Below are 136,441 nucleotides of genomic sequence, written 5' to 3' on the forward strand. Positions count from 1 at the left end.
AGATTGTAATTTACTCACAGTCAAACAAGAGCTTGTATGTTTTGGTGCCTTCTGTTGCATCTGCCTAGCAATATATTTTAGTATTATTTAATAATCAGTGTACTGTGTTCTTCATGTGTCTTTATTTTAAAATCCCTCATTTTTTTCCTTTATGAAGTTACACTTTGCTAAGATGATGGGTAAAAAAAGAATAATTATTACTTGTTTCCAGCATAAGCAAAGCAATTTAGAACACTGCTAATATCATTGTCAAGCAAACAGTTCCTTTTCTCCACAACAAGCATTTGATGCAGTCAGAAAATTACATAGATTACAGTTCATTTATATTATTAGAAAGCATGAAGAAAACTCTGTCAAAAGCTTCTTTAATGATTGTTCTCTTCTCTTCCCCTTCCCACCATCTCTACCAAATAATATAGTCCAGTTGCTTTAACATCTGTCAATGTGGTTCTGTATTCAATGCCCAAGAGAAAACAGAATACACATTGAATAAAGACAACTCTGTTAACCATAACCTACCTTTCATTACAGCTCTTCCACACTTGTTTGAGAGCATCTGTTGATTTCTTTAAGTAACAAATAGCAAGTCTTCGATATTTTTGCAGGGAAATATAACCAGTTATTGAAAATGTACTCAGGAATTCATAATACCTTTTTTCTTGTCTACTTGGATCTCAACAAAGAGACATATCGATATAAAAATATAGAGGTAGAGTGTTCTGGCTAAGCCACAGGAGGGAGTTGGTGAGTAGGCTGACCAAAAAAAAAACCCAACAGGTCCTTTTCACTGCTTTTGCAAGGCTGTGCTGCTTGCACCCCCACAAAAAAATCAGCCTTCTTTTCCGGGAAATTGCCTAGAATTCCATGGAAATTTGAAGAGCAATGACTGCCTACCTGCTCACAACCTCCACTTACTCTAAGCACATGGGTCATGCCCTCTGAGCACACCTTCAGGATCACTCTCTCTGAACAGAGCTTCAGGGAAAAATGTAGTTTAAGGAAGCATAGGATAACTTGCACTTACTTGGAAAATCAGCAGCTTGGACCGAACCTGATGTTTTCTCACTGTGTGGAGCGATGTAGGAAGGAAAACCTGGATGAGACAAACAGCATCATTTTTTCTTAATTGCTGTGTTTTCTTAATTGCTGTGCTGTGTATTTCTACAAAGAGATCTATTTCTGAAATCTGGCAATATTCTCATACATGGAAAATACAGATATATATTTCTTATGGATGGTATATAGAAGATTGTGCAATGAGCACAATTGAAATATATACAGATTACAGATACAGTAATGACTTCGCAGTTAATGTCAGCCTGATTGCCAAGGTCCTGTAAGAAGGTTGACAGTTCATGTATCTGACAGCAGTAGCATGACTGACTCATTAGTCACAACAGTATTCCCTCTCATTCGTCATCCTCTTCCAAGCCTGGAGCACGTACAGAGGATACCAGGTCTTCTACCAAAATCAGATGCCATTTTCAAGTACTTTCTAACTGAACCCACAGATAATTCACAATCAGATTCCCTCTCTTTCCAAAACAACGTAGATCAAAAATGAATAAAAAGAGGCAAGAAAGCATCATTCTGTGAAAATGAACTCTTACATAATTCAGTTTCTCTGTAAGGTTCCTACCTTGCCAAATGCAAGCTGCCCAATACCACCTTAGATAAATTTAGACATGGTTTTTAATACTGAGGAACAGCAGAGATCCTTTTTGAGTCTCTCTGAATAAAGAATTTTACACTACAGGCACTGAAGGCTTTCTAGGCTTTCGAAACATAAATCTCTCAATCAGGCACATAAAGAGCTCAAAGTAATAGTAACAGTAGAGCACAATCCAGCTTGCTGAAGTCAGAGACTTCAAAGGGTCCATGGCAAAACTAAGAGTAGGACTGCCTTGTCTCAAAGACATTCAGAAGAAAATATCTCTTTCTTACTTTTTTTAAAGTAGAATGCCTCTGCAATTATTTCTTAGAACAGCATTAGTTGCTTAGAACAGCATTGTGATTGCTTGTGTAAGCTCTGTTGCAATGCAGTGAGGTGAAACAAGTGCTTGACGGTACAAGGACGCTTTCACTGAGCACGAAGAGAGAGACAGACAAATCCACCACGCTTAGCCTGCAGATCCAAGTGCACAAAGCAAAGCGTGCTGACAACCTACCACACATGTAAATAAAAGAAACCAATGAAAGCACAATGGATATGCATGGTGGGATAAAATAGGGAAAGTACAGCATTAAAGATCATTCTTACTGCTCTCAGGAAGGAGTCAAGACACAATGATCAGACTAGCATTTTCAAAGTAAGAAGTGATGTGGAGCATCCAGTTGGAGATATTGAAGCCTAGGTTTCAAAGTGGTGAAGATGAGCAAGTCAAAGGCAGGCATACCATGACAAAAAATGAGCCAATCTATCCACTGCTGAGAACACAAAACCTAAGCAATTTTGACCTATTTCCAGTTGAGTCCCTGTTTTCCAACTACTTAAAATTCCGAGGAACTGAATTTCTAGAGTCCACTCAGCAATAAAGAACCTATTAAATGATATGGAGTAACAGAGGCAATCAGAAGCAGTCACCTTATTTTAACATGACAGCTCCTAAGAAAAATGATAATACAAATCCTATTCTTGGATAAAAGCATTGGAATTATTTTACTAGTTATTATTATGATTATGTATATTACATTACAATTTCAGCAAAATAAATAATACAAACAAAGCAATGCTAAATAAGTAATAAATTAATTAGCACAGGAAAAACAACTAAGAGCGTTTCTTGTTGTTATTGTAGTCTTTTGTTGTGCAGGCTTAAATTCAAACTATAAAAAAACCCCATTGGGCCTAATATACGTACATAGACATTTCTCTAGTACGATTCCAGTAATCCCACTGACCACAACGAGATTAGTTCTGTGATAAAAGGGGAAATCAGATGAATAGGATTTGTCCCTAAGCACACACAAATAATATCTAAGAAAATAAACCAGAACAAAATAAAATAGAACAAAATAGATATTAATATATATTAATATACATCTTGTAACAATAAATTATAACAGTGTCAAGTAATTTATTTTATTAAATGTGCATATATTCAGTGAGTCTGTCCTCTCACCAAGAAAGGAAGAAGTAATACCAGTCTGCCTGCAGTGAGGGAAAATATTTTTCTGTCTTCTAATCTTCTTTAAGCTTTGTATTTCTTTAGTTTTCTGTTCCTCAGCAAATTCCCTATCAGCTTTTACTGCCACCTCGTTAGGGACCACATGGATTTGCTGCAGCCTAATAGGTGCATGAAAGGGGCAAATGTAAAAAAGGCACTGAGATCTTGACATACGCAATGGTAGGAGGCCAGCTGAACCAACAGACTAGAGAAACAGAAGGGCTGCCAACTTACAGGCACCATACTGATAGCTGTACACGGCCACAACTCTGAAATTGACTTGTCAGTCTGCAGCAGACCTGCAAAACTCATAAAACATTTACTGATAAGGTAGTATGCAGGCAGCCCAGCTAAGGACTTTTCATAATGCCAGCACTATTGCTATTACCCAGAAGGCATCTTCAAACAAAAATTTTGTATTTAATTACACACAACAGCTTCACAAGGAAAATAGTGACCCTGGCATATTTTTAGATTTCAAATTTGCTACACTGGGCCATCCAAAGCATTTCCTCATTGCAATAGCAGAAAATATTAAACTTCAAAGAAGGGAAAAGTCATGCTTTACATGTAAATGCCACGCCATTTGTCAAGGCCTTTTTATATGTAAGTGATGACCTGGCAAAGTTGGAAGAAGGCTGTGGTTTTTCTAATTAGTTTATTAGGAGAAATTCTTCAGGGTTATAATGAGCGAGTCTAGAAAAGATCTCTTCACAACAATTCTTCTAGCACTGTTAAGTCTATGCCATGATGATTCCCCTCGTGATCCACGTGTGATTTCCCCAAGAAAATTAGGACCATGTATTCCAAATTGACTTGTAATATCATCCCTAGATTATCTTCCCTATTTACAGCTATAAGTTATGGCAAGCATTTGTAGGAACTTGCAATTTTCCTCTGCCTCCAGACAGAGTTTATCACGTCCCACCAGAGAAGATCCTATTGCCTATCTTTCTTTGTTGACTTACTCCCACCCAAAATTATTATCTCACTTTCTACATGTATTGAAGGAATAACATAGTCTGTCTTGTAGCAGAGATGGGGGGAAAAAAGGGTTCAATATAATCAACCAAGCTGCCATGGACAAATCTTCCCGTGTCTTGGATGATACATGCAGACTGGGCACTCCCAAGTCCAGGCTGCCCCTATGGTTGTTTGATTCACAGGAATGTATTGGTTTGCCTCAACTCCCTCTGTTTTATGTTCAGGCCCTTGTCTCCCAGAATTCATAAAAACTGCAATAACAAACTTCCAGCATCACACTCACAGCTGAAGTGACATATAATAGTAACTGGAAAAACACTTTAAACAATTAATTCCAAACCTCCTTGCCAAAAAATGGCCTTTACTAGATATTTAATGTTTTATTTTTCAAACTGAGAAAAGCCAAGGCAACCAAAAGAAAAAGAAAATTATGACTGTTTACTCCATTCAGTAGAAGTTTCATTAAGAGAAGGGTTCTAGCAAATTGGCCAGTTAGGATATTTCACTAGTAATATTGGCATACGGATCTTCAGAACTTAACTGATGCTTTTATACCAGCGTATTCAATTTTTCTCTCAGCACATGCACTCAGAAATCCCATGTTCTGAGATTTTCTGCCTTGTTCTGTCCAGTTTGAATTCTTTCCTGTTTCTTGCAACTTGTGATCACTTGTAGTGCCACTGGATCTGAAAACTAAGTGACCAACCCACCACTGAAAGTAATTTTACTGAACAAACATCTCCCCATATGTATCAGAATTTCCTCCTTACCTTCCTGTCAAGGTGACATAACAAGCCAGTAGAAAGGATTATCAGCCCCAAATTATCCACATATTCATTTACCACAAAGTAAGAAATTGTTAGATGGCTATTTTCAACATGCAGCCTCTTCCAAACAAATTTATACACATGATTCATTGGCTTGTCCTTGGGATGGTGTCACAGTAGAGCTGGTAATAAGCTCTATTTCAAGATCCTACTGTTGACCTTCACATTCACAAAATTTGAGACTAGGCAATTCAGTGCTACAACAGGCTCTATCCCTGACATTAAATTTTCATTTGTAATGCAGAATGTACTTTTATTTTCAAGAAAACAGGTGGTCTCAATCTGAAAATAACAGCATTTAAGGTTAATCAGGATTTCTTTAGACTGATGCAACTGGAATACCCCGCAGACACATTAGATGAAAAGGAATTCCCCAATATCTGCTGACCTTGTGAGGACTATACAACATGATTCCTGTGATGTGACTCCTGCTTTGACAAAGAACATGTTTTACTCCTTCCCACAGGTTGATTCCATGAGAATATGAGAGACTACTGCCGTGGTCCTATCTTCATGAAGTCACCAGATCCAGAGAACCTGGAGAGCTGGAGACACCTCTGTGAAAATTCTGAAGCAAACCTACAATTGAATCTATTAGCTTGAAAGATAATATTCTGCTACACACTTGGTCCCAGGTCCTCCTCTGTTCTTTAGCAGGTGAAAAGAGGACAAAAGTAGGAGGATATGCTAACACAGAGGTCTCCTCACAAATTGGGCCAGAGCAGGAAGAGGGGGGCAGAGTTCAATGTTCACTGCAGCATACACACACACATATATATATGAGTTTATATACACATAAAGCAAAATCTGCAAAGAGCTTCTTGAATACTTTCTGCTGCTGCCATGGGAAGGGGCTGCCTTCTGCATGCTTCTGAACTAGCCACGCTGACACTGAGCATCAGTGTGGGGTCACTTTCATGCAGTCCTTTTGCTAGCACAGGACAAAATAAGCTGCTCACTTGTTAAAACACTTTTGTATTTCAGTCAGTTGAAAACCTTACCATGCAAATTTGCTGTACTGTGGTTAAGTCCTGATGCATGGAGGGACTTTATGTCCTCTTGGATGACAAAGACTTTCCACTGCTACTTCTCAGAAGTGTTTTGCCTCTCTAAAGGCTATTTTCAGAAAGATTTGCTCTCACAGGACATTCCTGTCAGAACTATGAAAATACGCTTAACCTGCCATGGATGAACTTAATTATAAAGCTTGCTAAAAGCACAGGTTGAAGTCCTACCTGCTGCTGGTGACCACAAGTTTCTGTCTGGCTGGAAAAGTCAGCTGCTCCAAGCTCAGCAGCATTACCATGACAACATGGTGTTAAAATACTCATATTTTAACACTTAAAAAAATAAAAAGGTAATTTCTTATGTTTTTCTATTTCCTAATTTGTAGTTTACTGTTCTCTAGCTAAAGGATTTCTTAGAAGCTAATTATCAGGTAGATTAAAGCCCTAAGGCAAAGCCTCAAGATTTCTCCTTTGGCTACTGTAACTAATAAACTAGAAATCCTTACCTCCTGTACAGCACTGTTCCCTTACCAGTGTTAGATGGACCTCTGGTGAGAAGCAAGCATCATCATGCTCATTTCACAGGCCTAAGAACTGAAGCACTAGAAGGCATAAACAGGACTGAAATAGTGACAAGGCAGAAAAGAAGACACTAAGAATGACAGTAAGTCTCGTGTCCTGTGAACTCCTACCAACAATATCCCTCACATGATATACTGAAACAATGACCATACCACTGTACAATCTACTTGCATAATTTGCACTAAAATATAGTCTCTTCTATGCTAACAGCTGTGTATAAGATTTACTTACCACACTGACTGAGCATTCACCTGGCTCCTCTGCACTGCACTGCATTCATTTCTCCTCCTTGTTCCTAGCAAGCTTTTTCTGCAGCTAATGCACTGAGACAGGTGCTTGGCCTCTTAGGGCTTTCCCACAACCATGAAAATTTGGCCTATGACTTGCCGTGTGGCTGAACCAAAGCCCAATGGCTAAACTTCAAGTCTCAAAATAATATTGCCTCCAAACCATGGGAAATTTTCAAATATCAGCTATTTCATTACAGCTACAGCTGCTGGTGTTCATTTCATTGCAGTTCACGGAGGGCTCTAATTTGTCAGCCATCCCTTCATCTAAGTTTGTGGAGACATGCTAACACATGGTAATCACCCTGTTCCTCCTGGGGTGATACATCCTTTGCTGGCTTTCGTCCCCCAGCTCTTGCACAAATTCTTTCTCAGAAGTTTCAAAGCATGGAGAAAGGATAGACAGAAAGAAAGCTGCAAGGGTCAGGTTTATCTTCCATCACCAATCCTTCATAGTTATGGAAGGGTGGATGGAAAGGACACCTCTTATGTTTCAGAAGTCTTTAGAGGAGGACAGAGGTCTTTTCTTAAGACAGAAAAGCTGACCTGCTGCTGCTTCTTGTCCACCTCCTTTCTGCCAGGTATGGTTCCCCGCCACTTCCAGAGTCACAGTCATACCCTGGAGCCCCATGGTATGGAGTGAAAGTGTAATACTTGTGAATATCAGTCATCAGATAACATAGGGTCACAAAAATATTTTAATAAGGAAATGTCAAAGGAAAAACCTGCTTCAGATCCTCCCTGTATTTTTCTCCAGTAACAAAAGAAAAGAAAAGCAGCCTCTTTGTTTTCCACTCACATAGCCCTATTAGACAGGGAGGCTGTTTTTAATTCCTGTGTGACCCGAACTGTCAGGTAACACTTTAAACTTTTGCACTGTTTTACTAATCTTTCTAGACATACTTTGTTTCCCAGTCTTTCCGAAAAATGTAAACATGTATGACTCAATGGCATAGTTCCAGTGCAACATCTTATACTCCACCTGTGCTTATTCTCAATTTCGAAAATCCATAGTAAACCCAACATCAAGCATAGTACTGAGTATGCTGCAGAAGTTAATTGTCAGAACCTAATTACACAATTTTTCCCAAATCTCCTAATTTTCTGTCAGTTGCAATTGTGCTGTTACAGGTATATATTCTCCCAGATGACAAAAGTAAATATGTGCATTGAATTGTTACATGATTTTGCTAGTACAAGCTAGAAACCTGGTACTCGTGGATGAATTCAGCATCATTTTTCTTCTGCTGCTCTCCATGTTTTTCTCCAAATCCACCTTCATGTTCTGATTTCCCGACCTCTGCCATTAGTCAGTACTTGTCTATCACAACAGTAATACAAGTTGCATGTTTTCCTCCGTACTGCAGCCCAAACTGCCTGCCAGAAAATAATGTTATCATCCCTTTCAAAGACAAATAATATCTGCAAAATCATTTCAGGAATTAGGGTTTCCTATCCTCCCCTCCAATTTCTTATGCTGATAATACTGAATAGGTAAGGTATTTGGGGCATAGAGGACACTGCAAATGGCCTTCCCCTGATTATTATTTACAGATTGGTATTATTATTATTATTATATAGGTTCTATATAATAGAGTGCACCAAGACCCAGTTGTGGCGCAGGACTCTTATTAGAAAAAGCAATACTTAAAAACAGACTGAAATGATGTCCCTATCACAAAGACTTTACAGTCTACAAAATAAAACTGTCAAGAATAACTACAATTCCCCAGATGTGTACAGAACAGGACTGCCAACCAAAAGTGTTAAAAAATCATGAGTCATTCCCTAGAAAACAGTGAGGCTGGCTTAAACATCATGAGATTTTAAAAAATTATAAAAGAAGAGTTCTGCTTGCCTTCAGAGTGTTTACAATGCATTACCATTATATTTTTCAACTTTTTCTTGATACTCTTTTGGGCTAGAATCTTAGTTTATAACTGGATGTTAATATCTTAATGTGTTCAGGCACCTAAAAAAGCTGAGGCTTAGACACAGCCCGCTAATACTCCAACTCTTGTGATAAACCTCCAGGTGACAAACTGGCAATGGAATGATTGTTTAGGTCTGGCTAGAAAGGATGTCAAGGGCACCGAGCATTTTCAAGTTCTTGAAATAAGCCAAAAGGTCAGATCATGTGCCTGTAACTAATTTTTGAGAGCTGCATAGCCAGTAATTCTGAATGCCTTTCTCCACTCACCCTCCAGATCTTTGGGTATGTAAGTTAACCTATTTCCTCAAACTTGCTCAATGTTCTCCAAATTAGTGTTCACCCACTCATCCATTTCAATGTGTTACCAAGAGACGAGAGCTTTAAAATAATTTTGTCATTTGCTATCATTATCTTCTATCAAGAAAGTGTTCTGCTTCATTATGTCTTCATTAAAATAAGTCTCCAAATGGCGTGTGGGTGAACAGAGCCCTCCAATTCCATTTATGCCATTTGTGAAGGGTGGTAAAGAGCAATTGTCTGCAAGAATCAATAATTTTATAATTACATATGTATTAGAGTAGCTACATGTATGATATATCACATAATGAGTCATTCTGCAGAACTGCTGGAGCAGCAGTAGAATACTATCCTACACTTTACCCTTTGTTTACTGTCCCCATAGATCAATGAATATGCACTTTGCACACTATGGAGATAAAACAATGTTACTCCAACATGGCAAGGCAATATCATAATCTTCATTTGGGGAACAACTTATTATTCTACTAATAAAACGGTATTTGTTTAACATACTTTTAACCTCTCTGTTTTTCAAGATGATAAGAGCTGATTGCCAGTACAGTGAGTATCCAGCCTTCTCACATGGTCCTGGAGGTCAGATGTCAGTGCTACTGTGAAGTAATTCTTGCTCTGAGGTGGATGTGCCTTGTAGGTATCGGTGTGACAAAGAGCAATATTAAATACATTTTTGCTTTTGCAAAAGCCAATAGCGAGTCACATCTGCAAACAATAATGCCTGATCCATGGCCCAAAAATCTTGGAAACATGTATCAGGTCGAGTTCAAATTCCTGTTAGCCATTTGCCTTAAGCAGCGTACATTTCTGAGTCAGCATGTGGCAAGATACTGCAGAAATCAAAAGGTCAGCCTTCAGTCCAGACTGCAGATGTCTTTATCTCCTCTATCTGATCCTATCTTGCTCACATCTGGACCTATCCATCAGTTGAGGACAGCACCTTTATGAATTTCTATGAACATTTAAAAATTGGTTACTGAATACAAGTTTGCCCATGAAGAGATCATCCTTCCACTCAAACCTCATCCCTGCTTTGCTGACATTATCTGCCAGGCATTTTTAAATTATTTGCAGAAACTCAGAAATTTTTAATCATCATGCAAAATGAATTCATTTATTATTACTACCAGAACTCCTTCTTACACAAGGCTAAAGAAGGGTGCTGTGAGAAATACGTGTTGTTCATACTCATCCTTGACCTTTTGTGTAAATGGGAAGGAAAACTGTTTGCAATCATGTTGCTCGAGCTCTTTTCATGGACACCTAATTGGCTGAATAATTAAGAAAAAGGAAGAAGCATTTTTAAAACCATTACCACAACATGCATCTGGATTTACACAGCTGCTGGCTCATGATCGCTTCAGAGCTATGTCATCATACTTTCTAGGCAAAAGAGAACTGCTGGACTTTGTAAAACATATCTGCCCTTGATGACTTGCCGAGCATGACTTTCCTTCAACCCTCTGTAAATAGTACATAGGTACCACTTAAATCTCGATTTGTGAAACACATTTTTGTGCACCTTCCCACGCTGCTTGCCTACCTTCTTACAACAGAAAAGGTCTGCAGCCAGGGAAACGTCCAAGCATTGTATGAAATGTTTACACTACTTAAAACAAGAAAGAAAAAATTCAAAGCATTTCTCACTGATAGGACTTCCTTTAATTATGACATGAGTGTGGTCTCTTCCAGCTTTCATCAAAATCTGTGACAATATTCACAGTATTCTTAGTGGGAACAGGAACACAACTTAGAAAAAAATTGAAGTGATCTAGAAAATAGTGTTCCAGATCCAAGGTTTTAAAAGTATAACAGGTGCACCATTATCAAGGAATTCTGATATGTTTTCATCATTACTCTTTTATGTTAGTTGGACATAGGTGAGTTCTTCTGATCTCACAGTGAAAAATGGCTGAGAAAACACTAGTGTTTAGTTGAGATAGAACAAAACTGGGTTTTGGTAGAAAAAAAGATATTCAGCATTAGAGGGCTATAAACTAGCAAATAAAAATCCCATCTTCAGCTGTCATCTTCCTCCCAGCTGTGATCTCATTGGCTCCAAGAAAATTAAAAAATCCCATTGATCTGGCACAGGATTTAGTTTAATTTAAAAAAAAAAAAAGATAGAAAAAAGAAAACCCTCCTCTCCGTGTTGATTTTAGGCCAAATCCAGACCATTTTACCTACAAGGAATGCATTTTGACCAGTAACTCAACAATTCTGAAAAAAACTCAGTTGAGGAAAATACAGAAAAAATGACTAATTTGATAAGGTTTAGAGTGTCTTTGGTAAAACAGCAGAAGAACCTATGCAAACAGAAGATAAAGCAGCTACTGGCAATCTTACTGGAAGTTATAAGTAGATAACAAGGATCCCTCAGTGTATTCAGAACCAGCTGCTGGAATAGAAATAGATATGCCTCTCAAATTAAAAGAGTGGGTTGGATTAGTTAAATACACCAATATGGGATCTGGTAGCTTAAATCTACCTAACCTACATTGGATTAAACAGGATCTCCATGTGAAAAGACATTACTGCCATGAAACCAGTATGCCCCCTGAAAATAAAAATCAGCACCCCATCAGCTCCACCCCTGGGGACATTCAGAGCATCTGTCAAAGAGGTCTTGTTTGTTTATTTTACAGGTCGGCTTAGCACCAGAATATTTTTTTTTTTGCTTATCCAGCTATATTACATAGGGTATATGGCAGTTAAACTTTGAGGTCAGATGTCAGGAGGCAGAGGTTCCAGGCTATAAGGAAAAATCCTGCAATTTTGGGTGCTTAGTTACAGTAAAGTATTCTTACACACGTAAGACACAGCTTCGTGCATTTCCTTGAGCCTCATTTGGCTCTTCACTGAACTGCATCCAGAATCACACTTTTCATTTCTGTCTCAAATTTCAGCCTTCATATTTGGCCAGAAAGCTGAAGAGTGGAACCAAAGCAAGGCGACTTTGCTAATAGCCTAATTCTAGAATTCAGAGATACAAGCATTGTGCTTGATGGCTCATGCTTAGTTAACTCCATAAAGATTTTACTCTTCAACTTACTGTATTCCAAAGACAAAAGAATTTCAGTTACTTTAATGATAAAAGAAGCCAGTGCAGCAACACGGCCCAGTGCCAAAGGATGACAACTGGAAACATTCACAGTACTTAGAAATACTACCATTTTATTGGATTATTTTCTCATTAAGATGAGACATATTAGACAGGAATTGATTACTTTGTGTTTTGAAATTTTGTATGTGCTCCCTGGCTTTATGGTATTAAAAAACAGTTGAAAACTTCCCATCTAGTGGACTGGCTTCGAATAAAAAAAGCAAACTCAATTATTCTACCTGCATTCTAGGTAGATTATTAGCATCTGTTTTTTGAAATATTTTTTAAATACTGTTGTTTTATCAAAGCATTTTAAAAAGTGCAATACCCACAATTTCAGCATTTCCCTGTGATGCGATTTCTTATCTACGGTCACCATAAACTATGAGGAAAAGGCACTTCATTAGTTTTCTATGGATCAAATCAACTGTCAACAAAACTTATACAAATGATAATAATAGGCTGACCTAAGTAGAAAAAGTTGAAGGACTAAATAAGTAAAACTCAATTACTTTTTCCTCTCTTAACTACAATCTCTGAAGATATTTTTTAAGGAATATGAAGAGGCAAGCTTCCACTTGCTACACTGTGCACTACACTGTGCTGTATATGTTCCCGTAGGACCTCTCTGCCTCTCCCAGCACTGAAACACTCAAATGCCTCAAAAAGTTGAAAATATTCCTAGCCTGTGAAATTACTTGCTATGTTCCAAGTAATTCACTTAAAATGTTGTTAAGACAGTTCTACAGGTTGGAAATGAATGTTGAGACACAGGGCTACATATATATCAGGTCAATATGTGGTGATAACTTGTCAATATAATAGTTAGTTATGTATTTCTGTATGATCCTAGGTCTACAACAAAGTAACCTGGATTAGCTTAGCCTTCAAGAAAAAAATCATGCATGTAAATGCATGTCACTTTTTCCCAGGCAAATGTTCAGATTTTCAAGACTGATTCCTCTGTATGTTTCATTAACATAAAAAAAAAATTGAAACACAAAAAAACCCCCATATTGGCACGCATACAATCTTACCCATGATCTACTCTGAGAACTTTGTAACAGTGAGCAATATAGCTAAAGAATGTATTCCTATCATCTGTACACAGGAAGTGTATTGACTTTTTTTCACACAGGCATCCTATTCATTTCATAGTTATTCCAGGATGTCTCAAAATCACACAAGGCTAAAAATGGTTTAAATAGAATTTAGATTTCTGTTTGCTCAGCAGCTGTGCCTGGTAGCTGTACCCAAAGCATTAGTTCTTTTGGTCTTTTTCCATAGCTGAGTTCATTTTTAAAATAACTTCAACATTTCAGGAATGATCTATGGGCTTGGGCTACCTTTAATTCTTTTCCATTTTATTGGGACAGTTGTATTACAGTTTTTTCTTTTATAGCTCCCCATACAGAAACTGCCAGCTTGACTCCACATCCAGGATCAAAGCCAATGTCTGTCATTCTATAATAGGAAGATCAAATTAAAACCAGCTTGCTCATCAGGATGTTTAAAACATCTCTATTTCACCTGCCTAAGTCTTTTTTAAAATGCTTCTTTAAGTTTCTATGGATTACATAAGTTATCAACTTATTTGTTTCAAGGTCATGTCCATGGAATTACATTTGATGAAGTGAAAAATAGGCAAATTATTAAGAAAAAAGCCTCGAACTTTGGCACGCTTTCTTTCTTAAATATTTTTAGGGACAAAACACTAGAATAAAAGAACAGAAATGTACTTTGACAGGAAACAAAAAGTATGTAGAGGTCTTCAATACAATTCAATATATATTGTTTACTGTTGCAGAACATGGTAATAAGATATGTCTCTAGCCTTCACAAGTTATGTAGCATAATTGTATTAAGTTTTTTCTAAGGTTGCACAACTCCTCTAAGATATTGCAAGCTCCAGGAAGGCATATATCAGCTGCGATCACATTGCTTTATACCAGTAGGAGGGCATTTTTTTTTGCTAAGAGTCCTGCAGACAATTCTAGCTCTTCCAAAAACATACTATGAAATCCTTAATGTGAAAAAAGGATACTTAAAGCATTAAGAGAAACACACAAGCCATGGAAACTCCATGGAGGAAGAAGTAAACTCTAACTTAATTTTAGCTAGTTTTCAGGAACCTTTGTATTGCAGTTATTTCCTCTAGCTCACCAAAACAGCTCAGAAGAAAAGCAGAGTAAGTTCTAAGAAGGGATCCATGAGAAAGTGAATAGAGAGAAAATTAAAGGAAGGCCTAAACTCTGAAGTTGTCTTGCAACTGATTGTGTTGCTACTGTCCAGAGGGGCACCACCTGTCTGCCTCCTGGGATAAATCAGACCTTTTACTTACTGAAAGCAACATCTGAGATTCCCACTATACGCGGGAGAAAATAAAAAATTATACTGTGTGGCAGTGAGAGCCAAGGCCAGAGCTCTTCTGCACAGGGTAAGCCTGATCCTGCCCACCCTGAAACCTCATGTGCCTTTTTCTTCCTATACCTCTTCAACGCCATTCATACTTTGCCACATTTCTGTACCAAAGTCTGGACATAGTCATGACTATGTCCACATTTCTGTACCAAAGTCTGGACATAGTCATGGTATTTCTTACTGTTTCTTTGCATTAGTTATTTTTGTTTTGCTTTTTCTGTGACTTTGTAACATGGTAGTATGACAGCTTTCCTTTTAAGTAGTCTAGAACCTTTTATGATTTAATTAAACTAATATGATACTTATTCATCTGCTTCCTTTCTACCACTAGGCTTCCTTTTATTTTTTTAATTAAATTTTCCTGGTGGTGGCAGATGGAGACAAATTACTGCAGTTGCTCAACACATTTGAAAAATACGTCCACTTTTTTGGGAGTCTCTGTATAAATTATGCAGCTGGCTCCAGGTTTTAACACTTGGGACAGATGATGGCTCTTGCTTCTCATCCAGGTGTATTTCAGTGCTCTTCCCTGTCTCAGCAAGGTACATATGTGTCTCTTTCCCCAAGCTGTCACCCAGAACAGCCAGATCCATGTGAAGAGGAAATGTGGCAAGGTTTCAATTGCAGTTTTGCTGATCCACACCAGGCCATAGTTACTTGGTCATCACAGACAGAAATCATGCAAACTTCACTAGCGTATGTTTTGGAATGGATGGTGTCAAGTATAATTAAATAAGATCAACTTTCATTCTGCGCTCTCCTTCATGTCATTCAGCAAGACAACAGCAGTCTTTTCTTTTTTATGGCTTACATTTACCAATCGATCTCCAAGTCTGAAAATCATAATCAACAAGTTTATAAACAGATATTGAAAACCCTACCAAAATCCCACAGGGAACTGGGTCCCAATATTATATACACCTTAATCATGCCTATGTGTGGCAAGGGGGAAGGAGACCCTGGTTGGCAAGGAGTTGCATGGAGCTGCATGGAGAAATAAATGCTTCTTCACAATTTCAGTATTTAAACACGAGGATAAAACCCCAGTGGGAAATCCTACAAGCCATTTCTGTACTCCCTACTCCAATTTTCCCCCCAGGAGTACAGGGCAGAATATTTCCCCTTCGTATTTAACCAGAGACAATCCCCAGCGCAACCACCGGTGGCTTTCCAGCAGCCACCAACACCCAGGACCAGCTCTTCTGCCTGGAGGCGTGGGCCTCGTACACGGCCTTGCAGAGCACGGAGGTTGCCTGGCAGGCGGTGTGGCGACGCAGGCCTTGCCATGGGACAACCGCCCCTCTGGCATGGGGGTCGGGGGGCTGGCTCGCGTGTCTCTGGCACAAAACCCAGTGGCCTGGCCCGGCCCGGGGCATAAAGGGCACAGGAGCAGGGAAGCAAGCTGGGGCAGCGGGGTTTGGATGTGGCACCCCACCAGCCACGGCCACAGGTCGTCAGCCTTTGGCAGGGCCCACCAGCCACCTTTGCTCCTTCCTCCCCTTGCCCGGCCCTGCGGCCCGGGGCTGGTGGGGTCAGAGAGGTGAAGCGCTCCGGACAGCGGCCCCGCGGGGAAGGCGGGGGCCCCGGCCCTCTCCCCTCTCCCTTCTCCCCTCCCCCTCTCCCCTCTCCCCTCTCCCTTCTCCCCTCTCCTCTCCCTGGCCCGCGCCCCAGGAGGACGCTGTGCCCCATGCACAGCCCCAGCGGGCATGCCGGAAAGGCTAGCAGGGAGAGGCGACCGGCACCCCGCGGGCCGGCTGGGCAGGCACGGAGGCAGCGGGGCTGGCGGGGCAGGGAGGCGGAGGGCGTGCAGCGCTGTGGGCAAGGAGGGAGGCCGGCGGGCGGGCCGGCGGGCGTGCGGAGGGGCGGGCGGAGGGCCGGGCTCTGCCGTTGCCAGGTGAGGTGCAACGTCCCCGCCTCCCCTCTGTCAGCGCGCAGCAGCGCGGGGCGCAGGCAGGCAGGCGGTGCGGCTGGGCTCGGCACGGCTGGGCTGGGCTCGGCTCGGCTCTGCACGGCGTGGGGCGCCCCAGGCCCGTCGTCCCCCCTGCCGCCGCCGCCGCCCCCCGCTATGGCGAAGGCGGGCAAGAAGGGATGCAGCTGCCCGGGCTTCCTGAGGAAGAACTGGCTCCTGCTCAGCACGGTGGCCGCCGTGCTGATGGGTGAGTGAGCGGGCGAAGGCGGGCGGCAGGGGGGGAGTGCGGCGCCGCCGCCCCCCGCCCGGCCTTGCCCGGCACGTTACGGCCCTGCCCGTCGCAAGGCCGGCGCGGCGCCAGGCCAGGGCCCGCGGCGGAGCGCCGGGCAACGCCAGCGAGGGGCGCTTCCCGGCCGCGGGACCGGGCCGGGCGGTGCGGTGAGACCCGCGTCCCTCCCCGCCCCGATCCCGCCCGTGCCGGGGAAGGCTAACGGTTCTAACGGCGGGCGACGGGGCCCTGCTGCCCTCCCCCGGCGGCGCGCAGGCCGGCTGAGGGGCTCCGAGGCCGGGGCGACGCGCAGCCGTGGCCGCGGGGAACAGCTCCGCAGTGGCACGGTGCCGTGGCGGCCGCTCTAAAAGGGGGTTTCGCGTGGGTAAACGCGGCGCCCCCCGCGCCCGAGCGGTCAGGTGGGCAGCGGGGTGCCCAGACGCGGGGTGCCCGAGGCCCTCTGGGCCGGGCCTCCCTCCGCGTGCGTCCCTCCAGCCTGTGTGACAAAGGTCTGGTAATTAGTAGGGTGAAACTGTGTTGTGAAAAACGTGCAAGTGCACCGGGTGACTGTGAGCCCTTCGTGCGTGGATGCTGCAGGGCCCCCCGGCCGACCTATGGCAGGCTGTGCCCCGGGCCCCGTTCGCACACCTTGGGGGGACCGCAGCATGCTCGGTCCGGACTGACCTCGGGGGAACGAGCCGGACGGATGGCGCTTTCGGTTCGACTGCAGGTTGGAGCCCCGCTGAGATGGAGGCTGCTGGGCAGGAGAGCGTTGGTAGTGGCTTTGGGGTGCTTCTGATGGCCTAAGCAAGCAATGCAACTGGAAAAGTTTGGCAATACCGCCCTGCTTTCAGTGGGCTTTTCAGGGGTGCCATTGTAAAGATAGGAGGATTTCTCCTCTTGCCGACGAGTTTCTGAAGGAGAAATGAGTTGAACGCCATCTTAAGAATAGGTGGGCGAAAGGGTCAAGAGAAGCTGTCAAATGAGCTGGCCGAAGAGGCTTTTCCATAGGACGTAGTTTTGGTCCTAGTCACACACCCTTTTCATTTTCTCCTGGTGATGATTATGATGTTAAGCAAGCAGAGCTTCCTTTGCATTATTGCCTCTGTAGAGAAGTGCTGCTTTAAGTACTTCATTAACAACACTTGCTGTTTGATGGGTCTCATTCAGATCACTTTTCTGCTGATTTGAATTGTGGCTGGAACATACCTATTTCTGTGTGTGTTTGTTCAGGAGACAATTATTCTTTTGGAATTCCACCCAGCTATTTATAAGCTGTGATCAGAGGTGTACTTGTGTATACATGTGTGTTTTCCTCCATGCATTCAGTATTTGAAAGATCTCAGTTCTTTTCTACCTCTTTAGTAAGTGGAAAGATTTTTGTGAGTTCTGTGTACCAAGTGCTAAGGGCTTGCTTTGAAAATCTGGCTGTAGCAACTGGAGGAGTGTGTGTATGTGTTTGTGTGTGTACAATTGCTTTGTCATGTACTACTGTCAGGTACACTTCTATGAGTTGACATACTTACTTCCCAATTACGGAAGTGGTTAAGAAATATTCCCCTCTTATTATCTTTGGCGAATGTAGGTAGAACTGAAGTGTGTGATATGATCCTACAAGCTGATCGCTCTGACATGAGATTTCCCTGGAAGCCACAGAGCCTGGCAGTGTGGGAACTGTGGGGACAATTTGACCCTAATCCCCCTAATACCCAATGGGAACTCACAGTGAGAGAGTGACAGGCACCCAAATACCTGCTGTGTCTTTGGACTTCTCTACCTGCTACACTGTAATTAGCAGTCCAGAACTCGGGAGCTTTATAATGTGGCAAAGAGAGTCTTCATAAAAATTCCTTGAGCTTTGGACCAAATTACATTTTGCAAGTAGCTATGTATCTGCTGCATTTTCAGTATTTCTTGGAGGTGAAATAAGTTACACGAGGAGAACACTGAAACTCTTGTAAGGATGGCTTAGTTGAATTGTATGTTATCTTTTTATTACAGCTTGAGGAATGTTTGTAATATACCTGGAGTCCACAAATGCTTCATAGTTAAATTTACATATTTATTCTTTTTTTAATATACTCTGAGAAATTGCTCTGAGGTTTATTAATCTACTTAGTTTGGAGATACAGTTTAGCATTCATGAACAGAAGAGTACTACTTCTCATTTTGAAAGCAGAAAGTATGTTTAGACTTTTCAGAAAAGTATGCATGAGTGAGGAGTCGAAATATCGAATGCAGCAAGCTGTGGAATTGTAGTGTGAAAGCTGTCCAGCTGTGCTGGAAAGTGCCTGATATTCCAGCACTTTCATATGGAATCATGACATTTGCTCATCATTATCAGAGCTGTGTTCAGCATCCTAGTGAGATATGCTTATCTTTCCTAGTACCCTTGCTAAGCTGAAAAGTCTTCCTGATAACTTTTTGTGCCCGTTTCTGACAAGAGAAACAGACAGGAAACCCTCAGAATTCCAAACACTTCTTCCTTCAAGAGTAATTATTTTGTGTGTTATATTTGAAGCATTCAATCATTTGCCTGTTGTTTACATTTTCAAAAACATTGGAATTGCTTTTATAGCAGTTGGGGGGGGGACTTATTTAAAATCTGTACACAAAATATCTTAAGAATGTCACATCTTTTTGGTGAAAACTCCTGTATGTATTATTCAAATAAAAGAAAACTCGAGACTCAAGAGGTTATTTTTCTTACCTTAGTAGAGATTCTGTTTCAGTCCACCAAACTGATGTGGGGAGATCTGTGAACTCAGATTTGGAGTCTGAAATTGACTGAATTTCAGATTGAAGGCTAATACTGAGGCTTGCAGTTTGTATAACTTCAGTGATAATTTGCCTGAATACTGGGCCTCAGAGGCGAGTTCATTGTTCATTAGTTCTTAGTGCATACCTAGGGCATGCAGTGGGTCACCTGTGCTGACCAGAGACTGAGGTTTGGGCTCCTCTGCACCTCCCCTCCCTCACTGCCCTTCTCTAGGAGGCAGAGGGGCAGGAAAGTAGCAGCCTCACGTAGGTAACTGCAAAAGGAGGGATGTCTTGCATCTTTTTGCTCTGCTGGCCTTACTGAGCCCAAAGCAGCTGAACTAACAAAAGCAGTTTAAAAGTCAACTTACTTCAAGCACTTCTTCAGCCTTTAATAAAGAAAGTTATATTGCTTCCAGTTTGTACAATCAAGTCAAAATGAACCAGAAATATCCCTGAAATTTACTTGCCCTGAAACAGGTTTCCAAAGGACAACTGCAAAGGGAGAGTTTAAGTCACGCTTCATAGGATTTTCATGGAGCATCTATTTTTTATCATGACTTTGTCTCCAAGAGGTCACTGCTGCAACACAACCAAACCAGTCATGAAGTTAAAAGGCTGATGATGTGTAAATACTTATTCATTAGTCTGCGGGTCGTAGCCTAATAGCTTGTAGTCCTGGGCAATTCTTCAGCAGAACAGCTTTTTTCTTACAGTGGAAATAAAGGTGTAAGTGATTTGAGTACATATGGTCCCAGGCATTGAGTTGCCATAGCACTCTATACTACAGCAGAGATATTTTTACATGCTCAGAGAGTATAGGCAAATAGGTTGCAGGGGTTTTTTTAATACCTGTATTTTTCAAATCTCTTAGACCAATATCTTTTTGTAATAGTTCTTTGCTTGGGGAACATGATTCTGAGGGAATGAGTTTGCATAAATCTGCATGTTACAGGTACTTTTATTTGTCGCTTAATGGGATGTCTGTCTGTCACTTCCTGAGCAAATTCAGAACTTGAGATACCTGTGAGCCTGCCTGTGACTCTGAAGCTTTTTTTTCAACAACACGTGTGTGGGACACTGAAATTGTTCAGATATTCATGAGGCAGAGATGAGAAATGCAATACTGAGATTGATACGGCTGCCAATTGCAAGGGACAGCCCATGGCAGGTATCCCTTCATCAGCCAGCCATAGGTCACGTTTACCAAAGGTGTGTCAGTGCCGTTTCTGTGTGAGGCAGCGGTGATCGTTGCTGTACTCTGCCCTGAACTTCCTCCGCCATCCTCCTCCTCACGTATGTACGTGGCTCTCGGCGCCCATACTGTGCACCTCACGCCTTGAGAGAACCGGGGCCGCCGTGTCGTCGCCGCGCGGCGGCGCGGGGCGGGGCGGGGCGGGGCGGGGTCGGCGGGAGCTGTCCGAGGTGGCCGCGGGAGAGCCCGGGGCAGGGCGGCCGGGAACCGGCGGACTGCGGAGCTGCGGGAGTCGGGAGCCGGGGAGCGGTGGTGGGAGGCAGCGGTGAAGTGGCTGAGAGAGGGAGCGGGACGGTGAACATCGCCAGCATGCCCGAATACCCGAGTTCTGCACCTCTGAAGGGGAGGGGAGTTTATTCCGTCTCTGCAGGATCGGACACCTTGCTTGTGCAGTTCCCTGGTTGGAAGATTGAGGCTAGCATCAGACCTCCTTTTCGCCCGGCGTTTGAGAAGGAGGTTAAAATATACATAGTTCCTGTCTGTAACACCAGCACTGCAGAAACTTTGAGTGGTGCAGCTAATAGCTATTAGCAAGGATTTGATGAGTGCAGCAGCCACCGGAGCTTCTGTTTTGTGCTTTGTGATATCACCCCAGCAGTCCATTCTCTTTTATTTTAATGAAAACAAGTATTTTATATTATGGTATTATACTATATATAGTATTATACTATATATACTACTTATATAGCGTTAAGTAGTAACAGCTCCCTGAAAGAATGTTTTTTCATCACAGGTCTGCATTTAAAAAAAAAATTGTCAGGTCCATTCACACCTGCTAACTGTAGCTAGAAAGACTGGGCTCCCTCTGTAGTCAGATAGGAGGGGATTTAACAGCTGCTTTTAAAAGCACTGGTTCCTTTAAAATTCATCCATGTCAGAGCAGTGTCAGTACGTGCTAGCATTACTGGAAGCCCACCAGTGCATTCTTACAAGAATGAGTGTCTCACAGGGCAAAGACAACGACAGAACAATTAGTAACACGTCACTCTGTTGACAGCCTCTCACCACACAGAAGGCCACCCTGAATCCAGGGAGCTCACCATACTCCTGAGGGTGGGAAGTTTCTTTTGCAACTGTAGCCTGCAGCCTCTCAACCCCGTAAACCTATGAAGTCTTTCAGTTTCTCCCAGTAAATTGTTTCTGTCTTCAAGAAGTGTAATTTAAAAATAAAATGCCCATTCTGGATATGGAGTAAGGCTTCACTGTTTTTCATTTCCACCTCCTCGTACCTTTACCAAAAAGTGGCCTATTAACTTAGTTTAGGCTGCCTGCTGTACCATTTCTCTTTGCTTGCACAGTACAGTGTGAAGGTTACAAACAATGAAGCAGATTAATTGCCTCTTGAAATACACTAGCAAAAACAGAGCTCTTTTCTTCACAGCAGGAAAAAATTAAAGGGAATATACTAAAGCAAAGGAATTATTACTGTGTCAGTTTCTGACAAGTATAGCTGTAAAGCAAACATCTGATTATTTTCTTGAATTCTGAAGCATAATATTTTATTAATTTGGAATTTATAACAAGTGAAGACGAGACATCCTGAATCAACTGTGGTAGCATGGAAAGTTAACAGAAGACTCTGGTTTCTTCCTGGTGTGATTTAGAGCAGCATAGATGATACTTGTGAGTTTTTATGCCTCTTTAGACAGTTGTGATGCTTATCTGTGTGTTCTTCTCTGTCACACTGCATACAACTTGATACAAAATGGGATCTGTTCAGAAGTGTGTGAAACCAAGTAATTCTGAAAGAGTGTCTGAATTTAATTTTAAAGACAGAAAGTAAAATGCAGAATGGCCAACAGTTTCATCTGAGAGTTTCACATACTACTGAGGATCAAAAATGCTCTGAGACGGAAACTCAGCCAACAAAAGAAACCAAAGATAACTGAAGTTAAGCATGGTACCTCTTTTGCTCTTGAGCTGTTTGGAAGCAAAGAAAACCTAACTTTTATTTGTTCTTCTGGCATGTAAAGTGTTTTCCTATTGCCCATGTATTTTGTGTATTGTTTTAACATAAAGCATGGGTTTCACTTTATGTGAATGAAGTGAAACTATCACTAGAGCCGAACTTTTAAATAAAGGGAGCTTTGGAAGGAGTGAGCCTAAGGTCACTTTACACTCTACAAAGCCCCAGAGTGACCAAAGTCAATTAAATATTTCTTTCCATTTGAAACAATAACACCAATGCTAATACCAGCAAATTATTTACTGTTTCCAATTTCCCAGTATTATTTAAGGGAAAATACTACAATGTAATTACAAAAATATTTTTTGTTTTCTGTTTACGTCTTAACAAAACATAAAGACACTTTCTTCTTATTACCCCAGCAAATCGATAACGTTCAGGTTGAGACTACTCACAAACAATACTTGCACTGTTTGCAAATCTACCTTTTTATTTTTTACAAAAGCCTCATAGGATTTGTGGAAGACATTCTTACTTATGGCCTCACAACAGTATCTCATCGTGTGAGATCATGTCTGTATCATATATTATGCTGAAGATCAGGGCTATATTGGGCTTAGTGTTCCAGATCTATTTTTCTGTCTATAATTGTTCCATGTATTGCACAGTCCATGAGAATCCAATAGCATGCCAGAATATTAGATGTGACATGATAATGATGTCTATGGATTATATATAACTAAGTATTTTCACAATTGTCCTGGTTTCAGCTGAGATAGCATTAATTTTCTTTATAGTGGCTGGTATGGGGCTATGTTTTGGATTTGTGCTGAAAACAGTGTTGATAATACAGAGATATTTTAGGTGTTGCTGCACTAGTCAAGGACTTTTCAGATTCCCATGCTCTGCCAGGTGCAGGAGAAGCTGGGAGGGGACACAGCCAGGAGAGTTGATCCAAACTGACCAAAGGGCTATTCCATACCACATGACGTCATGCTCAGTATATAAAGCTGGGGAAGAATAAGGAAGGGGGGGACGTTCTGAGTGATGGTGTTTGTCTTCCCAAGTAACCACTACGCGTGATGGAGCCCTGCTTTCCTGGGGATGGCTGAACACCTGCCTGCCCATGGGAAGGAGTGAATGAATTCCTTGCTTTGCTTTGCTTTGCTTGTGTGCGCGGCTTTTGCTTTCCCTATTAAACTGTCTTTATCTCAACCCTCGAGTTTTCTTACTTTTGCTCTTCCAATTCTCTCCCCCATCCCACCAGGGGGGAGTGAGCGAGCAGCTGTGTGGTGCTTAGTTGCTGGCTGGGGCTAAACCACGACAACAATATATTGCAAACCAGCCATTTCTTGGTCCTTTCGTGCTTTTGGAACCACAAACAACCTGGCCTTGCTTAATCTGAACTGATTTTCTAGGTCATGTCTCTGATTTCTCAATGCTTTGATGTCTTCATTAGTTTCAGAATAATGATGTTTCTGCATGTCACTATCTGTTTCTCTTTAGTTTACACTAAATTGCCTTTCCAGCTGCTTATCTCAATTTATTACAGTCAAAATCACTCCACTGCCCTTCCAGCAAGGGGATAGCTAGAACAGTATGTCCTGTTTATTGTCTTTTCTTCTCATCACAGTTTAAAACAGAACTTGCAACAAGGGTAAGAATCTGGCAGATACTCCCAATTACTAGCCTTTCACCTTTCTTGTACCATTGCCAACCATTTAGTTTCCTATGTGTTTCAGGGGTCTTAAATGAAGATGTATTTTTCCTGATGTGCTCCATTGAGCTAATATCTCTTGGGCTATACAGGATGTACAAAGGTGCTCATACAGCTTTGGGATGGCAAGCAAACATTGTGGAAAGAGAACAGAAGATCAGTGGGCTTTTACAAGAAAGGATTAGAAGCTCTAATTTTTTGGGTAGCATTGGAATGGTGCCGTTGGTGTCGTAATATGTTAGGCCACGTAAGCACAATGTTAGACACTAGGAACACCAGAACTGGGGACATGACAGTATCTGAAATGAGTGACAAAAGGGGTCCAAACAAAAGCACTATTTTATAAGATTGAATGGATTTGGAGACATGGAGGAAGCAACAAGACCTGTACATGTCTGGATGACTGCAGAGGAGAGAGGTCATTGTTAAAGAAGGTATCCAAATTACAGATGGGTGGGGTGAAGAAGAATGGTAGTGGTTTTAGAAGCGACAGCTGAAAAGGGTCATGGGGAAGGTCTGCAAAAGAAGAAGGGCTAGTTACTGTTGTCACATTACATCTCAATTTTACTGTAAAACACAGGAATATGAGGTAGATAGATAGATAGATACCTCCTGGGTTATCACATCTAGTCTACTGCTGCTTCAGGTTACACCATTTTTTATGAACTTCTGTAACATATCATGCTCCACCTTGAAGCTGGATAGGCTTCTTGGTGCTGCATGTCCTCCTAGGAAGCGACATTGATCTGTCTGATTGTGAAAGCCTCACAATTTCCAGTCTAAATGTATTCAGGTTCAATATGCATCCATTTGTTAAAACATTACTCTTTCTCTGCTATTCAACCATTTTCTGTGTTTCTAGCTCACTCATCCCTGTTGGACAAACTAAGCTCTTTAATCTCCTTTCAGAAGGTAGGCTACTCATTCTTTTCATCATTCTACAGTCCTTCTTTGCATGTGTTCCAGTTTGACTTCACTTTTCCTGAAGCTTTGATGAGTTGCACACTGTGTTCCCCAACAGAATGGGTGCTTTTACCAGGACACATCCAAATGCATGTGGAAATGTAGGTTGTATAGCTACTGGGAAAGAACTGTTGTTTTCCGCAAATTACTTAATTTATGACATAATCTTTACAATACGGTGTTTATTATGTTAAGGTTGTATGTACTGTAGTTAACGTCACAAATCTAATGAGTCACCGAGTTTGTTGAAAAGCTGTGAAAGAGGCAAATTGTATCTCTCATACAACTTAATTTATATTAACAGAGTTAAGGACTAACCAAGGAATGAATTCTTCACCACAACTCTCTGTATTTTTTCTGTATGTTAATGGACTGTTCCTATAGGTAGGTTCTGTACGGCAGTTCTTGTTAGTGTGCTGAGGTACATATACACATGAAGCACGGTTGTAAAGTTTTCTTCTTTCCCTCAACTGTATTCTTTTATCTTGGCCTTCTCAGATAGAAGTTACATTTGCATACTGAAAATATTTGGAAGACATGTACACATGAAATTCATTTACAGCATATTTAGATAAATGAGAGGAAACTAAGAGTCCAATAGGAGACACTGTTAAATTATCAAACTGCTTAGCCATCTGCACGTTGCTGTTCTGGGGCAACACTGGTTAAGTATTCAGCAGAACTGTGGTCACTCATAGTCACAGGAGAATGGTCGTTATTTCCCTTTTCCACCCTTGGTTTGACTAAGGGTGGGGTGGCACTAAGTGTGTGCAGGGCTGCATTGCAGAGAGGCCGCTCTGTGTTATCAGTGACTGCTACAGGCTGCTCTGTGTTATCAGCCCTGCTACAGGCTGCCGCAGCACAGAAAGTAGCAGGAGTTACGTGGCTTTGCCAGTTGCAGCAGCCTTCACACCTGCTGTGAGTAAGGGGAGTACCCCACACTGGAGAAGCTGGATTTTCGCCCTCTGGCCAGTGCTCCACCTTGCCTTCATTCCTGAAGGTCCATCACAGGGAGTCACTGTCCATGCAAACTTTCCTCACACTGCAGTCAGATGACAGTGTGTCATTTGTGTGAAGGAATTTACAACTGCTACACCCTCAACAGTTTAATCGGAGAGAGAACACAGGGGGTCTCACCACGACAGAGGAATTAGCATACCTTTCTCCAATACATTCCTGCTAAATATTTTTCAGTAGACCAAGATCTGACTTGGGAACTTTCTTCTTCTGGAAGATTTCTGAGAGGATTTTTCTTCACATATCTTTGTAAGCAAGCTGGTAGTCAGGGCAACACCAGCATCCAGAGACTTAAGATCAGTTGCCATGCAATTATACCCCAGAGACTCTAAATCCTACCTCAGTAGTTGCCTGCAGTTTTCTAAGAATCTTGTTTTTTTCATTCAGCATCAATGTGTTTGTTAGAAGGAATATTAATTGTCAAGCAGAATGTAAAACAGTAAAATGCATAACATCAGAAAATATTAAAACTAATCCAGAGAGAGCTGAATTAACAAGCTGAAATAATAAATTTATAAGTATTATTATAAGTAAGAATTTATTCTACACCCTCTATTTTAGTGTTCCATAGTTGGCACTGTGTATTTCTTTGTAGTTAAGAGACAGCCAGTGATATTACAGAAGCTCAAGAGAGAGCAAAAAACAAATGGATTTCATAAAATATTACAAAAGGACTCAGACTGTACCACAGACTGCAAAAATCTTGCCTGTCCATGCTGCAATTTGACATATTTATATTTAATATTTTGTATTGTGTTTCAAATCAAGTCAGTGAGCTTTGTTTACCAGCCTTTTTGGTCCCCATACATCATCTGCTGTAAAGATAATCCAATTAAGACCCACCAATATGATAGACGTAATTGTATTTTAGTCTGTCACATGAACAGCATATCATGTGATATTATGAAGAGCTTAATCACTTTGTTAATAGCACAATCCATGTTGCTGCAGTACAGTTAAGTAATATCAGGTTTGAACCATGAGACGTGCCCATGATTTTTCTTCTTTCAATGCCATATCAAAGCAAAATTCTTATAATTCCCCCAGTGTCTATCAGTATCAGCCAGAATCGCTAACTCTGCTCCAGTGAAAGGGAGATTCTACATGCTGGAACTGCATGAACACAGGAAAAATAAATACCACAACTTTTTTCAGAGAGGGACATGGTGTAATTCAGAACAGATCATTTTACAAAACATTATTTGTTCTCTGGAAATACAGGCTGGATTTCTTTTCTCATTGCCTTTATGGTTCATTCCTAAGGTTCATTCCCATAATAAAGTCAGTGGGAGTTGAAGGTTGATGTGCTGTTTCTGCGGTGTCATGCACACTGGTGGAGTGAGAACTCCCTGCCGATTAACACCGTGCATCCCATATCAGTGTTGTCATCCATGAGTGCAAATAACATGTTAGGGAGTCCTACCTGTTAGATACCAATTTTATCTGGTTTATATTCTCTTTCAGAAATAGGACTAGGCATGTCTATGTGTGGACTTCAGTTATTTGTTTCTAAGTCATGAGTTGTTTTACCTGTGAGTGAAGGTAAAGAAAGTAAAGGTGCATAGCATCATGCTGTCTTGTTATCAAAGATGTAATCGGGTTCTGAAGAGCATCTAACCCACAAAGGTAATGCAATAAAGCAAGTAACTACAGTCACTTCATACTGCATGTCCTGAACAGATTCAGCTATTCAGGGGTTCCAAGTTTTCAAATTCAAGATCTGAATGGTGTTGACCCCACATAATTATACAAAAAAAGTCTTCAGGATTTAACCATCACTCCCTGACAAATTGTAAATAGTCTCCACATTTGTTTGCTCAGGTGGCTGCTGAGAGGACAGCACATCTTTATAAGTTTACAATAGCTGTAGGACAATCTGTGACACTCTCCATGTGTGCTAGTATAGATGAGTCCAGAGATTGTGAATTTGTTTGAACAGCGTGTGTGTTTCTGTTCTTACTCGTTTCCAAATCTGTGTCATGAACTGCAGCGCAGTACATGACAAAATATGTAGTAGTCCTATAGTTGTTCCCATGCAGATAATTTGCATTTTTTGTTAGACAACATTTCAGAAACAACAGCAATATACAAAAATACATCCTCTAGATGTAGGGCAGATTGTGATAAATGAGTGTTCACCAGATACCCAAATGTCACTGAGTTAGCTTTGCAGATACACAGAACCTAAAACACAATGGTCTCTCAAGACACATTTTAGCTACTTTCTGTGTTTCACTCACTGCACACATGTACACAGGCCAGACTGGTTCTGCCACCTTATTATACACAGCCATCATCTCCTAGGCCCTGGAAGGCCTCAGGCTTGGCAGATGTGATGGATCAAGTGCTACATGCAGTGCAGCCAGTTGCAGGTGCTATACCCTTGCAGTACTTCCTGCTCCCTTTTCCCTGGGTAACACAACAAAAAATGGGTCATCCTACACAAAGGAAGCACGTATTCCCTCTAGCTCTTTATGCTCGGCCTCCTGGGACTACCTGAAAAATGGGTGCCAACAGATTTCTCTTGGTATGTTCATTTTCAGGGATTTTTTTCCGCTCTGTTTTTCTTCTCTTGTTCTTCTCACCCTCACCCCTCACTTCTCTTAGTCTGCATTTATGGCCTTTCTTTGAAGGATTTTCTGTCTGTTACCAGGCTTGTAAAAAGACTATGTGCTGCCTGGGAAAGTAGTACCAAGGAGTCAAGGCACGTGTTGTTTCTTATGGGTTCAGACAAGAGAAGTGTCCTGTGGCCTCTTCATGCATTGCAATCTCAGGGACCCAAACTGCACCTTTCACTTTCTCTGTCAGTGGCTGCTGGGAGAGAAAATGTAGACACCGTGCAAGTGCTGTAGTGTGCACAGTTGCAAGGAGAGATTTGCCTTAGAAAATTAAAGACATGGGATTGTACCGTTTTTTCCACCTTCATTCTTCCCTTCTGCCCAGTATTGCAGAAATGTGGACCTTGAGTGGTGCATGCCATTGAGGTGTAAATAGAGGATTGCTCTTGTGGTAAAAATCATAACCTAACTTAGCCATGTGGGCAAGAAGGAAAAGCAAGGAGAGAGGATAGAAAGGAAAGAAAAACAATTTAGCATGGACAAGAAGAAAGGTGGAGTGGTTGAAACTGAGGAAAGAGGAAAAGTGATGTTTTGCTCTTTAAAAAAAGCAGAAATAAATTATTCCATAAATGAAAAAGAGAGAAATGAAAAGAAAGGAAAATTCCTAATATATAGTAGAGGCTTTGCCTCCTATAGGGTGTTGTGGTTGTCAGAAGTAATTGCACATGTAAGAATTAGTTTCAGAAGTGGTGGAATATCAGTAGCATTCATGTAGAGAAATTAACATTTTATAACACTTTTGTCTATAGTTGCTTAGGGCTGCTGTAGTCAACATGATGTTAAAAGCACTGGTGACCACGTGAAATAGGTTTATGCTCAGCCACACTTCTTTCTCTGCGTTATAATTCCCAGGAAGAAAATTCCAGTTGAACTTGGTTATTGAGACGAGGATCAAAAAGTTCTACATACATCCATTTCCAGTACCTAAGCAAATTTATTTTGCTAACTTTCTAACCTTCTCTTGTTACTGTTACAAAATAAAATTTATTCCTATATTCCCATGCTAAATTCAAGCAGCATAAACTAGATTAAAAGGTAGCTGTGTTTTACTGTCTTTTGGCATGCTGCATAAGTTAATATGGATATAAGTGCTCTGTCTGGTAAAGGAATAGCATGAACAAGGAAGTGAGAGCAATAATGTAATTTCAAGAGATTGTTGGAATGAGGAAGTCTATTCTCAGTTACTGCCACTAGATAAATAATATCCTCACAAAAAAAATTTAAACCAATATAAATATGTACGTGAAAAATCTTAAGGAAACCCTGCTAAAATTTTGGCAGTGCGTGGGAAGTTTTTGTAGGGAAACCCAAAGAAGTGGAAAAGAGAACTCTGAAGAATGAAGATGAGGGTGAATCTTTCTACCTGCTAGTAATCCTGCTAAATGTACAATGATCAAACTTCCCAGATGGTCAAACACGACAGTCACCACCTGGAATGAAAGGCACATGGTTAGGACATGTCCTAGTCACACCTGCTCAAAGTAAAGTGGCATTACACAACTTTTGATAAACATACAGTCTTGTCTTGCTGCAATTTAAGCATATGCCTACCCTAAGTCATGTGAATAGTCTGAAGACACGGAGATTACCTGTATGCTTTGATTCAGCTATTTACACTGGTGTTTTCAGGATCAAAGCCTTAGCAATTTACTTCAATACATATAACCATTTTGCAAACAGAGTTTTATCTCGCTTGGGCTTATCTTAAAGTGCAGACTAATTATTTTCAACACGTTTAGTTCAGTCACTAGATTAGAAATAGAAATCATTGCCTCTTATCATTCACTGATCAAGGGCATTTACGTGATATTGCAAGTATCTTCAAGGCTATTAAGATTCAAGATTGATGCAAGGAATTTAAACTGTCCGTGTTCACTGGCACAGATGACACCTAAATCAGAAATCTTAATAGTTGCTTAGAGCAGCCTGTTTGCCTGAGAGGTTAACTTGTTCATTTTCCATCTCTTTATTAACAGGAAAGGCTTGTAGGAGTTTATAATCTGCCTCTATTTTCTTTCAGCTTGTTTTTGCAGCTGCAGGTAGAGCACAGAAAAGATGGTTCATTGTCTTTTTGTGCTCTCAGAGGCAAATTCTGTGAAGATAACTAGCTGTTACATTTCTGCATCAACTAACATACAGATAGTGTGTGAACTGGCACAAACCACAGCCTGGTGAATCTTTAGGGCGGATTTTTGCAAAAATCCGTACTTTCTAGAAGAGAATGTTAGTGAGTTTCTTCTTTAGTAGAGAATTGGATATGGGATCCCTGTCTATTCTTTCAGTATCAACAGTACGTGGACCAGTTGGACCAGTTGTCTGTGGATTTGCCTAAATGTGATTTTGAAGCTGCTGGTGTTGTCTGCCTCCACAACTTCAATCACTTAAAATAAGGAACATATCCTATAAGTCATTTTAGTCAAACTTTACACCAGCTTCTTGAGCAACATCTAACTTAAATGCCATGTGTACCATCAAAAATAAAACCGGGAGAAGAGGTGCATTTGGCTTAGGCACTAGCAACTTTCCTGGGACGCTGTGAGTTTACATGAGCCACTGAGGCTGGTAAAGGTCGACTGATAGCACCTTCTTGTGCTGTTGTAACAATTCTGGTGCAAAATACACACCACTGTTGTCACTAAAATACCAACGGGTGTAAAGAATTCTATTAACTTTCGTGAGGCTATTCATATGAATAAGACCTTTCAGCACTCAGTGGGTAATGAAGGGTTCTGAGTTGCCATGTCTCTCACTGAATCCAGTTAGAAATTGGATCTCTTGATACTCAGTTTAGCCAGGACTGAAGCATTACAAACTTCGTATGTGAAACAGTAGTCATGCTTTTTAAACACTGATGAACACATTTCCTATACCAGTGATTTTCATTTGAAAATCGTGTTGAAATGGAAAATAAAGGTATTGCCTGTCAAACTGAAGAAATTTGTCTTTTGGCCTGTGATTTATTTTCTTTTGGTAGAACTCTTATCTGTGGTTGGCCTCAGAAGCTAGAACTATCTGATAATTCATTTAATCCAAAGATAAGAGGAAGTACGAAGGTCCTGTGGCTCAATCACTGATTATACTTATAGTCTGGTATTTTGTAGATCAGTCATGTAGTGGAATGAGTGTGAAATATGCTAAGTGTATCTTTGTTGATCAATATCCTGGAAATTATTAGATTAATTTAGTGATTGTAGTCACACTCTTTTCTAATTATGTAGAGCAGCAATTACTGAAAGTATTGTTTCTGGGTAGACATATTTTCACCAATACAAATTATCTAAAATATTTATATTGTATCACTTCCTTTCTTTAATGTTTGGTAGTGTTTATATATTATATCGATTTTTTTAATGCCAGTTATGGGTCTTCTAGAGCTAGTGAAAGCAGGTAAAAAGTCACTGCTGGACTGGACTGATAAGCAGAGGGCATAATAAAGATTTTTCCAAAGACATACCTAAAGACATCCTCCAAGTTCAGAATTATGTGTTGTTACTGTGCCTATCATCAATATATAACAGAAAAGGAAACACCTCTAATTTGCTTTAGAAGTTCCACCATGGCTGTAAAAATGTGTCTATTGCTTGCTCTTTTTGTTTTACTGGTCTTCTCCTATTTTTCTTCTCCTAACATAAATTACTGCTAATTTGTGTCACATATTTAATGTGCCTTTTAGGTATTGAAGTCAACTGCTTATTTGTGTCACTTTTTTAATGTGCCTTTTAGGTATTGGAGTCGGCATGCTGGTACGGGAATATGGCAAACTGTCTAACCTGGATAAATTCTACTTTTCCTTTCCTGGGGAAGTGCTGATGAGAATGCTCAAACTCATCATTCTGCCATTAATCATATCAAGTATGATCACAGGTATGACTGGAAATGTACTGTTAGCTGATGAGATTATCATTGTGGTTTAGCTTTCTTTCTAAAAGAAATAACCTTTAAAAACAATTTGATGGAATTCTGTAGTGAAAAGTATAGATTGCATACATTTAGATTAAGCTTTTCTATATATAATGAGAAAGGATTTGGAAAGATTAGCACCATTATCTGGTAATTAAGTTCTAAAGAGCTGTGAGATAAAAACTTACATGTTTATAGATTCTTTTATCTCTTTCTCCCTGTTTTCAGGATTGGGTTAAACAGTTGCAAATTGCAAGCCCAAAGCTGCAACTGCATATTCTCAGGTACAGAGTTAACTATTGTAAGTAGTCTCATGCTGCCATTTCACAAGAAAGGGAGAGCTGATCTCATAGCTTACTGCCATAAAAGAGGAGATTCCTCACCTACACTTGCCTGGTCTCAACAAACTTCTGTGAGGTACCTTGCATGAGCTCTGGAGTTTGCTGAATCCTTTTGTGAGTCCATTCAAGTCACTGACCTGACAGAAAACTATAAATGAGGAGGGGAAAAAAAAATCTATTGGTATGCTTGGTTCAAAGGAGTTTTGGGGAAGTGCAAGACAGTGGGGAGGGAGTCTGTGTGGCCAGGAAGGGGTTATGGAAACAAGAGCAAAGCCTTCCTCTTTTGGAAGAAGCAAGCAAGCTGTTGGCTGGAACCCTGCCATGGCATGCTAGAATTTGCCAGAAAGGGCCCAAAGGAAAGAGACAGAACTGGATGTCAAATAGCCTTTCTGGGGGGGGGGGAAAAGGTAAAGACAGCCAAACAAACTTGTCTTTATTCTTTAAGCCTTTACTGAGGGAACAAGGGTTGTGATTATTTTCTTTTAGCTTCCTACAGTGAATCAGGACATATTTGTCACTATACTATCCCCTCTCATCTCTGCAAAGCCTCTATTTTGGGAATGTATTCATGTCCAGGTGTTGGTTGGATGGTCATGGAAATACATCAGACATTTGAAAAGGAAAGCATGTTGTGATCAGAAAATGAAAGGGGAATTTTGATCATGCTATGAAAGTGCTTTCAAGAGTGGGATATTGAATACAAACTCCCGAGCTCCTCAAAGTTCATGGCCAAAAATATCACTAATTTCAGCAGCGCACCCCAAAGTGGGCCTATGACAGGAAGAGCCTAAGGGAAGTTGCCAAGGCCTTTGGGGCATATCTGTAATGCAGGGTGACAGGAACCCAGTGTTAGAATTAAAATGGAGAATGTCAAGAGCTGCAAGATGGAGACATCCAGAAAGGAAAGCTGCAAGAGGCAGAGTGAGAAATGGCAGCAGAAAATAGTCAAGGGCTGTGTTCAAAGGAATGAAGGGAGATGAAACACTTGTTAGTATGTAAAGGAGAGAAGAACAGAAAGAGGAATAAAAAGGGCTTTGTGTTTTAATAGACAGGACAGCAGCATTTTTATATAGAAGAGAAAATGAGACAGAAAGCAAAGGAAAACTGAACTCTACTTTTATCATACTGAACTTGAGTCTGTTACAGGAGGTCCAAGAAAAGCTGCCAAGATAAGACTAATATATTTCTTTTTTTGAACAAGCTTTTATTTGTGAGTGAAGTTGGGCCTGTGTCTTCAGAAATAAATGATATAATCAGGATAACCATTAAATGAATTATTTATTAAATGTATCCCTGTCCAGCACTTGTGACGGGAAACAAGAATCATGCTGTTAAAAATATTCTGCTGCTATTTAGTGTTTAACATTCCAGTATGAGTAAACTGCATTTGTAACTACTAACACGAGCTTGGGTTTTAAAGATTGCAGATTGCAGGAGGTACATTCATACACAGAGATGAGAACGAGATGCTCTGATTCTGACCTTGGCATATCCAATTTGCATAGAAAGAAAGGCTTATTTTTTCTACACTTCTGTGTTAGGTTTTTAGGCAAGAAAAAGGAAACAAGATTGATAAGGAACAGAAGCTACTTCAACAGAATATGTAGAGCTTTGCTGCTCTTGAAGACAAAAGCACTAGTTGCCTGTTGCCTGTGTGCAAGTAATGCTGAAATGTGTGACAAGCAAATGGACCAGGCATGTCTGTGCATGATGGTTTTCACTGTTCACCTGCATCCTTCTTCAGGATGTTGATGTAAAATAAATATGGTAACCTGTAAAATAAATATGGTAACCTTCCAAGTGTCAGAAATGCACATTTGAATTTAATAAGTAGGCCTGTGTATAATCATAAAGCACACTAGTCATTTTTCCTCTTTCACACAGAGTCATACAGAATGGTTGAGATGGAAGGGACCTCTTGAGACCATCTAGTCCAACCCCTGCTGCTCAAGCAGGGTCAGCTAGAGCAGGTTGCCCTGAACCGTATCCAGTCAGGTTTTTAATATCTTCAAGCACGGAGACTCCATAACCTCTCAGGGCAACATGTTTGACCAGCCTCACAGTAAAACAGTGTTTTCTTAGTCAGATGAAATTCCATGTTTTTTAATTTTTGCCTGTTGTCTCTTGTCTTATGTCTGGACACCACTGAGAAGAGCCTGGCTCTGTCTTCTTCATTCCCACTCATCAGGTATTTATACATAGGAATAAGATCCCCCTGAGCCTTCTCTTCTCCAGGCTGAACAGTCCCAGCTCTCTCAGCCTCTCATGTGAGAGGTGCTCCAATCCCTTCATCATCTTTGTGTCCCTTCGCTGGACTCACTCCCGTAAGGCCATCTCTTTCTTGTACTGGGCAACCCAGAACTGGACACAGTACTCCAGGTGTGGCCTCAGTGGTGTTGTGTTTAGGGGAAAGATCACCTCTCTCCATACGCTGGCAGTGCTCTTCATAATGCTGCCCAGGTGGCTGTTGGCCGCCTTTGCTATGAGATGTTGCTGTCTTATGGTCAGCTTGTTGTCCACCAGGACCCTCAAGTCCTTCTCTGCAGAGTTGTTCTCTAGCCAGTCAGCCTCCAGCATGTACTGGTGCCTTGCATTATTCCTCCCCCAATGTAGAGCTTTGCATTTATTCTTGTTGATCTTAATGAGATTTCTCTCGGATGAATTCTCCAGCCCATCCAAGCACCTCTGAATAGCAGTATAACCATCTCATGTGTCAGCCACTCCTCCCAGTTTTGTATCATCTGTGAACTTGCTGAGGGAGCACTCTGCCCCACTATCTGTTTAATGAAGATGCTAAACAGTATTCGCCCCAATATTGACCTCTGGGGTACACCAGTAGTGACTTGCCTCCAACTGGACTTGTGCTGGTGATGGCAACCTTCTTGGCCTGGCCATTCAGCCAGTTTTCAGTTCACCGCACAGTGCAATTATCTAAACTGTGCTTTGTCAGTTTTTCTGTGGGGATGTTATGGAAGAAAGTGTCAAAAGCCTCACTAAAGTCAAGGTAGACAACATGCCCTCTTTGCAATTCTGAATTTTAGCGCCAAAGCAAAATTCACACTTTCAAAAAATACTCTAAAGAATAGAACAAGGAGGGGAATGAAAAAATTAAGGAGGACCCAGGATGTGTCTTCAGCTATGTCTGTAAACAGGACAGGCTCCTCACTGTTAGTGGCAAGGGCACATCTCTCTGCATTTGGCTGTGAACCTTCCCTGGAATGAAACACAGAAGTATTTTCCTCAAAAGTAACCTCATCATTATTGACTAAATGCAGGACATACATACAAGGATAGCACCACAACCTGCGTGCTGGCTGTCCTTGGTGGGACCAGATGTGTTCTGGGTTTGCTCCCCTCCTCAGGATTTGCATATTATGCAGCCCCCTATAGGGCTTCTATCCCATGATCACAGCTGTCAGACCTGTGTACATGTTCACATGCTCAGTGACAGACATTTAGGGCCCCAATACATATTAAGTTACTGCAGTAAAACGTGTGACAACACATCAGCTGGGCCTGAATGACTGTCTTTTTAGTTCATAAGCTAAGGGGATGCTACTTAGCTCACTATGAGAGAAATTTAAACATTAAGTAAATTATGTTATTGTGCCGCTGCTGGTGCTAAGAGTGTGAGCAGAGACAATTATAATGGCTCATTTGGTGCATAACTGTAACCAGACCATGGTGCTGGGTCCAAAGGCATCTAGGAAGTTTTGATGCCTACAGGAAGCTATTTTGTGAATGTATGTCATGTCAGCATACTGGGTTTTGGTGACTAGTAACATTTTTGCACAAGAATCACCAAGATGTTATTGAAGATACGATCTGTAGTTTTCTTTTTTAGGATTAGAATGTCTTAAAAAGTAATGTCACATCCTGAAAAACATCAAGTTATACATATGCTTTTGAGACAGCAAGCTATGTACAAATGCATGTCCCATGACCAGATCCCTGTCCGTTTGGACATAATGATGTAAATCACGCCCACAGCGAAGACAGTGATGGTAGGAATCACTCTTTGAGATTCCAAGAGTTTCTGCAAAATTTAAACTATTAGTAATTTTAACTTCTTGGGGGAAATCCTGTCTTAGTGGAAAAACTCTCACTGACTTCTTCCGTTAGAGCAGGAACACACTTAGTCTATTTTCTAATTGGAAAGGCGAAATTCTCTGTTCTTGGTTAAATGGAGGGCTTTGTAGAATGTGGTTTTCCTTCACAAGCCCAGTTCCTCAGAGTGTAAAAGAGGGAAAGCATTGTTTACATACATATTTTACATAGCGTACAAGTTGCAATTTGTGGAATTTTTCCGCTGACCTGCCTGGAGGCTGAACTGTAACCTAGTAAAAAAACTAGCATAAGCACTAACTATTTATTTGTTTGGAAAAAATTGAAAAAGATGGTTAATAGGTCATTTCTTTGGGGACAGACGCATCTGAGTAGTGCCATGCTCTTTTAAATTATTTTTAGTCTACCTCAGAGCTGAATTTTAATTGTTCTCTTCTTCTCGTAATTATTTTAATGGATGGCAGATGTAAGTTTAATTTACTCTGACCCATAAGCCCACCACTGATAATTCAGTTCAAAATACCCAGCTCTTTTGGATCTCCATGAGATTTCTATCCTTCAAATTAGCTAATAGTGCACTAATGCATTGTTTATGTGAAGGAATTATTTGTATTTCCTGTTTTCTGGTGTAGTGGCATGGGAAATTTGAAAATTAAAATAAAAAACCTAGAGTGTTATTCAAGACAATTGCTATGACATCCAGAACTTCACCTGTACTGAGTGTAATACTCCCCACCCCAAATCCACTTCTTTGAAGTAGTGCTCTAAAAGAAGAAATGATTAGGCAAATACCAAAAATATATTATTTTTAGGTGCCCTGTAGGGAGAAGGAACTGAGAGGAATCTCTTGTGTGCTTCCTGGGAGTTTTGAGGCTTAAATCTAATCATTCTGGGAGTACTTAAAAGCCTATAAAATGTCTTTGAAAGTCTTGGAAATTCACAACTCTAATTTCATTCAGAGAATGAAAATTCTCTAGAATTGTGCAGTATATTTCATCACATGTCTGCATACCGAGTCCCCTTTAATCACTTTTAGCCTTCTTTTTCATGGACTGAGATTCCCAGGGTATGTAATGGCAGTAAATTTTTGCAAATCTGTTTTCTGTCTGGATCACAACAGGGCTTAGGCTGGAGACAGACGTCCAGTTTCCTGGACAGTTGTTCCCATGTACTTGGGTACAAGCTGGGGAAACTTACATGCCCAGCCTGGAGCTAAATCATCAACACAACGTGTCTGGCCTTCTTTCCTGCATCTAAGTCCTGTGCTAGTGTCAGGAGATCTGGATCTTACCCAACACCCCCAGCCCTCTAGATACTACCGAGGTGCCATGGCTCTGCTTCCTGTCTCTCTTCAGTCAGTCCTTCTAAGCTGGGGTTATTTCAGACTGCATGTCTCATTGATTTTCAAACTACAAGCCATGGACCGTGATATGGATGTCTTTCTTTAGGGATAGAATGTTTTTCTGTCAAAAACTTCCCCTAAAAGCTGGTGTCACATGTCTGATAAATGACCTTTCTTTGATGATGTTTCCAGGGTTACCCATAAATGCCAGAAATCTTAGCTGTGTAGTGGTCATGTCTGTTCTGTTTTCTGCATCATGCTTTGGGTTAAAAGATGTGACACATAACACAGCAGGTTCATGTCTCAGATCTCAATATTGATGACATGATTTTACTAGCTATTCAACATCTGTTTTAAGTTCTACAATAACCTCTCCCTCATTTGGTATCTTTTCTCCCTGACAAAATGTGAATAAAGCTTTTCCTTATGTTTCTGACCTTCTCTGCACTTCTAGTCTTCACAGGCAGCTCCAAAGAGGCTAGAACAGATGCATAGGAGTTTCCTTGGCTCATGAATTTGTGCAGGGTCAGCTATGGGGAACACCAAAATTCCTTAAAGCAATTGATGAGGTATTTGTAGGTTACACACAGCATACCTCAGAAACAGTGAAAAAAAGACAGTATCAGTTGCCTTTCTGAGGGCAGCTGTATGTGAGCTATAAATACAATAACTGCCTTGCTGTGTATCTGATGATGCTCCAGCCGCTAGGTTTCCATGACTGTAGAAATAAACTCTTCCTTTTCTCCAGGGGCTGCTTTGATTACTGCTGCAGTAGTGTTTGAAGCATCCTGCCAGTTCCACCTTTCCCAGTACCAACTGCACAGTCTTTTATTTGCATTTCTTGCTCGTAGTAGAAAGATAATGATTCCACAACAAATCTGGCTTGTTCTAGCTGACAATGACCTATTACGACTGTGTGAGAGAGAAAAATGTCCCAGTGAAGTACCTGGGCTATGTGATTTTTCCCATCTGCAGAGACCATTGCTTTCCCTGTGGAACAAGGATGTTGAATCGTGGCTGATGGATGGGTATCTTGCATAGGTTATTTGTTCTTTTCCATTTTTCAGAATTATAAAGTGTCAGTTTCCTACCTTGGATCTATGTTTGGGAAGTTACTAGTTTGCTTTATCACAATGCCACTGAGTTTGGTGAATGGAGACAAAATGTACAAAATGGGAGACAAAAGAGCTGGAATGCAATGAGAAAAAAATCAGAGTATTGATCAGCTTGTCTTTATTTCTCATGTTTATCTTTGAAAGTCAGAACAGTTCAGACTTAAACAACCTTTTTTTTGTCCACTATATTAGCAATTGAAGTTAAAACACACTGAGGCGGTGCCTATGGTCAGGAATAGACCTGCCAGTTCCATTAGATATAAAATGTCCACAGATTTAAAGTACTGTAAAGGAGCACAGGCAGGGAAATAGTGGGAGAACAAATCTGTTTTGTGTTCTATAATGCAGGGCTTCCAAATCTATTTTTCTTTGCTATCACCATTCCTGGGATGGCAAGTGCCGCAGCAGTTTCCATTTCTGCAAGTCTAAGAAGCGCAGCTACTGAGAGATGCTCTGTGACTGAGGCATCCTTAACAGGCTCTGTGCATCACCAGCAGGCACACTAGTTTCCACTCCTTGGGCAATCCCTGATCTAGGTTAACATACTTAGAGACTGTCTCTTGAGATATCTGCATGTTCTTCGCTTGCTGTTCTATGTTTCTGAAGCCAAAAGAACCTCCGAGAAAGCAGGTCCATTGTATATTATTAGTAAACTAGTTATCTGGGCTCAGGCAGGAAACTCACCTTGTCCCTTTCTATCATGTACATTGTGCAAAGGATGGAAAATGTTACACTACTGTTAATGAGTTTTGCCTTCAGTTGTACTGAGGAATGCTGGAGGTCCTGTCCCCACTGTCCATGTGCAGTCATTGAGGCAAGGAGGACTGCAGAGTCATGGGCTATTAATGGACAAGGCTTTGTGCCCATCCTCTTCAGATTACTTCTATCACAGTCCTGTACTCCTTTCCCATCAATATCAGTTGACCTTATGCAACTGAGACAGCCCCTACATTATTTAAGGTTTTAAATTATAGTAATAAAACTTTGAAGTGCAATTCTGGTTCATGGAGCATGAGCCACCAGCTCTCAAGGGCAAAGAGCCCCAACACAACAGCCATTCTGCGGCATCGGCAATCAGTGCCTGCAGTCCCAGCCTTATTACCAAGGGGCTGCTGGTGGCACCACTGTGGATGGGTCTGAAGTGAGTTAGTGTCTTCTGCTCTTCTGTTCTGGAGCTCAGGACGTAAACAGCAATTCCACTATATAAAACAGATTGCATTCACTTTTTTACTCCATTTCCGTGTGTGTGGACATAATGATCAATTAAAAAATGTAGTGTCATGTTAAAGTTTTCTTTTTAAGAGTCTGGAAGCTAAAAGTTGTCCACCTGTATGTTTTACCACCAGTAATTCTGAGGTAATTCAACTACTTTCAGTACTCCAGGTTTTCTGTATTAACTCGATACATATTTCACCTGCAACAGGGCAGAGGCTATATTTCTGCTACATCCATGAACTGAATCTGATTTCTCTTATGAATCTTGCTAGCCTGCCCATCTTGGCAGATTGATGTGTCATCTTCCCTCCTTATAAGCTCTTATTATATTCCACCCAAGGAACATCATATCTCCTGAAAAGGCATTAACTTGAGATTACATAACCTGTAAGAGCTTTCTAGAGGAAAATTAAAATTTTTCTCCAAGTGATACTGTTTGGAAATAAGAGGAATGGAAGGCAGTACTAATACCGCCTTTCTGTGCATGTAGTCCAATTAACTCTCTAGGGAAAGATCATAATACAATGCCGATTGTGCCAACTGCCTACACGGCAGCACAACAGTCCCTAGAAAATTGATACCCAGGGTCAGAAATTTTTCTTTACATCTTACCTGAACTTCCTTCCATTTTATAATGATTTTGTCCCTTTCATTGCCGTAAACTATTCATTTCCCATTTATTCCTCCCTTTCTATCCGGTATTTAGAAAGGTTCATAACAACTTCTTTTTCAACCCCATCCTAAGTCATCCAGGACATCCCCTTTCAGTATTTTGAATATTCTTTATAACTATTATTGCATTCCATGCTTTAGTCTGTTTCTTAAAAAAAATAATCTATTTTCAATGCCTGTTCAAAGTTAGAAGACAAATATTTTTCATACTAATCCAGTGGTAGTCTCACTAGATCATGTAAGTAGGAATTGAGAATTTTCTGATTTAAATTTTTTTGTGGTATTTAAATAACACTAACAGATGCTTATTTATTACCTGCATGTATCTCTCTTTCTCTCTCCCCCCCCCCCATGATTTGCTAGGTTTTTCAGTTCATTTGTAAGACATTCTTATTTTGCATTTACACAACAGTACTAGTGGAATAACAATCAATTGCTCCAAAGAAGAGAGATTAATTACATTTCTATCAAGTCTATTGAAAATGTAATTGCTACAAGCTGCATAGAAATCCTTTTCCTTTACAGTAAGTAACAATGAAATTTGAATAGAGAGTATAACTGCTCTTATAGAGGGACTGACAGAATAGGAATGGAAGACTTCTAGTAAAAAACTCTAAAGACAGAAGTGGTGGGTCATAAAAAATCTCATTTGAGAGACTGCATATCACAGTGTCTTTGGGGCTTCCATTTGCCATAACTTCTTCCTTACCTGATCTTCTCAGCCGTCATCTGAGTCAGGGCGTTAGTCAAATGATAATGATACTCCTAATGATAATTAGCTATATATGCCATTCAGTTATCTAGTGGAAGACTAGATACAAAAGATAATTCAGAGCGCCATGACACAGTAAACAGGAGGAAAAAAAAAATTATGAGATGCATATCAAGTGAAAGATGGTTGAGAATCATCTACAGGTATGTAACAGCAGCATCTGAGTCCTGTGTCTCAGCTGAATGGTGAAGTCATGCATAGAACTGTGCTGTCTGAAGTCCTGAATGTGGGCGGTATTTCAGTAGGCAACTGTGAATTACTTGTTTGGTCCTGACAGTCTTGTTCATATGCAAGGGATGCGGTATTGCATTTCCTAGAGAATTCCGTTGAGCAAAGGGAAAAAGAGCAAAAGATTCACCATTCAGCCCTTGGCAGGAAACAACAGTAATTCCTGTTGAACCTAATTTGTAAACTTAGATTTCAGGGAGAATATGAAGAAAGTGAGCTTTCAGGAGATTAATGTCAGTCAGGGTAAACTCATACTACAAGATCATTCCAACTAAAAGGGCAGAATGAGAGAGAAAAGGCTCAGAGTCTCGAATGGGAAGAGGGAAAAATTGCAGATGAGTCAAAGACGGCTTCAATAGAGTGTAGGCTCTGAATTCACCAGTGTTACGGTGATTCCCCCTGCAGCTGTTATTATCTGAAGTGTATACAGCACAGTTTTCCCTTCAAAAGGTGAGCATAGGCCTTATGAGCAAATGAGGAAGGAAATAGGAAAAGGAAAATACTGGGCCAAGGACAAAAGGACAGAGGACAGCTGGCTTTGCTACTCTTCCTTGTTTTTCAGAAGGCCTGAGAGAAGCATTCTTTGCACAGGAAATGAAGAGGTAGTGGTAGGATTGCCTTGCAAAAGCAGACATCCACAGTGGATATAGCCACATCACCAAGAGACTGGATGGGTTAAAAAAGTTCAGATTAGTTGGCGAATTTAATATTTAGTCTATTCATCCCCTTTCTGAGTCTCAGGGAGTGTGACTCCAACATGTGTCCTTGTTTAGGAAGAATCGCTGTGGACTAATGAGTCACAAGGGAGATTGCATAGGTGGTGCCAGGCACTTTGAGCCCAAAGATGTCTCCAAACCTGACTTCATATTTATGAACTGTCCCAAATTCATAGAACAGCAGAGAAGACCTTTTCCTGCTGTGAAAAGAAAACTTTCCCACTTGTATCCATCACCCAACTATCAAAAAATGACAAAATTTACATGGAAATAGGATGAAATCTAATCTTATATGTGTGAGATTCCTTTCCTGGCAGTAGCTGATTAGAGCTGGCAGTAGCCAATTAGTGCTGGCAGTAGCCTGTGGAACAAGAATGCAAATTTGGAGTCTCTTAGACACATAGAGGAATAAGAAAATAAGCAATAAGCTTGCTACACAAGTCAACACTGGAGCTAGAATTTGGTGTTCAGTTCCTCAAGCAAAAATCATGTGTCACTTCTGAAGATATAGGCCAAATACTGTTTAGTATTAGCAGTGTTTCCCATTACAAGTAGAAGCAAAAAGTATGGCAACTAATTCAAAATGGTCACTTGCCTCTAAGAAAGATTGCTGTTATGACTTGACCGCCAGTTCTGTGATGATCAGAGGATTAAATGAGAATGGTCAGCACGAGGTAAATGACATTCCAAAAAACAAATTAGAATGGAGAGGTCATACTGCAGTCAGGTGCAGTTGAAATTTTGATACTGCTCATGTCTTAAATTAGAAACACTCCCAGCTCCATCTTTTAAAGCCAAGTAACTTCATGCATTTCAGACAGCTATCTGTTTATCAAGGGCACTGTGTCTGCACTGCTTCATTCTTTTTTTTTTCCCCTAGTATTTTTTGAAGAGTAAATCTTATATTTTTGCAACACATAACATAGTGCATCCCTGGCAATAAAACAGCACTGCTATTTTTATATAAAACATTGTGGTCCCCTTAGAAGGATTGCTTACTGAAATTCTCTATATGCATTTTAAGATTCTACTGTGTTTTCCTAACTTCATGTGTCTGTTGCTACATTCTGTAAAAAAATTTTAAATGGACCTGACTATATTGGATGACCATCGTATCACTTCTGCAGCCTAGTTACTGCACATTGCAGCCAGAAGAGCCAAGAGGGAAGGAAAGGTTTAAAACATGTATGCTTGGGGGAAGTTGAGAATTCTTTAGTGATTCCTCTAGCATCTGCAGAAATTCGTCAGTTAAAGCAATAAGACTGATGGCAGTTTGGAGCAGTTTTAGAACTGCATTTTGTCCTTGAATCAACATCTTAGTCATAGATGAGAAGGTGTAAAAGCCATAGCATTCTACCTTTCAGGAACTTTTGTTGCTATATTTTTGTTACAATAGTGAATTAGGTATCAGAATGCTGAGGGAATTGTGTACAGTTGATATGCACCAATACTTCAGTTATTTCTCCTCAGAAATGTGATCAGCTCCTAAAACTAATTGAGAAAGCTATGATGTGGGTGGCAGTTGTGTGGACATGGAAGGCCCTTGAGCCAGGCTCTTCCCTCTGGCACTGAGTCACTCTTAATGAGAAGAATTCCTTCCGCCAGTGCTAGGAGCTGGCTAAGTGTCATCGATCTTTGTACGGAGAAAACTTGCGTCTTGGTCATCAAGTGTAGCAGCATTGGCAAAAGGAGGTAAACAGCCCAGCCTTTTGCTGATTGTACTTAATGATCAATTTGTCGTGCAGATGAAGTGAAATGGTGGAAGAAACAGATCCTGTCAGCTTCCACTGATCTTCAGAAGCTTTGAGAACAGCTAAGAATTACTGCAGGAGATGAATTTGATGATGACACTGAAATTTGTAGAGCAGCAAAAAAAAAAAGCCAAGGTGTCTAAGTATGATTGTTGCTGCTGAACAGAGTCAATCACAGCACCAAATGGTAGATGTAGTCTCTTATAATGTGTTGAAAAAGGACACTTGGAAGTATAAATTGTTGTGCTGAGTTGGGACACCCCTATAGACAGGTATTACAAACTCTAAGGATGTAGGTGTTACCACCTAGGGAACCAGTAAGATGATAATCACTAGAAGTCAGAAGAGCCCTGTGTTTGTTTCCGGTCCCTAATGCAACTCTTTTCATTCCCAGATCTCACAGGACCACAGGATTAATGAAGCACAGTGAACAACTCTAGAATTACAGTGTTTTACCTTGTACCAAAGCTGTTTGGACATGTGTGCATTTGTACAGGCCTCCAACATGAACACTGATACAAACCACACAACAACACAGTGCAATATCATCTTGTACAGAGAGCATTTTGTTTACTTGACTTTTAATCATGCTGGGCACTGATTTGCTTGTTTCAGTTTAAAATATTTATCCCAACTGTACACATCTCAGAGGAAAAAAAAATCTATAATTCATGGATCACACAGTTTCTGGTTTTGACCAGGGTTAGTACCTATAGTACAGAGCAAGTGTTCTACCCTGGACAGTAGAATCATAGAATGCTTTGGATTGGAAGGGACCTTTAAAGGTCATCTAGTCCATCCCCCCCTGCAAGAGCAGGGACATCTTTAACTACATCAGGTTGCTCAGAGCCCCATCCAACCTGAACTTGAATGTTTCCAGGGATGGGGCCTCCACTACCTCTCAGGGCAACCTGTTCCAGTGCCTTACCACCCTCATTGTAAAAAATTTCTTTCTTAAATCCAGTCTAAATCTGCCGTCCCTTAGTTTAAAACCATTGCTCCTTGTCCTGTCACAACAGGCCTTGCTAAAAAGTCTGTCCCCATCGTTCTTATAAGCCCCCTTTAAGTACTGGAAGGCTGCTATAAGGTCTCCCTGGAGCCTTCTCTTCTCCAGGCTAAACAACCCCAACTCTCTCAGCCTGTCCTCACAGGAGAGGTGCTCCAGCCCTCTGATCATTTTTGTGGCCCTCCTCTGAACCCACTCCAACAGCTCCATGTCTTTCCTGTGCTGAGGACCCCAGATCTGGATGCATTACTCCAGGTGGGGTCTCACCAGAGCAGAGTAGAGGGGCAGAATCACCTCCCTCGACCTGCTGGCCACGCTTCTTTTGATGCAGCCCAGGATACGGTGGTCCTTCTGAGCTGCGAGCGCACATTGTTGTCTCATGTGCAGCTTTTCATCCATCAGTATCCCCAAGTCCTTTTCTGCAGGGCTTCTCTCAATCCCTTCGTCCCCCAGCCTGTATTGAAACCGAGGATTGCCCCAACCCAGGTGCAGGACCCTGCACTTGGCCTTGTTGAACCTCATGAGGTTCACACAGGCCCACTTCTCCAGCTTGTCCAGGTCCCTCTGAATGACATCCCATCCTTCTGGTGTGTCAACCGCACCACTCAGGTTGATGTCATCTGCAAACTTGCTGAGGGTGCACTCAATCCCACTGTCTCTGTCATTGATGAAAATATTGAACAGCACTGGTCCCAGTACGGACCCCTGAGGGACACCTCTTGTCACTGATCTCCATCTGGACATTGAGCCATTGACCGCTACCCTCTGGATGCGACCATCCAACCAATTCCTCATCCACTGAACAGTCCACCTGTCAAATCCATATCTCTCCAATTTAGAGAGAAGGATGTTGTGGGGGACCGTGTCAAAGACTTTACAGAAGTCCAGATAGATGACCTCCATTGCTTCTCCCTTGTCCACTGATGTGGTAACTCCATCGTAGAAAGCCACGAGGTTGGTCAGGCAGGACTTGCCCTTGGTAAAACCAAGCTGGCTGTCTCGAATCACCTCCCTGTCCTCCATGTACCTTAGCATAGCTTCTAGGAGGATCTGTTCCATGATCTTCCTAGGCACAGAGGTGAGGCTGACAGGTCAGTGGTTCTCAGGGTCCTCCTTTGTACCCTTTTTTAAAATGGGCACAATGTTTCCCTTCTTCCAGTCACCGGGGTCTTAACCTGACTGCCAGGACTTTTCAAATATCATGGAGAGTGGCTTGGCAACTACATCAGCCAATTCCCTCAGGACTCTGGGATGCATCTCATCAGGTCCTATAGCCTTATATATGTTCAGGTTCCTCAGGTGGTCATGAACCTGATCTTCTCTTGCAGTGGGAGGGGCTTTACCCCCCTGGTCCCCAACATGTTGTCCGTTGGCTCGGGAGGGGTGAGGAGAGCGGTTGCCAGAGAAGACTGAAGCAAAAAAGTTGTTGAGTACCTCAGCCTTCTCCTCGTCTGTTGATACTAGGTCACCATTCTTGTTCATCAGTGGAGGTACGCTTTCTTTAACCTTCATTTTCTGGCTGACATACCTATAGAAGCCCTTCTTGTTATTCTTTGCATCCCTTGCCAAGTTCAGCTCCAGGGGTGCCTTGCCCTTCCTGACCCCATCCCTACACAACCAGGCAGCATCCCTGTACTCTTCCCAGGATACCTGTCCCTGCTTCCACTGCCTGTGCAGTTCCTTCTTGCCCTTTAGTTTGACCAGCAGGTCTTGACTCAGACATGCCAGGCTCTTGCCTTCCTTGCCTGATTTCCTACACCTGGGGACTGAGAGCTCTTGCCCTTTATGGAAAGCATCCTTAAAGATCTGCCAGTAGATCTCACAAGTTTTGGTAATTTTTCTGTGACAATAGCAACTGCAGTCACTCACTTGGCTATCCACTCCATGCTGTATAAAAATGTAGTTCTATAATGGATTTTATTATGAGGTTCCCAAATGTTGATACCAGCATAAAATTTCTATTTTATGTGGGAAGCATAGGTCATTCCAACAGGCAGGAACAAAATAGAAGGAGGAGCTAATGGGGTGGTAACCTTTCAACATCTTTGAAGGTTTTATTAATGCACTGTAAGTGGTTCCCTGTCCTGCACTCCATTAAATAAAATGAAAAGATTAATATTAATGAATACTTGATTTTTTTACCTGACTTTATAGGTTTCTCCTTAGGAACTGCCATCAGCTCTTAAGTCTGTGTTAATGGCCAGCTTCAGAGAAAGATAAAAAAGCTTTATAATATCCAGATACAGAATAATTTCACAGCACAGAAGTTTCAGTCTAATCTAGTAGCTTGATATTGCTATAAACTGAAACAACTGGTTTCTTTGTCTTTCATGTTATATTAACTGCTGTGATTCTGGGGACTTCTACAACCTCTGTGCAGGTTCAATACCTCTGTCTCCTACTTGGCTTTTGGCCTCAGCAACACTGAAAGGCAACACAGTCTGCAGTCTAGTTACACAGGTGATGAAAGATATTTCCTTACAGCTAGTTTGAAATTGCTAAATTGCAATGTCGCTAGTTGGTGGCAGTTTCCACTGCTCCTGTGTCAGGAGAGGAAGAGAGTAGGAATTCCCTATTTTCTGAATAAATGCCTCAGGCATGGTGAATGTGAAGCATGTTGCTCTTGGATTTGTTACAAAGTCTACAGTACTTTACTGGATGCAGACATCTATAATTACACTGCTCCACAGCAGTTTCACTGGCACACTAGTGCAGGGTTTGAAAGACCTCAGCTGGATTTTTATTCATCAAAAACCTGTGGGTATTTCAAATTTCAGGGGCCATTTGGGAGTGGCGGGCAGGTGTGGTTTGGGACTATGAATTTCTCTGAATGGTTTATCTGACTGCAATACCTGCAGAGTTTTTTTGATTAGCTACTTGGTTTCTTTTACCTGAAACATTATGCATTATTTGTATTCCCACAGATCTAAGTAACTGTTTTTGAAAACTAAAAGAGAAGTACAGAAATCATGGAGAATCTTATTACATTTACTAGGAAACTGTAACAAATCTGTAGACCAACCTGTAAGCAGTGAAAAAAGGTTGACTCTGTTGGCAATTGAGCAAAGACACTCCTGTATTTAATGGGAGTGGAGTTGTCATTAGTGGCAGAAGAGAGGACAAAGAAAGAAAACCTGAGGACCAGTTTGTGTTCAGAATATTCCAAAACAACCTTTCTAAGCTAAGCAGCAAGGCAAAGAAAGATAAGTGTTTCTCAGAAAAAGTTTAGAAAATCAATTTCCTGGATTTGCATGAAGATTCAACAGCATGAGGAAATTGAAACATGTATTTCAATGATTTTCAAGACTTCATTATAACTTTTCCAGCACTTTCAAAATTATAGCTTTGTTTAGGAACATTCTCTGTTCCCCTGTGACACCAAAATGGAAAAAAAATCACTCTTGTCAGAGAGAAAATAGACAAGTAAATATTGGTCTTTCATGATATTGCAACCTTGTGTTATACTAAAGTGTCATTTTTTTAAGTCTGTGATAAACTGAAAGAATGATTCATGCTTCCATCAGTGGCTACTGGTAAAAATTTCTGGAACACCATGTTTCATATTTAGGCTCAGTTTTGATTAAATCAGACTATTCCCTTAGGTAAAGTAGCTTTATACAGTAACATTTCAGCAAAGCAGCTCTAAATATGTACAACAAAACAAGATTATGAGAGAAATTTCAGAGGGACTTCAAAAGTTGCAGATGACTGATGGTGCTATCATCCAGTCTTAACAGGACTCTTGGTTTGATGCACTTAACCAGGTAGACACAGGTTCTAAAGTCAGAGTCAGAGAAGCTATTTGTCTTTCTCTAACTTTGTCAACACAACGTATTCCACATGCAAAAATCAGTAGTTGAACACAACACAGGATTAAACTGGTCAGTTGTAATAATTCCATTTTTCTACTTCTGATGTTTTGCAAGTTTGACAATATTGTCCTCCTTTCTGGTTATTTTTTAAAGAGGAAAGTCCTGTGAATCCTCTAGTAATAGAGAAAAAATAACAGCTATAAAAATAAAAGAAAATTAAATTGGTAGGCTTCCTGGCAATACCAACCAAAAGATTCAAGTAAAAAAAGACCATATACAGAATTTTTAAAAAGTTGTTGCAATGTGAGGAACAGCTGGATTAGTTTTCCTTTTTTCCCCAGCATTTAAAATGGGATGTCTGTGTATCTTACCCAAAAGTATGTGCCTCTTCTGTTCTCTTGAGGGTCCTGTACCATCCTCATCCCCGTTGTGCTTTGATGCCTTCTAATATTTTGTCAAACAAAATTATTAACATCAGTCTTATTATTTATCCTCCCATCCTTTCCTCAAAAAAAAGAAGGTGCATATACAGTACAGCATTTCGTTTTGGTAGGGTTTTGAGGTCCTGGGACAAGAAAGAGAAGATGTGAGAGGTTTGATTTCACCGACCGTCTCCTTTTTATTCTTTTACAAGTGTATGTGTTGCAAATTAGAGAAAATTGAGCAAAAAGAGAAAAACAGTACAAAGAGCTTCAAGCTGGAGACTGTAACATAGAAAACATGAAAGCTGAATTGCAGACTAGGCAATTGATTCCCAAATTTGGCTTCACATATTAAAACCTTAACTCTGTTCTGCTAAAATAATATGGGCAGAGAGGTAGGTAGATTAACAGATTTTAACACCAGTTGGTGTCTTTTGTGATCACCTCCCTTAAGTCTTGTGTATTACAGCCACAGAATTGCATTTCATGCTTCAGTGGCTGTAGCTGAATTAGAACATCTCTTGTAGGGAAATTTAAGGAACTAATCTGCAATACTGCAGTTTTGAAATGCCCAGGGATGGAGGAGAATCCATCATGCCTGTTTAAATTCTGTACAGTAGACTACATTTACAGTTTATCTGCTCAGACCTGTTTAAACAATTTGAAATTTGGGGATAGGCTGAGAGAGGGCAAATAAAATAGCTATAAAAGTTTAGTGATAATCCACAGTAGATACCCAAGTTTAATTACACTGGTTTTGTAATCTTGTCTTTATTTACAACACTGCAGGCTTTCCATTTTGAGTAGCATGTGTGCCATCTTAGTTTGAGAAATAAGTTTTCTTATGAACTGAAATCAGTGTTAGTTGTATGCTTTGTTTAATACATCTTCCATTAACTCTTTCAGTTATGTCCAAAGAAATTGTAACGCCATGATGTTATTTAAAAGGAAATTTAATTTTCAGTTGGCTTGAGAAGGTGGCCAGTAGCTATCAATTATAATATATTATCAATTGCTTACTAATGACAGTAGGATATATCTAGAGGGAAATCTATTTGTATATATTGTGTTTTCCTATGTGTAACAAGCTAACATGAAAAAAGCAGCTTAGCAGCATAAAGCACCCAGTGCAAACCTGTGTCTGTGGCACTTGTAGTGAATGCTACTTCATTCTCTAAATGGAAGCATAATCCCTGAATGCAGTTTTGTTTCAGAGTACAGCAGTTTAAAAAAAAAAAAAACAAAACCCCACACCTGTCATCCTCAGCGCATACTCATACTTATTCAGTCATGTCTGCCTGACTGATTTGCATGTTTTTATAGCTACTAGCAAAGCAGCACCGACATGACAGTGGACACACAAGCTGGATTCTAGCACGGCTCATGCGCTAACAGAGTCATTATCCAGTCTAAAAATGCAGGGGCAAAGTTTGCCCTTAATTATACCCCTGTAACTCCAGTATGCATAACAGTTTGCATTTGGAGCCAGCAGAATGGCTGTCCCAGGAACTTTGTGTCATACTAACTGTAGAATCTTTATAACTGAGTACTCCAGGGAAATAACCTTGCATGATTATTAGGCTCTTGGCTGAGTCAGCAAGACTGTCAAGCAAAAAAATCTTAAGGCAAGCTTTGTGAAGACTCCATCCCATGAAAAAATTATTACCTTAACTGCACTGTCTGTCTAACTGCTATTGACAGTCGATACAACAAGTTTTAGAATAAAATTCCATTATTTCTAATTTTTATGAACTTTTCATTAAAAGTTACAGAACTTTGGCAATAGCAGTTTGCTCTCTTTTAAAAATATGATGTAAAGTCATCTAAGTTGATATATGAGGTGCAAAAGTTTCAACATTGACAGCCTTTGAAACCAGCTTTTCTATTGTCCACAGAACCCATTATTTATTACTATCCATTCTCAAAAGTTCGTACTGCCGTAATTTCCACAGCTGAGCCACAGCAATGCAAAAGTCCTCCTTTCTACCTGGTTTTTCCCAGTTCCCAAGCTGAGAAATAAAAATTATGGCCAAGATTCTGTGGCCATTCTGTTGTTTGTGCCTCAAACAATATCCTTAGTGCTGACAGCCTCCTGTAATAGCTGTGGCATTGCTTTCTTCTCTGCACTGGTCTGTATTCCCTTGCCATATGAATAGTTCTTTTATTATTGTCCTTATTTGCTGTATAAGTGAGATAGTCTTTACAGGATGATTTCTGCAGGTATATGTAGTTCTTCTGTAGTCAGTCTGATTATATGCTATCCCATGGAAGACCCCAAAATAATCAAACAGATGATGAAGTAAAATAACCTTCATTCTCTCCTCCCAGTACTGTTTGCATTTTGAATAACAATTAACAGAACAAGTAAGGCATTATTTGAGTGCTCTAGGCACAAGTTGTTACTGCTGTTAATATACCTTCTGAAAGAGACATCAACACATAGTTAAAGTATGCTTGCTAAGTTCCCTTTTGAGCTCAAAGATCAATAAGTTACATTTGTGTCCCAAAGATCTTTTGATTTTTCTTCCTTAGTTTTTGAAACTTTTTTTTTTCCTACAAAATCATGTTTCTCTGAGGTTAAATATCTTCATAGTATTTTTGCTTTCCTGTACAAGGGAATCTGGCCAGTCTTTGATAATGTGACTCAATAAACATAAAAATATAAATGGATGGCAAAAGTATAGCAATGAGATAGCAGTGAATTATTAACTAGTGTGGTTATGGACAGTCAAGTTTTACAGTTGCAATGCTCATTTTACCCTGGTTACTGAATTGTATGAGTACAGATATAACTGTAAATCTTTTAAACAATTAAAAAATACTCATGAGCAGTTTGATATAATATTGTTGCCACAAGTTAAGTTGACCTGAGTATAACACCTGCCTTAGCACTTTCCCCACCTCCATTAACAAAAATTGCCCTCAATTTCTGGCAATGACAGATACAGGCAGAGGACTGGGAACAGCCTAGAATTCAGGAAAGCTTTAGTCAAAAAAAAGAAGTAAATCTGTTAATAATGGCGAGCCCGCCAGGAATGAGCCTTACTTGTCTGTATGTGCCTTTGAGCAACCTGGGGTAACAACCCTGAGCAGCTCCCTTCCCATGGCTTTTAGTTTTAAAGCCAAAATGTTACAGATCTGAAGAAAGTGAAGCTACTATTTAAGTGAATATGGAAATAAATTGTAACATACTTTCATAAATCAAAGAAGTCTAATTTATCACCAACGTCAGAGAATCAGAAAAGCTCAATTATCTTTTTCCTAGAAAAATCCAGGGAAACTGGATTTTTGCAAAGAAGCAGAAGCAAGTATGTTGGTTTGCTACAGACATTTTTCAGTAGTGCAACTGACAGTTAGGTATTTAGAAATATCTTGAATAAGGAAAAAATTCCTGCATAGAAATAAGAGACAATAAATAATTGTCTACCAAAATAACAAGTTTCTTCTAAGACTGTTTTTTAGTGTTTTGTTTTTCTGGTTCTTTTTGCAGGTGTTGCTGCTTTAGATTCCAGCGTTTCTGGGAAGATTGGTTTGCGAGCAGTCATATATTATTTCTGCACTACAGTCATTGCTGTAATACTAGGTACTCTGTGATACCGTAACTTTTAAAATTCTCAGCATCGCCCAATTATGAGTCTATAGCACTGTGACATTACTAATTTCCCAAGATAGGATGGGGAGAAGAGACAGGAATCATACCAAACATCTTGACGTGCTTGTAGCCAGATACAGGGAGAAGTTAGTCCCGCTGTTCACAGCTGGGCAGTATTCATATCTGATATGAAGCCACAGGCAATTTCACCATACCTTTCAGCTCAGGGAAGATTAGGAGCTGTCTGCTTAGGTAAACCGTGACCAGCAGTGGGAACTCTGAATGAACATCAAAGGCCAGCCTTAACTACAAAGTGAATTTCCTCAATAGCAAAATGTGAGATTGTCGCTGATTCTCAGGTGCAGGAATGTATAATGCGTCTCACCTGAAAGAATGACAGAAAATACTGCTTTCCTTGTCATCTCATTTCCTTCCTAAAAGGTTTTTGTGCCCTTTATCACTGCCAGGCTCCACTCCTACCTCTCTGAAGTCCACATGTCCTCTTGCAGGAAGTTTGTTCCCTACAAGGAGCCTTGAAATCTTCCATATTTGCTTAAACAAACATCTTCAGCCTGCCTTCTTAAATAAGAAATAAAATTAAACCCTCCTCTGTCAGCTGTCATGTAGTTTGTGGTTTATATTTGTCTTTTGTTAAGCCTGAGTGAATACTATGCCTAGATATCACCCCGTAAAAAGAAACTTATTTATTTGAAGGACAAAATGTACTTTGTACGTGGCCTACTGGTAAAGTGGCCAGCAGTATTTAACAATAGAAAAATAATCACATACAGAGATATAAGGCCAGATTAATTTCTAGAGGTTGCATCATTGAGAATAATATATCACTGCGGTTACTGTGTTTAGGCTATCATCTCATCTGTCTGTGAATTTTCTGTGAATACATAGTGAGGAAAATTAATAAAGACTACCATTAATATGTATCTAACTTTGAAATTGGCCCTACCCTGACAGCAGGGTTAAACCAGACAATCTCCAGACGTCCCTGCTATTCTGTGATACTATGATATTACTTGTTTCATTGTGCAGAGTTACACAAATTCAGTTCTGCTTTTATTCACAGCTGTCATTAGAAAGCCTTGTTCCTTGCTGGTTGAAGGGTCATCCAAATGCCTCTTTCTCCCTACAGTGAGATTTAGTAGTTTCATTTGCTTTAGGTTTGTTTGGATTTGGGGGAGGATAAAAAAAAGAAAAATAACGTACATTTGGAAAGGACTAGCATTTCACACAACAGAAAAAATGCCTAAAATGAAGCCACTAAAGTAAATGGAAAATTTGTCATTGATTTCAGTATCCACAGGCCAAACCTGGTATTTCTTGCCCATAATTTTTTATTTCAGTCTGTTTCTGAAGCCCTTCTCTTATGTAACTTTATTGCTAACTAACTTTACCGAAACATCCTGTTGTACTTTGAGGTCACAGGACAACACATTTTTATTCATATCTGAAAGCTAGAAACAAGAAGAGCTGCATAAGGGAAAAGGTAAATAGCAATTCAGAATATCTCCGTGCAAAAGCTGCAGAACACTTCAGCTTAAGCTCAGCTGAAGTAATTTACCCTGTTAGTGAGCAGTAGTGATTTAGTACCATACATGCAAAAACAAAGCTAGAATGCCCAAGTCCACTGGCGAAGTCGCAAGTAGCTCCTGTGTTAGGGGAACCCACACATTTAAGGACACCACCTGTAGACTTCTCTTTTCTGAACAGCACTGCATGAGCACCCAGGGAAAGCATTCGGTGAGTTTAGCTCACAAAGAATTTAGCTACATGGGATACACTGAGGCAGGATGCACCAATACCTCTGCTTGCACTGTGATCTCTTCTTCTGGTTCTCCTTCTGCAGGGATTGTCTTAGTTGTGACCATTAAACCCGGCGTGCCCCAAACAGCAAATGAAATTGACAGAGTGGGCAGTACCCCAGAAGTCAGTACTGTTGATGCCATGCTGGATCTGATCAGGTGATGTTTTCTTTTTTAGTTTCCATACCCTTGTTGCAGAAGTCCAGACAAATACAAATGAAGTTGTGATGTGTAATACAATAAAAATTCTTTCTAACGTTGTTTGGTTGAATAAGAAGAGAATAACTTGTATTCAACAGGTTAGACATTTTAGAGTATATTTAAAGCAGTTTGTTAAAAAAAGGTTTTTACGTCATAGACTTTGGTTAATAAACCAACAACAACAAAAAGTCCCTCCTTTGCAGAAATTGATATGGAAGATTTACCTAGTATGAAGAAAATATCCAGAAAGGATTGAATGGTTGGCAAGTTACTGACTGGCAGCTTCTGTGTCCTCCAGCATAGACAACCACCTGAAATTGCAGTGTTGTTTCCCCTCCTCAAGGCAGGATGCAGAGTAACAGACGCAGGACGCAAAGGTTTCTTAGGCTTGCACAGTCAGCAAGTTTGCTACATCACCAGTATCTAAGGCAACCTTATAATGAGTCTTTCACCATCAGCATCCTGGAAAATGATAGATACTTAAAGTGATTAGAAGAAGGAAACCCTTAGAAAAGTCTGCAGAAGACTTGAGCAGGTTTTCTGAGGAAGGTTTAAAGAATTAGCAAAAATTCACAAAAAAGGGCTGCATTTCCAATAGTGGCTAAGTAATTCCCTCAAAAATGTTCCTGTGGATTATTTTTTTTCTCCAGCTGCAATTAGTCTCTGTTCTGTATCACTATTCCTGCCCACAATTTTATTTTTGTAGAATTTTTACTTAATCTATCATGTAAGAATCAGCTGCCACATATCTAAAATTGGCTTTCTCAGCATTTTTTATTTCAGGAAATGTGACTGGCATTTGCAGATGCAACTCCAGGTACACAGTTCTTTGACATTTGTAAAATATATATGCGCGCATATATACATATATGTATATATCTGCCTTGAAAAAGTCACCATCCTATTTAATAGCAAATGCCTGCTGTCATCTGGGGCATCTCTGGCCCAGCACAGATCAAAGTTGACCTCTCTGAGAATAACTCAATTTCTCTGAGGTTTGTATGCAAGATTTACAGTCCTCAACCCCACAGCCCCATATCAACAATCCACAGCTCTTCCCAGCCTCTGTCCCCTCCTGCCTGTACATGACCAGAATGGCAGCGTCTTGGATGGCTCATATTTGCCATGGTCACTTGCCCAGGAATCAATGAGGGGAGCTGTGCAATGAGCTGCATTCTAAAGCCTCATGCAGTCTGCTACCAGTAACTTCCACATGAACATTTCCACACATATTCACAGGGCTGATGTAGCTCCATGCACAAAAAAGTCTTCTATAGTAAGAAGCGGTGTGAATTGTAATTCAGAGTAGTTTGGGGTTTTGCTACAGTTTATAGCTCAACCTCTGGTAAATAAATGTAAGACTAAATTAGGAGTTTGAGATCTGAAATTCTCTTTTAAAGGAATTATAGTTACTTTTCCTACATATTTGTATTAATCAGATTTAAGATTCAAATCCAGACAGTCGGGTAAAGATTAAGGAAAATCCCAGACTTGTACAAACTACTCTTGCCTTTGAAGAAATTTTGCTTTAAAATCTTGAAAAATAAAGGCAGGAGTTTGTGAAAGATCTGGAAGGGAGATAAAGACTGCTGCTTCAATATATAAACTGTTTTATTCTGCACTGGACTGGGTTTTCAATAAATACCTAATTAATGCTTTTTTCTGCAATCATTTAAATCTGAAATTGGTGGTTGGAAAGGAGGCACACAACTGGATTGCACTGCTTCTGATCTAATTTCCTAATTTTTCAGTGTGCAAAAATGGTTCTGGACCCTGGAATACCACATGGGAATCTTCCATCAGCCAAGATTAGTTTCTGAATTCAAAACTACAGTAGATCACACCAAATAACTGATTCTTCCAGCACAGCATTTATAAGAGTTATTTTTTTTTCTGCCTGTATTTGACAAATCCTATAAAAGTGGTGTCTCCTGTATTCCTCATGCAAATGATGGAGATGATGCAGCAGGGAAAATTCCTCATGCAAATGATGAAGATGATGCAGCAGGGAAAAAAACCACTGGGTTTAGTAGCTTACAAACAGAAATGTCAAATACTGAAAAATAAGCCCAAAAATTAAACAGTAGGAAGACAGTCCTCCTCTCGTTGGGAGTCCTGAACCCTTAATTTCTTATGTCTTTATATCCAGTGGTGCTAAATACACTGCTTTCTGGATAAAGGAATACAACCTGATCTGTTTTTCAAGCAGCAGATTTTGTTTATATACTTGTTCTTAGTATGCTGTGATGTTGAAATGCGTCTACTTTTTTAACAGGAATATGTTCCCAGAAAACCTTGTCCAGGCCTGTTTTCAACAGGTAAGTTTGAACGTTCCTCTTTGCTACTGTAGTTTTCATTGCAAACTAAAATTACTCTTCTTTTATGTCCCCAAAAACTATGTCAGGTAAGAATAATTTCTGAGAAGTCCAGGAATATCTTAATCTCCCATAAAAAGACTTTTTTTTAAAGCATCTTGGTTTCATTTCCATTATGATAAACACTGTTATCAGCTATTAAGTCCTTGATCATCCCTTGTAAAAAGACACTGCTTCGGAGCTGGGTGCAGAAAGTGTATAAGACAAGATTTTCCCTTTTGGGACAGGCAGAGTTAGAAGAACCATGTCATGAGGATCTATTTCCTTGTTCTTAAAAAGCCTCAGTGTCTGATGAAATCTGCATAACTTAGCCCTCACCCCACATGTAATGTCCATTGCCAGACCTGATGATCCATCTTAAGGAAAAGGCAGCCAATTGGTAGAGTCTATTTGAGACATCTTTCAGAAAAAGTGAAATTTGCAAGGTGAAAGAGGAAACTGCTGTCTATATATCAGATTTACTTCAGATTCAGTCATCTTTACCTGTAAATATATCAACTGGGTTTTGTGATGCTCTCCGCTTCCCGTTTTTGTCTTCCCCAGCAGCTGCCTACCAGTTTATCTGAGGTTTGTATGTGAGGTAGTTAACCTTTCCCAGGAAATGATGTTAACTGTTCCGCCGTGCACAGCACCGAATGTATTTCCAGTTTATAAAACTTCTTCATGTAGTTTTTCTCATATGTTAGATACTGTCACCTGACACTAAGGGGACAGACAGGTTCTTTTAGGGATCCTTGGCAGAATGATGACAGCACTAAATTGTAGTTGCAATTAAACCTTTATTTTCTTAACAGGATATTATGATTAGTATAGCACAGAATTTATAATCAGAATAGCACAGGATTTCTATAAACAGAACCAGTGTAGTACAATTTTATAATAGCACCACTTAGCTTATGGTTTCTAATCACCTGGACCTTCTGCAGATTGGGTCAAATCTTAATACTTGGTTTGCTTTATCAACATAACAATCATAATCTAGACTGAAAAAACATATAAAAGAAGATGAGTCACTCCCTCAGTCCTCGGAGGAAGCAGATGTCGGTGGAGGCGTCCCTGGCCACCAGTGGGTCATGGGTCTCACTGCCCAGCAGCAGCTCCAGTCCAAGTTCCCCCTTAGGACTTGTAACTGCTTGATTTTATGGATAGTGCTCTGGGTGCTGTTACGCTTCCCTCTTCTGTGGCAGGGTCATCAACAGCACCTGGCTGGCTGGGTGCCTGGGATCTTCAAGGCCGGTAATAGGGGAGTAGTCAGCCTGGTGCCCAGGAATCTTGAGGCCCGTAGGGAGGGGAAGAAGAAGTCTGTTCAGTACATCTACCTGGTGCACAAGACCTTCAGGGCCTGATAATGTGGGGAAAGGGGACTAATAAGTGACCAGCCTGGTCACATAGAATGGCTGTTTGCCTTATATAAAGGCATTAGTTATGCTAACTGCATTACCAGACAGCTGGTTCTATCAGGTGCATCTGCTCTACAGACCTCTCCTGGGGTGGCTGTCAGCAATCCTCTCCAGACTGTTTGTTCCAGCAACAAATCCCCTTGCCATTGTCAGGAGCTGTATCTCATCCCTCACAAGGCTGCACCAGGTCCACAAGGCACCCGAGAGCCTGGGGAGCAGAATTCATAGCATATTATCTGTGAATCCCTTGTTTGATCTACAGCATCTGAAGTACAGAACCGTGATGGCTCACATCAATTGGGAAATAACATGTTTGTCTGTGTTTGCTACCTTCAAGTCAGATTGGTTCATTTTTCCTTTATTTTTGTCTGGCAAAGGCTATGCTTTTGTCCATTCTTCAGTTTCCTCATGTTTCTAAATAAACTCTTCTATTTTTTAAAAAACTTTTCCAGTATAAAACCAAACGTGAAAAAGTTGAAGCTACAACTGGCGTGGATAAAAATAGCTCCACATTTACAGAAGAACCTGTTACAACTGCTACGACAGCAGAGGCTTCAGAGGTGTGACCTTTATTGTTGTATTCCTTCATAATATATGAAGTGGGGAGAAAGAACATAGATTAAATTTGGTTTAGTTGATGTGGTTAGTGATTGAGAAAAGGAAGGAAATGGTACATAGATAAATTTTAGCAAGGGCACAAAACTTAGTAAATGCTAGAGGTGATTATAACGATCTTCAAGTAGGTTTAAGAACACCAGAGGACTCCACTGGTAATTAAGCAGTCCAAAGGTAAGATTATGTGAGAAAGTAATCCATTCATATACTCCATTAAGTGTATATGCTAGTGAATTGTCAATTTGCTGAGAAATTAAAGAAAACAGTCACTGTGGAAAGGCTAGGTGTATATCAGCACAAGATGTTTGAGCAGCAAGGAGATAACTGTAAGCCTGCAGAAAGAAAGGAATGGAAAATCATAATAACTTTTTTTAATGGAAAACAAAACAATGGAAGGCATTTGTTAATTAATAGTTTGTTACTCTGCAAGAAAAAATGTAAAGAGACAGAAGTGAAGAAGAGGTTTAACAAGCCTCTTAGAGGTGTGGAAAGCTTATGGGTGTTGATGGTTTATAAAGCCTAGAATTACACTGGAGCAGAGGGAGAAAGGAATTCAATAGAATATGAGCGCAGAACTATGAACAGTACCAAATCAATATGCATTTTATTATACTCCTTCCAAATTTCGTCTCATAGTTATGAGAGCATGGGAACATGAGCTATATGAAAAGACACAAATTAAATCCTGAAGCAGGACGTAGTGAAGAGTTGCACCCTTTCCTTCATATGTTCATACTGCACAAACACAGAGGAACGTGTGAATGCCTACCTAGTTAGTAGGAATTTTATGTTATGTGCATCCAATTCTGCTATAAAATATGCAATTTCACTGATTTTGGCTGAACAATAGATTTTAAACTTGAGGCAAAATTGGACACCATTGTCCCAGTTCTTACGCAGTGGACTATTTATCTTACATCTAGACACAAACTCTTGAGTTCCTCAGAAATAACCACAAGGATTCTACATCAGCTGTGTTTTGTTCTCCACAGTAGGGAGTAAGTCTTGAGTATATTGAAGGCATGGGTGTGGATACCTAGACCTTGCCATACTTTGTGTCAGAAGACTACAGAAAGGGCAAAATAAATTAAGGGGTGCTTTATCACTTGCTAGGTTTTAGTCAGATCTTTGCATAGCTTGAAAATACAAAGCTTTCAAAGACAATTTAGTTCTACCTTCATTCCTGAACTTGCCTTCTTGGCACTGCAGGAAAGGGAATAGAGTGACTGGAGAAGAGCTCCATGTCTTTTCAAAGAAAGATCTAAATGTGTTTTCATTTTAGAACTCTTTAAAGTAAATTCAGTGTTTTCAGATAGTAACTTTTTTCTCTTGAATCTAATCTATAGAACAAAACCCAAGAATACAAAATCGTGGGCATGTATTCCGACGGCATCAATGTGCTGGGGTTGATCGTCTTTTGTCTTGTTTTTGGAATGGTTATTGGGAAAATGGGAGAGAAAGGACAAGTGCTGGTGGATTTTTTCAATGCACTGAATGAAGCTACAATGAGAATAGTTCAGATAATTATGTGGTAAGTCCAAAGACATACTGGCATTTTCTAACAACTTCTTTAAGTGGGCTTTGTCATTGAAGAGGTAGGAGCAGACTCATACTTCATGTTTGCTTTTGTATAGTGCTTTACAGAAAAAAACTTTAAAAGAAAGGCTAGTAAAAAGTTTCCTTTCTACAGAATTTGATCCTTTTGAGGAAACTGGAGACAGGACTTCCACTTACTATATACTAAAGAAACAGTCCTATTGGTACACAAGAAACCTGAGTTTTTCAGACATTCTTGCTAGAGGTTTATATCAAACCAGTACAGCTGCACTAGTGATTGGAGGACTGGAGAAGCATTACTACTCACATGCCCTTCTCAGTCTTGAACACCATTCCCTGATAGCTATTATGTTCACAGGACAGTTGTCTGTGGAGCTAAGTTCCTTTAGAAATATAAATCAATATACAAGCCATAGCACAGAGCAAAATCCAAAATGGTACGAAAAATACAACTTAGCATCATTTACCTTCTGCTAATAGGTTTTGTGAGAAAACATTCTTACAATATTCTCTCATAATATTCTCAGACAGGAAAAACTATTTAAAAATGTAGCAACTTATCTGAAAGTGTTTGATTGGACTTCACAGATATTCACAGAGCTTTTGTCCATACAGATCACAGTTACAGGATCAGGACTATAAGCACACACAGTCCTTTCCAGAGTTTGATCCTACGTGTGGAGTGCCTTGTGCCATTTACTACAGTACTCTGCTCATACCCACGTTTCACACAAACAGTAGCTTATCAGATCCAGCCCTTCCATGGATTTTTCTTCCATCCCAGCACACTGAGATGCCTGTAAAACAGTAAACCTGTCCAGGGTTTAGTTGCAGACTTCTTGCTCCCTTTAAAGAAAGGTAAATTAGTTCCTGCAACTTGTCCTGTGCTAGGCAGCTGGTTCAGTCCAGAGCTGAGTTACAGCCCCATGAAATAGGCTGCCTCACTCTGCAGCAAATTACCACTAACAAGACCTGAGAGTTAGCACATGCCACAGATACAGGGTCCTACCCATAAGCTGACTATCCATTGTCTTGCATGTGCCTGAAGCTGTGGCTACAGGCTCCCCGTGTTTCTACAGATGTGGGAGCTGTTGCCTTGAGTAACATAAAATTTGATGCTGCCAGTGTGGGGAATTAGTTCTGCTTTCACCAAGTTCAGAGCTCAGAAGGAACTAGGAGTCCCTGCTTTGCACAGGGATAAGGTACTATTTTATTTGTGAGATAGCACACACACATTTATAAATGTATAATTTATATTTTAAAATATATACATTTTATATACTCACAAATTTATAAATTAATTTATACTACTCAAAGCTCTGAAGTGGCAGCTTGTGTCTGTGACAGCCTGCTCACTGGTACCAAAAGGAATACAGTGGAGCTGGTGCCAGCGTAAGTCCTGATTTTTGCCCTGAATTTTCTGTAGGCAATAGCCCGTGCAGCTATTGGTGTCTGTAAGGCATGGCCTTGTGTAAGTTTACTGGGGGATGGGGACCCCTCCATCAAGCAACACAGTGATGACTGTACTATCCCAACATACTAAAATCACTCTTATTCTGTGCAGGTGACCCACATATAGCCCCCCGTGCTGCAGGGCAGCTGCTGTAAGCACAGGAGACCTTTCCCATCTGTGTGTGATTGCAGAATGCACAGGTATTGGTCTCAGCCCTGCACACTCCCACCTCCAAGTAAGCTTAAGGCTATGCATAAATATTTGCTGAAGGAGAGCAAAGCCCACACCCCAGCTTCTGTGTATTCTGTGACACCAGGTCATACAGTACTTGTTAGACTATGCATAGGGTTTCATTTACTCTGATTTTCTAATCTTTTTTCATCACCTCTATTGTAGTCTTGCTGCAAGTGAATAAAGTCAGTTGTATAATAGAATATAAAAAAAAATCTTCAGTTGTGTAATAGAATATTAAAAAAAATTCTTCCACCTGTTGTAAAAAGTTATACTGTGCGATAAATTATTCCATGGTAAGCATGCAATATTTCTGAGAATGTATTTTTAATTGCTTTATTTTTGCTTTCTAGGTATATGCCAATTGGTATTGTGTTTTTAATTGCTGGGAAGATAATAGAAGTTGAGGACTGGGAAATCTTTCGTAAACTGGGTCTTTATATGGCTACAGTACTAAGTGGGTATGTCATTTCTTAAAGATGGAATTAAACATGTGCAGTTTCTAGAGCCCAGTTGATTACAACTCAGTTATCCACAACACCCAACCTCTTCTAGGTCAGAGACAAAAATTCTTGTCAGTGAAAATTATGTGAGGATGTTCTGAATGCACGTTTTGCTGAATGCATGTTTTGTTTTAAAAAGTCACTGCCTTGCATTCTAAAAAAAGAAAGCAAAGGCTGTTCTTGTATGCATTGTTTCATCTTCTCAGCTTGGTGTTGAAACAGATAATATCACTGTATTTTTGAGAGTAGTAATGCTTCTGTTAGATACTAGAAGAAGTTGGAAAAGGGTGAGGTCGTGAATTATGGCTTATTGGGGTTTGCCAGCCTATTGAAAATACACAAACATCTGGATTAAGCTGGGAATGTCCATGGGACCTGTGGGCCCAAGGTGTACCACCATAGACCACGCTCCACTGCCCAATACAAATGCATAGTAAGTCCAGTGCACGATAAATGATGCCAAAGAGGAAACTGATCCCTTCCCACCTCAGTGCAGAGCAGGCAGCTGATATCAAGAGAAGCCCTGGGGATTGCACTTTGTTAGTTACTCCTTCAAGGCAAAGGTAGCTGGTGAAGCTGCAAAAGCAGCAGTTGCTATCTGAATAACTCAGCCAACCATCAAAGCATTTTTTCTCTTCTTTTCCTAGACCTTTGGCTATGTAGAACAGTCTGGGGTGGAGGAGGTTACACCAGCACAATGTGGAGCCTTGCAGATGCGGAGCCTTAGAAGGGGCAACTTAACTGCTCCAAGTGATATAGGTTATAATACTAGATCACTATATATCTCTGAAAACTATCCTACAAAGAACCCTCTTGATAGATAAATGGATATTACAGTCCCAATAAGTTAAATGCATTTAAATTTCTATTTCCAGTTCAGTGAAGCATAACTTCTAGGCTGTCTTGGTTCATTGCCTTAGCATCCACTCCTATAATTCCTTCAGTATACTATGGATTTATTCATGTTTTGTCTAGAGGCTAGATCCAAAGTTGTTCAAGAGCTTTTTTCCCCCCGCTTTATGCATATGCATGCTATTTTTCAAACATCATTCATATGTTTTCTGACAACCAAGCAGAGAGAAGGGTAATATATTAGTCTTAAACCCAAACTTCTCTATAAATAGTCAAGAAGGATCTCTTTTTTTTGCATTAATCTTTGCTAGATGATCGTATTTATTTCTAAGTTCGTGTTTTGTTTTATGCATAAGCCAGTATGTTTGGACTAGCTGTTCAAAAATCATTTGGGATTACTTTCTAAGTAAAAATTACAACTCCAGAAATAGCACTGAATCATGATTTTCAAAATGTTACAGAGATGAGTGCAAGTTATGTTTGTCTAATGCATAATGCATTTTTTTGTGAGTTTCCATTTAGACTTCAAAAAGAAATAAAATTGTTAAGGGATGCAAAAGTTGATGTTTACCAAGAGACTGTAAATCAATATTTTCTATATAAACTATAAGAGAGACCATGACCACAAGTTAGGTAGAAGTCATTTATAGAATGACGCTGTATTGCTTCTGCAGGTTTTCTATGTTATTAACTCCTGTTAACTCAGAGGAGGATTATGTTGGATGGATTATTACTGCCCTTTGACTTCAGTTTTAGATCAGGTAGCAAGTTTTACAGTTTTAGATCTGATAGCAAGTATTACGACTGCTTACCTATTAACGGTTACTATTTGTACTGTGACAGGGCATATCTTCCTTGAGATGTGTGAGAAGACACAGTGCCTTCTCCAGAGTACTTCGATTGTAACCTACCACTACATATAGTCTCCCATTTAGCTGGTAACCATGGGCTTGGCAGGGACAACAATTTTAAGTACGTTCCCAGGTGCCATCAAAAAGATTGTATATAGTAAGGGTGCCCACCTTTACATCCTTGGAGAGAAAAAGTCTGTTCTACTGAACTCCCTTGACATGCCACGATTTCCCCTGATGGGTGCTAGGGTCGATCTCTGCAGCATTTCTGTCTCTTATGGGATGGCCTACAGCAGGTGATGCTCAAGGTGTTGTGGAGAAGGGCTAACAGCAGCACATTCTCTGCAAAACTGACCGTCAGGGAGGGCACATTGTAGTCAGATCACAGGAGCAAAGATAACAAGGTACACACAAGGCTATAGGCTGCAGGGTAAAGGTGCTTGTTCTACATTTTCCAGCCTGCGAGAATACCTTTTTTCCCCACCTCCTGGCAAATAGGAGAAGTTGTGCTCTTTCTTTGTTTTGGTTTCTTAAACACTGCTGTTCCCACCATCTTTTTGGTTTTCACCCTTATTTGCTTGACCTTGTCTGTTTGCAGTGTGTTCTCTTCATCAGCATCTTCTGTAGCTGTCTGTCTATCATCCTCCCTTTAAGCTTGATCCTGAGAATTACAGGTTATCTTAAACATATTTCTTGTATTCCCAGTCACGAAAAATGTGCAAGAGCATGAGGGCTGGTATGTCTTAGCCTCCTCTTCCTTTCCTTTAACTTCCCTCTCCTGCTCATCTTCTCTCTCACCTTCTTCCCAGCTTTATTATTCATGACCTTTCACATTCTCAGCCCTACCAGCTCTCATCCACCATTGTCTGCAACACTTCTCATTCAGGTCACCATGAGGGAACAGACTTCCCCGAGTAACTCTGCTCCAATTGGCCCTAAGTGTCTTCAGCCTCTCACTTTTAATGGTGGCAGTGTCAGGATGAGGACACATTAGCAGTCACAGAGGAGGAAAATCAAAGTAGGAGGCATAATACAAGTGTCAGAGAACTCACAGCCTGAGGTGGAAAAAAGAAGGAAGCTGCAGCAAGGAGACTCTCTCTTGCCTGTGCCTTTGTCTCTTCTGAAAGCAGCAAGGCAGCTGCATCCCTGGATGCTGTAAGGAATGCCAGTTTGGGATTCTGAGGGACAAGGTTCTTCCTACCTCAAAATTGAATGCTATTAGAATTTCTCTTTTCAGTTACTGATCATGATTTTTGGCTACTTGCTGTGAGTTGCATTTCATGCATGAAAATAAATATTAATTCGAATTTGTTTCATGAAAATCAGTAGTAGCAAAGCAGATATGCACAAATATTTTATTTTGGATAATGCCATGTTCATACTGCCACTAAAATAGTGCAGATGTAAATTTTTCAGAATAACTGTTTGGAAGTCAGTATGCTTCTAGACATAGACATACTTGAAATGTTTACTCTCATCAACATTTTGTTGAAACACCCAACGACACCCATACCACTTCATTTTTTTTTTATAGCTTTTGCAGTATTCAGTTTGTTCTCAGGTACCGTTGTATAAATTTAGGTTTCTTTCTAGAGTTCTTTACAAAATTTTATCAATACATGTTGCATGCTGTTATTGACATTCCACCAAATAAATCATTTGTTCACATACAGAATGAAAACTTTAATGCTTTTAAAAAGATAATTTTTCCAAGGAAACAAATAGTTAGGTTTTGTGGGTGATTTTTGGTCCTGTTGTGGATTCCTGTACTGTCACTACTGCTCTCTTAATTGACCATCTTTGGCAGAACAAATGGTACCATGATTTATTGCTATCTTTATCATCTGCTCTGAAATCATAAAGCAGTATTACAACACAGTAGCATTCACAAGAACATCTTGTGAGGACAGAATAAAAATCCCAAGTTCATACATGACAATAGTTCTGGGCTTTATGTTTCCAGGCTATAATAATTTCTTTTCACAAGAAGCTGATGCTGCTATAATTGCTTGTGACCTTGGAATACAGGCAATCTTTCACAAACCCTTCACATGTATTTCATTTCAAATATACTCACAGCAGGCTGTTTACCTCTAATCTTAATGCCCACAAAGCTCTGCATTCACGTGCATTCAGGATTAATGCACAATGTTCAAAATTAATGCACAAGTTGAAGGATGAATTTGTCCCTGAGACCCACCCAAATATCCAGGCAAATACACCTGAGCAGCTAAAGTCAAGAGGACAATTGGATCTTTTGCATCTCAACACACTTAATTTTAAAAATTGTTTCAAAAGACAGTATTTCAGCATCTTACAGCATTAAAGATGGTGAGACTACCTATATCGCATTTGTACAGTCTGAAATACCTCACTACATTTTAGTTGTAGACCTAAGCTTACACAGTTTTCCACAAAGTAAGTGTGGATTTTTTTATAGGATCATGTTTGAAGTTTGTGCAGAAAGATGTGGACTTCATCTGTCCCTGACTGGGAAGCATACTTACCTTTAATTCCAAAACATTTTCTGTAACAAAGGCAGATAAACTTAGAAAAATAATTTGGTTTGTTTTTCTGATTTGTCTCTAGTCTGCATTGTAAGGATTTGGCAGCAGAGTGGAGTGTTTTATGGCATTTCAAATCACCCTCTGCATATCAGTTTAAATATTATTTATTATGTTAGTTTTCTCATCAGTTTAAAATTATTTCCAATATATTAGTTAATTCTTGTCCTACTTTGGAAAGAAAGACAACTAATAATGTCTCTCCCCCTTCCCAAAGAATGTGTAGAACTGCATTAGCCTGCCTTTTTTTTAAGATGGTATACTCTAAATTTTTAGCATAAGTGTCACTAAAGTCACCTTTAGTGTTTCATAAAAGTGTACTTGAGGACAGAACTAGATACCTATTATCACCGTCTTATTAAAACAAGGCAATGAGATGGATCCATTTGTTTAACTAGCCCATTTTATTTTGCAGACTTGCAATCCATTCCACTATAATTCTGCCACTGATCTACCTAATAATAGTAAGGAAAAATCCTTTTCGGTTTGCCATGGGGATGGCTCAGGCACTTCTGACAGCCCTCATGATTTCTTCCAGGTAAACAAAAGAAACATTATTTTCAGTAATGTTCTTAGTAGTAATTGTTTGTGCTCTGATTTTATTGCTACTTTGTTACATACCCTGATTTCACCTGGACAATTCTAAATACCCTGGAGGTTGAAATACTGCTTTCATCACTATTTCTGTAGTACCCAGGGGCACTACAGACTGCGCTGGCCTTACACCAAATGAGAGTCTGCCACTCCGAGGAGGAGACAGTTCTTTGCCATTCAGTTCATTAGTCACAGACTTGCTAGAGTTTAAGCTGTTGCACTGTTTCTGTGACTACATGCATCATGATGATTTTACCATGTAATTTTGAGGATAACTAAGACTTTGTTATTTCTTTCCATAATTAGAAGGGATAATAAAATTTACTTTGCTTTAAAAGCCAACTCTCACTTTCATGGTGCAGCCTTCCTACCTGCCTTAGATCTCCATTTGAGTCTTAGAGCAGACCAGGCTCTGAGGAAAAGGAAAGATAAGGGAAATGGTATGCTGTTGCCTGTGCTTACTTTGTGTGTTTATCTATGTGCCAGTTCAGCAACTTTGCCTGTCACCTTCCGCTGTGCGGAAGAAAAAAACTTCATCGACAAAAGAATTACCAGGTTCGTTCTTCCAGTTGGAGCTACCATCAACATGGACGGCACAGCTCTTTACGAAGCAGTAGCAGCTGTATTTATTGCACAACTGAATGACTTAGAACTGGATATTGGCCAAATAGTTACCATTAGGTAAGACTGAAGCTATCACACACATTTTGTTGGAGGTGTTTTTTTAATGAACAGTACATTAACATACCCCATGGGAAAGTTGAAACTATCATTCACAGCACAGAAAGTAACAGAAATATTCTCAATTCTTGGCGCAAGGCCTTGCCTGTGCTGCCTGATTGAGGAGGTAGGATGGGCCAGGACATGCAGCTGGTATACAGCATCGTTCTGGAAATTGTCATTATTCTTCCACTGCAAACACTTGCAAACCCAACTCAGCCTCTATGTCTGACCTGTCCAGTTTGCTTGTTAGTCATGCATTGCCAGTTATTCTGCAGCGTAACCATAACAGTATCTATACATGACTTGTCCTGTAAACTTGTCACCAGACTTTGATACTATTCAAGAAGAAAACTGAAACATTTGGGTTTCTTTCTTACAGTGAAATAAGCCTATTTGTGCCAGAAAACAGAGTTTCTGTGAGCAACATGTATTCTGAATGCTTTTTCTGGGCTTTCTTTGGGATTTAGTGTCACAGCTACAGCAGCCAGCATTGGGGCTGCTGGTGTCCCCCAAGCTGGACTTGTCACCATGGTGATTGTACTGAGTGCCGTCGGCCTTCCTGCTGAAGATGTTACTCTGATCATTGCAGTTGACTGGCTTCTGTAAGTTTAAGGCACTTGATATTTGATTATTTTTCCTTTTTTAAAATGTTTACATAAGTTGTGTGGGAGCATGTGGGTCTGAGAAAGAAAGCAAGAAAATAATTTAGGACCGTTGCAGGAATTGGACATTCTTCTTATGGCCAGGCTTGTTCAATATAGATTTGAATGCAGAGGTGGCTTTAATTCTGAGAGAAGTCCTACTGCATGGGATGGCAGTGAATAACCTCACATCCAGAGGTACTCTCAACCTTAAAATAGCGGCCACAGCATTAATAAATCATGAGCATAATACTCTGGAAAGACAAATTTGACAGTACCAAGGAGTGCCTCCGGAGTGTCAGCTGCCACCATATTATGCTAAATTCATACACCATTCATAAAAATCAAATGCAGCCACAAGCAGAACATCTCAGCTGATTTCCACAAAGCATGTAAAATCCATACACTGGAGAAGAGGTAGTGGAGCACACCATGAACTAAGCAAAGGTGGTCCTGGACTCCACATGCACACACACGCGGGCTGTACCTGGGTCTGTGCTGCCAGCATTACTTTGCTAGGGCTGTTCCGCACTGAGAGTTTTTTAAAGACCCAGACACACACATGCAAACTCAGAAAGCATTCTTTATGCTTGATCCTAACCATCTCACCTCAGAGCACATCAAAACCCGTCAGTCCCTTAATTAAGCTGTTCTTTCTGGAGAGAAACATTTTCACCAGAAATTCTTTCTGTTCAACTTACACCGAGATGTTTCTCTGCTACTTTTGCAAAATCCCAAAGAATCACAGAGTGTATTCTGCAGTTCAGAAGGACGTCAGCAGTCAGTTTTGTCCCATGATTTACTGGGAAAGAGTAACAGGGTTCACAAGTTAAGGAGTATAACTTTAGTTTGTAACACAGCTTTTTTGCCTCCTAAACTGTGCGAGCTTTAGTGCTCTGACCAAGGTCTCGTTCACCTTCAGTAACTCAGCATGGATGGTATTTAACTGGTATCAATGCAGAGATCTTAATCATTTCATAGTCTCTGCATGTCTTCTTAGGCTCATATTTACACTCAAGGTAAATGCATTCCTGTTCCTCCCCCACCCTTTCCAATCATTTTCTTGAAGGATTTCTGGCAGCAGCCTATGTATTTAACTGTTATATAATAATTTATTTGATTATATAACTCAGTTTTGCAAGCTGTAGAGAGAAATGCCAGTCTCCAGAAAGCCAGGGCTGTTGAATGGATCCAAGAATCAATTCAGTTTCTGTATAAGAGTAATTGCTCCAAACAAAACAGTTCCAGCCACAAGTACCTTCTCCCCATCAACTGTCTGCAACAGGGTCTAACAGGTTTGTTTGCCGTGCTCCACAATCATTTTGTTTTCTCCAGCTCTCTTCTTTTCCCAGTGGGGATTTAGTTTTGTTAAGGATGGTGAAGATCAGTACAAACTGCTGGCTCAGAGCAGGTATCTAAAGAAGAGTGTAAGAACAGAACAAATGTATATGGTTCTTTTCCCAAAGTACTCTCCTAGCCTCCTGCAAATTGCAGCTCACAGAGTTCCTGAGCTAGAGGTGGTTTTTATTCTAACAGTTCTCGGTAGATTTCTTCTTCTTCCATGAATGCCGCATTGCTTTTGGGACCCATATAAACTTTTAGATTTCCACAAGTCCTGTGGGGAGGAATTCCACAACCTAACAATGTGTTGTGCAGATACATATTTAATTTTGTCTGGTTTAATCTACGTCCTAATCACTTTATTTGATGCCCTCTAATTCTTTTATGGGAGTGAGAGAGAGAGAAAGAAAACAGTAATTCCCTGTTTCTCATAATAATCATAATTTTATGGGTCCGATCTCATCTCCACTTTGAAAGTCCACAATTAATGTGATTCTTAGGCACAGTATGAGTACATAGAAGCTACCTGTTCCAACATGAAACAGACAAAGAATTCAAGCTGTTTCTGATTCTAATTGAGATATTTTTCAGATTAAAGTGTCTTGCTGTGTAAAGCAAATTAAAGATTAATTCCATGTACCAGGGATCATTGGCAGTGCATTTTGCACCTCAGCAGATGGAATGCACATCATGACACCACGTAGATTATTAACACTTTCACCATTTGTACTTATTGCCTAAAATGTATTATTTTGCAACCTGCTAGTAGTGGCTCATTAACAATCCTCTAGTTAATTCTGAACTTACCAAGGTTTTATTACATAGGCTTGAAGAGTACTTCCATGTTTTTAATGAAGAACAGAAAAATTTTGATAATAGAAGTAATATGAAAGATGAGTTTCCAGTGCTGTAGATTTCCTCATTTGTCACACTGATCCTACCAGAATTTTTCTTTCCCCCTCTCTCTTCCTTTCACTACCATATATTTCCTTTCCACATGGAGAACACACGGGCTCTTAAAAAGAGCTAAAAGCTCTTTAAAGAGCTAAAAGCACTGGAGTTCAGCAGCTGTAGTAGAAAAATACATATATGAGACATGGTGGTTCACTTCATTATTGTTTTTGCAGTCCCTTCTATTTGTGAATATATCCACCTCAACATCTCTGCACAGACAGAGCAACTCATTCTGCCACAAAGCCCTTGCAGTGCTTTGTAGCTGCAAAGAAAAACAGGGAAGGATGACCTTCCACTGTCCCTACCTTACTTCCACACCAATTTTCAAACTTTGCTATATTGCATGGTTTTGTTGCTCCTCTGCCAAGTAGTGGCAGATTTTTAAGGCCTGCAAGTCACATTTCTGTTGGGAGAAAAATCAACAGTACAGAAGTATCATATTTCTTTAAGTGATTTGTTTAATACAACTTTGTACTTCAACCTTTTAACAATGAGAAGCTGACAGAAGATAGCCTTTCCCATTTCCAGGGTTTGGGCCAGATACTGAAGATACTGGGCTAGGCGCTCCTCTGGCTGAGGAAATGACTGTTAGAAAGACAAAAGGCACAATGCAGACTCTTCTGCTGCACCCCACAGTCTCTCCTCCCAACAAAAGCAGTCTCATCACAAAGAGAACCAGCTGTGTAGCATACTTCAAGGCCTGAGAAGTGATCCCTACATCATTTTGTAAGGCTGCGCACAGCAGTGTGATTACTGCTCTAACAGACTAGTGACGTGGCTTGCGGTTTTGCACACCCTGTACAAAGTAATTTGTCATGAAAGTGACTCCAGGTTTCTTCAAATACATGTGGGGAAAATTCTTTTTCTTGTTTTACAAGATTTTTTTCTTTTAATTGCAGAATTACCCCAAACCTGCACTGGGAAAAAAACAGCTCTGCATTTGCTAGAGTAGCTTACTTTTACTAAAAGGATTTTCTAAGTAACGTACAGAATGGTTTGTCTGACAACATTTTTGTTCCATAGGGATCGATTCAGAACAATGGTGAATGTCTTGGGAGATGCCTTTGGTACAGGGATAGTGGAGAAGCTCTCTAAAAAGGAGCTGGAGCAGATGGATGTCACCTCTGAAGTCAACATAGTCAATCCTTTTGCCTTGGAAACAACAATACTTGATAATGATGAATCAGAGACCAAGAAATCGTACGTCAATGGAGGCTTTGCTGTAGATAAGTCTGACACCATATCCTTCACGCAGACATCTCAGTTCTAAAGCCAGTAGCTTTCAGGTAAAACAGGAGCACTAAAGGACACGGCCATATGCAATATCTCAAAAAGCTTAAAGGGTAATTGAGAATGAATTACATCTCACGTGCATTTGATTTACTACACAGACTCTGATTCTCCTTACCAGTTCTGCCCCCTTGTCATCACCTCTCCCAACAACTGGAACTCACCACATTTAGTCCTTGCATATAGGTTGAAGAAAAAGACAGTTGTAAAATACTTTTTTTTTTTTTTTTTTTTTAAGAATATACACTATTGCTGAGGCTATGAAATGCCTCCTTGGAATCAGCATGCTCGTAAATGGGTATCTTAGCGGGGACAGCCAAACGTGTTTTACTCAGGAGTAGCACAGCATTTCACATCTTACCCACATTACAAAGCACCTGTGTGAAATTCCTTTTAACATCCTTGCCTTCTAAACAGATTGCACTGTATTTGACACCTACTGTAACTTGATCATGTGCCAAAATAATCATTTCTGCAGCTGAGAGGATACCACTGGGGTGATTCAGGAAGGAACAGACCAGAAAGGCCTTGTAATAAGTATTTTACTGTGCACAGGGTTTCATTTTTCTTTAATTGTGAAATAATTGGGCATGGAAGAATTTCCAGTGTTTATGTATCTTGGTTTCCCCATGCCTTTCATGTGAATGCCAGCTGCTGGGATTAGCCTTCAGATGTGAAATAAGTTGCTGTGGGTTTGCCCTTCTGGCATTTGAAAAGTTTTTGTAACGTAATACTTCACCAATTTAGGTCCACTTTGATGACCTCCTAGTACATTTCCATCAGAAGCAGAAGTAAGTCAATTTACTGTTGTTCACCTTTGACTCTTAACGAATATTAATCAGCCCAAAAGTAGGCAGAGGTCATGAAGATGAAAATAGACTATATAGCAACGCATAGTGCAAATTCTAAACCTTCCCTCTTTGGAATAAAAACAGATAAAATATCAAGAATATAGGAGGCATACCTTTTTCTAGAAAGAAGCCACTGTCACTAAGCTTTTGACACAGACTGGTTGGTTTTTTGCTCCTTGGTTTAGTTTGCCAGCTGAACATGCAAGTTTGTAGCTGCAACACTACTACAGTGCCAAAATGTCAGCTAAACTGTATCTTATGAAGCATTTCTGGACCCAGAAAGTCATGTGTTCAGGTGGCTTGCTATGGGATAAGAAACACCAAGAACTTCCTCAAAAGAAATACTCATTTTCTAAAACATTTTATACACGATTTCCATGGTGCAAAAATCACTCTCTCAAGGGAGGAGTTGCTGTAACAAATTTTTTTGCCTTGCACATTAAAGTCATTAGCCATTTTATATGTAAAGTAAACTGAAATTCATAAACAGTTCTTTGTTTGTAAATAAGCTTGTGGTAAACATAAAATTGCACTCATATGCTAACAAAAAAACCTTCAAGTTCCTGCAGTGTTATATACTCGATTCAATCCTACACTTTTGTATTTAAATAAACCAGAAGCGTGCCAAAGAGAACTGATTAAGAAAAGAAAATATTTACTGTAGGTTTTGATAAATTGCACCTTAAATCAACAAGTCAATGAGACATAATACTGTATTTAAATTAAACATTGTAAACTATATGGAAGTGTTAATCTAAGTATTGGTATGTTTATACAAAATAAATAAAACGTACAGATTGAGTAAATCAATCTTTTACCTGTGCAGAAATAGTATGAGACAGTCTTTATTTGTACAGTTTTGCTCACGGGAGGAAAAACCACACCAGTTTCCACAACTAGCCTATAATCTACGCTTTGTCCTTCCTTTGCTTTTTTAAGTCACCCTTTTATGATCACCCCATTATGTAGTCACCCTGTTATGATGTACTGTGAACAATGTTCCTAACGTGTTCTAAATAAATAATTTCTCTCTTAACTCTTGCTTTAGCCTACCATCCTCTCCTTACTGTAGAATATTGAGTTCCTTCAGCTATACCAAGAGAAACAAAACTGGTTAAATTTAGGATTTATGTTATCTTCACTAGTGACTCAGCTGTAGCTTTGGTGAGAATTACTCTCTTCTTCCAATAAAATAAATGCTGAAGAGCACAGTGCTGAGATTGCAAGAAAACCCTCTAACTGTGGATGATCTGGGTTGGGAGTATACTATTAAACATACACTAAGCAGGGGATTATTTATTTATTATTTATTTATACAGATCAGATTCAACTAAGCATGGGTTGATGGTGCTGTTTTGCCATCTGTTCACCACCAAGAGACCAAACCATATACTGAAGATACTGTTAAGTCCAAGGATGCTTTTCCTGACACAGTATTCTGAGTATGTACTTTCTATGCATGTGGAAACATCCTGCATGAGAAATACAACCTCTTCTCCATAGCCTCCTGGTCTGGAAGCTTTGGAGAGTGGTGGAGAGTCTCCCATCAGAAAAGCACCTGCAGGTTTTGGCCCTTTACACCATGTTGTTATGTTCCTGTAGGGTCTTTGGGGCTGCAGAAGCTATCACAGGATTGGACCCTGCATTTTGAATAGCATGCGTGGCTTTAAGTCATGGAAGACAAGGTTACCCACTCACGCATCCCTGCTGAAATACTCAGGGAGTTGTAGTTGACTCCGAACACTGTGAAAAGAAAACACCTGAACATAAACATACACAGGTCTGTCAACATGCACAGGTCAGCTATATCAGCTCCACAAGAGGTTAAACTGCATAAAAACAGTCATGACACATGCAGTTCACTTGTTCTTTACCTTCCCTGACAAGAACAGAAACTGCCTAGTTTGAAATCTTCAAAGGCACAACCAATCACTCCCCCAAACTCATCGTTAGGTCCCTCCCCTAAGTTACAGGCCCCGTTTGACTACCTACATGTACCTTGTACCAATGTACCTTGGAGCATCTCCTGTCACCCAGCAAGTGAGATGCCAAATAATGGAGCGTGCACAGTTGTGCAGAGCTACAGCCAGGCAGAGTTTTCCTGTTTCTCCTTTCCATGTTCTGTGCCTGCAGCTTTTCCTTGCCCAGCACCTGGCAGCACTTGGCAGACTGCAGAGCACAAGGAAGGCAGGATTGCCAGGGCATAGGAGGCAGACCAGGCAACAAACAGCAACCAAGTCACAGCACCTTGACCACCAGACCAGTACTGCATGCTGAACGTGTGGAAAGTGTAATGGGGAAAGGCCGTGACCTGTTTATAAATATTCCGTCTGGAAGCCAGTGTCTCCATTGGCTGTTGGCAAAGGCAAAATCTTGAGTAGAAGAGATTTTTTTTTTCTGACCCACTACTCCTCATAGGGTTTATCAAATGTTGCGCTGTTCTTGACAGTCTCAGTTGGCCCCAAAAAACCTACATCATCACCAGCATTCAGAAAAATGTGTGAGGAGGAAAGAGCAGCAGAGAGGAGCTGTTACAGACTGACCCTAATCCCTGTTCCCCATCCCCCTGTGCTGCTCAGAGTGGGATGGAGGTAGAGGAGTGAGCAAGGAAGGAGTGACCTGGGAGGAAGGGGGTTGGGTCGGAAGGTGATTTAGATTTTGTGTCTCACCATCCAACTCTGGTTTTAGTTTGCAATAAATTAAATCAATTTTCCCCAAGTTGAGTCTGTTTTGCCTGTGACAGTAATCCGTCAGTGGTCTCCCTGTCCTTATCTCAACCCATGAGCTTTCCCATCTTATTTTCCCCCCATCCTTTTGAGGAGGGGTGAGAGAGTGGCTGGGTGGGCAGCTGGCAGCTGGCCAAGGCTAACCCACCACAGTGATATAGACAAGATATACATATATAGAATTATAAGTAGAAAGGAGTGTATACATGTTTATAAATATATATTTTATTTATTTATACATAGATACACTACACCCTGTACTACGTGATATAGGTACTACTACTGTCCTACACTATATAACAGGTAATATACACACATTTATCAAGATACAGGAATACGTATAGCCCTAAAAGCAGAAGTATAAAATGGGTAAAACATTCCTCAGTAAGAGCTAATGGAATGAATAGGCCAGGTCAGGGTCCTGCACTTTACCAGGCTGCAGAGCAAGCACTGCATGTCCGGGGTGGGGCGCTTGAAAAGAGCAGAGGGATGCCAAAAGGGTGGCGGGGCACAGACATGTTGGAATGTGCCTGAGGGCTACAAACGCCTCCCAGGAGGCCACCAAGGGTCCCCTGGTGCAAATCCTGTCACATGCAGAGACCGATCCTGTGAGCTGGACGGAGAAGGACAAGACCTTAAGGGAATCCCCCAAACGGCCATGTGAACCAGAAGAACCGTCTGATGGGCTGCTGAACCACAAACTGGATTTGGAGGTAAGTGTCACACAGAGAGGGTGGGTGGCGGTGGGAGCTCCCTTTGCCCATGGTTGTGGGGGATCTTCTAGCCACCTGTAAGACCACTATGGGGTGCAGGCTGCTGCTATATATGTTGCCTTATCCTTAGGTCAATGAAAGTCCTAAGGTCCTGAAAACCTTACAAAAGGTTTCAGGAAGCTCTGTCTGACTGAGTGAGGGGGAATCAGGAGCGTGCCGTGACTTGTCTGCCTTTCTGTCTGGGCCTGCAGCAGCCAAAGAAAGGAGCATGGATACAGCAGTGACAGCAGTGTTCAAGGAAAAAAAGGAAAAAGCCTAGAGAATTCTCATTGGCAGCCAACTCCCCTCATACCCTGCTAGCAAAGTTTCTCTGTACTTGAGTTAAGTTGATTGTCCAGTGTTTCCTTTCGTAAGCTTGTGTAATAGCGTGTGAGTAGAGCTCTATGCCACAGCTTCTGTTAGCAGAGATCTACTGTCCTCCTGGGGAGGTAGGAAGCTTTGGGCATATAAATCCCCTTTTTGAAGCTTCTAAAAGGCAAATTGCTGATCTCAGTAGAAGCCAAGTGGCAACCTAGCTTGCAAACCAGGGTGCTTATAGCTTAGACAAGGCAGCAAGAAACCACTTTGAAAGATACATGTGGTTATGGCAGAGGTGGATGCACTGTGGGAAGCAGACCTGGTGGATATGCAACAGTTTTCCATCATAATGTTGGTGTTTAGTACATCTTATCAGTGATAAACATACTATCCAAGCTTGCCTCAGCCATTGATCCAAAAGGCAAAAATGTTCTGAGGTAGCTGGGGCTTTTAAAACAATTTTAGAAGACAGTGCAAGCCCAAGAAATTACAGAGGGACCAGGGAAAAGAATTTTTAAACCAGCCTTTAAACAAGCTGTTAAAGCAGATAATGTTCACCATGTTATTACTAATAATGAAGTAAAAGCCTCTGTCATAGGCCGTTTTAACAGGATTCTAAAAAACAAGATGTGGAGATATTTTACAACATGCAATGCTTCTTGCTACATTGATGTGTTGTCAAAGTTTTTAAAGAGCTATAACCATAGCTTCCACCAAGCTATCAGAGCCAGGCCTGTGGACATGAACACTTTAAACTCTGCAAGGGTTTGGAAAACCATATAAAGGGTTGTGTTTAAAATTAAAGAATCTGCGCCTCTGGTCAAACAGGGAGACCTCATCAGGGAGTCTAAAACAAAAGGGAGATTTGAGAAAGGCTATGAGCAGATGTTCACAGATGAAATTTTCATAGTAGCTGAAATTGTGAGAAGGGGACATGTGCCTGCGTACTACTTAGCAGATTGTGGTCACAAAGCAATTGAGGGGACATTTTACCATGAAGATCTTCAAAAAATAAACCCTGACGAGGACAGAATCTACAGCAATGGGAAGAACATCGCTGCAGAAGGAAAAGGAAGAAAGAAAACAGCTGCTGGAGAAGTGACGGGGCTGCCCCCAGAAATTTAACAGTTGGACAGGAACCTTCCACATCCACAACATCTAGTGATCGTCAGCAGAGCAGGGGAAAAAGGAAGGGTGGCAGATGGGGGATCATGGAATATCATGCTGCCCAGCAATGCCAGCACCAACGTCTTTCCACAATACACCAGCATGAACTTTACTGTAGAGCTGGTGAGGCGCCTTGAGTACTCAGGCAAGTGGGAGATGGGGCTGGTGGAAATACAGTACCCACACAGCTGGGATAACATCAGCAAAGATGCTACCTTTGAAATACCACTGCAGGGTAAGATACGGCAGTATACTTTGCAGGAAGGCTATTATCTGTCCCTCTCCATGTTGATGGAACATGTGAACTATCATATTAACTCCCACAAAAGAACTTCAGCCATCAACTCTCCAGCAGTGGGCCTGATCAGTGACCCCATCAGAATGAAAACAAAGCTTAAAGCAGATAAAATCCTTACACTTGTTCTACAAACAGGATCTAGCACATATTTTGGGGGCTTCTCTGCAGGTTGCTGCTAAGAAATTGCCCTGTCTGATGGACATCACTGGAGGGTTTAACTCACTCCACTGCTACACACATCTTGCAGAGCACCAACTTGTTGGGGAATTTGCAATTCCATTATTGCTCTGTGTTCAACCAGTGATAATAACAATGAGATCATTACAGTGACATACGATAAGCTGCCCTATGTGCTGGTGGACCACCAGCACATCAACACAATCAGCATTGAAATAAAGACTGACCAACATAAGCACGTCTCATTTGCTTTGGGTAAGTGGTTGTGAACTGCATCTTCAACCCTGGAAGTATGTACGATTTTAAGAAACCACTCCAAAATAGTTTTGGTAAAAATTTTGGGGACCCATCCTTGCATGTGAATTATTACAGAGCCCAGGCTGGCAACAGTCTCCCTGGTTTTCAAGCTGTTCTGTGTGAAGTATGGTGTGGGTGTTCCAGGTATATTCTGTAGCCTGTTTAGAAAGACCATCCCACAACTGAAAAGGGGTTTGGAAATTGTTAAGCAACATATTAACAAGATACTGCAAAATACATGTTTGGACATGTTTCCAAGGTTGTCCCAAACAGGTTGGAAATGCCAGCAAATCAGGAAGGCTTGGGGCTTGTTTGTATTCAAATAAAAAACCATAAAATAAAGAGATGCATGTCAGGCCCCCAGAGGGAAGGTCCACCCAGCCCTTTAAAAGAAAAAGGAAGGGGGACACCAGACAACAGTCTGATCAGGACAAGAAGAAGAAAAAGAACAAGAAGCCAGGCCAAATGGTGCAAAAGAAAGAGAAAACCCAGAGAAAGAGGTCCCATTCTACCTATAGAAAAGGAAATATATTTTAAAAGGGAAGGCTTTCAGTCATGGCTGCTCAGAAGAGTGTACCAAATCCAAGCTGGATTTGTCTGACGTGTCCCCAACACAGACTTGCTTTGAGAAAAGCCTTTTTATTGAGGTGCCTTCACTTTTCACGGTTGCAGAAAGTTGGTACCTCTGGACTTTTTCATAACTGAGAATGGGGAAGATTACATAGATCTGAACGACACCCTGCTGTACCTTTTGCTGCAAGATTGTAAAAGCTGACAGGTCGAACCTATGTGCTGGTGAGGCTGTGGGCCTCATGAGTTACTCACTGGACTCCGTTTGCAGCCAGCTGGACGTCAGGCTGGGGGACCAGCTGTCACATCCCCGCTGAGTTGCCTCTCGATTACAGCCATGACAGATTGTCCATGCATTTCTCCATGGGGTGGTTCTACAATGACACAGCCGGGCAGCAGGAAGCGGGCACACTGGATCACATCAGTAGTCAGCAACTGTCGGCTCTGATGGCCCAGAGTAGTACTGAAATATTTGGACTGCTCCATGGTGCTCTGTTCTTTCAAGGCAAAGCTTTTGTTGAACGGTGTGAATGTAAAAATTGAGCTGATGTGTATCGAAGACAACTTTTGTTTCATCAGCTCCCCAGCAGCAGGAACTGGTCATTACATCTGCCTCGCTGTTTGTGAAGAAAGCACGGGTGATGCCTGGAGTACGTTTGAGGCACACTGGCACATTACTTATGGCTAATGCAAAATAGCCAGTGCACCAGATGGGCATGAAAGTGTCCAGCATACCAGCCAGCAGTCATACTGGCAACCAGAAAAATTTGTTTCTGGAACAGCTGCACAAAATTCTTGTTATTGGGTTCATAGATAACACCACTTTTAGCAGCTATTATGCCAAGAACCCTTTCAAACTTAAAGCATTATGATATAAATTTTGTGGCCCTGTATGTGGATGGTGAACTAATGCCAGCGAAACCAAATGCCAGCACTGCAGCCCAATTTTGAGAATGTCCGCTGTGTGAGAGAGTGCACACAGCTTGTTCAGACGATTGGCAGCTATATGAAAGACCATTCCCTGCTGGCTGACAGGGACGAGTTTGCCGGTGGCTGTACCCAGTTTGCCTTTGACCTATCTCCAGACAAAGAATGTGCTGATCACTATTCCCAGATTAAAATAGGAAACCTGAGAGCAGAAGTACATTTTGCAGGGGCCTTGGTCACCAGTGTTAATATGGTTGTGTACAGGGTATTTGACAAGATGATAGAAATAAACCAGTGGAGACACGTGCTCGTTGACTGCATGTGAGGATGGACACTGAACAGCTTCCTTCTCTTTTTTTTCAGCAGACCCCTATGCCAAAGAAACATTTCTAGGTGTTTACCTGAGCTACTGGCTCCCTGGGGCCTGTGTTTCTCCAGGACCAGCGAGCATAGTTATGAATAGCACAACTTCCCTGGTTGTCCCAGTTGCCCTAGTGTACTTGGTGCGTTCTTCTGATACTGTGTGTGCACATAATCCAACACCTCCTGAACTACATGGTCAGAGGCCTCAGGAGTCTCAAGGGGCTTTTCCACTTCTGTCTGCATAGGAAGCACAGGGGAAAAACAGCCCACAAGGCAAGTACACCTTTACTTTGACCATCCCAAAGCAGGTCGTCAGGGTGTCAAAATTCTCAAAAATAACTTTGGGGAGTCCAAAAGACTATTGTTTTGTTTTGATGATGAAGGGAGAGAGGCTAGTAAAATCATAGACATTTATCTTTTCATTGGGAGCTGCTTTGTAATATGGACAAATGGTCCTGCCACCAACAAGCCTGCCACCAAATTTGTCCTGCCACCAACAAGCACATCTCTGGAGACCAGCGGTGTGGGCGGTTCGATCCTGGCTAAGAACTGTGCAAGCTTCCCATCTGATTTTGACATAGCAGCCCATGCATGCTCCCATATAGATCTGATGTGGAAACCGACTCTCTTTAGGTAGTCCCTCTCTTGTTGTGTTGCATATACAAATATCCAAAGGTGGTCTCCACCAGAGGGTTCTGGTCATTTTCATGGTAGCATTTGATACAGCCATGGAAAAAGCACCATTACATTCAAAAGCCATGGACACCCCATCCATAACTGCATAGGCATGCAAGAACTATTTGATATTCACCACCTTGTAATGCCTGATTTTAGTGACAGATTTTAGTGTTTTCGTTTTCAGCCACATACATATGCCATTGAAGGGGGTTTGTATATCTCTTTTTCCTTGAATGATAGCCATCTGAAGGAAGAGTGCTACTGTGTCAGGTTTAAGAAACATAAACCAGTATGTGGACATGCAAGTAGAGGCCAGTGTAGTTCACTGTAAGGGGTCTTCACCTTTTCACTGTCTTCTTTCTCATAGAATGTGTGACGGGTTATCACTATAATCTCATTCCTATAAGATTTCAAAAGTTTTTACATCTTGCTGGCAATAGTAACTCAGTTGTTTTTGCAAGTCAAAAATCTCCTGACTAACTGTGTGCCATGCCAAGAACTGTTTTTCCTCTTCAAGCATCATGCTGTCCACCCCATAATATTGCAGTGGTGGAAGAGGCCCCACATAAATTTGGTTTTCAGCAGTGTTGAAAATATGGGGGAAATAACCTTTGCAGCCCTCCATAGCCAAAGCTTGGGGAGGGCTGCTCAGTTTCATGGGTAGAAAATTTAGAGTCAATAAGACATATACTCAGGCTGGGTACTTCTATGCGCGTGAGTTCACGGCTTTGGGTGATAAAACTGCACATCCTTCAGAAGCCAACCAACAACAAAGTAGCCATCCCAGCCTTTGGCATTATGTGCTAGGAAAGTATAGCCCTGAAACTTTGTGTCCACAAACAACTGAATAAAGTCTACAAGACATGTCCTCCCATTCTCATTCAGTTTTCCATTCTGCCCCTTCTTCTTCATCCCAAGGGGCATCTGGTGCCTACTCCATGGAAAAAATGTAGTTTGGGTTATGTGTCCCAGTTTCCTGCATACATTCCATCGTCATAGATAATATAGTCCTGCCCTGCCTCTGGATTTTTGATCATGGGCATCAAACACCAGTGCTGGTTTACGTTACAGATCTGTTCACAGCACAGCCCACACATCCAAACTTTACATTTGTGATGTTTTTCTACATAGGCTTTACACTTTTCATAGAATGCTTAGCCAAACAATTGATTTGTTTTTTAACAGCCAGGGCCTTGTGCCTCTGCAAACATTTCCCAGACCTGCACGGCAGCCTCCAGCTGGGGCACCTTATCTGTCCCCAGGTTAACTGCACAGTCATGAGACAAGCAGAGCCAGCAATACTATTTATGGCTATGGCCATGGTTATACAATGTATGACAAAGCTCACAAAAGTTTCTTACCCCAAATACCTTCCTAACATCCTTAACACCTTAGTAATGTTAATTGTGTAAAAGAAGGAAACAGATCTTGCGATATTGAAGACCATCATTTGGCTTAAAAGTCCCCCAACCCATTTTCCCCCGGACAGGAAGATGATGAGTATATTTACACGTTGCAGATTCTCAAACAAGGAGATGTCACTCGGCATGACCTTCCTGTGCACCCCAGCTTGTCATGTAGCTCTTCTGCTCTGCTTAACAATTCTGCATCTGTTAGATCCCTCACAGCTGTATGCTCTGTGTAAGACTCCCGGCAAAATAGAGCTTATTGTGACTGTTATTTAGATGAACTAAATAACACCACTTTTTGTCCTTAGTTTTGGAATGAAAGATGTGCTGTAGGGTTCTGCATACCCCATTCCTTATGGCTTTTACAATAATGGTAGCTAGGCAGAAAGACTGATCAAAACACAGCTCCCTCTTACTTTGCAAAATAGTACTGACTCAGTCTAAAAATTTCGCAGCCTTCATATAGCATAAATTAATAGCATGAGATTACAGAGTTATGCACGCTGGCAGTTTCAAGACAGAGCTGAGTGTAATCACCAGGTTCAAACAGATGGTGTAAATGATCAAAAATCTGCTCTAAACCCCAAACAAGTGTTTCATAAGCTTCATTTAGTGGCACCTAATCTAAATAACTAAGCTGTATTCTTCTACATATTGTCTCGCTTTGAACCTTGGGATCAGCCATTCCCACTGCTGAATATGCACCACAGAAGCCATGGGGTGATCTGCCACCTCCTGCACCACCCCTGCTACATTTGAGGGTGGGGTAAATCTGGGCATTCAAACGCCTCCTTAGTGCTTGGAAGTGCAGCCAGTGGAACCCCTGGGAAACATCCTTGTGCTTAACAGCCTCTTGCTCTTCAGGGTGCTGCAGTAACTGGGAAATCCCTTCCAGGGGGTCATCTTCTACTCTAGTGGGAGACTTGTTTACTGGCCCACTAGTTCAGAAAAGTAGTTTGCATATAGGAGCCCCATAAGCACTTGCCAACAAGACACTTGCTCTTTCTGCAGTGGCTGTGGTCTCTAAGAGCACAGGGCTGCAGTGTGTGCCCCAAAGTCTGTGTCTTGCTGCTTTTGCAGTAATCATTGCCTAACATGCATGCTTGGTGTTCTGCATCTTCTTTGCAGCATTGCCCTAAGGACAAAGAGACATATATAATAGCACAAGTTTCTAGTTCAACACACGAAAAAAAAAGGCAGATTTGCATCAAACAGACTCCTTGAAATACGAGTATTTAATTTGCTAATACAGTCTGGGTAAAAGTGGGAAACTCTGTTAGCCAGTCAAGAACAAGAGTGAGGCTAAGAAATGACTGGCAACCCATGACATTCCAGTCATCTCTGTAGTTAGAGGTGGCCAGCCTCAAAATAGGTCTTTAAAAAGCACTTTAAAGTCAAGTAACCAGTTTTAGAAGGAACAGCTCTGATGGTGTACAGAGCTGCAAATGGCCTGAGAGGGTCAAGCCCTGCTGCAGGAAGGGATTTAGACATTTGGCACAAAACCAGAGTTGACTGGATGTCAGCAGAGAAATCCAATTGTTCTGCTGTTATTTTGTGTCATCAGAGGGTCCCAAGGCAGACTTAACACTAGAACAGCTGACAGGTCAATACCAACTGGGGACTAATCAATTTGTGTAGCATCCAGCTGGAGGTTACAAAAAAATCAGAATCCAGTTACAGAGCCTGTATTAGGAAACTACCTTAAAAATCTCCCATCTTTGTTCCTGTTGAAACATTGCCACAAAGGCTAGTAGCTGGAGAACAGTATATTAACCACTACTTTAGTCACTGTCATTAATCTTCCCCAGAGCACATCAAGCTGAAACTTTGAGTAACTCCCATTGACCAAGCTGTACTGATAATGGCAACAAGACCATTTTTTTAAGAGGAAGGTGAGAGCGTACCTAAGAGAAGTGTTACACTGGCTAAGTCAGTGTAACAAAATCTGGCCTATGATATTTGCAAATAGAATAAAAGAAATTTTGGACGGAGCTGAACGTGGTATGTGGAGATAACGCAACAGTCACAGCAAAAAATAAATATCTTTAAGACAGAAAAATAATGCTGCATCTTGGTGTGGACTCTGCTGAGCTGCAGCCGGGGATGAGCAAGCAGTTGTGATAGTTGAAGAGCAGCCTTCTCTGAATTAAAGGCAAATTAAGGAGCTCTGAAATCAGTAGAAGCCCCTGCTCACAGAATAGCTCAATAAAGGGAGAACACATTGTTCCAGGTAGAAAGAGGAAAGCAGTACAGTGCCTTGTAAAGATGTAGTGAAGGACTATAGAGTGCAAAACATGTAGGCTCTGAACTGATGAAGAAACCACGGTAGTGGAGGAAACACAGACTGCAAGCACAAGGAGAATATGCACAGCAACCCGATTGCCATGGACCATTTCTGGAGGGCTACCCATTCTGCAGCTGTTGGCAGGAATATCGGTCCTACAGACCTTGGTCCCAAGTGACCAAGATTCAAGTTTGGTATGCTAACTGCGTGACACATTGGCAGGACACACAGGAAAGGAAAAAAGAGAAGAAAACAGTGTACCTCACACTTACTCCCATTTCAGGATTGAGAATTGGGATTTACTACTCTAAATATATGTAAGTCTTCTGGGACTCCTGCAGACCCAGAAGCATCTGTACCCACACTCTTTTTCCAACTTACGCTAGTTAAATGAAAGATGTAGCTGCACAAAACCTGGCCCCTCGACTTGACCTCTCCGCCTTTTCACAAACACGCGCTTTTAGGTGGCAAGATATATGTTATTAATCCTTTTTCATAACCTTCCAACGTTTTCTCTTAGTCACCCAGTAAGTGACTCATTCTTGCCAAGGACACGAGTTAGCTCTGCGAAAACTCTGCTGCCTGAAGTTCCTTCTAGGATGACGTATTCTCTTTCCCTGTTCTCAGAGGTCCTGCTCAGGCTAATTGTTTTATGGGCATATGTACAAACAGCCTATTTTTGATCAATATGCTTTTCCTGCTTATTAAAGCAAAGCATCAAGGGCCTAGTAAGGTAATTTTTTTCTTCATCACCAGAGCTGCAGGCAGTGTATCCCAGACAATTAACAGCATAAGGCAAAAATACAGCTCTTCTCCTGTTCAGCAAGCTCAAGATAAGAACTGCACTGCACATTAGCAGGAAGGGCACTGACCTTCATTTACCAAAAATATTTTAATTTAAAATGCATGTGTTAGGGGGGAATAGAGACTGCAGTATAACAGAATGTTGCAAGAACATTGTTACAAGCTATCCTCTGTAATAAAGGCAAGACATGCAATTAATATCTTCTATTTATCCCCTGGTATTGCCATTAGGGGTCAAAAAACTGTGAAACCATGTCACCAACCAAAACATACAAAGGCAAATCAAGAAAACAAGTCAGTAACCCAATTCAAATAAGGACAACTGTGACCATGCTGCAGCAATAGGAGCTAAAATTATAAAAGCAATTGACTACTCCATGGATTTCCATGGTCACTGTACCTTGGTAATTTGTTATTAAATGAGAAATAATTATGTGGTGAAGCCAAGTTCTGCATTTTCAACGGAAATCTAAATTTAAAACTGCAAGGATTCGTTTCTCATGAAGATCCTGTTTCTCTTTATAAATTGATAAGGAAAACCTATTAATAACAAAAACTTACCTCCGTGTGTTCACATCCAGAAATCTTGGCAGATTCAACTCCAGGTTGGCCTTGGCTTTCCTGGTGCTATCCCTGCAAGATCAGACAGCAACTCTATACTCCTCCTGGGTCACCTGCCCCAGCTTCCACTCCTTATACACTTCCTTTTCATGTCTCCGTTCAGTTAGGAGCTCCTTACGCATTCGTGCCCGTCTCCTGCTGCCTTTGATTTCCTACTTGTTGGGATGGAGCTTTCTTGACCTTGGAGGAGGTGATCCTTGAATATTAACCGGCTCTCTTGGAACCCTCTTCTTTCCTGGACCACATCCCAGGGGATTTTTCAAAGCAGATTCCTGAAAAAGGCCAAAGTCTGCTCTCCTGAAATCCAGGGTTGTGTTCCTGGTTTTTGCCTTGATATTGCCTCTCGGGGTCCTGAACTCCAATGTCTCATGGTCCCTGCAGCCAAGGCTGCCCCTGACCTTCACATCCACAACCAGTTCTTCCCGGTGTGAATTAACCAGTAATGTAGCATCCCATGACCTTACTGAAACATCCGCACAACATTTAGCAACAGAAGGAGACTCCTAAGCTCGCCGACCTGAGTTTTGTCTTCATACTCTTTGCCATCTTACTGCCAAATGTGTTAAAAAAGTGGGCAGTGAGACTTGCTGAGATCACACGAAAGCTCCAGCCCGAATCTGGCATTGGGGAACACTACCAGTGCTTTGAGGGGATTTATATTTTGGCGTGGAAAGCAGAGAAAGTGTAGTGACCGGCTATCGGGACTGTTGGTCTAGCACTAAGGGGCTGTCCGTTCATGTAATCAGTGCTTGGAAGAGGGAAAAAGGAGTCTTTTTCCTACTTGGGAGCAGGGATCAAGTCAACAGGAATTGGGAGCTGAGGACGTGTTTCTCTGAGGAAGAAGGAACCTGCCTCTCACAGTAACAACTCCAATTGCTTCTTTCATGGCAACATTTCTTACCTTCTAAAAGAAGACATCCTCCTTTAGAATGATTTTCACTGCGGAGAGTTGAGGGCCAGCGCAGGAAATTGAGAGTAGAAACATTGTTCTCGCTTCCAGAAATAATATGTCACTTTATAGTCCTAAAACTTGTGTATGTTTCTTGCTGTACATTTTGTCCTGAAATTTTACGTTACCTGGGAAGTCTCTAGTTATGAAATTATATCTAAAAAGCAGAGCGAACTGTGTTTTTAGAGGAGGTGATTTTACAAAAAATGTTTGCATTATGCCGTGTACATACTTTTGCACTTTTGAGGAGGAAAAAAAAAGCACAAGAAAGGGAGGACGAATGAATTTACTATTGTCTGTGAAGGCTGCAGATGCTTTACATTAGACAAAGTTTTTGTACGTTAAGAAGTGCATCTTCCTATTATCTGCTCATTTTTAGGTGGACAGTTCTAAACCATTCAGTGAAGTAACCTCGCCGTTACCTTACCATAAGGCGAAGCAAAGTGAGAGATCAGCTAGAGATTCTCTGCAATTCCATGTGAAATGAGGGGCTTGTAATTTGCTGCTAGTAATAATAGAACAGGGCTAATACCGCTGCTGCTATTACCGCCCGTCTCAAACCAATCTTTTAAAACTATATGCAGGCTTGTGCTGCGTTTCAGTTCAGGTGAACTGTTCACAAAAGAAAACACTGTTTGGGATGGACAGGTAGCAATACCTGGCTAGAAGGGGCAGAACGTGAACAGGTAGGTGGGACTTCCAGCCCGGGATTTCCCCCTTGTTAAGCGGCATACGCCTCTGGAGAAAGCCGATCTTGAAGTCATTTCAGGAAAAGGGGATCCCGATGTCTTTCTTCTTCACTCACTAAGGTTGTATGTCTTAACTCCAGTTGTTTGTTGTTTCAGTGAGGACCTCTGAAGGTCCTTATCCAAAGTCCATTCACATGAATAGAAATACTTACGTGGGCGGGGGGGAGCCAAATCCCTGCGTCAGTATGATGCTGTACCAATTTTCATGTGTCATCTGTTCTGCCCCTTGTCATATGCAAAGTATTCACCATCCAATCAGCATATTGGGAAAGGACAAAGCAGTCGTACAGCCCAGGAAGATCTGCGCACTTCTGTTCTGAGAAATAGCTTGGCACAAATCAGTCCTTCTCATTCATGCATATTTCTTCAGCGTACCCAGAAATTTCAGAGGCATTATCTAATGGAGGCAATTTCACAGCAGTATTTTCTCCAGATGGAAAGACTGTAACGCAAGTACATAACGTAACTGAGATTACAAAGAGCATTTCCTGTAAGAAGCATGTTGTGTGATATCTCTTTTACTTTCGTGCTAATGTATTGAAAATACCAATGTAAGATTAATTGCCAATAAGATTAATTGCCAAAGTACTTTTTTTTTTAGCTTCATCTTTTGATAACTGTGAAGCATCAAATACCTCAGTTAAGGTAGTTAAAAAATAACAAGTGCAAAATCGTGTCTCTTCTGTTACCACGTATTCTAACGGAACGGTTCCACGAGGAGGGTTGATGGTTCAGAAGACAGTAATGGGTAATTCTAGTTATCTGCCATGGAGAAAATGTGAGGGACATGATACCTTGGCACAGGGAAGATGAAAGGCCCGCAGAAGTAAGCAAAGATATTTAAAAAAAAAAAAAAAAAAAATCACCCCAAATCCTTAATTTTGCAAAAAAATAGTGATAGACTATACTGAAGTTTCCCTGCCCAACTTTACTGTTTACAACTGCTTACAACTTTACAGGCCACATTTTAATAAAAACTGTAGAGAAGTCTAGCTTCTAAGCAGCCTACAACTAAGCCAAAATGGAGAAGACCAAACGGCTCTTTGCCAATGCCTGTGTTTGACTTGGACGTGTAGTGAGTAACAACATACTCGTGTCAGCACTGGTCTAACTTGCTTGACTATTAGCAGCAGCAAAACCAATGTAATATGATCTTGGATGGGAGTTTCTTGTGCAAATACAGCCTTCGGTCTAGGATTCCTTGTACAGTTGCTAAAGGAAGTCACTGCTAGCACACTAAAAGATCAGAACTGACTTGAGACCAGGTCAGCATTTTGTCACATGCGGCATCGCTTACATTGGACTCCACGGCAGTGGTACCCAAGAAGTTGTAGCTGTGTCAAATGTGCAAAAGTCTTTCACACAAAAGCTCCAGCTGGGCCACATCATTACAGCAATATGATAGAGGGTTGCTTCGCTCTCAGTCATGAATTCAAACCTACCTTAGATTAGCAGTCACAGAAAGCGATGAGTATTGATACGAAAAGGCTCTAGAGCCATTGCTCTGCATCTGCAGTATAGCCTTGTGCTGAAAGGGTTCGTGTCCTGACCATCTCTGTCGAGTACTGCTCAGCCAAAATACCAAACTTGTGGCAGAAAAGAATGTTTGCTCTTCACGTGTATTATGCTTGGTCGTTCTCTGCCTGTCATTCCTGGACTGTCCTCTAGGTTCAGTCAGACTCCAGCCTTTGTAGCAAGGCCCTGGTAGAGCCAGATAGAATGGTATTTCATCTGTTTTTAATGCCTGTTCATTACTAATTGAACTGGCATCTGCAGTAACATCGGAAAGAACATTGAACGGACAGCAGTGAAGTAGCAATCATCTAAGGTAATTACCACCAGAAAGAGGTTTGAAATCGAGTCTGAGCTAAACATCTCAGCTCTTTCCATAGACGGTGGAAAGACGGTGGTTTGTTCTTTCAAAAAATCACCATCTAAGGAAACTGGGGTGTATCATATACTAGCAGTTCTTAGCTCTCCTCATTGATTATCTAAACTGGACGACTAGTCAAAGCTGGATGCCAAGCTTTCACGTGGCATCCAGCCCATTTCATTGCCCATTTCATTGGGCAATGCTAAGTGAGATGAACAGCGCGCATACTAACCTGCAGTCAGTATTATCAGAGGAGCCAGAATAATTTTGACGCCAACCATACCACATCTCATCACCTGTTCTAGACACTAGAATTTGCCTTCAGCCATTTTCCTTATCCTCCTCTGCGTAAAGGATCCTTGAAAGGCATACGATATGTGTCTGATGAACGGCAGGTTTGCAAAAGAAGTTAAGGAGACACAGTTTTAGGCCCTATCAATTAATGCCATTGTTTTTCTCTCAAATATCAGGCATGCTGCTACTTATGTCTGATATCAAAGATGCGATCGAACGGTCTTTCTATATCTCCCGCTCTTCACTGAACCAAACCGCTTTCATCAGCGAGTGGGCTGCCCCTCTGTTTCTTTTTCATTGTTTAGTCACAATCCACTTGAACTCCCACGTTGCAAATGAAGGTGAAAATGTCGGTTTTGTAAAAACCTCTCTCAGGGCGCTTCCGTGTGGCACGTTTTTCCCGATTCCCTCACGTGTCAAGGGCCAGCACAGCTGGCTGGGAGGGATGCTCATTAGCCTAATGCAGCAAGGTAAGCTTTTGTGCGTAAAGACAGGAGCAGCTTGCTCGTGTTTCCTGTGGTGTCCCACCCTCTTACAAATGAGAGAGTATCTGGCTAAAATAATGAGTTTGACTGGCTTTTGTCAGCCGCTCATCAGCATGAGGAATTTTGCTTATTTTGTTAATTATGGGCCAGAGTTTTAAGGGCTTCCATTGCATGTGCCTCACAGTGGGTCTGCGTACCTGCTTTACGTTGGGCCTGACGAGTTTTCAGCTTACCTCTAATACCCCCCTTATTCTTCCTTTCCATAAAGTGGATGACAACTTCTCCCTTCCTTTCTTTGCCCAGTCGCTTGCTTTTGCTATGTCATGTGTCAATTCTAGGTATGGAAATTTGCTTCCTTATTCCCCAGATGATCAAGGAACCATCTGAACAGGCTACTTCTGAACATGATTCATCATCTCTTGGAACAGATGGACCTGTGAGTTACTTGCGTTATCCTCCCAGCCAGAGGGATTCAGCTTTTCACCGTGCAGCTTCATCTGCTACCTCCCAACACCTCAAGTCACCAAGTCCTTGTTGGGACTCCCTCTGCTTTTCAAAACAGGTTACTAATTCTTAATCAAAGCAGTTACCTGGGTGACTTTGTGCTCTGAGAACACAAGCTGAGTGACCTGAAAGATCCACGTCCTGACTTCTTGGGCAAATTGAACTTAGGATTCTCAGATGAACTCAGTAGAAAAATTGTGACAACTCTTCAGGAAATGCTTTCTTTGTACGGATATATAGAAAAGCCATGGCTCACCTAGCAAGTCTCCTTCGGTGCCTAGGACTAGGCACTTCAGAAGGGGCGTGAAAACCCATGTAGAATACAACTGCGTGAAGAAATACCCCGAAGAAAGTTTTTGTCACCCCTGTCAATTGACAGTAGGCTTTACGCCCTGAAGTGTGAGGTTTATGTTCCACGCAAATTCTTTATTTCTCTCTATGATACGCTTTCATGATCAGGAGATAATTTTTTGCAGTTCCCTGGAGAGTTCCGCAGTTGAATGGTGGCTCAGGTGGACAAATACAACGGGTGTATTCCCTTCCATTGGTTTCACATTTATTGCTTCTGAATTTCACAGTGTGTGCTCATGATCCTTATCTGGAGAGGGAACTGAGATTCAGTTGCCCTCCTCTCTAGGATACAGCCGCCTGTGTCCTTCTGTTTTAGCTGGATGACCCTCCCCTTCAATTTGTGTAGGAAGAACCCCGCGCGCTCCGTTCATGAACGCTCGTTTAGGCCAGGAATTTTTTGTGGGGTGAGCATTAGTGGGTTTAGAGCATGAGAGCATTTTTTGGGTTAAGATTAGTTTCTGAGGAGCATGAGCAGCCATTCTTGGTGCTTGGAGGGCATTCTCCAAGTCCCTTTGGGTTGGAGAACGTGCAGCATCTATCCTGTGCCCTCCTTCAGGCCCAGCTCTCAAGCCAGACAGGGTCACTCTGAGCAGTGAAATACTAGGCGCAACTGGCTGTCAGCTTTGGGGAAGAAAAGTAGGTAGACTCCCATTTCTCCACAGAGTGGCTTCCTTCTCACATAAGTAGGGCAACTCTGTTTTGCTGTTTCCTTGCAGGACCTTTGGAGATCAATGTGCAGTGGTATGCTGTGGAATGCAGGTGTGCACCAATTTCTCTGAGCAAAGGTTCAGGTTGGGTATCCATCGCCTACTACTGTTACTGAGTGAGAGAGCGCTTTTCGCTGTGGCATGTCTTGCTCAACAGACAGACAGATATAGTAATGTTGCTGACTTTCTGCAACCGTGTCCTGTCCCTTCCAGTTCAGCACCTGCCACCTACCCTCATCATGACTCAGGTGAAGGGGGTCTGATCTAAAATTACTCGCTCCCCAAGAGAAGAAAACAGCAACTGCGCAGGCAGTTCAACTTCTAGGCAGGCCACATAAACAAGCCCCAGATGCAGCCTGGCCCTGGAGGATACAGTTTGAAAAAGTGCTGGGGGAGCTACACCCATGTAAATCCCTTGCCTTGCTGCTGCTTTGCACAGGCGAGAGTTTTACTGTGCCTTCATTATTCTGAAGCAGGATCTGATCGTGCTGGGCTCTGAGTAACAAAGTTTTGCCCCACAAACCTGCTGTCTTTAAGGGACCGTTTTGTTTCCCTTTATGCACTAAGCATGCTGGGGATGCGTATTTCCTTCCGCACCCGTCCTGCATCTGCGTACAAACACGCACATAGGCATACCAGGACAGAGTATTTTTTCTATCCATCAGGCAAAGCTATTTTTTTACCACTACTCCCTGAGACCTCAATCCAGCACTGAAACTCAGGTAATCATCCCAATTTCACTGTGGTGAAGTAACAAGACGACTCACAGGCCTCATCACAAGAAGTGCTTTGCTGGAGCAGTCCCTTGGTCAGGAATGATTTCTTGCTGACCATTCTGTACCTGGCTGGGACCTGATTTCCACGTCCTGCGTAGAGTCTGTTGGACGTAAGGGCTGATGGGGAATTTGGGAAAGTGATGGCTAGACTAGACTGGGCTGGGCTGCCTTTGGCAACTTTGGGAAATTTCTCTCTCCCATGGAGAAGGCCCCAGAATACAATGTTACCATTCAGCCTTATGAGTAGCCTTTTCAGGCCGGTTTTACAGACATTGAGAACAGATCGCCATTAATCTGTAACTAGCAAGAGCAAATACAGAGGAGTAATAAGAACTGTGGTGGTTTGTTTAAGGGAAGGGGCCTTCTTTTGTAAATGTGATGTCTTTTACTCAAAAACATGAGCAGTGCTGCCACGTGTCAGTATGTTACCTGGGTGGATTTTACCTGGGAACCTGCTTTCTCGTATCTTTGAGCAAATGAAGTACTGAGCCTTTTCACAACGGGATTTCCAATCACAGAATCACAGAACGGTTGAGGTTGGAAGGGACCTCTGGAGGTCACCTGCTCCAACCCCTGCTTTTTCCTCAGGTCTTGATGTTTACTTGTTACTTGAGCTTTCTGATGCTTTGATTAAACCACACGGTATTTCTGTGAGGTGGTTAAGAGAGGCATTACGCCCACCTCAAAAATAGATGGCTGAACCAGGGGGAAATGCTTTCTCTTTACCCCAGCTGGATATTAAGGCAGTGGCAGAACAGGCAGGAAACCCGGTGAGGGATTCAGGTGCAAAGCACAGGAGCTTGATACCGTTTGGGATGCCCCGTGTGGGCTGCTGCTACTGCCTCAGAAGAACATGAGTCTCCCGGCAGTCTTCCCTCATATCTCCCTGCTTTGCATGGGGGTTTGGCAGCTCTTTCATGTCTAAAAGGTGCCTGTATTTAGGCCCCGGAATCTTAACCTCCCAGCAGGAAGGCACTGCAGTTCAGTCTTACCCCGTGTCTCCATTTCTTTCCTGGTTTTATGTTGGTACTGGTTGGTACTGGCAGTGAAAGCCTTACAGGCATATATGCCCAGACGGCATGGAGATTATAGCAATAACATTGACTTTGCTCTGAGATGCCTAGCAGACTTGTCTGTCTTGTGTCCTTTCAAAGGTGTCGACCCTGCAGTCTGCGTGGGAGGGCAGGACTGGTGGGGTGCAAGCAGTGTGTTTGCCCCGTGGAACCTTTGCTTTGGGCAGGGGCAGCTAGCAGGAGAAGAGAGGAGGGGAGGAGAAAAGAGTGTCAAAGGAGAAAGAGAGGAAACAAAGACAGAGGTGTGGGGGAAGAGACTTCACAGAATACGTGGAGAAGCAGAGAGGACTGGAGGAAAGGATGAGGTCGGGAAGCATGGCTATACAGGGAGGAGAGCGTTGAATGCAGTGGAAAATAGAATGAGTCTGGAGGGCAGTAATGGAACAGGAGCTGGGGATAAAGGAGAGGGCGCGAGAGCTCCGCTGGGAGTATAAAACCTAAAGAAAATGGCGGGAAGAAATAAGTAGCCTGAAGGGGGACAGGGACAAAAGCAGAATTATTTGTGTGCGTCCCTATTCAGAGATTTGATATGAGGGGATGAAGGGATCATCATGATTTTATATGGTGGTTTGAAAGGATGTGACAAACGAGGCATGAGAAATAACGTACGCAAAGGGATCAAATGATGTCACTCCAGAGGGGAACTGAGATGTGACTGCTGGCTCTCTTTCGGTAGGTTAAGTTCCAGTTTGGATCTCAGCTGGGAGAAAATCAACAAGAGGGTGCGGAATCTCCTCACCTCAGCACAGGCCAAGCAGCAGCTTGCTTCTGTGAGTATTAACATTACAAGTCAAGGGCCACCAGTGCTGACCTGACAGCGTCTCTTGGTTACCTACCCCTTCCGGCACGTCAGGATTCTTACCCATTTAGCTACCAATCTGCCCTTGGTCCATACATATGCCTGTTTAGTTGTTGGCAGCCAGTTGTCTGCCGGACAAGGCTGGCCAAGTCCCGGCATGCTCTGTTGCTACGGAGTGCCACAGAACAGAGGCTAGAAGGGATGTCTTGGGTTTCTGTTTGTGAATGAGCACAGCAGTGGTGTCCGTAGCATCAGAAGACACCATATAAATTTAAATAGCACTTGGGACCTCAGAAACAAAGGCCTACACAGCTGCGTCCATATGAGCCCACTGTCATTGACAAGAGAACTGGTGAATCACTGTATTTGTTCTCTTTTTCTGGCTGCAGTAATAGAAGTTGGTCCAACAGGACATTGCCTTTCCCTACAGTCCACGTGCCTCTTTTCCCCCTGTCTTCCAAAAAGGCTACTGCAACCCTGCTATTCCGCATTGGCATACGGAAGGCTATTTCAGTCTGTCCCTGATTTGTGTTTCAGTGACAAATCCAAGCCTGGGGTATTTATTTCGCAGCCAAGGGAAGGGCTATAAATACAAATCACTGATGCTCCCTTCCACCCTCCCTCCCTCCCTCTTCTATATAGCCTATGAGTGGGACTTGCCCAGCTCAGGTGGCAGAAGTGACAGAATTCATGCTCTTACTCTCTTAACTTTTGGGGTTGTAAACCAGCCTAAACAACGAGACTGTAATGATTAATAACCTTGTAGGGGTTAGATGGTAAGAGATCTTGCATGAGTCAGGCTTTCAGGATAAGGCCCTTTGTTTCACTGAGGTAAATGCCCGTTGTTCAGCTAATTGGTAGCATCTGTTTATGGTTTGGGGTTACACAAACATTGCAGGTCTCGGTTAGCCTTGCACTAGCCTGAAGGAACCACCCGAGAGGAAAGAAGGCGAACGTATGAATGAGGATGAATGAACCAGTGCTGCTAGCCCAGTGCAAGACGCAGAAATCAAATTAACATTTCCTTTCGCTTTCTAGTTCTACAGACCCCGTTATTTAACACACCTAGCAGCCGCTGTAAAGAGGCACGTGGCTCACAGCTCCCTACTTAGGTACAAGTTAAAAGGGTTTACAGGGATAGGGTCAGATGCTTCAACTGGGGAAATTTACATCACCAAACTCCAAGCCCTCGGATGATGTTTCCCACTAAATTTATCTGTATTTATCTGGTATTCCCACTAAATTTATCTGTATTTATCTGGTATTCCCACTAAATTTGCCTGTAGCATGATTGCCCACTGTTTGTTTTAGCTCCTGAAATGGTATTTGCTAATCTGTTTATACTTACAGTACAGCAGTGGGAAAATCCAATATCCAGTCATAAACTTGTTTAGCGAGAATTTGAGAATGAGAGGAGGTGGAAAACTGCACAACCGATACTTCAGGCACAGGATCATGAAAGCATTTTCTGTAATACACAGTGCCTACTGTCACAGATACTTGGCTTCCACTCTCAACTGGAAGTCCTAGTTTTTCCCCGAGCAATGTTGTATGCCAATCCCCTTAAGAATGTAAGAGGGTTTTCACTCTCAACTATGAGATAGAGCAGGGAGAGCAATAAAACCTATGAACCTACTATTAGAAAGTGCTACACGTAAAAGACAGCCAGCAGAAGCAATGGTTTATCTCTTTGTGAGTGTGATAGCAGCCACCGTTGTCCTGTCTTCCTACTGTGTCTGACCTCAAACACTGAAGAACAAAATTCTTGATGAAATCAAACAGTGTGTTTTTTCTCACCGGCACTGACGTTTTCCAACGAGGAAGTCAGTTTTCCTAAGTAGGCTAATACTAGTAGTTATGTCTACTTTGGCGGAGTTTACGCGGGAATGACTGTGAGATTGAGAACTGACCCTGCAGCGTATGAGAAATGTATAGGAATGGCTTCCTAGGTTGTCTTCTGTCCTCTGACTCTCAGCAGCTCTTTGGAATGTTGATTGCTACTTACCTAAGTACATGAAACACTTCTCTGATGATAAAAAGTTTGTAATCCCAAAGAATCCCGTTATGTTCAGTGTAGCTGTTCTATCAGTCAGAGACTGTTTTTGTCACAACCTTTAGATGGTGACAGAGGTCCAGCGAATTGCCTTTGGCGTGTCTTTTGGCCCTGTCTTGCTAAAAGAAGGTTTAATAACGAGGCATCCAACTCTTGAGAAGGCTACGAGGGACAGTGTCTGTTGCCCTGAACTGGTTCAACTCTTTTGGAAACAAGTGAAACGTTTACTTTGCACTAGATACTTTTATCAGTTCTCTTGAAGACAAGCAATTAAGTAACTTGAGGTGTTTTTGCTAGGGAGCTCCTAAGAATGAAACTGATGATGTCCTTGAAAGAAGGTCTGTCTCTCTGAGGCGTTCCCTGTACGACGAATCAAAGGAGTAAAGTAGCTGTTTTCAGAAAGGTAAGCAGCCTAAGCCTTAGCCTTTTGATATCCTGAATTTATTCCAGATCCAGAAAGCTTGTAAGTGAGCTGCAGTATCAGCAACAGAAACAGTAGTGAAAATCGTCTAAGCAATCCTGTTTCCTCATTCTGGAACTGCAGGTGATTGTGACAGCCTCTCTTTTACGTTTTTAGCTATCCAGTCACTTAAACTCAGACTCTAAGCTCAGGGTTCTAAAAAGGACGCATGAGATTCACCAGTTTCTCTCTATATCAGTTTTGTGTTTGTGCATGAAAACAGTTCTAAAAGTCTGCCAATAGCTGCTTTTCCATAGAATTCACAGGGTGGGTGTCTCCCTCGGTTGTCCATCTTTGCCAGCATGAAAGACAGATTCTGCATTGGGAATTTTGTGTAGCATTTCTGATTAGCTTTTCAAAGAGGGCAGGTGTTAAGCTATTAAACTTCAGTGCATCGTAATGGAATTGGAGCATCTAGCTCTCTTGGACTTTCTGAGAAGTTCAGCTCTTTGTCAGCTCTGTCATACCAGTGGAGTGAGTAAAATTAGCAAAATACAGTAAAAGCCACAGCTGTCCATTTTGGTGGCAATACAACTGAAAACCCTGTGATTAAGACTCGCTGAAGAGTATGATGCCATATTTGCAGTGTCCCTTTTCTCTCCAGGGTCACATTTACGCACCTTTTTTCTTTGTTTGAGTCCCAGTTCTGAGGCATTATAGTTGCATGCAGCCATCAAACCAAGCGGCAGATGCTCTCATCCTTCAACTCAGTGAAACTCCCATAAAGCAGTCTATGTAAAGTAAGCGCAGTTAACAATTGCAGACTCCGTGTGCGTATTCTAATTTTGCATTAGCGCACTTCATTAAGATTTTAAAGGCCAAACACCGTGACTAAACACATCTTTCCCAAATGCCAGCAGATTCATACTAAGGGGTTTGCATCAGTTTTTTCCTAACCATGCTTGCTTTTAATCTTCTCATTGATATTCAACTTTTGCGAGTAAAAAAATGACCAAATTCTGCCCCTGTGCAGCGGTCTTACCTTTAGGTGATTTGCCTGCATAGAACTGAAAGCAGTCTTGAGCATTTCCTTACACGATCACTTAAACAGTGTCCTGAATAGTGTGACGATATGTGTGGCATGCCTGTCACGTGGCCAGTTCCTCACATGGCTTCTCTTGGAAACAAAGAGTCTGGGCTGTCCGCTCAGCCTCAGGACCCTTTCTGCATGGCCAGGCTGAGATGGCTGACACAGAGTAATACGGAGTGTGAAGAACCATTGGCCACATCCTGGAGTCTTCGCTTGTGCAAGACTTAGGTCAAATTCAGTGGGATTTTCATTTTACTAGGGACACAGGATCAGTTCCTTTATCTGCGTGACACTGACTCTAGTAACCCTAAAAAAGCACATCAAAACGGTCTATGCTTGAGTCTGAAAACCTGAGGATGGCTTTCTTTTTGTATCATACTGTGTCACATCTCTTACTCAAACATAAAATCTTTAAATCTCAAAATTTAAATGTGAATTTAAATTTTCTTTCTTTAAGATTTCTTTTTTTGCTATCTGATGCTGGACAATTGGCTAACTAAATGATTACACTGTGATCTCAGCTAGAATTTTCACTAAAGTTTGAACTTACTAGCTTATTACTGATGGAAATGGAAGTCTTTGAGTCCTTACTGTCATTTGTATTTTCTCTAGCTAGGCACTTGAAATTACCACTAAAATTTTACAGCACTGTAACTGGTGATCTGAAAGGCTTGCATGTTCATAAAAAAGAGTAAAGACTCTTTGCCTGCTTAATAACTGTTTCATATATTCTTCCTCCATCTTGAAGAAACCTTGTTGAAATGGATCTTTAATAGATGTATTTGAAACATCACTTTTCATAAAATACTTCAAAAAATTGAGAAATATACAGGATTTTATTTTAAATAATTTAATGAAATCTTGTAGTTTTTCAGCTTAACTAAATGTTAATTTTTCTGGGCAGCACAGTTATGCTTTTATGTAAGAACCATTTTTCAGAGTAACAGAAGCTTGCAAAAAAACCCCCAAAACACAAACCACAAACCACAATCATATGCCATATACAGACAGTGGAAATAAGCACATAGACTTTGGAGGGGAAATCAGTGCTGAAATTATGGAAGTCAGTACTGGCTCTGGCAAGGTCTTGGTCTAACAAAGGCCAGCCTTCTCCAGTGAGCAGTACCAGCTGATTTGGATAATAACAACATGGCCTGCAAAAGGTGGTCCCATGCTGATAGAGAGATACAGGAGGACAGCTGAGAAGCACTCAGGGTGCTCCTGTGTAGACTGACACAGGCACCGATGCAGTACAGCTGATAAGCATAGTGTGATGAGCATCACACTGGCATGGCTGCAGTGGTTTCAGACCTTCGCTCAAATCTGTCTTTCTGCATGGTGCTGTACTAGTTCAAGACGAAGCTTTTTAGAGGGAATCCTCCAAGTGGCTTCACGCAGACATTATTCTTTGCTACATTCCTTTAAAAAAGAAGGGACAGTATCACAGCAAGGAGCTGGGAGCCTACAGCACAAAGAAGCAGAAAGGAGATGAACAGACAGGTCTCTATAGTGACAGAAGGGAACTTCCTATGGACCTGAGATTGCTGCAGTGCAGCCATTCAGTTGACTAAAATCAAGCCAGCAAGTAAGGACTTTTCCTGGACCTTCACAGCAGTCAAGGGGAGGGTCTCTTACCTCTCTGCAAGCAGTCTGTCTTCAGACATGTAATGGAGCACCAACTATACTGGATGATACACAAGCCTCTCCAGGCAACTATCCCAGGTAAATAACCTGTCTGCTCCTGAAGCTTGACTGGTTGGTCACAGATAACATTGAGAGGGATGGTGAGCAGAGGACTATGATCATCTCCTGGTAGATTAAATGAACAACCTATTGAATTTGGAATCTTCTTAATGGCGTTTATACAAAACCACTTTAAGGTATACATTTAAGCAAGCAGATCACTTAGGGGATTTTGAATTAGTCGATAAGATTCTTCATGGCCCGGAGGCTCTGATATATGAAATATAACAGGATACAAAAATGAAATGTTCTTCATTAGAATGGTCGTCTTGTTCTGAGATAGTTTTGTAAGGTATTAAGTTAGCAATATCTATTTTATTACCATCTCAATAAGGTATGTTCTGGATATCCTTAGTGATATGCATACAATAAGGGAAAGGAGAGAGAAAGAAGAACACTGTGTTCTGTTTCCAAGAATTAAGTTTTCTTTGATGAAATCTTTTTAGCAAGTGAGTGCACTGCCGACTGTTACTGCTAAACTTTAGAGTACATTGAACAAATCTCACAACTTGTATTGGCATATGTCCTGCATGAAAGATAACCCCTTAGAAGTTGCTATGGAATGGTGGAGAAAGAATAGAAACAAGACAGGTGTTTGCTTTATGATAAGCAAAATTATGTATTTTAAATGAAGTACCAATGAACTGAACAGCTCAGTAGTAAAAAATCATAGCAGACAAAAGGTTTTTCTTCTATAGATGAAGAAGCCTGGCTTTGCATGATTTCAGCCTGTTCTGTTGCGCCATAGGTAAATAACAATGAACTCCTGCCTTCCTTCTTCTATTAGTTTGTCAAATAGCTTTATCTTTCTTTTTTATATTTTTGGAGAGGGAGATAGTGAGAAAATTAGGACCATGAAGATCTGCTTGCAAGGTGCAAAAACGACATCTGAAAAGCAAGCCCTTCAACCTTCTCATGCATTTGAATACTTTAGCACTAGGCAGATACTTTCTGGTGGGTATGTAAGTTTCCTGGATTAATTCTGCTATAGAGCAAGTGGGAGATAGCAAGGAACTATTTCTTTTTTCCAAGACGTGATTGTGCAGCATGCAGGTGCTATTCTGAGTTAACTCCCTTGCAGCTTCCTGTCTTCTTGGGGCTTTATTTTCTTCATCTGTAGCTTGGCCATAATGGCTAGTTCTGTAGTACTATAAACATGAAGACTGCTCAGGTATGTCTACTTCAGTTCTCTAAAAAAAGTATGCCACAGATATCAAGACTTTAGGCTGTGTCTTATTCCATCTATTTCTAAAAAGCTCCGTTCGTGATTTAGCTTTGAAGCTGGTAGCTTATAAAAGTATATAGGAAAACCTTTGTGCCAACATATACTTGAGGTCTGTTTAAAATGCTACTGTAAAGGCTACTGAGTGGAGGTACTGTGTTTTTCATCTGTTTGTGCACTGCAGTGATCACTGAAGAAGAGAATCCGTATGTGAACTTGTTAGTGTAAATTATTTGTTTTCTACTTGTGCTTCCATAATTACATATAATACAGTGAGAAAAAGACTTGCATTCTGTTTCCGTGAGAGGAAAGGATATGTAGCCTAAATAAAGGAAGTGTCTTTGTTAGAACATGGAGTAGTTTACTGAGGCATATGCTGCTTTTACTGTTCATATTAAAGCAGTGCAGGGGAAAATCAGTAAAGGAATGGATCCCTTTGCTGAGTGTTGTACACCTAGATAAGTAAGAAAAGTTCTCTGCCACAGAGATCAGTCCTCTATTTGTGTGACAGAGCTTGAAGAACACTGGTGGACTGAGAAGTTTCAGTGACAATTTAGAAGAAAAACAGAAATTAAAACTTACCATTTACCTATTTGTATAGTACTTATTTCTAACTGTATTAGGGGAATAGTGTAATATTTCTTTAGACTATTGTACAGACATTCCTCAGAGTACATGTGGTATCATAAGTAAATGTGTGCTTTGTGACTTTAATTAAAACTTTCCTTGTTGACATGGTTTAGCATGGGTTGCTACAGACTTCAAGATATGTATCTATACTGGTATGTGCATTTTTAATAATTTTTCTGTTTTTTAACACAATTACATTACTCCAACTTGGACCAATGACAGCAACAGGGATAATACTGCCATATTTAAAAGGCTGCCTAATGCAGTGCAGCGGAGATACTCTTTTCACGACTGTCTGAAAAGGATGACAGCTTGCCTTTAAAACAGCATTTAAATGAAAAGTGTAATTCAGTGCTGTGCTACTGCAGGATGTTTTAAAGAGACTGACAGCTGTGGCTGATCCCTGCTTTGGACACTGGAGCTTCTCCTTGTCCCAAATTGTTTGACATGTTGGTTGAGCACATGCTAGAATGTAATGTGCAGTCACTCCTTCACTTCTCAGATAGATTTCAATGATGGGGAAACTCAAAATGATCAATCAGCTTTTCTGTGTTCTCACTTTTTCAGAGGGATACAGGCTCCTAATTTGTTATTAGTGCCATTTGGGAGAGTTAGCATATTGCTTCCATATGTCTTGTGAAGCTGAGACCTTACATAAGTATCACTATAAAGAGAAGCCACACTACTTTTTTTTTTTTTTTCTCCTCTCTGGCGGGCATTTTCATTTCTCTTCACAGAAAAAAACTTTAAAGGCCACACACTTCCACTTCATAATTTTCTGTGTTTGGGAGCCAAAAAAACTAACTTGAAACTCCATTGCTCTTTAATTAATTATGTCTTTGCATTGCAAAATCTATACTTTACGTGTTAGTGTAAAAATGAACAAAAGACAGTAATTTGGATTAAAAGTTAAAACCCAGTCATAATATAGCTCTTGCCAAGGACATGCACTGAAAAAGAAATCTGAACTCTGCTCTTCTCCTGCATGATCAAAAGTTCTCCTCTGGCTGGGAATACTAGTTTGCTCTCAAAAGGTGTGGAGGAGTGAGTAAGGGGTAAAGATGGGCACTTCTGAAAGCTGATGTATCTCTACTTATGAACCTGCATGTGGTGGTTCAGGTATCAATCAGTGCTGGCTGAAGTAGGCTTAAGCACTCCTTTGATCATTCTAGAGCACTGTCTGCTCTATGCAAAGAGATTTCCTGGTCTAGTGAGTCCAGCACCTGCTATGCAAATAACAATGAATGAAACTCCTATACGTAGAAGAATAAATACCCATCTTTGAATTGCAGAGGTAGAAGATCTATGTACTTTAATCTCAGAATTTCACTTTAATAGCTAGAAACCTTTTCACTAATATCAGACTACATTTGGCTGAATGATTTTCATTTATTTTACTCTTGAGATGGAGTATGTCTATTTATCACTTCATTTTGGAAACATTACATTCTTTGACCTTTGCACCTATCTTAGGTAGTTTTTTTGAACTTCCAGACCCTTGATTATCCCTGTGTCCTGGTTTCAGCTGGGATAGAGTTAATTTTCTTCCTAGTAGCTGGTATAGTGCGGTGCTTTGGATTTTAGTATGAGAATGATATTGATAACACGCTGATGTTTTGGCTGTCGCTAAGCGGTATTTACATCGGTCAAGGACCTTTCTTTTTTTTTTTTTCCCCCAGCTTCCCATGCTCTGCCAGGTGCCCCAGAAATGGGAGGGGGCACAGCCAGGATAGTTGATCCAAACTGACCAAAGGGCTATTCCATACCATATGATGTCATGCCCAGTATATAAACTGGGGGAGTTGGCCGGGGGGTTGCGATCGCTGCTCGGGGACTGGCTGGGCGTCGGTCGGCGGGTGGTGAGCGGTTGTATAATTTTATTTTATTAATTTTTTTTCCTTTCCCTTTTCTTTCCCTCCCTTGGGTTTTGTTCCTCTTTCTCTCTCTCATTGTATTCCTTCTCATTATAATTCATTATTATTATTATTATTATTATTATTATTTTGTTCCAATTATTAAACTGTTCTTATCTCAACCCACGAGTTTTCTTACTTTTGCTCTTCCGATTCTCTCCCCCATCCCACCGGGGGGGGAGTGAGAGAGTGGCTGTGTGGTGCTTAGTTGCCAGCTGGGGCTAAACCACGACAGTCCTTTTTGGCGCCCAACGTGGGGCTCGAAGGGTTGAGATAATAACAGATTAACCAGAGTGTATTAAGGAATTCAGATCTGTTAGTAGTTGTGGGACGTGATATTGATCCATCTGTTCCTAGCATTGGTTTACCTGATCTGCACCATGCTCATTTTTTTGCTGTACATGTTAAAGATCGGTGTTGGTTTTTGCAGTTTGCTGTGCTCTGCTTTAATTGGTGATGTTTTGCCTGTGAGATTTGTTATTAAAACAGTGACCTTGGGTTTATTTTGGTATCTAAGTGCTGTACTGAAACCGTTACTGTATGTCGCATATCAGCTTATGGAGACAATTCGCAATTATACCTCTGCCTCTGAGAGGTTTTTTATGGAGGAAATGCAGAATTGTACCTTCACTACTTTCTTCTACAATGCTTCCTCCTTCATTACAATAACTTTTCAGTATTTTGAACAACCTTGGGTAGTTAAGATACTTCTATTGGTATTGCTTGGGAATAGTTTCGATCTTGTCCAAGGTTAGTAAGCAATTTAAGAATATAATTCAGAGATCTGCCCCAAGGCTGGATAGTTATGAGTGGCAGGGTGTGTGGGATAGCATGGGCAAATGCCTAGGACGGTGGGCACCTCCAGTGTTTTGGAACTTCACCCCTGAACAAGTGCAGAATCCTGAAAAATTAGTAGACTATTTGGAAAAAGTATGCTGTCACCCTGGCAATTCTAGGGAGACACAAATCACTGCAATGTGCTGGGGTCTGGCCCATGCCTACCGAGCCCTGTTCAACACTATTCAAAACCCTCAAGGATCCGGTGACAAAATGCCAGGCACTGCAGCTGCTCCAGCCCCCCCTGCAACAGGCACTGCGGCTGTCCCGATTACCCCTGCGACAGGCACTACGGCTGCTCCAGCCCCCCCTGCGACAGGCACTGCGGCTGTTCCGACTACCCCTGCAACAGGCACTGCAGCTGCAGCTGCTCCAGATAACTCCATTACAAGCATTGCAGTTCAAACAGGGAACGAACCCGTGTCAGTATCAGTCGCCCCTATACATAAAAAGAAATCCTGGAAGCGAAAGCCAGCTCGTTTAGAAAGGGAAGATGAAAGAGCAGGGCTATCACAGGGAGAGGAAGAGGAAGAACTCGTAAATGAGGCAGAAACCACCCGATCCCTATCTCTAAGTGAGCTGCGAGATATGCGGAAAGATTTCAGCTGTCATCCAGGGGAGCACATTGTCACCTGGCTGCTCCGATGCTGGGATAGCGGGGCCAGTAGCCTGGAATTGGAGGGTAAGGAAGCCAAGCAGCTGGGATCTATTTCTAGGGAAGGGGGCATTGACAAAGCGATTGGAAAAGGGGAACCAGCCCACAGCCTCTGGAGGCGACTCCTGTCAGCTATAAAAGAAAGATATCCCTTCAAGGAAGATGTTGTATATCGCCCTGGGAAATGGACCACCATGGAGAAAGGTATCCAGTACCTGAGGGAATTAGCTGTGCTGGAGGTGATTTATGGTGACCTGGACGACGTGTGGTCACCCACAGATCCAGATGAGGTCCAGTGCACAAGACCTATGAGGTGGAAGTTGGTACGAAACGCACCACCGTCGTGTGCCAACTCATTGGCAATACTGACCTGGAAAGACAGAGACGGTCCAACAGTGAATGAAGCTGCTAGTAACCTCCGGGAATACGAAGAAAGTATCTCTTCCTCCCTTGTCTCAGCTGTGGAGAAACTGTCCCAGGAGTTCCAATGGTTCAAAGAAGATATGTCCTACTCCCCACCTATACAGACCAGTGTCTCAGCTATTAGGAGTCAGCGTTCTTCTGCTCAAGAGAGAGGATATAGAGGGTACACACCACGGGGCACCCTATGGTTTTTCCTGCGTGACCACGGAGAGGACATGAGGAAGTGGGATGGAAAACCTACCTCAACCCTAGAGGCACGGGTACGTGAGTTGCAAGGAAAAACAATCACCAAAGGGGGTTCTTCCAGGAAAATTGCTGCTCCAGTTTCCAGTGGACAATTCCCCAGACAGAGTAAAAGGGCTGATCTTACTTCTGATTTTAATGAAGAAACTCCTGACTCGTATATACAAGAAATGGGTAATGAATATTGTGACCAGGATTAGGGGGGCCCTGCCTCCAGCCAGGTGGAGGAAAGGGACAACCGGGTTTACTGGACTGTGTGGATTCGATGGCCTGGCACATCAGACCCACAGGAGTATAAGGCTCTAGTGGACACTGGTGCACAGTGTACCCTAATGCCATCGAGCTACACAGGGGCAGAACCCATCCGTATTTCTGGGGTGACAGGGGGATCCCAACAGCTGACTGTCTTGGAGGCCGAAGTGAGCCTAACTGGGAATGAGTGGCAAAAGCACCCCATTGGGACTGGCCCAGAGGCTCCGTGCATCCTTGGCATAGACTACCTCAGGAGAGGGTATTTCAAGGACCCAAAAGGGTACCGGTGGGCTTTTGGTATAGCTGCCTTGGAGACGGAGGAAATTAAACAGCTATCTACCTTGCCTGGTCTCTCAGAGGACCCTTCTGTTGTGGGGTTGCTGAGGGTTGAAGAACAACAGGTGCCAATTGCTACCACAACGGTGCACCGGAGGCAATATCGTACCAACCGAGACTCCCTGATTCCCATCCATGAGCTGATTCGTCGACTGGAGAGCCAAGGAGTGATCAGTAAGACTCGCTCACCCTTTAACAGTCCCATGTGGCCAGTGCAAAAGTCTAATGGAGAGTGGAGACTAACAGTAGACTACCGTGGCTTGAATGAAGTCACGCCGCCCCTGAGTGCTGCTGTGCCGGACATGCTGGAACTTCAATACGAACTGGAGTCAAAAGCAGCCAAATGGTATGCTACAACTGATATTGCTAACGCGTTTTTCTCAATCCCTTTGCAGCAGAGTGCAGGCCACAGTTTGCTTTCACTTGGAGGGGTGTTCAGTACACCTGGAATCGACTGCCCCAGGGGTGGAAACACAGCCCTACCATTTGCCATGGACTGATCCAGACTGCACTGGAACAGGGTGAAGCTCCAGAACATCTGCAATACATTGATGACATTATCGTGTGGGGCAATACAGCAGAGGAAGTTTTTGAGAAAGGGAAGAAAATAGTCCAGATGCTCCTGAAAGCCGGCTTTGCCATAAAACAAAATAAGGTCAAGGGACCTGCACAGGAGATCCAGTTTTTAGGAATAAAATGGCAAGATGGACGTCGTCAGATCCCAATGGATGTGATCAACAAAATAACAGCCATGTCCCCACCAACTAGCAAAAAGGAAACACAAGCTTTCTTAGGCATTGTGGGTTTTTGGAGAATGCATATTACAAATTTCAGTCTGATCGTAAGCCTTCTCTATCAAGTGACCCGGAAGAAGAATGATTTCAGATGGGGCCCTGAGCAACGACAAGCTTTTGAACAAATTAAGCAGGAGATAGTTCATCCAGTAGCCCTTGGGCCAGTTCGGGCAGGGCAAGACATAAAAAATGTGCTCTGCACTGCAGCTGGAGAGAATGGCCCTACCTGGAGCCTCTGGCAGAAAGCACCAGGGGAGACTCGAGGTCGATCCCTAGGGTTTTGGAGTTGGGGATACAGAGGATCTGAGGCCCGCTATACTCCAACTGAAAAAGAGATATTAGCAGCATATGAAGGGGTTCGAGCTGCTTTGGAAGTGGTTGGTACTGAAGCACAGCTCCTCCTGGCACCCCGACTGCCGGTGCTGGGCTGGACGTTCAAAGGGAGGGTCCCCTCTACACATCATGCAGCTGATGCTCCGTGGAGTAAGTGGGTTGCACTGATCACACAACGGGCTCAGATAGGAAACCCCAATCACCCAGGAATCTTGGAAGTAATTATGGACTGGCCAGAAAGCAAAGATTTCGGAATATCGCCAGAGGAGGAGGTGACGCGTGCTGAGGAGGCCCCACTGTACAATAAATTGCCAGAAAATGAGAAGCAGTATGCACTGTTCACTGATGGGTCCTGTCGTATTGTGGGAAAGCATCGGAGGTGGAAGGCTGCTGTATGGAGTCCTATATGACAATTCTCAGAAACTGCTGAAGGAGAAGGTGAATCGAGCCAATTTGCAGAAGTAAAAGCCATTCAGCTGGCTTTAGACATTGCTGAACGAGAAAAGTGGCCAGTGCTCTATCTCTATACTGACTCATGGATGGTGGCAAATGCCCTGTGGGGGTGGTTACAGCAATGGAAGCAGAACAATTGGCAGTGCAGAGGCAAACCCATCTGGGCTACAGCACTGTGGCAAGATATTGCTGCCCGGGTAGAGAACCTGATTGTAAAAGTATGTCATGTAGATGCTCACGTACCCAAGAGTCGGGCCACTGAGGAACATCAAAACAACCAGTAGGTGGATCAGGCTGTTAAGATTGAAGTGGCTCAGGTGGATCTGGACTGGCAACATAAGGGTGAATTATTTATAGCTTGGTGGGCCCATGACACCTCAGGCCATCAAGGAAGAGATGCAACATACAGATGGGCTCGTGATCGAGGGGTAGACTTGACCATGGACACTATTGCACAGGTTATCCATGAATGTGAAACATGCGCTGCAATTAAACAAGCCAAGCGGTTAAAGCCTCTGTGGTATGGAGGGCGATGGCTAAAATATAAATATGGGGAGGCCTGGCAGATCGATTATATCACACTCCCACAAACCTGCCAAGGCAAGCACTATGTGCTTACAATGGTGGAAGCAACGACCGGATGGCTGGAAACATATCCTGTGCCCCATGCCACCGCCCGGAACACTATCCTGGGCCTTGAAAAGCAAGTCCTGTGGCGACATGGCACCCCAGAAAGAATTGAGTCAGACAACGGAACACATTTTCGAAACAGCCTCATAGACACCTGGGCTAAAGAGCATGGCATTGAGTGGGTATATCACATCCCCTATCATGCACCAGCCTCTGGGAAAATTGAGCGATATAATGGACTGTTAAAGACTATACTGAGAGCACTGGGTGGTGGGACATTTAAACATTGGGATACACATTTAGCAAAGGCCACCTGGTTAGTCAACATTAGAGGATCTGTCAATCGAGCTGGCCCTGCCCAATCAAAACTTTTACACACTGTAGAAGGGGATAAGGTCCCTGTAGTACACATAAAAAACATGCTGGGGAAGACAGTTTGGGTTACTCCTGCCTCAGGCAAAGGCAAGCCCATTTGTGGGATTGCTTTTGCTCAAGGACCCGGGTGTACTTGGTGGGTAATGCGAAAGGATGGGGAAGTCCGATGTGTACCTCAAGGGGATTTGATTTTGGGTGAGAATAGCCAATGAACTAAATGGTATGATGTTAATTGCTATATAATACTGTGTGTCATCACTTTTATGGTTATTATACACCATATCAATGGTATTTCAATAAGGATCACCCAGATTAGTGAAAAATGAACTTCGATGAAAGCAAGCAAAGTGCAGCAGTGATGGAACCAGAACTGGCTTCAGCATCCAGAACAATCCAGAACAATCCAGATTCAGAACAATCCAGCACCACGCAGCATCTCTTCTGCCCTGAAGGACTATTATGACAGATGGAGCCCAAAGTCATGAACTAAATGAACGTAATAAACATTTTAGAAGGATGACTCATAGACCAAGGGAATGATAATTGTGTGTACATATATATATATATCAAGAGACAGGAAAAAAAAATGGTGGTGATTAATTGTATTAGAAAGGGTAGAACCTGGGCATGACGTAAATGGTATAGAATAAGGGGTGGATACTGTCCTGGTTTCGGCTGGGATAGAGTTAATTTTCTTCCTAGTAGCTGGTATAGTGCGGTGCTTTGGATTTTAGTATGAGAATGATATTGATAACACGCTGATGTTTTGGCTGTCGCTAAGCGGTATTTACATTGGTCAAGGACCTTTCTTTTTTTTTTTTTTCCCCAGCTTCCCATGCTCTGCCAGGTGCCCAAGAAATGGGAGGGGGCACAGCCAGGATAGTTGATCCAAACTGACCAAAGGGCTATTCCATACCATATGATGTCATGCCCAGTATATAAACTGGGGGAGTTGGCCGGGGGTTGCGATTGCTGCTCGGGGACTGGCTGGGCGTCGGTCGGCGGGTGGTGAGTGGTTGTATAATTTTATTTTATTTTATTAATTTTTTTTTCTTTCCCTTTTCTTTCCCTCCCTTGGGTTTTGTTCCTCTTTCTCTCTCTCATTGTATTCCTTCTCATTATAATTCATTATTATTATTATTATTATTATTTTGTTCCAATTATTAAACTGTTCTTATCTCAACCCACAAGTTTTCTTACTTTTGCTCTTCCGATTCTCTCCCCCATCCCACCGGGGGGGGAGTGAGAGAGCGGCTGTGTGGTGCTTAGTTGCCAGCTGGGGCTAAACCACGACACCCTGTCGAAGGAAGACTGAATCTGTAAGTTCCTTTTTGCTATATGAGTTTGAGAGAATTTTGCCTGAAAAAATCTAGACCATTCCCTCCCCTGCAGGCAAGGTGTCATAGTTTTACTCCAGCTGGCAACTAAGCCCCATACAGCTGCTGGCTCACTCCCTCCTGGTGGGATGGGAGAGAGAATAGAAAGGGTAAAAGTGAGAAAACTCATGGGCTGAGATAAAGACAGTTTAATAGGTAAAGCAAAAGCCATGCATGCAAGCCAAGCAGAAGAAGGAATTCATTCACTGCTTTCCATTAGCGGGCAGGTGTTCAGCCATCTCCAGGAAAGCAGGGCTCCATCATGTGTAATGGTTACTTGGGAAGACAAACACCATCACTCTGAATGTTCCCCCCTTCCTCCTTCTTCCCCAGCTTTATATACTGAGCACGACATTGTATGGTATGGGATAGCCCTTTGCTCAGCTGGGGTCAGCTGTCCCAGCTGTGCCCCCTCCCAACTTCTTGTGCACCTGACAGAGCATGGGAAGCTGAAAAGTCCTTGATTTAGTATAAGCACTACTTAGCAACAACTAAAACATCTCTGTATTATCAACACAGTGTTCAGCACAAATCCAAAACATAGCCCTATACTAGCTACTATGAAGAAAATTAACTCTATCCCAGCTAAAACCAGCACACAAGGGTCTTGCATTCTCAGAGAGTGCAAGTAAGTTTCATCCGACACAAAAGATGCACTTTCAAATAAAAAACATTTAATGCTTTCTCCAGCAATGTAGGAGAAAGTTAAACACTGGCTAATATAAAATAGGTAACATCTGCTTACCCATTGTGTAATCTTTTGATACGTAATGTAGGACTTGGCTGACTCTTCAGTGTAATATAATAACTCGGGGCGGGGGGCATTTATTGCCTTTGCGCTATGACACTGGTTGAATTTACTTTCAGCTTGTGTAGTGTTAACAATCCTCTATTTGTCATTTGAGTCTGAAACTCTGTAATTTGGTCCACTGTGAATGGATCATTAACAGTACGGGAGCCTTATGTATGAAGGGCTTCTCTTTCTTGTTTTTATGTACCTGTTCTTTCAAATCTAACATGGCTATCAGAAAATAAAGGGAAGCACAGCTTGCTGCCAGTTGCTAAGGCTTGGATAATTAATTGCTGGTGTAGGACTTCTTACAGGGAGGGGGCAGAACTAATTTAAATGACACAATCAGATTAACGCTGGCTCTGGCCTTTTAGAATTTTTGCAATCACCTTGCAAGATCCTAATATTTTCTTTTGTAAAAGTTACATCTGAGCAGCTGGAAGATTATCAAAGTAACTGTCTTTTAATATTGCTATTTTAAATGACTGTCCATGCTCAACACCTTGGGCAAAGTGATTTATAGAAATGAAAAGTAATGGCAGAGCTCTTTATTTCCACTTCAGCACTCCACTGTGTTCAGCTACTGTACTGTAGCCTTCAGTTTATTTCAGTCAACAGTGTTAATTAAATTTGGAAGGAGTAAAATTCCATATGTCCAGAAAGACATGAACCAGCACTCAGCTGGAACAGTGGCATCAGTCTCAGCATGTTCTTCAGGTTAGAATCCAGCAGTCACTGCGCTGTTCCACCTGCAGAAACAAGAATAACTTTACTGCCCAAGAACCAGAGTATGTGCAAGAGCGCTTTATCCAAAACACTTCTAAACAATGATCTCTGAGAAAACTGGGCTTAAGAATAAGCTTTGAGAAACAGACGTTTCATAAAGGTTTTCAGACTCAAGCATAGACCGTTTTGATGTGCTTTTTTAGAGTTACTAGAGTCAGTGTCACGCAGATAAAGGAACTGATCCTGTGTGTCGCGGAAGGAGTGAGCGTGCACTTCACTCGTAAGAGAGAAGTAAAAATATAGTTTATTGATACAGAATAGGGAGTTAACAAAGTTCAATGCGACAGTGTTTTAACAAGATTCGATGGCGAGGCACACTTGATTATTTACTGCATAGAGGACAGGGTCAGACAAAACTGTCAGGGAGACCCTCCCGTTGAGTCATGAGGTTCGGAAAGGATCCCCTTGCTTTCTAAACTCCTTCTCAGAGAGGAGTCTAGGTGCGGCTAGATCCAGTCCTAGTCCCAGACTTGGTCAACGGTTTATATCTAAAGGATTATATATGCACAATCAATCCTTTATATCACTTAGCTAAGATTTCAAAGTTTAGCATGCTGTTAGTCACTTACCGAGGATCTGTTGCGGCAAGGAATCTCTCAACCTCGAGGAGTAACCTTGAGAGGCGTCCCTGCTCAAGGGGAGATCCTGGCGTGCAGCCCGCTGCCGTGCAGGAGAGCTCAAAGGGCTCTTGGGCTGCTCACTATTTATGGGGATAAGATGATTGACCCATAGTCATATTTACATGCCGACCACAGGTTTTAATTTCTTCGGTGGGCGCGTTGCACAATAGCCCTAGGCTATTGTGTTGTTATCTGTCTCCTGAATTCACTTTGAGCTGATGCAGCCATCGTGACCAGATGCATCCATTACAATCACCGCTGGTGGTTATCACCTAAGCAGGGTTACAGGAGATAAAGGTCGGGGGCAGGGGAAGCACACCGTCACACTCCACCCCGTGACTATAGTCAATTCATCTTATTCTCACAGAGTGGTGGTACGGTCACCTCTTGCCTCTGTGCCATAAATAGTATATTGATAATTTATGCACTTATAGATCCACAGTAAGTAGACAGTGAAGCACTGCTATTTGTTATGCGTTAATTTGTATGTTTTGGGTGGTTGAAGTTGGGTTATTTGTTTTATCATGTGCCAAACCTTTATATACAATATAATTATAAGCAATAGACACACTAATGTTAGAGTTAGTAAAATAACAACTGGGTGAAGCATAAGATTAAACACTCCCGTTGCTGTCGGTGACCATCCAAGAAGAGTCTCCCACCAATGGTGTTCTCCATCCTTCTTTACTCTTTCCAAGACATGGTGTATCTCTTCTGCATCATGATGAACGGTGATCAGAGTTTTGTGTCCATTGTTTCGTATGCGTTCTAGCAGTTGACACAGGTCATCGTGTTGTAGTAGTTTCTTCACCAATGTAAGATTCATTCCGATGGGGGTAGGCAATAAATCTCGACTCAATGTATAGTTAGATTGTAACAATTGATAAGACGTAACAGGAGCTGAATAATTGAAGTCACATCCCACAATTTTTGTAAAGTTACAAACACAAATATTTGAGCGATTGCTTGTATCTACAGTAACGTTATCTACAAATATAAAATCACAAAGGGTTCTCATACAAACACATCCTTTTCCAGTATACACAAGTACAGTTTCAGGGGCTTCATCAGGTCGTATTTCAAAATGACAAACATTTTGTTCAGTGTCAAGACAGATGTCTTGGGCTTTGAGGGTGTTACTCTCACAAATAAATCCTTGTTGTTCCCGTACAACGCATGCATTAACATCAACAGTTTGCCATTTGTTTCCATTTTGGTGGGCCCATACTCTGTGTTCTAATGGATAGAGTACAGTTCCATTGTGATTTAATCCCAACGCAATGATTGGGTATATGGTATATACCGAAGCATTGTGTATTGTTAAGACAAAAGCTGTGGCCTTATTGCTAATGGGGTCATAAGTGAAATTGACTAAATACCACCAGGACTGGAATTCTTTCTCAAATTTAGTTGCATTATCCCAAATTACCTTTCGAATTTCAGTGGGTAAGGTGCCCTCTTCACCTTCTCTTATAATTGCTGCTACCATAGATTGCATCCACAGTTGAGCTTGGATACAACTAAGAGCTAGAGAAACATTGGTTTGGGCTACACCAAGTGCATCCACAATCAGTTGGTGGTCCCTTTCATTAATTCTTTTCCACTGAGGTAATATATCAGATAAGAGCCATTGGTTAGTTCCCAATGCTAATAGAGAAGACTGTAATGGGTGTTCTAATTTGTTTAAATCACTTCTTGTTGTGCTCAGTTTGTTCACGAGTACTTCGGCATCGATACTATTTAAGACTCCCAATCCTGTCCCTATGATACCGGTCACATCTCTCCTTGTTCGTCTTGGAGAGGTGAGGGTTCACCCATGTAACCATGCTAACCATCCTGCATAGGACGTACCTAGGAATGGTGAACAGGTCGGTTTGATTGCAGACATATTAATTTGCATCAGTAGTTCTACTCGTTTAAGAGACCATGATGGATTAAATAACACTTGTTGTTGGCCTGTATTTTTGATCACATATGGTCCAACTTCAGAAACCTGTGGGGATAGAATTGTCTCATCCTTTACAGTCAGGGCGGATGTTGTGCTAGGCTTAATAATGTCTATTTTAAATTTAAAGGATAATCCCACACGATGGTGAGCCCAGAGACAGACTACAAAAACAGGTTGTACTAAGGTAAAATTGTACCAACAGTCCAGTTTTTCAAAGGCGCAAAGTTTCGTATCTTTGGCTATTGGCCTTGATGTAATGTTGTACACAGAAATCTGAGATGCCTTCTCATGGGTAGACCCATTGATCATCCGGCATCCTATTTTAATTTCTTTCCCTGCTGTTCCTCGGAGCCGGGGAACTTTATCATCAGCTTCATCTTTATCCCAGCTCCATTCATTTTCTAAGTATGTTTCAGTTCCGTGCATGACCACGGTGGAAAGCTTTAAATCCCCCTTACTAGAGTGTATTCCCATACTTCCAGTGTACTTAACACGAGCTTGGGACCATGGCCATTCTAGGGTTCTTTGACCACAGGCTAAGAAGAGCAGCATTGTTAGGGTTTGGAATAGTAACATGAACACAGCATTTCCATCTGCCATCTTGTGGGGTGCTGTAAGAGAAAATAGAGACTTGTTTCGGTGGGGAGAGTCCGAACAGGTTACCCCATTAAGAAGAAGGAAAAATCCATCGTGAACTAATTCTGTGTTTTGCACCACTGCTATCAGTAGCTTCCCAGGCAAGTGGGCCACAAGGTTTAGTTAAAGTCATAGGGACAGTACCGATAGATGGTAAATTAACCATCACAGGCTGTCCTGGCTGTAATGTCATTGGATATTCTCTTTTCCTAGTAGGTGGAGCGCTAAGCTCAGTTTTTACAAAGAATGCTCGGCTTACAGGGCTTCCAGTAGGCCCATACCGGTTGTTTAATTGATGGAGTACTTTGGGAAGTCTCGTATCCCATTGAGCTTCCTGTGGTTTGAGACTCCTTTTCAACAAGCCATTAGCTCTTTCTACCATCCCATTTGATTGAGGGTAGTATGGGGTGTGGAAAACCCATCTAATTCCCTCTTGTTTTGCCCAATCTTGCACTTCCTTACAAGAAAAGTGTGAGCCATTATCACTCTGGATAACATCAGGAGTAGGTAGATTTGAGAACCAAAATGATAGCCCTCGCACTGTATTTCGCCCATCGGCTTTCCGACATTTAGTCGCCATAAGCAAGCCGGAGACTACTTCCACTCCTGTAAGGATGTATCGATATCCTGCAGAGGATTTGAATGGTCCGATATAATCAATTTGCCATGTAGACCATAAAGTTTTCCCTTCATTGATATGTAAAGGTGGTGCTTTAGCAGGATGATCTGCTTGTAATTTCAGTCTACACTGAGGACATTCTGTAAGAATAGTTTCACAAGTTTTTCTATTTATAGGCCAGCCTTTACTCTGTGCAGCAAAGTAAAGTGCTTCTTTACCTGTGTGGCCTAGGTTTTGATGTAACCATTCTCCCAGTCGATACCACTCAGGATTTAAGGTGATTTTCCTAATTTTAGTTAGCTCATCTACCTTTTGATTCCACTTTGTGGCTGGTTGATTATCTTTAGCATGAGCTTTTACCCATCCCATCTTGAAAGGTGTTTTCCTGGCTATATCTAGTAATAATTGCCAATCTTTGTTTCTCCAAACTGGGGATCTATTTACTTCCCAATTCAAGGTTTCCCATTGACAGAGCCACTGTGTGGCACCGGCCCACACAGCATAGGAGTCTACATATATGATTTTTGCTCCATTCTGTGCTGCCAAAACAACTGCTCTTATTTCTCCTACTTGTGCACTGCCTTCACCTTCTTCTACTACTTGTTTGCCGGTGGTAATGTCTAATGCAACAGCCTTATATTGCCATTTACCATTTACCCTTTTTGCTGAAGCATCTGTAAACCAAATGTTTTCTGTTGGTGTACCCTCAGTGAGGGGTGGTGCATCCAGAATGGGTGAAGGTTTAAAAGGTTGTTGTAAAGCTAAAGGGTCTGTGTTTATGGGCATCTGCAATTTGGAAAGCTTAGTGTGTCCTTCAGTTAGTTGCATATTTTCTGCAACTCCTGTTAGGTAGGCATACCATTTTCGGACAGTGGGTTTTTGTGCAACTCCTTCTGGGGGAGCAGTCCCCTTTAGGATTGCTTCTAGTAAATTAAATGGTCCTCTAGTTTGCACAGGTTGTCCCTGATGTATTTTCTCAACTTGTTTAACTGCTCGGACTAAAGATAAAAGTCCCTTTTCCCATTCAGAGTATCGTTGTTCTGTTTCTTTAAATGCAGTTGAGCTAAACAATAAAGGTCTTTTTGGCCCATCGGGTCCAGTTTGGAACAGGTTACAGTAAGTAGCATGTTCGGCAAAACCCCATTCAGCTATAATAGGGTTTGACGGGTGCACTGGTCCCAGTGACTGATATGTTTTTAACTCTTCAGTTAGAGTTTTGACTGCCTCTTTATGTTCTAATTTCCACTCCCAGGGTTTGCCTTTCCTTAAGAGTGAGTATAAGGGACGGGAAATGATAGAAAATCCAGGCACATGTTTCCTCCAATATCCTAAAGTTCCCATTAATTGTTGTAACTCCTTCCTTGATTGGGGCATTTGCAGCTCTTCAATTTTTCTTAAGGTATCTGGAGGAATCACTGCACTGCCTGCTATCCACCAAGTACCTAAAAATTTTACTTCTTTGCTTGGTCCCTGACATTTTCCGGGTGAAATCTCAATTTTTGCTTTATTTAGTGCTTGCCATACTGCTGCTGCTGCTTCCCCAACCTTTTCAGGGGAAGTTCCTCCAATCAGAATATCATCTATATATTGGTACAGTTTCACTTCTTGGGGGAGTGAGACTGTCTGTAAAAGTTCAGCAAGCGCAGCATGAGCAATCGTGGGTGAATGTTTATACCCCTGTGGGAGTCTGTTAAAGGTGTATTGTATTCCCTCCCAAGTGAAAGCAAACTTCTCTTTATCCTCCTCCTTTAAGGGAACCATAAAGAACATATCTTTTACATCTAGGGCTGCCATCCATGGGTGTGCAGCTGCTTGCAAAGTAGCTGTTAAGTTGGCAATGTTTGGCACAGCAGCTGTGAGTGGGGCTGTATTGGCGTTCAGGCGCCGATAATCGACTGTTAAACGCCACCTCCCGTCTGGTTTCCGGACGGGCCAGACAGGTGAGTTATATGGGGAGTGCGTTCTGGAGATAATTTGTCGTTTCTCCAAATCAGCTATGACTTCAGAAATTCCATTTCGTGCCGCAGCAGACATGGGATATTGCGGTACGTTAGTGATTTTTGACTCGGGGAGCGCAGGGGCTGCGCGCAGTGCCCACACTGCAGCCTCCCGGCTTCTGCTGGGGTTGGGATCGATGTTCGAGCCGAAGGACCACACGCTGCCGTTCGGCAGGCGCCAGGTTCGTCCGTTTAAAACATCGAAACCTAAAATATTTTCATGGTGATCTTTAATTGCAAAGCGAGTACTCGACATGCGCTTCTCGCCCGGGAGCCATAAATTGACCTTGGCAGTTTGGCACTGAACACTCACTCCGTTCACGCCGGTAATTTTAACTCTTTGCCGTCTGGGTCGTACACCCAGCTTCTCGGCATCTTGTTGTGTTAATAGTGAAATTTGTGCTCCCGTATCTATTAAAAACTTTACCAATTGTCTTTGAGGACCAACTGGAATTAAAATGTATGGGCCGTTATCACTTATCCACTGATAAGCCTCCACTTTCCGGACAGGCAGGCCCAATTGCCTTCCGGACACTACTCGTTTTTTGACTTCATGCCCTGCAATTCCTCCCTAAGGGGGAGGAAGGGGTTGTCTCCCCTTCTGGGGTGTGGCGCAGGAGGAGTTGAGATACGCTCCTTCCTTTCACCGTTATCTCGTTTTTGAAATGCTTCAATTAGACTCAAAATTATGCCAGTAGGCTGACCTTGAATTGCAGCTCTGGGAATGCCTAAAGCTAATGCATTCCTCCACAACTCATTCCTCTGTTCTTGAGATTCCGTTTGGGGGTTTTTAAATTTGTTTCCCTTCGATCTAGTTTCTGTTCCCCGTTTTATGGGTCTTACTTTGTGATCTCCTCCCCGGGGCTTCAGGTTTTGTTTTTCAGCTGGTGCATCGTCCCAGCCCATCTCACGGCTGTAGTTAACAATGCCGTGCATCAGTTCTGCCCAGGTAGGGAGCTGCTTGTGGGCATTTTGAGCGTTATCACCTAGTCCCTCATTGTGCTCTGTGTCTTTCTTGATCTCATCTCGTTTTGCAACTAAATGGGATTTAAGAATTGCCGGGGCTCCTCTAATCAGTGGTTTTAACATTGCGAAATCTACTGTAGCAGACAGTGGGACATCATGGGACCCTCGTTTGTGCATGGCTTGTATACAGGCGGCTTTTGTGATGGCTGTAGAGAGCTCACTTAAAGATTTAATGGGAATTATGGAAGGTTCACCTCGCTCCATGCTGTCTATTCCTCCAGCCCAATAAGCTACTCGGCTGGTGATAGAATGAGGTGTATTTGTCGGGTCAGGTCCTAAATTTAAGAAAACTCCCGGACCCCAATAGCCACTTGCTTCATCCTCAGTCAACATTATTCGGTCACCGCCACTGAGGCATACTCGCCACAAGTATTCCGTTTCAGTTTCACCTGGTTTTCTGCTATATCTCTCTTGCAAATTTGTCAATTGCAACGGATCCCAGGGGATGGTTCGCGTAGTATGTCGCGGATGACCACCCCGAGGACCCACAGTTCTTTCTGTTTTAACAATGGGTCTGGCTTCATACTCAGGAGGATTTGTGGGGAACAAAGGGTCGTCGTCTTCTGGCTCGCTATCATCGGGATCACCCCAGATGTCTCCATCCCAATCTTCAGGGATACTATTAGTTTCCTAATCTGTACAATGTCGGGGGGGCGGGGAGCCTGTATAAGCATCATCTCGACTTTTTCTCCCAACTTTTGTCTTTTTTCCTTTTCCTCCTGTAACTGTTTCTGCAGTTGTTCAATTTTAAAAGATAGTAACAACTCAGTTGCCTTTCTACTTTCTATTTCCTTCTCTAGGTCCTGCTCCTTTTTATTTCTGTTGTCTCTTTCCTGATGTGCAGCTTCTAAACAGGCACCTAGCATCTTGCAGATAATTCCTTTCCCTTTTCCATCTTTTGTGTGGCCTCTAGTTACTTTTAGGTGTTCTTCAATGGCTTCCCAATTATGCCAATTGTCACGAGTCCATTCTGCTGAGAATTTGGGACTTGGATTCACTCCATGCCTCCGTAAATAATCAGTGATACTACTTGCCATCCTGCCGACTACGCCAATTTGTCGCGGAAGGAGTGAGCGTGCACTTCACTCGTAAGAGAGAAGTAAAAATATAGTTTATTGATACAGAATAGGGAGTTAACAAAGTTCAATGCGACAGTGTTTTAACAAGATTCGATGGCGAGGCACACTTGATTATTTACTGCATAGAGGACAGGGTCAGACAAAACTGTCAGGGAGACCCTCCCGTTGAGTCATGAGGTTCGGAAAGGATCCCCTTGCTTTCTAAACTCCTTCTCAGAGAGGAGTCTAGGTGCGGCTAGATCCAGTCCTAGTCCCAGACTTGGTCAACGGTTTATATCTAAAGGATTATATATGCACAATCAATCCTTTATATCACTTAGCTAAGATTTCAAAGTTTAGCATGCTGTTAGTCACTTACCGAGGATCTGTTGCGGCAAGGAATCTCTCAACCTCGAGGAGTAACCTTGAGAGGCGTCCCTGCTCAAGGGGAGATCCTGGCGTGCAGCCCGCTGCCGTGCAGGAGAGCTCAAAGGGCTCTTGGGCTGCTCACTATTTATGGGGATAAGATGATTGACCCATAGTCATATTTACATGCCGACCACAGGTTTTAATTTCTTCGGTGGGCGCGTTGCACAATAGCCCTAGGCTATTGTGTTGTTATCTGTCTCCTGAATTCACTTTGAGCTGATGCAGCCATCGTGACCAGATGCATCCATTACAATCACCGCTGGTGGTTATCACCTAAGCAGGGTTACAGGAGATAAAGGTCGGGGGCAGGGGAAGCACACCGTCACACTGTGTCCCTAGTAAAATGAAAATCCCACTGAATTTGACCTAAGTCTTGCACAAGCGAAGACTCCAGGATGTGGCCAATGGTTCTTCACACTCCGTATTACTCTGTGTCAGCCATCTCAGCCTGGCCATGCAGAAAGGGTCCTGAGGCTGAGCGGACAGCCCAGACTCTTTGTTTCCAAGAGAAGCCATGTGAGGAACTGGCCACGTGACAGGCATGCCACACATATCGTCACACTATTCAGGACACTGTTTAAGTGATCGTGTAAGGAAATGCTCAAGACTGCTTTCAGTTCTATGCAGGCAAATCACCTAAAGGTAAGACCGCTGCACAGGGGCAGAATTTGGTCATTTTTTTACTCGCAAAAGTTGAATATCAATGAGAAGATTAAAAGCAAGCATGGTTAGGAAAAAACTGATGCAAACCCCTTAGTATGAATCTGCTGGCATTTGGGAAAGATGTGTTTAGTCACGGTGTTTGGCCTTTAAAATCTTAATGAAGTGCGCTAATGCAAAATTAGAATACGCACACGGAGTCTGCAATTGTTAACTGCGCTTACTTTACATAGACTGCTTTATGGGAGTTTCACTGAGTTGAAGGATGAGAGCATCTGCCGCTTGGTTTGATGGCTGCATGCAACTATAATGCCTCAGAACTGGGACTCAAACAAAGAAAAAGGTGCGTAAATGTGACCCTGGAGAGAAAAGGGACACTGCAAATATGGCATCATACTCTTCAGCGAGTCTTAATCACAGGGTTTTCAGTTGTATTGCCACCAAAATGGACAGCTGTGGCTTTTACTGTATTTTGCTAATTTTACTCACTCCACTGGTATGACAGAGCTGACAAAGAGCTGAACTTCTCAGAAAGTCCAAGAGAGCTAGATGCTCCAATTCCATTACGATGCACTGAAGTTTAATAGCTTAACACCTGCCCTCTTTGAAAAGCTAATCAGAAATGCTACACAAAATTCCCAATGCAGAATCTGTCTTTCATGCTGGCAAAGATGGACAACCGAGGGAGACACCCACCCTGCGAATTCTATGGAAAAGCAGCTATTGGCAGACTTTTAGAACTGTTTTCATGCACAAACACAAAACTGATATAGAGAGAAACTGGTGAATCTCATGCGTCCTTTTTAGAACCCTGAGCTTAGAGTCTGAGTTTAAGTGACTGGATAGCTAAAAACGTAAAAGAGAGGCTGTCACAATCACCTGCAGTTCCAGAATGAGGAAACAGGATTGCTTAGACGATTTTCACTACTGTTTCTGTTGCTGATACTGCAGCTCACTTACAAGCTTTCTGGATCTGGAATAAATTCAGGATATCAAAAGGCTAAGGCTTAGGCTGCTTACCTTTCTGAAAACAGCTACTTTACTCCTTTGATTCGTCGTACAGGGAACGCCTCAGAGAGACAGACCTTCTTTCAAGGACATCATCAGTTTCATTCTTAGGAGCTCCCTAGCAAAAACACCTCAAGTTACTTAATTGCTTGTCTTCAAGAGAACTGATAAAAGTATCTAGTGCAAAGTAAACGTTTCACTTGTTTCCAAAAGAGTTGAACCAGTTCAGGGCAACAGACACTGTCCCTCGTAGCCTTCTCAAGAGTTGGATGCCTCGTTATTAAACCTTCTTTTAGCAAGACAGGGCCAAAAGACACGCCAAAGGCAATTCGCTGGACCTCTGTCACCATCTAAAGGTTGTGACAAAAACAGTCTCTGACTGATAGAACAGCTACACTGAACATAACGGGATTCTTTGGGATTACAAACTTTTTATCATCAGAGAAGTGTTTCATGTACTTAGGTAAGTAGCAATCAACATTCCAAAGAGCTGCTGAGAGTCAGAGGACAGAAGACAACCTAGGAAGCCATTCCTATACATTTCTCATACGCTGCAGGGTCAGTTCTCAATCTCACAGTCATTCCCGCGTAAACTCCGCCAAAGTAGACATAACTACTAGTATTAGCCTACTTAGGAAAACTGACTTCCTCGTTGGAAAACGTCAGTGCCGGTGAGAAAAAACACACTGTTTGATTTCATCAAGAATTTTGTTCTTCAGTGTTTGAGGTCAGACACAGTAGGAAGACAGGACAACGGTGGCTGCTATCACACTCACAAAGAGATAAACCATTGCTTCTGCTGGCTGTCTTTTACGTGTAGCACTTTCTAATAGTAGGTTCATAGGTTTTATTGCTCTCCCTGCTCTATCTCATAGTTGAGAGTGAAAACCCTCTTACATTCTTAAGGGGATTGGCATACAACATTGCTCGGGGAAAAACTAGGACTTCCAGTTGAGAGTGGAAGCCAAGTATCTGTGACAGTAGGCACTGTGTATTACAGAAAATGCTTTCATGATCCTGTGCCTGAAGTATCGGTTGTGCAGTTTTCCACCTCCTCTCATTCTCAAATTCTCGCTAAACAAGTTTATGACTGGATATTGGATTTTCCCACTGCTGTACTGTAAGTATAAACAGATTAGCAAATACCATTTCAGGAGCTAAAACAAACAGTGGGCAATCATGCTACAGGCAAATTTAGTGGGAATACCAGATAAATACAGATAAATTTAGTGGGAATACCAGATAAATACAGATAAATTTAGTGGGAAACATCATCCGAGGGCTTGGAGTTTGGTGATGTAAATTTCCCCAGTTGAAGCATCTGACCCTATCCCTGTAAACCCTTTTAACTTGTACCTAAGTAGGGAGCTGTGAGCCACGTGCCTCTTTACAGCGGCTGCTAGGTGTGTTAAATAACGGGGTCTGTAGAACTAGAAAGCGAAAGGAAATGTTAATTTGATTTCTGCGTCTTGCACTGGGCTAGCAGCACTGGTTCATTCATCCTCGTTCATACGTTCGCCTTCTTTCCTCTCGGGTGGTTCCTTCAGGCTAGTGCAAGGCTAACCGAGACCTGCAATGTTTGTGTAACCCCAAACCATAAACAGATGCTACCAATTAGCTGAACAACGGGCATTTACCTCAGTGAAACAAAGGGCCTTATCCTGAAAGCCTGACTCATGCAAGATCTCTTACCATCTAACCCCTACAAGGTTATTAATCATTACAGTCTCGTTGTTTAGGCTGGTTTACAACCCCAAAAGTTAAGAGAGTAAGAGCATGAATTCTGTCACTTCTGCCACCTGAGCTGGGCAAGTCCCACTCATAGGCTATATAGAAGAGGGAGGGAGGGAGGGTGGAAGGGAGCATCAGTGATTTGTATTTATAGCCCTTCCCTTGGCTGCGAAATAAATACCCCAGGCTTGGATTTGTCACTGAAACACAAATCAGGGACAGACTGAAATAGCCTTCCGTATGCCAATGCGGAATAGCAGGGTTGCAGTAGCCTTTTTGGAAGACAGGGGGAAAAGAGGCACGTGGACTGTAGGGAAAGGCAATGTCCTGTTGGACCAACTTCTATTACTGCAGCCAGAAAAAGAGAACAAATACAGTGATTCACCAGTTCTCTTGTCAATGACAGTGGGCTCATATGGACGCAGCTGTGTAGGCCTTTGTTTCTGAGGTCCCAAGTGCTATTTAAATTTATATGGTGTCTTCTGATGCTACGGACACCACTGCTGTGCTCATTCACAAACAGAAACCCAAGACATCCCTTCTAGCCTCTGTTCTGTGGCACTCCGTAGCAACAGAGCATGCCGGGACTTGGCCAGCCTTGTCCGGCAGACAACTGGCTGCCAACAACTAAACAGGCATATGTATGGACCAAGGGCAGATTGGTAGCTAAATGGGTAAGAATCCTGACGTGCCGGAAGGGGTAGGTAACCAAGAGACGCTGTCAGGTCAGCACTGGTGGCCCTTGACTTGTAATGTTAATACTCACAGAAGCAAGCTGCTGCTTGGCCTGTGCTGAGGTGAGGAGATTCCGCACCCTCTTGTTGATTTTCTCCCAGCTGAGATCCAAACTGGAACTTAACCTACCGAAAGAGAGCCAGCAGTCACATCTCAGTTCCCCTCTGGAGTGACATCATTTGATCCCTTTGCGTACGTTATTTCTCATGCCTCGTTTGTCACATCCTTTCAAACCACCATATAAAATCATGATGATCCCTTCATCCCCTCATATCAAATCTCTGAATAGGGACGCACACAAATAATTCTGCTTTTGTCCCTGTCCCCCTTCAGGCTACTTATTTCTTCCCGCCATTTTCTTTAGGTTTTATACTCCCAGCGGAGCTCTCGCGCCCTCTCCTTTATCCCCAGCTCCTGTTCCATTACTGCCCTCCAGACTCATTCTATTTTCCACTGCATTCAACGCTCTCCTCCCTGTATAGCCATGCTTCCCGACCTCATCCTTTCCTCCAGTCCTCTCTGCTTCTCCACGTATTCTGTGAAGTCTCTTCCCCCACACCTCTGTCTTTGTTTCCTCTCTTTCTCCTTTGACACTCTTTTCTCCTCCCCTCCTCTCTTCTCCTGCTAGCTGCCCCTGCCCAAAGCAAAGGTTCCACGGGGCAAACACACTGCTTGCACCCCACCAGTCCTGCCCTCCCACGCAGACTGCAGGGTCGACACCTTTGAAAGGACACAAGACAGACAAGTCTGCTAGGCATCTCAGAGCAAAGTCAATGTTATTGCTATAATCTCCATGCCGTCTGGGCATATATGCCTGTAAGGCTTTCACTGCCAGTACCAACCAGTACCAACATAAAACCAGGAAAGAAATGGAGACACGGGGTAAGACTGAACTGCAGTGCCTTCCTGCTGGGAGGTTAAGATTCCGGGGCCTAAATACAGGCACCTTTTAGACATGAAAGAGCTGCCAAACCCCCATGCAAAGCAGGGAGATATGAGGGAAGACTGCCGGGAGACTCATGTTCTTCTGAGGCAGTAGCAGCAGCCCACACGGGGCATCCCAAACGGTATCAAGCTCCTGTGCTTTGCACCTGAATCCCTCACCGGGTTTCCTGCCTGTTCTGCCACTGCCTTAATATCCAGCTGGGGTAAAGAGAAAGCATTTCCCCCTGGTTCAGCCATCTATTTTTGAGGTGGGCGTAATGCCTCTCTTAACCACCTCACAGAAATACCGTGTGGTTTAATCAAAGCATCAGAAAGCTCAAGTAACAAGTAAACATCAAGACCTGAGGAAAAAGCAGGGGGGTTGGAGCAGGTGACCTCCAGAGGTCCCTTCCAACCTCAACCGTTCTGTGATTCTGTGATTGGAAATCCCGTTGTGAAAAGGCTCAGTACTTCATTTGCTCAAAGATACGAGAAAGCAGGTTCCCAGGTAAAATCCACCCAGGTAACATACTGACACGTGGCAGCACTGCTCATGTTTTTGAGTAAAAGACATCACATTTACAAAAGAAGGCCCCTTCCCTTAAACAAACCACCACAGTTCTTATTACTCCTCTGTATTTGCTCTTGCTAGTTACAGATTAATGGCGATCTGTTCTCAATGTCTGTAAAACCGGCCTGAAAAGGCTACTCATAAGGCTGAATGGTAACATTGTATTCTGGGGCCTTCTCCATGGGAGAGAGAAATTTCCCAAAGTTGCCAAAGGCAGCCCAGCCCAGTCTAGTCTAGCCATCACTTTCCCAAATTCCCCATCAGCCCTTACGTCCAACAGACTCTACGCAGGACGTGGAAATCAGGTCCCAGCCAGGTACAGAATGGTCAGCAAGAAATCATTCCTGACCAAGGGACTGCTCCAGCAAAGCACTTCTTGTGATGAGGCCTGTGAGTCGTCTTGTTACTTCACCACAGTGAAATTGGGATGATTACCTGAGTTTCAGTGCTGGATTGAGGTCTCAGGGAGTAGTGGTAAAAAAATAGCTTTGCCTGATGGATAGAAAAATACTCTGTCCTGGTATGCCTATGTGCGTGTTTGTACGCAGATGCAGGACGGGTGCGGAAGGAAATACGCATCCCCAGCATGCTTAGTGCATAAAGGGAAACAAAACGGTCCCTTAAAGACAGCAGGTTTGTGGGGCAAAACTTTGTTACTCAGAGCCCAGCACGATCAGATCCTGCTTCAGAATAATGAAGGCACAGTAAAACTCTCGCCTGTGCAAAGCAGCAGCAAGGCAAGGGATTTACATGGGTGTAGCTCCCCCAGCACTTTTTCAAACTGTATCCTCCAGGGCCAGGCTGCATCTGGGGCTTGTTTATGTGGCCTGCCTAGAAGTTGAACTGCCTGCGCAGTTGCTGTTTTCTTCTCTTGGGGAGCGAGTAATTTTAGATCAGACCCCCTTCACCTGAGTCATGATGAGGGTAGGTGGCAGGTGCTGAACTGGAAGGGACAGGACACGGTTGCAGAAAGTCAGCAACATTACTATATCTGTCTGTCTGTTGAGCAAGACATGCCACAGCGAAAAGCGCTCTCTCACTCAGTAACAGTAGTAGGCGATGGATACCCAACCTGAACCTTTGCTCAGAGAAATTGGTGCACACCTGCATTCCACAGCATACCACTGCACATTGATCTCCAAAGGTCCTGCAAGGAAACAGCAAAACAGAGTTGCCCTACTTATGTGAGAAGGAAGCCACTCTGTGGAGAAATGGGAGTCTACCTACTTTTCTTCCCCAAAGCTGACAGCCAGTTGCGCCTAGTATTTCACTGCTCAGAGTGACCCTGTCTGGCTTGAGAGCTGGGCCTGAAGGAGGGCACAGGATAGATGCTGCACGTTCTCCAACCCAAAGGGACTTGGAGAATGCCCCTCCAAGCACCAAGAATGGCTGCTCATGCTCCTCAGAAACTAATCTTAACCCAAAAAATGCTCTCATGCTCTAAACCCACTAATGCTCACCCCACAAAAAATTCCTGGCCTAAACGAGCGTTCATGAACGGAGCGCGCGGGGTTCTTCCTACACAAATTGAAGGGGAGGGTCATCCAGCTAAAACAGAAGGACACAGGCGGCTGTATCCTAGAGAGGAGGGCAACTGAATCTCAGTTCCCTCTCCAGATAAGGATCATGAGCACACACTGTGAAATTCAGAAGCAATAAATGTGAAACCAATGGAAGGGAATACACCCGTTGTATTTGTCCACCTGAGCCACCATTCAACTGCGGAACTCTCCAGGGAACTGCAAAAAATTATCTCCTGATCATGAAAGCGTATCATAGAGAGAAATAAAGAATTTGCGTGGAACATAAACCTCACACTTCAGGGCGTAAAGCCTACTGTCAATTGACAGGGGTGACAAAAACTTTCTTCGGGGTATTTCTTCACGCAGTTGTATTCTACATGGGTTTTCACGCCCCCTTCTGAAGTGCCTAGTCCTAGGCACCGAAGGAGACTTGCTAGGTGAGCCATGGCTTTTCTATATATCCGTACAAAGAAAGCATTTCCTGAAGAGTTGTCACAATTTTTCTACTGAGTTCATCTGAGAATCCTAAGTTCAATTTGCCCAAGAAGTCAGGACGTGGATCTTTCAGGTCACTCAGCTTGTGTTCTCAGAGCACAAAGTCACCCAGGTAACTGCTTTGATTAAGAATTAGTAACCTGTTTTGAAAAGCAGAGGGAGTCCCAACAAGGACTTGGTGACTTGAGGTGTTGGGAGGTAGCAGATGAAGCTGCACGGTGAAAAGCTGAATCCCTCTGGCTGGGAGGATAACGCAAGTAACTCACAGGTCCATCTGTTCCAAGAGATGATGAATCATGTTCAGAAGTAGCCTGTTCAGATGGTTCCTTGATCATCTGGGGAATAAGGAAGCAAATTTCCATACCTAGAATTGACACATGACATAGCAAAAGCAAGCGACTGGGCAAAGAAAGGAAGGGAGAAGTTGTCATCCACTTTATGGAAAGGAAGAATAAGGGGGTATTAGAGGTAAGCTGAAAACTCGTCAGGCCCAACGTAAAGCAGGTACGCAGACCCACTGTGAGGCACATGCAATGGAAGCCCTTAAAACTCTGGCCCATAATTAACAAAATAAGCAAAATTCCTCATGCTGATGAGCGGCTGACAAAAGCCAGTCAAACTCATTATTTTAGCCAGATACTCTCTCATTTGTAAGAGGGTGGGACACCACAGGAAACACGAGCAAGCTGCTCCTGTCTTTACGCACAAAAGCTTACCTTGCTGCATTAGGCTAATGAGCATCCCTCCCAGCCAGCTGTGCTGGCCCTTGACACGTGAGGGAATCGGGAAAAACGTGCCACACGGAAGCGCCCTGAGAGAGGTTTTTACAAAACCGGCATTTTCACCTTCATTTGCAACGTGGGAGTTCAAGTGGATTGTGACTAAACAATGAAAAAGAAACAGAGGGGCAGCCCACTCGCTGATGAAAGCGGTTTGGTTCAGTGAAGAGCGGGGAGATATAGAAAGACCGTTCGATCGCATCTTTGATATCAGACATAAGTAGCAGCATGCCTGATATTTGAGAGAAAAACAATGGCATTAATTGATAGGGCCTAAAACTGTGTCTCCTTAACTTCTTTTGCAAACCTGCCGTTCATCAGACACATATCGTATGCCTTTCAAGGATCCTTTACGCAGAGGAGGATAAGGAAAATGGCTGAAGGCAAATTCTAGTGTCTAGAACAGGTGATGAGATGTGGTATGGTTGGCGTCAAAATTATTCTGGCTCCTCTGATAATACTGACTGCAGGTTAGTATGCGCGCTGTTCATCTCACTTAGCATTGCCCAATGAAATGGGCAATGAAATGGGCTGGATGCCACGTGAAAGCTTGGCATCCAGCTTTGACTAGTCGTCCAGTTTAGATAATCAATGAGGAGAGCTAAGAACTGCTAGTATATGATACACCCCAGTTTCCTTAGATGGTGATTTTTTGAAAGAACAAACCACCGTCTTTCCACCGTCTATGGAAAGAGCTGAGATGTTTAGCTCAGACTCGATTTCAAACCTCTTTCTGGTGGTAATTACCTTAGATGATTGCTACTTCACTGCTGTCCGTTCAATGTTCTTTCCGATGTTACTGCAGATGCCAGTTCAATTAGTAATGAACAGGCATTAAAAACAGATGAAATACCATTCTATCTGGCTCTACCAGGGCCTTGCTACAAAGGCTGGAGTCTGACTGAACCTAGAGGACAGTCCAGGAATGACAGGCAGAGAACGACCAAGCATAATACACGTGAAGAGCAAACATTCTTTTCTGCCACAAGTTTGGTATTTTGGCTGAGCAGTACTCGACAGAGATGGTCAGGACACGAACCCTTTCAGCACAAGGCTATACTGCAGATGCAGAGCAATGGCTCTAGAGCCTTTTCGTATCAATACTCATCGCTTTCTGTGACTGCTAATCTAAGGTAGGTTTGAATTCATGACTGAGAGCGAAGCAACCCTCTATCATATTGCTGTAATGATGTGGCCCAGCTGGAGCTTTTGTGTGAAAGACTTTTGCACATTTGACACAGCTACAACTTCTTGGGTACCACTGCCGTGGAGTCCAATGTAGCGATGCCGCATGTGACAAAATGCTGACCTGGTCTCAAGTCAGTTCTGATCTTTTAGTGTGCTAGCAGTGACTTCCTTTAGCAACTGTACAAGGAATCCTAGACCGAAGGCTGTATTTGCACAAGAAACTCCCATCCAAGATCATATTACATTGGTTTTGCTGCTGCTAATAGTCAAGCAAGTTAGACCAGTGCTGACACGAGTATGTTGTTACTCACTACACGTCCAAGTCAAACACAGGCATTGGCAAAGAGCCGTTTGGTCTTCTCCATTTTGGCTTAGTTGTAGGCTGCTTAGAAGCTAGACTTCTCTACAGTTTTTATTAAAATGTGGCCTGTAAAGTTGTAAGCAGTTGTAAACAGTAAAGTTGGGCAGGGAAACTTCAGTATAGTCTATCACTATTTTTTTGCAAAATTAAGGATTTGGGGTGATTTTTTTTTTTTTTTTTTTAAATATCTTTGCTTACTTCTGCAGGCCTTTCATCTTCCCTGTGCCAAGGTATCATGTCCCTCACATTTTCTCCATGGCAGATAACTAGAATTACCCATTACTGTCTTCTGAACCATCAACCCTCCTCGTGGAACCGTTCCGTTAGAATACGTGGTAACAGAAGAGACACGATTTTGCACTTGTTATTTTTTAACTACCTTAACTGAGGTATTTGATGCTTCACAGTTATCAAAAGATGAAGCTAAAAAAAAAAGTACTTTGGCAATTAATCTTATTGGCAATTAATCTTACATTGGTATTTTCAATACATTAGCACGAAAGTAAAAGAGATATCACACAACATGCTTCTTACAGGAAATGCTCTTTGTAATCTCAGTTACGTTATGTACTTGCGTTACAGTCTTTCCATCTGGAGAAAATACTGCTGTGAAATTGCCTCCATTAGATAATGCCTCTGAAATTTCTGGGTACGCTGAAGAAATATGCATGAATGAGAAGGACTGATTTGTGCCAAGCTATTTCTCAGAACAGAAGTGCGCAGATCTTCCTGGGCTGTACGACTGCTTTGTCCTTTCCCAATATGCTGATTGGATGGTGAATACTTTGCATATGACAAGGGGCAGAACAGATGACACATGAAAATTGGTACAGCATCATACTGACGCAGGGATTTGGCTCCCCCCCGCCCACGTAAGTATTTCTATTCATGTGAATGGACTTTGGATAAGGACCTTCAGAGGTCCTCACTGAAACAACAAACAACTGGAGTTAAGACATACAACCTTAGTGAGTGAAGAAGAAAGACATCGGGATCCCCTTTTCCTGAAATGACTTCAAGATCGGCTTTCTCCAGAGGCGTATGCCGCTTAACAAGGGGGAAATCCCGGGCTGGAAGTCCCACCTACCTGTTCACGTTCTGCCCCTTCTAGCCAGGTATTGCTACCTGTCCATCCCAAACAGTGTTTTCTTTTGTGAACAGTTCACCTGAACTGAAACGCAGCACAAGCCTGCATATAGTTTTAAAAAGATTGGTTTGAGACGGGCGGTAATAGCAGCAGCGGTATTAGCCCTGTTCTATTATTACTAGCAGCAAATTACAAGCCCCTCATTTCACATGGAATTGCAGAGAATCTCTAGCTGATCTCTCACTTTGCTTCGCCTTATGGTAAGGTAACGGCGAGGTTACTTCACTGAATGGTTTAGAACTGTCCACCTAAAAATGAGCAGATAATAGGAAGATGCACTTCTTAACGTACAAAAACTTTGTCTAATGTAAAGCATCTGCAGCCTTCACAGACAATAGTAAATTCATTCGTCCTCCCTTTCTTGTGCTTTTTTTTTCCTCCTCAAAAGTGCAAAAGTATGTACACGGCATAATGCAAACATTTTTTGTAAAATCACCTCCTCTAAAAACACAGTTCGCTCTGCTTTTTAGATATAATTTCATAACTAGAGACTTCCCAGGTAACGTAAAATTTCAGGACAAAATGTACAGCAAGAAACATACACAAGTTTTAGGACTATAAAGTGACATATTATTTCTGGAAGCGAGAACAATGTTTCTACTCTCAATTTCCTGCGCTGGCCCTCAACTCTCCGCAGTGAAAATCATTCTAAAGGAGGATGTCTTCTTTTAGAAGGTAAGAAATGTTGCCATGAAAGAAGCAATTGGAGTTGTTACTGTGAGAGGCAGGTTCCTTCTTCCTCAGAGAAACACGTCCTCAGCTCCCAATTCCTGTTGACTTGATCCCTGCTCCCAAGTAGGAAAAAGACTCCTTTTTCCCTCTTCCAAGCACTGATTACATGAACGGACAGCCCCTTAGTGCTAGACCAACAGTCCCGATAGCCGGTCACTACACTTTCTCTGCTTTCCACGCCAAAATATAAATCCCCTCAAAGCACTGGTAGTGTTCCCCAATGCCAGATTCGGGCTGGAGCTTTCGTGTGATCTCAGCAAGTCTCACTGCCCACTTTTTTAACACATTTGGCAGTAAGATGGCAAAGAGTATGAAGACAAAACTCAGGTCGGCGAGCTTAGGAGTCTCCTTCTGTTGCTAAATGTTGTGCGGATGTTTCAGTAAGGTCATGGGATGCTACATTACTGGTTAATTCACACCGGGAAGAACTGGTTGTGGATGTGAAGGTCAGGGGCAGCCTTGGCTGCAGGGACCATGAGACATTGGAGTTCAGGACCCCGAGAGGCAATATCAAGGCAAAAACCAGGAACACAACCCTGGATTTCAGGAGAGCAGACTTTGGCCTTTTTCAGGAATCTGCTTTGAAAAATCCCCTGGGATGTGGTCCAGGAAAGAAGAGGGTTCCAAGAGAGCCGGTTAATATTCAAGGATCACCTCCTCCAAGGTCAAGAAAGCTCCATCCCAACAAGTAGGAAATCAAAGGCAGCAGGAGACGGGCACGAATGCGTAAGGAGCTCCTAACTGAACGGAGACATGAAAAGGAAGTGTATAAGGAGTGGAAGCTGGGGCAGGTGACCCAGGAGGAGTATAGAGTTGCTGTCTGATCTTGCAGGGATAGCACCAGGAAAGCCAAGGCCAACCTGGAGTTGAATCTGCCAAGATTTCTGGATGTGAAGGGGAACAAGAAAGGATTCTACAAGTACATAAATAGCAAAAGCAAAACTACTAGCAAAACTAGCAAAAAAAGCAAAACTAGCAAAAAATGTGGGCCCCTGCTGAATGGGGTAGGGGTGCTGATAACAAAGGACATGAAAAAGTCTGAGATACTCAGTGCCTTCTTTGCCTCAGTCTTTACCAGTAAAACTGTCCTTGAGGAATCCCAATCCCCAGAAACCAGAAGGAAACTCTGGAACAAGACCTACCTGCCATGGAAAGAAGACCGGATTAAAGAGAACTTAAACTGGACATACAGAAGTTCATGGGGAATAAGCGATTGCACTCACAAGTGCTGAGGGAGCTGCATGATATCATTGCAATTTCACTCTTGATTATCTCTGAAAGATCATGGCAACTGGGAGAGGTTCTTGAAGACTGGAGGAAAGCAAATGTCACTCCTGTCTTCAAGAAGGGCAAGAAGAAAGATCCAGGGAACTACAGGCCCACCAGCTTCACCACAATCCCTGGGAAGATAATGGAGCAACAAATCCTGGAGGCTGTTTTTCCAAACATGTGAAGCACGAGATGGTAGTCAAGAATAGTCAGCATGGATTTACGAAGAGGAAGCCATGCTTAACAAACCTGATAACTTTCTACAATGAGGTGACTGGCTTGGTGGATGAGGGGACAGCAGTGTTTGTTGTTTACCTTGACTTTAGTAAGGCTTTTGACACTGTCTCCCATAACATCCTCACAGAAAAGCTGACAAAGTGCAGGTTAGATAAGCGCACAGTGAGATGGATTAAAATAGCCTGAACAGCCAGGCTCAGAAGTTTGTCATCACTGGCTTAGAGGCAAGTCGTTAGTGGTGTATCCCAGGGGTCAATACTGGGGCCAATACTGTTTAACATCTTCACCAATGACCCAGAGTGCATCCTCAGCAAGAACACAGACAGTACAAAACTGGGAGGAGAAGCTGATCCATAAGATGGTTGCACTGCCATTCAGAGGGACTCGGACAGACAAAAGAATGTCTGAGAGAAATCTCATAATGGTTAACAAGGATGAATGCAAAGTCCTGCATCTGGGGAGGAATAACCCCAGGCACTAGTACATGCTGTGGACTGCCTGGCTGGACATCAGCTCTGCGGAGAAGGACCTTAGGGTCCTGGTGAACAACAAGCTGACCATGAGCTAGCCATGCAACCTCATGGCAAAGGCAGCCAACAGCCTCCTGGGCTGCATTAGGAAAGGCATTGCAAGCAGGGAGGTGATCTTTCCTCTCTACTCAGCAC

General features: G+C 42.0%; 1 protein-coding gene across 2 annotated transcripts; it reads left to right on the forward strand.

Annotated features, from left to right (window-relative positions):
- Positions 1 to 16,573: 16,573 nt before the first annotated feature.
- Positions 16,574 to 76,133, forward strand: SLC1A1 (solute carrier family 1 member 1). Of its 2 annotated transcripts, XM_072858884.1 has the most exons (13): positions 16,574 to 16,782; positions 32,760 to 32,900; positions 53,884 to 53,976; positions 55,847 to 55,961; positions 58,279 to 58,321; positions 60,231 to 60,338; positions 61,740 to 61,924; positions 63,988 to 64,095; positions 68,820 to 68,942; positions 69,485 to 69,679; positions 70,189 to 70,323; positions 73,681 to 73,943; positions 76,118 to 76,133. In XM_072858884.1, exons 1-12 carry the CDS (start codon positions 16,692 to 16,694, stop codon positions 73,925 to 73,927), a joined length of 1,584 nt encoding a protein of 527 aa, XP_072714985.1. In that variant the 5' UTR covers positions 16,574 to 16,691; the 3' UTR covers positions 73,928 to 73,943; positions 76,118 to 76,133. The 2 variants fall into 2 exon arrangements, with proteins under 2 accessions (XP_072714985.1, XP_072714984.1); XM_072858883.1 differs by lacking the exon at positions 76,118 to 76,133 and having other exon boundaries at positions 73,681 to 75,765.
- Positions 76,134 to 136,441: the final 60,308 nt, after the last annotated feature.

Source organism: Ciconia boyciana, chromosome 4 (genome assembly GCF_034638445.1).
Source record: "Ciconia boyciana chromosome 4, ASM3463844v1, whole genome shotgun sequence".
Lineage (NCBI taxonomy): Eukaryota > Metazoa > Chordata > Aves > Ciconiiformes > Ciconiidae > Ciconia > Ciconia boyciana.

Bases quoted from the DNA above. Each gene is read 5' to 3' on its own strand.
- SLC1A1 (XM_072858884.1), top strand. From the start codon at position 16,692: ATGGCGAAGGCGGGCAAGAAGGGATGCAGCTGCCCGGGCTTCCTGAGG. The intron at 55,962-58,278 runs GTGATGTTTTCT...CTTTTTTAACAG, and splicing joins GCCATGCTGGATCTGATCAG to GAATATGTTCCCAGAAAACC. The intron at 61,925-63,987 runs GTAAGTCCAAAG...TTTGCTTTCTAG, and splicing joins ATAGTTCAGATAATTATGTG to GTATATGCCAATTGGTATTG.